We start from the raw sequence: 144179 nt of genomic DNA, 5'->3' as shown, positions 1-144179 counted from the left end.
TCTAAAAGGATTTAGATGGAATAACATCTGTGTTGAGATTATTGTGAATATGTTAAACTGACAGCAAGTCTCTAAGGGGCGCTGCTCATTAAAGTTCTGTGCATAAAATTAAAACCTGAAATATATTTTTCAATCCATTTTGAATCATTTAAGCAATTCTCATGCAAAGAAACTATTGTGCTGCAATAATATATTTGAAGAGTGGATATGAAAGCTATTAAAATGTCTTAGACTCCCTGACTAACACACACACAAAAAAAGGTAACTCTCTCCTGATTTGAAACGTGCACTGTATGAGACACAGAAAACTACTTTGAAATAACATTAAGAGTTTGATTTCAAACCATATAATTCAACAAATTCATAGTTAAATCTTCTCACTTCATCCTTAATTCATGCTCTTATGCCTAAGTACTCTAGCATGTATCAGCAATATTCTTGTAAGTGTTGCCTTTAGGCACAGAGAAAAATAATCCTCACCAAGCACAGGCTGGAAGTTGTCTGCCCATATTCTGTCTTCCTTTAAATCTCAGTGAAAGACATTATGCAGGCTTTTTGCAACATGATCTGGGAACCGTGTTCAGGGATAGGGTTGAAGAGTCAAGGGCCATGCTTTCATGCAAAGGGCCATGTATGCAGAGTCCCCTATGATGTTGGAATAAATAATCTTCTTTGGGGTGCTACACTTCGATATTCTGTCAGCCAGAATATAGATATATGTACTCCTCTAGGGGTAAGAGCCAAAATCTAGTATGCCATTGTGACCTCTGAAGTATCCATGGAAATTGCAAGAGTTATTAACAAATGTCCAAATTCAATTTAAAATTAGTCCAGCTTCAGCAGTATGAAAGCCCGCAAAAGACTGCTGCTGTCAGTGTCATTTTATGGACAGAAAAAGAACAGTCAATCACTGAGAAAGTGAAGACAACATTGTTCAAAGCAATGGAATCATTACAGTCACATTAAGATGGTGACAGCTCCAAATGTTACCATAAACTCTAATGGTTCCAACACCATTGAGACCATTGTTAAAATGGATATTCCATGGTTTAATTAATGTATTCATGACATGACAGGTCTTAGCAGCTTATACTGAAGTGGAGCCACCAGTTTATAACATCAATAGAATTTTGTCTACTTCAAAGAAATCATAGTAATCATAACGAAGTACCGCACCATTTAAGGTACCTAAATTGAAACAGTAATATTAAAACATTAATAAACCAGGCTGAAGTCATGTGTACAGTTTCTTCTCTTAGGCTCCTACACTGTTAGCAACCCAAACTATATCACAGCAACAGGCACAGAATTGCCTAAAAGTAGACACTTAAATGTATATTTAGGCACCTGAATAAGGTGCCTGATTTTCAGAAACACCCACAGCTCCCACAGAGTTCAGTGGGAGCTGGGGATGTTCAACGTGTCCAAAAATCAAGCCGTTTTTTAGGTGGCTACATATACATTGGAGTGCCTAACTTTATAGTTTGAAATGGCAGCCTTCAAAAAATTAAAAATGTCTGACGCCTGGACTGATGATATATAGAGCCAGAGAGAGAGAGAGAACTATTGTACACAAGTCCTACCTCTCTGTATAAAACATACCTCCTATACCGTAACAGAGTTTTAGAATTACTATTGTGTGTTTCAAAAATGTCAGTTAAAGACAAACATATAATTCAAGCTTTTTCTTAGTGACACATGCTTCCTAACTTGAGCAATTCTAGGATGTTGAGATGAAAAATATTCTCATATATTTTCATTATTAGGAATATATATGTGAGTTAGCATAGTAGGTCAGGAAGCACATACAATTTTGTCATGAAAAATGGAGATGGATGAGGAGGACATCTCTAAGCCACCTTTATGCTGCTCCAATCCTGGATCTGCCAAGAGCTGAAATCATCCCCCATGTAATTTATGGTCTAAGAGATCCTCTAAATTACAATAGTTTCACAACTATTCTGCCAGACCAGGATCCATGAGAGCACTGTGAGCTCTAGTCCCATGTTCACCTGCCCTCAACAGACCCACTCCCTACTCCCAACATACCACCTACACTTGTGGGGAGAGTAAAATAGCTACATCATCTTTACAACACCCAAGGCTTCCCCTATATAAGGGGATTCTCAGCTACCCCTTTAAGGCAGTTTTCCAGCTTGCACAGCACAAAACAACTAGAACAGGGGCCAAAAATCTAGCCTATAATTGCCACTTCACTTTTTCCTGAACAATTCAAAGTACTGATGGACTAAGAGCTAGCAAAATATAAAGCCCCTCAACAGTTCCTTTTATAACGACAACATCTTTTCTTTCACATTACTAACCTCTGGGGGGAAAGCCATCCATAGTAACACTCTTGTCTCTACTGGCAAGGATAGCAAGTGTTGTAAAACCTCTTCAGTTGATGATCCGGTATAATACTGGCACTGGGAACCTAACCTAAGCTATAAATAAGAAGCCCAGTCTTGTAACTGAAGCTGAAAACAACAGAATAGATACTTTAGAGTCCAATAAAACGAGAAGTCCTTTATGCCTATTTCTATAGTACTTGAGTGTAAGGTATACTATATAATCATCTATCTCAGTTCACTTGAGTGGAAGTGAAAACACTCATAAATAGTACTTATGGGCTACTTATATAGAGTCCATATAAGATAAACCCTGATCATGGCAATAACTTCAGTGAACAGATTATCTCACAGAAAGCTCCTGTGTATGAGTTCAGATTCTTTTCCCCAATGAGTACTATACAAAGCATCAAATACAATATGTTTGCAACAATTTAGGGATAAACATTATAAATGGATTTCAGATCTTGAAGACAATCAGTCCCAGCTTTTTAGAACTGTGTTCACAAGTACACAAACACTTTTGCACAGTTTTGCGGGGGGGGACATGTATGTAAAGGAGAGGATTTTTTTTAAATGTGGATATTATAAAAGTCCTAAAACCTATAGTCATGTTTTACATCTGCTTTCTCATATCCGAAAACTCTGATTCCATTCAATAATAGTAGCAAGAAAATTGTTTTGCTATAATTTAATATTAATAGTCAAATATAAAATTTAATTCCATATGACAGAAAATTAAAGCAATTCCTTTACTTTAGAATTTAAGTTTGGATTTTGATTGTTTTTATTAACAGATTATTTTTCACCCATACAGTGGTATAGATGACATTAAGAGTGTTCCAGGAGATAAATGTGACTGAGCAGCAGGAGCTAATTAAATAGGACAATGAGTAACCTTTTCTGAGTGTGATTGGAGACTCAACCAATTTAATTGCTGAACTAATTGATAATTAGACACAGTATAGAATCAGACACCTAGGTGCAAGTGAAATATCTGTTGTATTTTAGGTAGTTTAATGATTTTGGAGACCCCAAAGAGCAATTATAACTGCTATTTTGGATGTAGAGAGCTGCTTATTTTTCTGCTAAATAAAAAAAGTTCTTTTGTACATCTAAAATGACTACTGAAAGTGTTTACAGACTGTTGGTATTCAAGGCCATTAGACCTCTTGCCCTAGGAAACAAATAACTTGGCAGTTAAACAGTCAAATATGTTGCTTGTAAACTGGTAAATTTAGTTTTACACCCTCCCTGCATTCATTTTACAGAATGAATAAAAACCTGTTGCATGGCTTGAAAAAGCTACATTAAACTTTAACAATTCATTGCACAAAACTGTTTTCAGACGAAAAGGAGGAAAACTATTTAAGCACATTAGTGAAAAGAGCCAGTTGGCTTTATTTGTTGTTGAAATGTTTTATAAAGCAACTGCAAGAAGAAAAACTGTACTGAAAAATTGATTGAGGGCCAAAAATATTAATATACTGGAACATAGTGAACTTTTTGCAAGCTGTAAATATTTTCTCGGGTTCCCACATATAATCATAAAGTATGTTGAGTCCTTTCTTTCTCAAAGCTTCCAGTAAAAGTTTGCAGTCCATGATAAATAACATCTACAAAAAAACAAAACAAATATAAAAAAATTTTTTGGAAAGTCATTGTGTTTGTCAAAAAGCCTACATATTTCCCATGACAGATACTAGAATTAAGATCCTTTTTATATTTACCAAAACTATCTAGGAATTGAAGGATAGTGAATCAAAAAAATCAGGAAATAACAACTAAGATCCATCATTGCAGATACTGATTGGCTAGCTTTCTGGACCTTGAACATATTAGCAAGTTGATTCCTACCAAGATAATAAACAGTATCCGTGAAAGGTCTTATTACAAATTGAATAAAATTTAAAATATCATTCTTGTAAAATTCTTAACTGCAGTACAAACTTGCATGTTCAGATTTAGACCAAGTCTAGCAGTTAGAATATGGAGAGTATTTTACTATTTGTTTTCTATTAAAAAGAAGCTGATTTAGATTCAATAAAACCTCAAATTTATGGAAGCACCACTATTTGTGACATACGGCTCACTAAAGCCCCAGGTGATATGTTAGCTTTCCATCCAATTAATTCAAATATATTTTATTAGCAAGAAAGACACAATGAAGTTGTAAACAAATTTTAGCACATTCTTAAGATAAAAGATGAAAATATTCTTACAAATATCTCCCTTTCCAACCTTCTAAACCAGTTCGACTCTTCTCTGGAGCAACGATACATGGAAAATGCAATATTAAGAAGAAATTATGAAAAACTGCTACCACAATGAATGTGGCTACTTGGTTATGTCCTTTCTATACAACTTTCCCACAGATATCACCTATTCTAAATATTGGGGAAAATTAGTAATCTCACACATCACTGTGTGGTAACTATTGGCAACTGATAACTTTTTTAAACTGCTGTTTATTTCCTCTCCCTAAGTATAGGTTACATTTATTAATGTTGAATATCAATCCCCATTGTCTACAGACCCAACTGCTCTTTCCAACTCATGTTGTAGTTTGATTACGTCTTCTTTAGTCCCTGTACACTCCCCAAATTTTGGTGTGGTCTGCAAACTTGATTATGGTTGAATATAAAACATTGGGCAAATATAAGAAGCAGCTACCAAGGGTGCAGAAGAGGTGCTCATTTGTTAATCGTTTCATTAGTTTAAAATAACCTCTGGAAAGTTGGCTACAACTAACAGAAAGCAACCTTTCATATAAACTAATGCACTGATGTTGCAAACTGCTCCACATGGGCAGATTTCAGCATCTGTGAGGCAACCACTCCATATAGTTCTACCTTTGCAGACGGAGATGCCACACAAAGTAAAATAAGCAGCTTCAAAGACCAGTTTGAAATCTCCTCCACTAGACAGGATTGCTGGACATGGGCCCAGCAAAACCAGGAACTAAATCCAAGCAGAATCCATTTTTAAAAAAGATATGTTTACATATTATTTGCAACAACCTTATTTCAATAATGACTGTAGAAATTCATTCTCAGATTGTAATTTGCCCATCTACTTTACATACATTTAGTTATTCTTTCTTTTTTATAGTTGCAACCATGTATTTTAATGTACCTGGTTTCTGGACCTATCTCCACCCTATAAAAACATGGTGCTATTTCACAGTCTATTATTTTGTATAACAAATCATGAAAGAAGGGCTGTAGTAAACTTTATGTACATAAAAGAATTTATCTTACTGTGCAACATTTTAAAGGTGAGGTTGTTTTTTTTGTTTGGTTGGGTTTTTTTGCTGCTTCTTCTACAGGAAGCCAGAAAGGTGGTGTTCATAGCTACTTATTTTTTAAAGTTTCTTTTTCTGCATTTTTTAAAAAAAAACTTAGAAGTATCATCACTAAATATGCTCTTCCCTGGTTTTGTTGAAGGACTCATTGGATGACTGGGCAATGGAGACAGAGTTCTTTAGCCTTTATCTCAAGGACCTATGTTACTGGATCCTTAAAAAAAGTGACCTTTTGTCTCAGGTGTTTTCATTAAATAGTTATTAACAAAATAAGTGAAAAACAGAGGTGTAAATTGTCTGAATAAAACCCTTTCCCCCCAGATGATTTGGTTTCACTTCCTTACTACTAACTCTCTAACCATTACAGTTTTCCATGGTGGACTTTCTAATGTAAACAAGGAATGCTGGGAAACCTTCAAAAGCAAAACCAATCCTTACTGGACTTCTTCACACATATTAAAGAAGCAAAAAAGTCTCATTACCCCCCTCACCTTTAAAATTCCTCTTCTGCTATTTTTGCTCTGTCCCTCATTTTTGTCTTTGCCACCCTTCACAAAGACGAGCACATTTTAGGGCTTGGGTGGGTTGAGAAGAAAAACACCATCTGTAAAATAACAAACACTTCAAATTACAAGTCTGTTACTAAGAGTGTTGGGGAGCAGAGGGAGGGAAGAATAACAACAAGAAAAATCATCAGAATAAATAATCAGGCCATTGAACTTGGGAAAACACCCTATCAGATTACACCTTGACAATGTACTGATGCATCAAATTCCATTTGTCAAATGAAAATAATTAGCAAATCTAATAGTTGCATGCAGGACGCCTTGCACAACCAAAGGCTTTCTAAAAACCAACTGTTTATATTGCCATTCAGAAAGCACCACAATTAAGTAGTAATAATCCCGATGTTCCTTAATTGCATTGTTTTGTAGAGCTGTGTCAGAGGTCACCGTGTTTTGGGAAGATGGGTGGCGGTGGTGTACCTGCTAACAGTGAAAAGCTATATATACCACTGGGACAACAGATTGCATTAGCTGGATTGTAAATTCTTTGGCGCAGGGCTCACCTTTTGGTTCTGTGTTTGCACAGCACAATAGGGTCTTTGTCCATGACAGGGGTGCCTAGATCTGACTGCAATATAAATAATAATAAATTAAAAAGCATGCCCATACATTTTTGTTCCCTTTGAAATACAGGAAGGATGGAGATAGAGAGCATAGTCAATATTCTGGGTAAATTAAAAGGGGAAGCTGGCATGTGATAAGAATGATATTGAGGTTTAGGGTGGTATTGTGGGTCTTGAGGGGGTCATGACTAACAGTGATTACTGGTTGGGGTTTCAGGCTTCTTTTGGGAGGGCACTGAGCCCTGTCAGTCATTTGGGGGCATTGAAGGGTGGCAGTTCTCAATGGTTTCTGGAATAGGAAGCCTAAGTTTTAGAGTGGTTTTCTGTGGGGACTACAGGCTTTCTGGCTTTGGGGCTATGAGTTACAGTGATATGTGAGCTTGGGGTGGCTTTTTGTGGGGTTAAAGCTCTCGGCGACTCCCAGGCTGCGACCTGAGGTTTTGGAAATGCTGTTCGCTATCAGCAGCCTCTGGACTTGGAGGGCTGTTGCTCGGTGACTGGGGATGGGAAACCGTGTGTTGAGGAAGGAAGATGATGAGCTGGATTTGGGAGTGATCAGGATGCTGTGGGGGGTCAGGAGAGGTGCTGATGGGCTGGGTTAGGGTTGGGTGCTGCAGGGGGAGGGAAGATGCTGAGATGTATTGGGGATCATGGCTATGGGTTGGGGTCCTGGGGAAAGGGGAGATCCAAGCAGCAGGCTCTCTGGGGGGCTCGTTACAGGGAAGGGCAGCGGTAGCCTAGGAACCGGGTGCCAGGCCTTATTCACTCTTCCCTGGAACCTGAACATGCTCCGTCTCCTAGCAACACCTGGGGTGGCAAAGGGCAGGGCCAGGCTGGCTCAGTCCCAGGCATCAAGCTGTACCAGAGCCGCCGGAGGGCTCAGCCCAGCTGCTGGGGGGCGCTAGTGGGGGCGGGGGAGAGCCATGGCACAGAAAAGCACCAACCCCACCCAGCAATTCAACTTTGTGGCTCAGGATAAGATTTGGTAAGGTCCCCCCACTCCTCTCGCTCTGACTCGCCCCCCCCGAGTCACTACTGAATCTCCTCCCCCCGTCCCTCTCACTCTGGCTCATGGCCCCCCCTCCTTGGGTTGCTACCCAAAAATCCTCCCCTTATTCCCTTGCTCCAACTCCCCTCACCCCAGGTCACCACCCAGATCTCCTCCCCCAACCCCTTGCTTTGACCCCCCCGGGTCTCTACCCCAATCTCCCCCTCCGCTGCGGTCTCCAACCCCCTCTATTCAACTCCAAAACCCCATTCCCTAAACTTCTCCTCCCCCGTGGCCTCTATACCAGCCTCAATTCTAGACACAACCCCCTCCCCCCAGAAGAACCCCACCGCAACGTGCACACACCCTACCACATGGCTCACCCCATCCCACCTGGCTCCTGGCCCCAATCCTGCAGACACCGTTCTGGTACCCACTCCTCCCCTCCTGCCGCCTCAAACCCAATGCACACCTTTCCCCCTCTCATTCCCATTCCTAGAACCTTATCCTAATGACCTTCCCTATCCCAATCCTCATTTCCTCCCATCACTGATTCCACTCACCTCCCCTAGCTCTCTGGTTTCCTGATAAATACTTATTTATCTAAATAGCATTATATATAGCACTGCCCTTGTTAATATTCTCATCCTTCTCTCTCTATTTTCCCTCGTCTCTGAATATATATGACAGCTTTTGCCTGATAAGTGTTATACCGTGTAAAACTCTTGAAAAGCTTTGATGTCTCTGTGAAATTAGATACCTGTTTTAATTTTAAAAAACCCTAGCAAGTACACTCCTGAACAGAAAAGCTAAGCTGATGAGACATGAATGTGAGGTGGGCTACATATGTGTTTCATTCATCAATACACTCAGCACTCCACAGTCATTGGTATGATTCTTGTTACACCCATTTTTCTCATGTATATGTATGTGATGTGGAATTGGGAAAAATAGCAGACAAAGTCCCTTTTCTTAAGGTAAGAAAAAAAATAGATGAATGATCAACAAGAAGTGTAGTAAATGCAATTCTGAGCAGAGTTATACAATAACAAGTTCCTTTATAATTAAGACCTTTTTGTTTCTTCAAGTTGTTTGGTAGTTTTTAAAGGTCCTCAACAATCACTCAGTGAATAGAATAAATCAACACATTTGTAAATTCTCCAATAATTCTTCATCAAAAAGAGTTTTTGCTTAAAGTCTGAGCAATAGTCAGTTATTTTGGTGTGTGTTCATTAAATTAGTTTATCTGTAGTTCACTCTTAACAGGTATATTTGGTTAATCGAGATATACGAAATATGAAATCAGGTCTGTTCTCACTGACAGGTTCATACAGTCATTTTTTCATGGATTACTGGCCACTACTGTAACAAAATCTACCAGTATTATTGAGTCAGGATTCCCAAATGATTATGTTTTTGAGATTTCATCTGAGCATGAATTCTAAACATGAATCTAATTTAGCAGGGAACATATTCAGTTTTACTTTTCCCTAATAAGAAGATCCTTGGCTGAGACTTCTTGAGCCTTAAATTTTTAATACAGACAGTGGTTTAAGTTGGGGAAACACACCTTCATAATTTAAATTTCTCATCATCCTAAATTGTGTTTTGTGGCTTTTGATTTTTTATTTTAATGATAGCTGGGAAAGTCAAACATAATTTCTGTCTGTTTCAGGAAATACCATGTTGAAGCTGAGCTTGAAGCTGCAAAGAAATGGTCTGTCAAATGGGGATTTTTAACAACACCTTTTGAGGAGGTAAAACTAAATTTGTTGTAGCCTGTCTATGAAATTTACTTGAATAGTATACCCAGAATAGCTAGGTACAACTTTCAGTTAAGATGTCCCAGTTTAGAATCACTATTATTGAAAGCCAAGCTGTAACAGGGTGCACACCGTGCCTCTCTGGTTTAGACCTTCTCCCGCTCTTCTCAGAGACTCAGGGACACTTCAGGCTGGTGCAACACCCATGCTCTTTATATGTGATCAAGTCCCCACCACCAGTTCCAAACTATATACAGGCTTTTTACAACAGTTTAGCCTACCACAGACCTGACTAGCAGCAGACTGGGTGCTGGACCTAACTGGGGCTGGAATGGCAGGACCTGATTAAGGCCTATCTAGCAGCACCCTGCCATACAAGCAAAATGTATTTCTTCAAAGAATCTTGGTCTTCTTTTGCAGACAACATGAACAGGGCTGCCCGGGGGGGGGGCAAGTGGGACAGTTTGCCCCAGGCCCTGCAGGGTCCCGCACAAGAATATAGTATTCTGTAGTATTGCAACTTTTTTCTATGGAAGGGGCCCCCAAAATCATTTTGGCCCAGGCCCCCTGAATCCTCTGGGCGGCCCTGAACATGAATGGAACATATGAGTGTAGATAAGCACTGATAACTTGGAACCCTATTTGTAGGAGTACTAACAAATGGGGTTCTTTTAAGGTGATAGTTCCAGTTTCTTTCAGAATAAAATATGACAAGTTGTACTTTGTAAGTTGCACATATTCTAATATTCCTCTTGATGCACGTCACTCTCAGTAGTGCTGACCGGAACTAAATGCACTGACAGGAGAATATTTCCCCTTTGTTTGTCTATGAGATGCTTTCAAAATGGAAGGAGGGCAAGGATTTAGCTAATTTAACTTTCTGTAAGGAATTTTACCATGTGCTAAAATAATCTGTACTGAAATAGGGTTAATGTTGCCACTGAATTTAATTGCAAACCTCCCACTGGTTTAAATGGGAACAGGTTCATGGCCTGTATATTTAAACATTACAGGATGCAGATTAAATTCAGTAAAATGAGTCACTTAATTGACTATCTGATATGATCTTCTCTGTGAGACTAGTTTCTGCATAATATTTCCTGTATTGAATGTCTTGAAAGAATGATTAAGTGCACCTAAAACAAATTGTAACAAATGTGAACACGAACAGCAATAACAGAAAGGAGCTGCAGCATTGCAAGTTTATATATTATGATCCAATGGTTAGAGCATGGATTGAATGGCAGGGCATGTGGATTCTGTTCCCAACTCTGCCACTGATTTGTGTGACTTTGGACAAGATTCTTAATCTCTCTGGGCCAGATTTTCAAAGGTACTTAGACCCTTGGAGATGCAAATAGGTGCCTAATGGGATTTTCAAAAGTGCCTAAGAAGAATAGGTGCCTAAGTCCTATTGTCCATCTACATCTTTAGGTGCCTATGTACCTTTGAATATCTGGCTCTCTGGGCTTCAGTATCCCTTCTTTACAAATGGTAAATTACACTTGTCCACCTTTGTACAGCACTTGGAGATCTACAGATGAAAAGCACGATATAAGCTTTAACCAATATGTTTAATGCCATATACTACTATTCATTGTATATTACAAATGTATTTGGCACTTTTATTATGAATTTTTAGTTTATCACACAAAACAAATTTGCAGGTGTCTTCGATTCAGTGAAGTCAGGGAGAGTTGAGGGTGCTCAGCAAGATTCAGCCTGTCTCAAATTCAGAATTAAAGCCCTTTCTGAAACTGAAAAGTGCATTAGAACAGCTTCCAAAGCTGTATGATAAATAGTCCTGTATTGGGTGCCAAGAACACAGTGCACAGATACCATAGTGATGAGAATGGTATAGATATCAAATATTAAAATGCTATGGCAACACATTTCTTAGCCTGAAGTGTTAATTTTTGATTAATGTTGATATTCTATTTTAGTTGATAAAAGACGAAAGGAAAGAACCCACTAAGCCTAAGATAGAGCTTCCAGAACATTTACAAATCCGACCTATAACACCAGTGGAAAAATATATTAAGGTTAGATAATAGAGTTAAAAATGGCAATATAGGTTAAATCTGTCTTAAGCAGCCACCCAAGTGCTAAAAGTCAGTCTCTTAGTAGAGGTGGGTCTTCCACTAAAGGTCAGACTAAATTGTATTGGAAACCTCAGGGACACTTTAAAGGGTTCGCTTAAGCCAGGAAATTTCTCTTTAGATGTGGTTGTTACTATGGTTTCACTGTACAACAATCAACTACTATAGTAAAGCACCTCCTCTTTAACCTTCTGTATAACATAAGGTTTATATAGTATCAGATCAGTCATCTAATGTGGCAAGGGGGGGGCGGGGAGTAGCATTTATAAGCAGCTCTATGAAATCCCATCTGCCCTCCATCTCTCAATGATTTCAAGATTTATCAGAACCCATTTTTAAGAGCCATTTTTCAACTTCAACATTGTAAAAACGAATCCCTGCTCTGTCTTTCTTTAAATAAATCATTTTTTCTGGATTTTATTTATTTTAAACCCTCTTAGTGGCACAAATTAGATTTTCTTGCTACTCCTACTGGGCTATATTCTAACTGATGATTCAGCAATTTAGTTTTATAGCATGTCATCGATACTCATATTCCTGAATGCTAGTGCGAGTTGTACACACACCTGCTTCTGACAATGGAACCTGGCACATTGTTTAATTCACAATTGTACAGTGTTTGTACTTCAAGAGGATGTCCCCACCCATGCAACCTTCTGCTCAGTAGCCAAAAGAGCAGCACATAGCCACCAAACAAAGCAAAAATAAAAACACATGAGGAGGGAAAGATTAAAAGGCAGAAGAGAACAGAAGAGAAAATGGGCAGAATAAAATTGGTAGCAATGGTGCCAACCTGTTATGTGAGAAGACTCTGACCCATCCTTTTCAAGGGGGCACCAACAGAAGATATTTGGGAGCTGCTAGGTTAATAGAGAGCAGGATTTACAGAGACCCATGGGGCTTCAAAGGGACTACTTGTGTGATAAGGATAGAAAGCCCCATAAGCCCAATTCTACAAAGACATCCACCCCCATGGACCCTTACTTCACCCCACTGAACTGACCAGAGCTGTGCTGCAGTAAAAGATCGCATGGGCAGATTTCTCTAAGTCAGGGCCTTATATCATCATTTCCTTGGGAGAGCGCTCCTGTTTCATATATCTATAAAGAGCTATGAATACCTGTCTCTATCAGTACTACTACAGAATCTGCTGTAACAGTGCAACAGTGGCTGTAACTAAAAGAAGTGAATTCTTCTTCCTCCTTTGGCCTGGTTATTGTAACCTTTTCCTTATAGCAGTAGATCCATTGATCACTGGTGGTCTGCTGGGAGCTGACTTGTGACATGGTGCTGGCTGTTCTTGTTTCCTGCTGCTGGCTCATATTAAAGAAGCCAACAATGCAGTCAGTTTCTTAATATTTCTCTTCCATGTAAGCAACTAAGTAACTGCTAATTGCCAATGAGCAGGATACACAGTCAGAAACAGGAGGTGAGCTTGGGGGTCATGTGATTGCCAATGGGAGGGGAGGTTAGTCCATGAGACAACATTGCTATTAAGATACGTACCATATTATGGAAGAAAGTAACATTAGAGATCCCCCCTCCTGGTGAAAAAAAATTCTTTTTAAAAGGTTTACAAAAGTAATAAGCCACAAAGCTGTTATCAAAATACCTGAAAATTAAAGAAAAAGTTAGTGCAGAATGTTAGAATTGAAAAAGTGCCACCCTTTCTGCTGTTAGAGCTTCACATTCTTAAATAGTGTTGCAAGTCCAAACATTCAAGTCAGAGCCAAGTCAGTCGAAATATTCAAGTCCTTTTAGGGTATGCCTACACAGCAGCTTGGGAAGCTCAGTTAGAGGCACTCTCACAGGCTCTGCTTGAGCTAGTGTGCAAAACACAACTGTGGCCATAGCAGCATGATTGGCGGGTTGGGCGAGCTGTCTGAGTACATACCTAGATCCTGGATGGGGTTATACCCAGGCAGCTAGCCTGTGCTGCCAGCCATGCCGCTGCGACCATATTGCTTCTTTTAGCATGCTAGCTCAAGCAGAGCTAGTGCACACGCAGCTACCTGAGCTGTGAATTGCACTTCTTAGCTGCAGTGAGGACCTACCTTTAATTTGTGGGCACAATTAATTGCACTTGTGCCTGTCTTGTGCATGCAAACTGTGTATTACAAATTCAGCAGTTGGTCACTCGGCTGCAAGATTAGCATGTGCAGCCGATGGTGTGTGCACAGAAACAGAGGCCGGGGCTTCAGATTTGACCTTTGCCGTATGAATTAACCAAGGAGAAAAAGAATTAGTTTGGGATGGATGCTGCAGTTCATCCTTTTACACGAAGATCCATATTAATGTTTTTTAAACTTGTAATTTGAAATGATCACATTTGCTCTCTCTCATGGCAATGCACAGTAATAACATGTCCGTTCCTTGGTGGATTAGACATGTAATCCCCTTGCCTTCTCGTCCCCTTCTCTTTCCTGCAGAATAGAGGTGGAACATAGTTTTCCCCATTATCCTGCTCAGTGGGTGGCGTTTATGGCAATAGAAAAATCATCTCTTCAAAGGAAGTGCTCCACCTAAATATCAAAAACATTTTTCAGTCTTGGCCAAGGAACAAAGCAAAACAACTCTGGCAAAAGAATAAACTGAAACATTGTTCTCTCACTGTGTATTTCTCTACTGAGTAAGTCCCCAGATGTTAAAGTGGTACAACAGAGAGCACTTCTAATGTGCCTTAGTGGGATGATTCAGCCAAAGTAAGCAGCGCAGTCGGTGATCGGAGAATGCTGGCTTTTGTTTTGTTTCCTTCTTACTGATTAACTTGATGCATAACCATCTTTTATGCTAGAAACAGACTTTAAAGGATAAGTAGTTCTTGATGCAAGAGCCAGCTTGGGCAGTAATAGCTTCAGCGTTTGGCCTGAGAACTATTATTTCTTTGCTATGTTACATCCAATTTGGCACCAAAATGTCTGCTTCCCTTGTTTAGAAATGTTACCTACCCAGAGATTATTTTAATATTTGATAGTTGGGAAACAATTAAAGCATTGGCTTAAATTTTGCTTCTAACAGTGAAAACCAAACAAAGGCTCTAGTAATTTATTAAACAAAGGTAATAAGACACTATAATCTAAAATATATTAAACACTTAAGTCTTTCCTGCCAAATTAAGTTAAAGCTATTTTTCATACTCTTCTTTTTGCTTAAATTGACTTTCAATAGTAGAGAAAACTTGAAAAATCAGATGCATGTTGATAAAAATTGAGGATTGGATGACAAATGGAATGCTTTCTTTTTAACTTCTGATTACCTCTTGTTTATTACCTTTGGAACTAACTTATTTTCTTCCATATACATGATTTAGGCATTGCAATAATTTTTAAGCCTGTTGGTCAAAAAAACAACAAACAAACAAAAAAAATTGCTTAACCAGAACCTCTTAATATTTTCCATTGCTATTAATAATATTTCCAACATAGCTTGCTGTAGAATGGGCCCCCAAAGTATTCTAGATGTTTTTTAATGATGACGTCTGTATTATGGGCTCAGTCCGGTAGGGTGCTAGTCAACACTTGGAGGTCCTTAGCTCCATCAACTTCCATTGACTTCAATAGAAGTTGAAGGTTATTCAGTACTATGCAGGATGGCACAGCATATAATTAGAACTATTTTAAAGAGATAATTCATTTAACTTTGAAGTAGTATTAGCATTCATCAATTTTCATTAAAAAAAAAAGCTATTTGAAAAGAAATTGTCCAGTCCATCAACACGAGAATACAAAAGAGCATATTGCATGGAAGAACAATAGAAATGAACAAGAATATACTTAATTCTATTTATTTGCTCTTATTTCAGGTCTACCCATCTCCTCCAATCCCTAAAACAACTCAGGATTTATTGGCTGGAGATCATCGGTGCCAGGACTGGAACTTGAACGTTTATTATCAGATCAGAAGCTGCAAAGGTGCCTTTCACAAGGATCTCAAGTGGCCTGATGAACCCTCTGATTGACATTAATAAATAATGAATAGGCATATTGAGCTATTTTTTCTTAATCTAAGTTTATATTCACTAGAACAAATGTCAGATTTGCATAAATTGATATTAGAGCATAAATGTTTGTGCATAATGTCAGCAATATATTAGGTGAGAGGTCTATGTGAGAAATGTAGCATGTCAGTTGATACTGTTTTATTGAAGTCTACAGTATACATACTATTAGTGCACATTTTGGAACGTTTTTCCATGAAAGCAGCTCTAATTTAAACACCTTATATTCGGCACTAAGTTTTCCTGTAGCAGAATCTTAGGAAGATTATTTAAGTAGCACCCTTCTAGTTGTCCTGCATTACAACTTATCTATGACTGTTCTGGTGAGTCAGATGTGTAACTAAATTACACATAAATTACTAAATACATTGTATATTGCATTGTGTATGCTTTATAGGTAGTTTGTGTAATGAACACATCTGTGTTATTTAGTGGATCCCTGTTGAGCTGCCTGATCAGTATAAATAGTTCACACAGATTCTATTTATCTGCATGTAAGCAGGTTGCTTTCAAAATCAGTTAGTTTAGTATCAGAACCACTTAGATGAATGATCAAAAAGGTTAGTATCAGAACCACTTAGATGAATGATCAAAAAGGTATCCATATGTACACTGGTGATCATTTAACTATATATAACATTACAATGGCTTCTCAAGCATTTCAATTGGAGTACTATAATTATATTAAAATCATTTACATCATCTAGAGCTAGTCAGAGACTCAGAAATAATTGTTGAGAAAACTGACAAAAGCACAAAGTTGGCAAAATATAAGTAATTGTATAGCACTCAAACGCCTCCAAAGCCATCCAGCAATGTACAAAACATGTACATTTACATAAGCAACACAATGCCTCATGTTTCAACCAAAACCAAACAAAAACCCTCACACTAATTTTTCAGAAACATTGTGGATTTGAAAAAAGAAAGAAAAACAAAAAAATCATACAAACCCATTAGCCTTTCCTATAGGTCAGTGAGTAACCCACTGAACAGCCATCAGGTTACAGAACTACACACTCTTTGAAAATGCTTGTTACATGACGTTTAGAGCTTATAGAGTGCACCCCTGTGTCCCACTTATCAAACAGGCACATTAATTTCACAGCTGCATAGCTGAGTGCAATATAACATGCACAGGTTTAAAATTAAAAGCACTTTGCTACTGCACATAAATTAGGCTGAATGCAAACCAGAATGAGGTTTCTCTGCCTCATCTGACACATTTGAGGGTCTGATCCACCTGACATTAAAATCAATGGAAAGATTACTATTCCTGTTGAGTTTACTGGGCATTGGTACTGAGTTCTTTCAGTGGGTCTCAAATAATTATGTGTAAACTGGTCCCTTTCTCATCAGTGTTGAGAAATCACTGGCTTCTGCAGCAGGTACCCGTTTCCTCTTGCTGTTGGTACAAAGGATTTTTTAGTAATCGTGTGGTGTTAGCAAATGTGGGGATCAGGGGGTCAGTCTCACTTGTTTGGGTTTACATTTAGGGACAAATGAGCTGCTGTACTGTTTAAGGTGGAAAACTTAGTCATACCAATCTGACTACTATTGCATGGCTTCTTTATTTCTGAAATCAGTAGCCTGCATGTGAGCCATGCACCAGTGCAAGTCACACTTTACACTGGTGCAGTGTGGATCAACATTATGATTTGCCCTGTGCAACTACAGTGGTTTAGGCTATCCCAGTGAAAACAAGCTGTTACGGGGTTCAGTCCTGTCTTACTGCGTTAAACACTTCAATACATGCCACCTAGCTGAATGTCCATTAAAGGACCATTACAAAATGAGGAATAACTGGGTAGACAATAGTATTGCTCAGAACTGGAAGCCACGAGAGTGGAGTCAGATGCAGGGTGCCAGAGATGATACGCGACCTGTGAGGAAAGTTTAAAAAACTGGACATGTTTAGTCTTGAAAAAACAAAACGGACAGTGGACCTGATAACAGTCTTCAACTATGTTAAGAGCTGCTATAAAGAAGCCGGTGATCAATTGTTCTCCATGTCTATTGAGGGTAGGACATGAAGTAAGGGACTTAATCTGAAGCATGGGAGATTTCGATTAGGAACAACTTTCTAATTGTAAGAATAGTTACGTAATGGAATCGGCTTCCAAAAGAGGTGTGGAATCCCCATCATGGAGGTTTTGAAGAATAGATTGTACAAACAACTTCAGGGATGGTTTAGGTTTACTTGGTCCTGCATTAGTACAGGGGGCTTGACTTTATGACCACTTGAGGTCCCTTCCAGTTCTACATTTTTATGATTATTTTGAATTTACAGCCATTTGCAGGTTGTTTAACTTGTGAAGATATTTGAAATTAAAGGAAGATTTTAAAAATCCCAGAAATTAACACAGGTGACTTCTTCCTACCTCAGAAATCCTCTATTTTTAGTATTGCTATCAAAACTCTAGTGCATCCTGCAGCTGTCAATACCTACTTCTTGAGTCAGCGGCATCCCACTGGCACAAATGGCAGTAGGTCAGCTGTTAGTGAGTTGTTGTTTTTGTTTCTTGCTTCCCAAGAAGTGACTCATCATGATCAACAACCCATCTATTTTTTACTTTAAACATCCCACTCCAAATGCCCACAAAAGAACATTTTTCTCCATATTCTTTACAAATAATGGAGAGGTGACTCACATCCTTTGGAAAGATTACCCAAAGAATGAGATCCCATATCAGAAATCACCCCCAGACAATTTACTTTAGAACCAGAGTAAGGAATAATTTAAAATCAGACTCTGGAAATTATCTGAAGTTTCAAGTTTGCTACAAACAACATAGCATTAAAAGGAAAACACAGTGCTCAGGGAACAGATAGGGCCATACTAGAAGTAAGTGTTTTTGATCAATGTCTTCCTTCCTTCCTTGCCAGAGCTGTGTTTATATTGCTGTCAGGAAGGTGGCCCATTTTGCTTACATTTAAAAAATTTCCATAAATGGTTCTCTCCGACTTGTTTTAAAGGCAAGTGTAGACTGGCACTTTAATTCCAATCTGGTTTCAGATAAATGCTTGTGCTGCAGATGAACCTGTAATTTAATAGCTGAAAAGGCACATAAAATTCAGAGTGCACTATTTTAAATGTCAGCATAGATGGAGCCCAACCAACGGGGAACAACACTGCTGAGATTGTATTTGTATTTCTTAATACTGATTGACTCGAGAAGAACCAGAAATGGCACCGGTGTATCCTGTGGTGGTGGTTTCAGCTCCAGACACCTCCTGGGTTTTTATTTTGCAAAACCAAAACAAGACTGACAACATTTTACAAAACCCCAAAACCCCCAGCTTGCCAATCTGCAACTGTAAATTGCTGGCGTTTATAACTGATACCTGAAAACTAACTCAAGACCAAGAGTCAGTACTTGTGTTCTACTTTGATCGGTTAAGGGGCATTTTGATGGTAACCTAACTGTAAAGGCTACAATTTAGGTCAGGGAGTATTTTTACTAAAAGTCTTGGACTGGTCACTGGCAATAACAAAAAGTTCATGGCCTGTGGCCTGTCCATGACTTATACTATAAATATCCCTGACTAAATCTTGGGGCGGGGGGAGTCACTGCTGGGGCAGAGGGTGCCCCGGGAGGCTGCTACTGGGCAGGTGTCTGGGGGGACCGCTGTTGGGGGGGGAACCAGGGGCTGCTGCTGGGGAGGGGGTTCTGGGGGGCTCCCCGGACCACTGTTGGGGGTCGCCAAGCAGTGGCTGCTCTGGTCACCCCCGGGACCATGCTCAGGCAGTGCCCGGACACAGTCGCACCGGCCCCTGCTCCTGTGCTCCCTGGCTCCAGGGCTGCTCCAGCAGCAGGTGATGCAGCTGGCTGAGGGGCTGCCCAAGCGGCTGGCTGAGGAGCCACTCCAGCAGTGGCTGGCATGACTGTCCCCGAGGCACCTGAGCAGCTGGCCCCCTGAAGGCTAGCTGCTTGCTCAGCCCTGGGGTCAGCCACACTGTCTGCTGCAGAAGTCACGGAGTTCGCAGAAAGTCACAGAATCCACGAATTCCATGACCTCCGTGACAAACACAGAGCCCTACCTAACAGTGATGTTCAAATACTTGTACACAGGATTTGAATTACTTCATCTAATCTGAATTAATCATTACTCGATCCACAAATCAGTGGAGATTTTTTTTTGTTTAATGAAACTTTTGAAAGAATCATTTTGTATTGCTCTGATTGTATCTACTTTCCCAAGATTCCTCTTTTTTCTGTATTAATACATTTCCTTTGTAACTGTACTAGAGAGAACTGTCCAGGCAACTGCTCCAAACCATGAGCCAAATGGACAATGTAGAAGTACTAAACTACCTTGTACTGTTTCAAATTTGACATATAATCTATGAAAATTAACATCTTTTTTGGAGTCCTACAGGGCACATAAATGTCACTGCACACTGTAAAATAGCACACCATTTCAAAGGTCAGTACAATGTTAGTAAACTCAATGTACACATTAGGGGACTATGAAGACAATGAACTCCCTGATTTGTAAACAGTTAAACTCAAAACTGAAGCAAAAGGCAAGACAGTTGTAATTCTGTTTGTACAGCTTTTACATACATAGTTCTGCATGAGTCAAAGCTTGAATGTACACAAAAATCACAGTTTGCTAATTTTTAAGCCCAAAATTGCACCTGAGTATATAAAAATCTGCCATTTTTCAATTAAAGTTTTGTTGAGTAATGTGTTTCTCAAAGCCTTTGACTAACACAAAGAGTTAAATAATCACATTAGCCAGGAATATATATTAGCGATTCCCTAGTTTTCTTACATTTTCACAGACCATTGAAGCCATCCTGTCCTTTAAACATTGTTGTAGACAAGGTTCTTACATGTTAATAGCAATATTCTTAAGCAGGGGAAATAGATGCATTTTTTAAAAAATGCACGTACAAAAGTCTTGTTATGTGTAATCAGCATGAGCTAGAAGTCCAAAGGACTTATGCACCTAAAGTGCCTAAAACCAACATTTAAGTGCCACCGAGATCTTCAAAACCCTTCACTCAGCTGCAACCTGATCCTGGAGGCACCTCCAAAACTTCCATCACTGGGCATGCGCAAAGCCGCCTGAGTTTAAGAACCCCGCCAACCTGCTCAGCACCCTAGCTCACGCCTAAGCTCTGGCAGGATTTTAAAGCAGGCATTTCCCCACCTATCTCAGACAAAAGGACAGCCAGGAATTTTCTGGGAAGGAGCCTTTTCAGTTATGCCCAATACACCAACAGTTTGACCACTCACCTGGAGCGTGGGAGACTCAGGTTTGAATCTCCATTCTGTGTGATTTGGAGCAGAGACCTGGACCTGACTTTCCTACATCCCAGGGAGTGCCCATACAATACTCCTATTACCATTGAATTAACTTGTCCACAAGCAACAGTTACTTTATTTACAGGCCAACTTAATTAGGTCACAAAAACTTCATGCATCTTCCATTCACATTTTGTGCTGTTAAAATATGCATGGAAAACCTAGAATTGACACTTGCTACATATAATTGCACTAATACAAGATGATTTGTATGAGACTTAGTTTTAGGAGATGGTTATTTGTTTTGAAAGCTGCATTCTGCATCAGAGGATAGAGATTTTGATTAGATGAAAGTCAAATGATAATTCTGAATAAGCAAGACTGCTGGAATTCCAGTCAACAGTCAAGTGCTGCTGTACATTTTGAGAGGTGAGAGAACTACACAAGCAGCTGCGGTGTGTGTATGGTTGATGGACTTACTGTGCAAGGAGGACTCTCAATTAAAAAATAACTCTCACTAGTATTGTATAACTGGCATTTCTATTTCTGGAAAACAGCACAAATGTATTATTTATTGTGTGTATTATCATAGCGCCAAGAAGTCCAAGTCATGGATCAGGACCCCATTGTGCTAGGTGCTGTACAAACACAGAACCAAATCACAATCTAAGTATTAGACAAGAGATGGATACAAATAATAGGAAAGTACAAGGAGACAATTGGTCAGCATGATGATTAGGGTCTCAGCAGAGCAGCATCCTAATTGTTGCCAAGTTTTTTGTAAGCATCCAGGCAAAGGAGATGTAGTTACATCGATTTCAATGGCTGAAAGCATACTAACTATTTCAAGAGCCTTGCTGTATTAAATTCAACGATACTGTAAACTGACACTTGTACAATGTGCTGGTGTGCGTTTGTGACCATCGGCAGACAGGATACTGGCCTAGTTGGCCTATTTGTCTGACCCAGGATAGCCGCTCTTTTGTTCTTAGGTACTCGGAAACTGGTTCGTTTCTAGAGGGGCAAACCTGTATCCCTTTAGTCTTCTCTCACTGAGGACTCCACTGTACATGAGAATGATCACCAGTAAACATGGGAAATACTTAAAACAAAACTAGAAAGTCTGCGTAAACAATAAGGAAACTGCAAGGATCCAGTTCTTATAGTATCAAAGTAAAACACTGGACAGGGGCATTATTTTTCAGATGGATTGGAGCTAGATTTACATTACAGCTTCAAGCTGCTCACACAAGACTGAAGTCTTGCTCTTGCACCAGATAGACCAGAATACAAAGTTTAAAGAACGATCTTTCCTATCCACAGCAGTGCAGGATTTATTTCCATAAAGATTTCCAACTGGAAATTTACTGGTATAACCTGAACAGTAGTGCAGGGTATATGTGTATCTCATTGCAGCAAGATTTATAGTGCTACCCCTTTGAAAGCGAGACACTCCTCACACAGAGCACTGGGGTTTGCAGGCTCCTGTGGGAGTGAGGAAATCTGTAGAAAGCAAATCCAAGGTAGTGGTGCCCTCCAGATGCCACTTTAGTCTTGCATCCACTGACCACCAATATGGAAAGAGACATTAAAGCACCAGAGTTCCTAGTTATGCCCCGAAGGGTGATTTAAAGCCCCTAAACATTTCACAGCACCATCCACCTATGCCTGTAGCTTCAGACTGCCTCAGGCTATCTAAGAGTGGAGGAGTCTCGATGTATTTCCAGGCAGTGAGCTCACCAGATCTTCTGAGAAGGATCACATGGGGTCAGACATTATAATTAACCTGCTGCATTTATTGTAATGTCTAATCATTTAAACAAATGCAGCTATATTTACTGTATCATGCAAAGCTCCAGCTAGACATGTGACTCAGCATGTCCTTCTCTGGAACCCCTCACCTTCAGAAGACTGTGAGCAGATAAGCAGAGGTCAGTGCACTATGCCTGAAATACGCTATAAGATTTTCCATGGTTTAGTACTTCCTTTTTTAATTATTATTATTATAATGAAATTGATCTCTCAAATGTAGTTTAACACAACCTGGGGTTATTTATGGCATATGTGAAGAGTTCACTGTATGTTTAGAAAAACAGCCCAATCTTTTGTTTTAAAGATAAGAGCATCTGAAAATAGTGCTGAAAATAGAATGAAAGTGCTTCCTCCTCTGTAACTGTTAATACATAATATAGGCTACTCTTTATGGGAAAGATGTTCCAGGTGCAGCATAGTGCAATATGTTAAATCATCCTTTTTAGAGAGCACCTCTAAGGATAACAAAATGTCATATCATTTAAATTAATTACCCCTGACTTGTACCAATAACAAAGAAAAGGTCAGGCTACAGGCAGAATACTAGAGATAGTCAAAAAAAAAAAAAGATAATTATTGTGACGGGTTAAATCACAGAACCCCCCTTGGGAGCTGCTATCCGATGTGCCAAGACTACCTCTGCTCCTGTTTTCCCTGCCAGCTCAGGATTCGAGCACCCTGTCTTGTTGAGCCAGACACCTCCATCTGCTCCAACAAAGGCCCAGGGTCTGAATTACATACGTTTATGAGCACCCCCACCCCATAAAGCCTTGTAGGGTACACTGTCACAATTATGTTTTGTGGGGGGAAAGTGGGAAAAAAAACCAAACTGAACGATTTTCATTTGGTTCACAAGTTTTCACAAGCATTTCCATTTTTCAACAACAAATTATAACATGAAATATTTCACTTTGAAATTTTTTGCTGTTTTGGCATTTCCCCCACCATTTCAAAAGGAAAAGGTCTGAATGTTTTGTAAGTGTTGTTGAACTTTTTCCTTTTCAAAATGTCAATGACAATGAAAAGTCATTGCCATCAAAATCCCATTATTTTACAGCATTCCTTAGAGAAAAAAATTCAACCAGTTTTCTGGAACACATAGTATAAAATACAGCAGCGGGATACACAGAAAATATAGCAGATTTCCAAAAAAATTCTTCATTTAGGCCCTCTAAACTTTCTAAATAAAGATGGTCTTGAATCAGAGCCCAGCTCCAGCTCCCCCACTCACTCCAAACTTTGGATAATGATCCAAACTTTAGACCTGACCTCTACTCTTTTGTGGGCTGAACCAACCCCTCTGAACTGATTTTACTCACCCTACTGTAATTTCCACACCCTGCCAGGACAAAAACACAGCAAACTTTGAATTCAGTTGAATCTAGTTGCTGATGCAATGCTTTTTATAGTGGACAAAGTAGTGGTGAAGGCAAGAAATGTGTCTCAATGCATTTGTTTCTAATACAACCTGTGAATCTTGGGCGATTGCTTTTTGGAGACTGTTGTAAAATCCTCTTCATTTGTATTGGTAATAAACATGACATGCTGCCCTTGATTTAAAAAAAAAAAAAAAACTTTGAATTCAGGCTGAATCTGAGCTGGTGGCTGAGTCAAGGGTCAAGTATGAACATTTTGCACAGCTCTGCTGGTGGAGTTCAGACAAGCTGTGACAAACTTCACAGCCTTCGTGTATGCATAGCAAAAGTGAGCCCAGCCATCATTTTAGGAGATTTTTGTCTTGCTTCAGAATGGAGAGGAGGAAGGGGGATTACCTCAGAACCTCAGAACGACGGAGTTCAGGAACTGAGCACCAGAGAAGGATATGGTCTTGTGCTTACCCCTGGGAGCCAGGACACCTGACTTTTATTCTCGATGCCACCACTGATACATGACTCGCTTAGTCATGTAGCTGTACAAAAATCTGGGTGAATTTCAGAGGTGATGTGTCAGTCTCATTATGTCAATTTACATTCAATTCTGAATCTGATTCTTTGTCTCACATTTTCCCATGTGCCCAGTATCTACCTGACAGGGGCGTGCCGTGACTCACTAAATCCTGAGACCTTGGGATGTAAGGCATTATGGAACTATGTATAACAGTAAAGCACAATGGTAAAAGGAATGCAAAGAATGGGCCTCACCCTGAAACCCTTGCTCATTTCGATGTCCTCTTCCTTGAGTCTGACTGAGTCAGGACTGTAGGATCAGGTCTTGTTGTCATCAGCATTGGTATATATCTGAACAGGAATCTCATGGAGAAATGTTTGTAAGAGCTCAAGGAGAGACAACCACAACTTTAGTTAAATTACAGTTTAAGGACTAGAAACAGTCCAATTTCCTTGGTACGGTTTCTTTACACAAACCAGTCTTTCTGAATCTGCTTTCCAGAAAGGTCGTTGTCAGAGACAACAGCCTTGCATCACAAGGAACCATGGCGATTTCCCCAATCTCCCCCACCTCATTCCTGGGGGCTCTTGGTTTTTCTGTGCTTTGCCTCCAGGCTGCCGTCTGACATCAAACTAATCTGTCCTACTGAGAGAACCACCCAGCCCCCTGCTACAGCCTGACCTAAACCTGACAATGCTCTCACACTTCTGGCAGGCTGAAAACACCCCCTCCTCCTTCCCTGGTGAAGTGAGAGACGGTTAATGCTTTTTACTCCTCACTGGGGAGAGAAATGAACTCAGCTGTGCCAGTGAATCCTCTTTCCTTGCTGACATGCATCAGACACAACATTCTCATCCTTCCAAGCTGGAGCAAAAAACAAAACAATGAGAGCTGCAAGTTCCTGTCTGGAGAAATTAAACAGCCATTCTCCTCCTCTTGCCAAGGCATGGTTATGTCCTTTGTTACGATGTAAGCCGCAGCCGCTCTCTGTGCTCCCCTCCATGCACTGCTCACAGTTGCCAGCTCAGTTTTATATTTATTTCATAAACAAAAACAAAATATTTAGTCTCTCTTAAAAGAAAAAAAAGACACGTTTTGTAAGTGCTCTGCTCCAAATTGCCTCTGCAGATGTTTTGTGCTGTCAAGAACCATATTCTTAATCGTGTGAATGAGATCTCATAAGCAGATGTCCTGTAACAAGCCATAGATTGAAAACTGGGAATTTTGAATACAGAAAAATAAAATTTCAACTTCTCCTAGGATTAGGGGGAGAATATTTCACAGCATGGGCAAGCTACATAGAACCAAATCTTGGAACATCACAGGAGCCTCTCTGAACCAACTGTAAGCAAATAAGCAAAGGCTGTGTGATTTTACTAGCATAACTTTGTGCCTGTAGTTTCCTTTAAAAAGTGTCTTATGGGCTCTTTCTCCCCTTTGTTAAATGTAGGAGCACTGAGTGGGTAAGAAACCTAACTGGGATTTTCACAAGCAAATGGAGATTGGTGAGTAGCTGTGACCCACAGAACCCCTGGCTTGGATATATGCATAATAATGCACCAAAGGGTGGCATGAGTCTCTGCTGAGAGCAAGTACCCACCACTGGTCATCATGTGCAATGTATGTAGGAATCATATTTAAGGAGTTATGTATCTATACTAAAAATTATGTTCTTAAGATCTTGGAGTTAAGGCAGCTAAAGATGCTTCTGTTCACGCTTCAGTTCTGGTCTGTCCCTCTTTGCATAGGGCTGTTTGCTAACACCCTCCTCTCCCCCTTACCTAGTCGAGATTTTTCTCATATAAAAGGGAGCGGTTTTCTAACACACAGCAACAGATTTGTACCTCAGAAATGTTCCTTTCGGGCAGGAGGTAACAGACACCTATCTTCCTGTCTGATCATCTGTGTATTGTAAGCCCCAAACTACAGACCTAGTTGCATACTGAGCAACAGGCAAAATAAGAGATTGTGAAATCTACAGGATGAACCAGACAGTAGGGTGCAGGGGTTTCTGTTTATGAAAAAACACAGAAAGATTGTTCTGGTATATATTGGAGTGCAAGGAAACACACAGGGTCCTTCACCTAGGAGGCAAGCTGACAGTGTCTATCTCATGAAAGGAGAATCAAAGCCTATCTGGCTGCAAAGTGCTGCAAGATTTTGGGTGAGCAATACAGGCAAGTCTCATCTTACGCAGAGGTTCCATTCTGCAGTTAGCGCATAAAGCGAAAACCGTGTATAGTGAAACACTCATTGAGTTGAATGGCAGGCAGAATCGCCTGCACTACAGATGCAGTTTTTATATTGTTATTTTTCTTTTTTTTCCCGTTTTTGCCAACCATGCAAAGCTGAATTTGTGCATGTTAAATGTGCCTAAGATGTGACATGCCTGTACTCTACCAGACATAAGTGTATCTACTTAATGCAATCTATGTTCTAGAATGTGTATTAAAGTTTTATTTTCTAGGTAACCATTTGTTTTTGTTTGTTGTTATTACTTGAATCTCTCTGTTTTGTTAAATAAACTTTTACTTGATTTCACTATAAATATACCTCAGTGCTGTGTGTTAAGTGGAATGGTGATCTGAGGTAGAACTAGTAATGACTCTCTACAGTGGGATAGTCATTGAGCACTAGAGAAAGAGGGAAAAAAAAGAGAAAATGACTGTGTATTCCCGAGGTTAGGGCATCTACCTGGGAGGTTGGAGACCCTCAGTCCAATCCTCCTGCTCCAGCCACTCTTTTATTATTTATCGAGAGTTCAACAGCAGAACTGAGGGAACCCCGCAACAGAATATCCCAAAGCTTAGTGGGTAGAGCACTCTCCTGAGAGGTGGGAGACCCCTCTTCAAATTCTCTCCATCTGGCAGCGAGGGGGAAATTGAACCTGAGTCTTTCACATCCCAAGGGAGTGCTCTACTGCCTGGCCTAAAAGCACTACACCACCCCCACTTCTGTGTGGCAAGGCCAGCACCTAACTCATTCCCTCAAGAAATGCCTTAGGCACCTAAGTCATCTGACTCCAAGCAGTGGGTCTGCATGTGTGGGCTGCTAGCAAAAGAGGTGCCTCCCTGCAGCCCAGACTTATGTGCCTATCTCAGAGAGAGGGGCAGAGCTTAGCACACCCCTCTCTAGTCAGCATATCTCCGCCTAGCATGCTGGCTTTTGTGGATCACATCTGTAAGCATCAGTTGCTCCCCCTTCATTATATAGGGAGTGTAGGTGCCAAACTCAGCTCTGTAGATCACAGTATTGTTCCTGTGGTTTTCTGGCTGCTTAAAAGTTAGTCTCCATGGTGCTCAGCATGGCAACACCCGAGTCCCTTCATGGACCCCACCCTTATTGCTCACTCAGTCACAATTCCCATACTTCTCTGTCCAAGGAGTCTGCACCTGGGCTTTTAATTTGTCATTTTGTTTATTACACTTTGTTCGGGTATAATCAATGGCTAAATGTGAGTGATCGTGTCTCCCTCTACGGAATGGCCCACATGAAGCTAGGTGACTGCTACTTACAAACAGCTAATGGGTTTCCCTTTTAGCTCCAGTGGCAGCCAGCTCCCAGCATTATCTTCCCACCTCACTGTGACATCAACCACCACAGAAACTTCACCTTTCACAAAAACAATATCTGGCTTCCGCAAATCACCCTTACTATTCCTCAGGTGTGGTTCAATTATACCCTTCCAACCTAATTTGCCAACCTTATCTACTAAAGCTACCCTGTTATGTCTCTTAATCCTCATTTCCTTCGTCTTATAGCATTGGCCACTAATATCTGGTACCGTTTCCTTCACCTTACCACACCATCTACATATTGCATTCGATCCCCCTCTACCTCTTGCCAAAGTCTCTCTTGTCGGATAAACATTGGCCCGTAACTGTAAGGCCGCAACGTGCACTGCTGGTTTAATCTTATCTATCCTTCTAAAAATTGTATTGCTAATCTTGTCATCCTTAAAATACTTGATCCCTATTCCCTGGCATCTCATCCTGGACCATCGCAAAAATTCCTCCTCTCGCCACTTCCTCGGATGAGACGCAATAGCACCAAGTTCTATTATCTTGTCAATCAAGTTCTCACCTGCATATAAAGTGTGTGCTTTTGATACTAAAGGGCATGGGTTCAATCTCCGCTAAGCCAGATGCCCATGGGCACATGGCATAAAACATGTCTACCGACCGATGACAAAGTTAGAAACGGGTTGGACTGTGAACATCCCCAGATCTGTGCTTGCTCAGCTGTGCAGTGTTTGATTCAGCTCCCTGTACAGTTAGGGGCTACTTCTAAGGCACAGCTCTGGATTTGGATTTCTAAAGGAACCCAGAGTTTGCGGGATGCTTAGATCTGGGATTTTGAATTGGGCTCATTTGTATTTATCAGTGGCTCTTATTTTTTTGAAGAGTTGTAGCTTTGAGCAAGATCACATTTATCCAGATGTGCTGAAAATGGATTTGTAGCCATCTCTAAGCCATAATGGCCCTATTAAATTTAGGATGAGATGGAGGAGCAAAGGAGCAGCAGAAGACAAAGGAATAAAAGAAGTAAGGGGAAGCAGGAGAGAAAAAGACGCAGCCCAATATAAGAAGGTGATAAGAGAGCAAGGCAGAAGGAAAGGTTTGAGGGAAAGGCCACCAGGCACCTGTAATAAACAATATGGAGAAAAAAAGGAGCCCTTTCTAATTACAATGAAGCATCATAAAATATTAAGACATTGCAATTGCTCATGTAATGCTGCCATTCCGGGCAAGGTTCACTTCCCTGGTTTATGACAACTCCAAACCCTCGCAATAGAATTACTGCTGTTTAATGTACAATTGGCTGTATAAAATTCCATACATTGTTTTTATTATCCCTGCTAATTCTGCACGCATATACCTGTCATGTATTAGAACACACCATTATGTCCAGAGAACTGTGCACAAGAGAACTTATTTCCAAAACAAACAGCACCAAACATTGTACATCTGCTCAGGAATTCACACACACACACACACAGTCCTGTACCAGTAGTTTCCTGTACATCCAAGAGGTGAATGGCACCTACAAAGTCAGCTCTCAGAAATATCCTATACAGTTTTGATATTGCATGGCCCCCATTACTGTTATATTAGAGAAACCCACTGTCTTCAAAAATCACATTTTACAAGTGAGGAAAGAAAGATTAAGTGATGCACCCAGGATCACACAGGAAATCAGTGGCATAGTAGAGAATTGAACTCAGGTCTACAGAGTCCCAACTTAGTACCTTACCCACTGGGCCAAACTTCCACCACCTAGAAAATATTAGCACAGAATGCAGCCAGACAAAATCCTTCAGCTACAATTCTAAACAAATATTTACTTGCCTTAAAGAACAGAATTCATTTTGTCTGTATTTGTAGTCAGCCTATATCCAGTTACCACGGAGCAGCACAAGAGGGATACATACTGAGTATAGGATATATGCATACAAGTCTCTCCCTCCTTCCCCAAAAAATGAAGGAACTTGACAGGCCACTTTTATTGAAGGCTTTGTTTGTTTATTGTATTGACTGATAATTTATTACGTGCCAAGTATCACTCAACACCTGGATGCATTGGGATAACACCCACGGCCACATAACTGGGCCAAAACACTCGACCACTGAGGAGGCAGCCACGCAGCTAATGGAACAATGGACTGCCATCTCCACTCCAGTCTACAGCCAAACCCTGGCTGGTTAAAACACCAAGGGGAAGGGATGAATCTCATATCAAGCTCCTCAGGTGGATGGCTCATGGAATAAATACTAATAATGTTTTGTATCCAGTGGGTTATCTCCAGCCTTTAGATGCACTGACACAAGCCCCCAATATCTGAATTCAGCTCATTAAATATATGTAGTGCCTGTATGACACCTCATTCTAATTCCACCTTCAGCTGTAATAGGGAAAGGAAGGATGATCTTGAGATGAAGGCAGCAGAGTGGGAATGAAGAGTTTTGGGTTCAGTTCCTAGCCCTGTCACAGACTCCTTTTATCTCAGTTGCCTATCTGTAAAATGGGGAGAATTTGCCTCCGTTCCATCCTTTACCCTCGTCTCTATTTACACTGCAAACTCTTTGAGGCAGCATCTCTTACTGGGTATAAGTACAGCGCCTACCACAATGGGACCCTGACTTCAGTCAGGCTTCTCACCATTACTGTAAAAATAATACGCTAGAATTTATAATACTTATTAAAGACAATATGGTCAATACAACACAGAAGCAACACAATAAATAACTGGAGATTTTGCAGGAAGAATATGCCTATTTCCAGTAAATGTCTGTAGTGGTCTTACCATCATGGAGCTCGCTCTTGTGGCACTGTCATCAATCTCGTGTAATGGCCAGGTCCCTCTGGAGTCCCACCCCTTCCAGGGCATCTGTGACCGTAATGACCTTCATCATTATTAAAACACAGGCAGCAAATCAAAATGTCTTCTTCTTCAGGTGAGAGTCTTACTTCAGTTCCTCTCTCTTCGCCTAGTGACATCAAAACAATAAAACAACTAACCAATTCACTACCTCCCTTGCAGGTCTGAGATTTCTGTCTCTCTCCCAATTTCCCATTGTGCTCAGTCCTGTTATCAGGACGAAGATCCATGGGGACAGTTGCTTCAAGTTCTGCCCCACCCCAGCGACTCACCATAGACACTAATCCTGACTCCTGCAACTTATTTCTCTCTTACTCCCTATGTTCTTCTTCAGCCTCTCCACCAGGGGACAAGTTCCAACCTGATGCTCTCCTGGGCCTTATGCAGTGTCTCCTCAGGCCAAGGTCTCCCCTCACGACTGCTCTGAACTTACGGCAACCAGCCAGCCCCTCCTCTGCTGGGTCTAATACTAAATTGAGCCCGACAGGCCTGATGAGTGCAACAAAGTGGGCTAACTGGGCTCTCAGGTGCCTGTTCACTCTTTATGGGCCTGTAGGGGCTGTATACACCCCACCACGGTATCATATATATATTTGTCAAGATGTGAGCTATTATCTGAGCCTAGAACAGTGAACTCTTGGTATCTTTAGACACATTTCATTTCAACCAATCTGCTTGTCAAAGGCATCCAATACTCTGTGACACTAAATAAGGGGTGTTACATGGTAATGACAAATATTAGATACCAGTCTGCTTGATTAACATAATTTGTTTCTTTGTTTCATATTTTAATTCCTGATGAGTGGTTTTTCATCCACTTTATCTGGGGGGGGGAAGAGGGGAAGCAATGTTTTCTGACATGGAACTCTAATGTGGCCTTTGCAGAGACCTCTCATCTGCAACTTTTCATTCTCACCTCCCTTTCCCTTCAGCACATGAAATTAGCTCCAGCAGCAGCTACTGGCCAAGAGCCTCACACTTTGGATATCTCCTAAGGCTTTGGGGTTTAGCATGAGCAAAAGGTCCTTCCCTATGGCACAAACATTTAAATTTAGCACTAAACTGGGCTGGGGAGGAAAATATGTAAAATGTCAGTTTCTGACAGGCAGAAAATTAGAATTCATTCCCCCTGAGAACTAAATGGACTTTTCTGCTTCCAATCACTAGCTATGACAAGGTTAACATTTCTCAGTTTAATGACTAAGGACATTAAGAGTGCATGTGAATAAGGAATAAAAGTGCTAGAGGGTATTAGCTAACTCTGTGACAACAGCCTGAACTGACAACAGAGAGAAAAAGTCGCCGATTCCAACAAGTAATGACCATTCGACGTGGAGGATCGACAGCGAGCGAAAACACAGAGCAATAGGACGTGGAGACAATTCTTTGTCACCCTCATTATTAGGCACAGGAGTTAGACATACGGGAAAAAGAATGGCTGCTGGGCAGATACGACGCCAGTAGCAGGTGTGGCAGGATAACCCCTCACTTTGAGTGCATTCTGCAAGACAATATGCTCCCAGTTGTCTCGGGAAGTGCCAATGTACCAGACAGCAACTAAGCCCTAAGACACGCATAGAAGCATCTCTAGATGTGTCTCAGACATCTTCTGAGTGTTCCACCACCCCCTCACACTCTAGGCCTCGCTAATCTCATGTCAGCTTGGAGTCAATGGAGTTACTCCACACCTTATGACTGTGTTACTGTTAGCAGAATGTGGCCCACAGTTTTATACAAATGAATTTCACAGTGCTGTGCAATGATCTGAGGTGTGGTTCATCCTCACGCAGATTGCCCTACAGACGGGCATGCAGCCTCCCACCCGCTGGCAGCTAAGGGTGAGAGTTTTAGGTAAAGTGCCAGTCCACAACTTGCCTTAGCTGCCCAGGCAGTGGGTAACAGAGAGCACTTAACATGTCCCTAAGTCCTCTGCTATGCTAGCTTATGAAGTTCTGATGTGGCTTTTTACCCCCGTAGGAACTGGCACACGTGAATGACACACACGGGAACACCAGAGCACTGCTCTTCCATGGATCCTTCATCCAGAATGACGATTGCATTAATGACAGACCTCAGAATGAACTAGAAAGAAGGAATATTTTTCTTACTCTGGTTTCGTTTTTTCCTTTTTCTGAGTGAAGCCTTCCTCCAGTTCCCCAATAACAGAAACACCCCTGCAAACATAACCCATGCAGCCACACTTCTTAGGTCAAATCTGAACCCAGATTACATGGACAATCCCAGACATCAGTCTAATGCTGCACCAAACCACAGGACTGGTAAAGCACTGGCCAAAGAGAAGTCTAAATGTTACTGATATTTCAGGATGGTTCAGAAACTTGAAATAATCAAACATGGGGCTTTTTCTGGATATAAATTAAACTGTGATGGTTACAAATATTTGGTAAGAAAAGCGATTTCTAAATTTCTAAGATGTTAAGCAAAAAATCTAAGTGGAAAACAGATATTCAGAAATATGATTTTAAGGTTGATGGTGTGCCTTTAAATAGGAGTCGTTAATGTGCTATTTAATAAAATGAAGTGATGCTTTAGATGAGTCAATTTATTTTAAATTCAGAAAGAGATACAAATTCTCCTTTTCTGTAATTATCTCTCTCCTTGACTAGGTTTCAAAAGCTTTTGGCTACATTTCAAGTGAGATCAAAAACTTATCGTTTGGGGGGAAATGAAGACTGTTTTAAAAGCTACGATATGTAGAAATAAATTTAAAAGGAAAAATAGAAGAAACCAAATGTTTTAATAACCTTGGTAACCTACCTCCAAATGCTGGAGACACTTCATCCACTATTGTTTGTTTTGCTTCTGACTATCAATAGTACTTTGCATCTGCCCATCAGCAGCACTTTAGACTGCGTTCACATTAACCAGATTGATAGCAGGGAGCCAAGCTGAAAAAAATGTGGCTTTACATTTTTCCGACAAGTGACATGAGGTTCCAGCTTATCAAATCATAAGCAGAGGTGATGGAATGTCAGATAGCTCATTAGATATTTAACGTTTCCTTTGGAGAAGGACAGCAAATTTGACCAATGAGTACGTCAAATTTGGGCGGAATTCTATTAAAATTGGATTGGCAGGAACCACTCAAAGTCCTTGGTGAATCGCAGACACGATCAAATATGTAGAGAGCATAGAAATGAAAGTAAAAGGAGTCCTAGGTGGTTTTATACATATAGATAAGACCTAATTCTGTCCTCCTTATCAATGCTGACTGGGCTTTATTCCACACTCACTTCCTTTGAAATTAATTGGACTGCTCACAGAGTAAGGCACCAGTCTACAAAGAGGAATTAAAACAAGGGGAGGGGGAATATTAAAACAATCTGATCTACAAGCCAGTTCACGAAACAGTCTTACTGAGCAGAAGCCTTTTTGGGAGGAATCAGCAGAATCCCAGCCATGTTGCAGTCACAGTGGTGGAAGTGGTCTCTTGAAGGGAGGAGGCTCCCTGGTGTCTGTGTCATCATAAACAAAACCTACCCCAATACCATGCGTGCCTTTCTGCCATGCTCCAATCTGTATTCTGCATTGTTCTCACTCTCAGGCTGCAGTCTCCGATTAGTTTTGGTCCCCGGCCTCATTACCTCACACTTCTTTATAACGAACTGCATAAGCCACTTATCAGCCCATAATCCCAATATATCCAAATCATTTTGAACGTGTTTGTTCTGTTTCTCTGCCCCCTCCTCTCTCTGCCCCTTTTGTGTGTGTGTGTGTCAGCATATTTAAGTCACTTTTGAAATTACATCCTGCTCAAGATCACGGTGTTGAATTTAAATGTTTTCCATTACATCAATATACCTGCTTTAACTCACATCAGGTTTATTTATCCTGTTTATTATCAGAGACCAATTCAATCAATATAGGCTGGAATTCAAACACACGCATGCACTTGAATTAAGCATACAAATGCTCATCAGGGATCTAAGACAACTTCTGTACTACATATCACCCCTCTAATTTATAGCCCAGCATATAAAGCAAGGAGTTTTTACACTTTGACTTTTACTTGACTTTCATAGTAGTTTGGTTACCTGGAAAACCACAGAAGGTGAAATAGATCACAAATTCCACTGCAGAGGTTTGGCAGTGGAGTGTCTGCCTTTCTTCATCCAGACCGGAGATGGCAGGTTTTAAGATTTACTTTTTGAAAGTTGACAATTTTTCAGCTTCTGCACATGCACGAATCCTTCCAAAATACACAAGGCAATGTCAACCACATTTTGCAACAATTTTCTTATTCCTTGAATTTTTTTCTTTACAACACAGCAAAGCCAACATTTGAGCCTTACATTTCATGTAAAGTAAGGGATACAATGCAGAAAGCAAATAGAATGATATATGGTGAACTGGAGCTCCAAAGCAGTAACCTCAGGTAATCCTCCATTTGAAGTCTAGGGTAGGCATCAACCAACACAAAAGAGATCCTGAAAGCATACTCAAAGGTGTACCTTTTTTAGCTTCCTTCTGAAAACGCCATCCCTTCTAAATGTTAATGGCCAACATGAACCTCATAGCAGAACTCTGATTGCCTTTGAACATAGTACACCAAGGCAAAATAGCAAATTTAGAAACCAAATATATGAAGGCAGGGAAATGTGCCTAAGAGAGCAACCCCAGTGGAGGAGGGAAACTATGCAAACTGAATGATGACTTTTAAAGGACCCAGGACATTAAAACAACTTAACCAGAAGACAGTGGAATATTGTGATGAGACCTAGGAAACCTTGGAAGAAGCCAACACAGTTTGCTCCATACAACTAAACACCCATATCTGGCTGGTTAACATTAGCCTCTCCATCTAGGCACTTATTTGGCCCTCATCACTGTTGCATCCAAACATCTCTCAAACACTGGTGAATTTATCCTGTGAGGGATGGAAATGTTATCGCCATTTTATAGATGGGAAACTGAAGCACAGAGAAATTAAGTAACTTGTCTATGGTCATACAGAACACCTACAGCACAGCCGATGTATTGAACTCAGAGCTCTTGTGTCACAAGTTTTAACCACAAAATCATCCTTCATCACAGTCATTAGCCCACATTTCAGGTGAAACCCTGACCCCACTGAAGTCACTGGGAGTTTTGCCATTGACCTCAATGGGGTCAGAATCTCACCCAAGTTTAAACATTAGTACCATCCATATTAACAAGATGATGACAGCATCTTATTGGTCCAAAGTGGCACTGTGGATACACAATATAAATATGGGCCAAATCCTGCCATTCCTACTCAGGCAAAATTCCTATTGAAATCATTGGAAGCATCATCTGAGGAAGGCTGTGGGAGTTGGTCCTCCAGGTGCACATGCAAACAGAACCATTATTGTTCTTAATTGGTTGCATTACAGTAGTACCCAGAGGCCTGCACGGAGAGAACATGCACACATTTACTCTTGGGAAGATAAGCAAAAGACAAGGAAGCACCACTTGTGATTTCATAATCTAGTTGAGTTCATCCAAGTTATACACTTAAAGCAGGTATTCAACCGTCTGGTTACCTATGAAGGATGCAGCAGCTCCTCCCCAAAATTACAGTGCTTACTCTTTGGGCACAGAATACATTTTTGAGAATTTACAAGTCAGTGACTTAGCTTAAGAGTTAAATTAATTTTAAAATGAGTCCTTTGGGTTCTTTAAGAGATTGAGCACCTGGCAACAAAAATCATCACTAATGTCTGGAGAGATCTTAATAATGGAACAACAGAAAGGCTTCAAACTTCCCATATGGTTAAAGCTCACTGATACCTTATGCACTAGCTGCCTTTAAGACTTTTGTTTTGTTTTAGGATGAGCCCTCATTTTTTGCCATTATTCTTTGTTCTCTTTTAGCACAGGTTAATGACAAATGTTCTACTTCAGAGAATTCACATGGGGGGCACGAGCAGAGACAAATACTTTTAAAGAAGCAAGCAAGGGGCAAAAAATAAAAACAGACCATAAAGCTATGTGGTACCAAGATCCCAGCAGGTGACCAAGACCTCTTCCTCCTTCACATAGAAACACAGATATTTGACAGATACTCATCTATTCCAACAAGCTCTCAAGCTCCACTCATTTCTGGCTTTCACCTTTTCATTTCATTTTTTGATGTGTTTGATCAAAATTAAACCCTAAGCTATTAGTAGCCTGATTGAAGATTTAATGTTCCTCTCTTCTACAACTGGCATGTTTATAAGCAGTTGATTTGCTATCCATGACTCTTCCTGTATTTCCCACCTGATGTGATATTCTTGTAAGCCTTAAGATGTAAGGGAAAAAATTATTACTGCTTTTCAGAATTATATGTATCTCCAGGCATTCTACCTCCAAAACTAAAAATCCTCACCTTGTGTGGAGGGTATAGTTCCACTGACCTCAACTGAGCTGCACCAATTCACACCAGCTGGAGATCTGGCCCAATAATTCCTCCAGGAGCTAAGATATCATGAACGAAGTCATAGCCCCACTGACTTCAGTGGAGCCTAGGTTCACCACATGTCTTCCCAGACTCATAGTTAGATATAGATGCATGGAGTATCTTTGCAATCCTTTTAATAATTCATCCATTTATATACATGGAATATTTGGCTTCTCCATCACTATGTTTATGCTCAGTAGCTCCCAGCTTAAATACTGAGTCTGTTTTGCATAAAATTAACTAAATTGCAGCCGTTCTCTTTCGTTGGTGCATTTTCTTTGCTTCCTCCATGAACAATGTCAGGAAGATTGCAAGCTAACTACAATTCCCTTTCTAAAGTGAGAGGAAAACAACATCTAAGTGCTTTTCTGATATCTACTGGGAGATTTTTCTTTTTAAAACCATAATGTACTCTGGAATTTAAAATGTATTTGTTCATTTGATTTATTTTAAGGAATGAAAGTAATGGAAAAATGTTGCAATGGTTCTGTGCTGCCTACTGTTTAACACAGGCCATTCCACACAGGCCTTACACACAGCCTCTTTGAGACAGGTTCCGCCTGGTAATTGGGGCTTTTGGATTACATTCTCAATGAAGAATCTTCTGACCCATTCTCACTATAATCCAAAACCACTGACCACCATGCAAATACCGGAAGTCACTCCCAACAAGGCTGTGTTGTTGTGAAAAGGAGCTTGCAGAGAGGGGAAGGATGTATTTGGATGATTAGTTAACCGTTAGTTATGATTACTGAGTTCCCACCAAAAAGAGTAGAAAAGCACAGGCAATGGGGAACTGAAGAAAGGCCTTTTTGTATCACAGACTGGCTGGGAGTTTGGAGAATACGACCCATGTATGCAAGTGCTATTAGGAACTAGAGGTTTTGCAAATTAGTGAACAAAGCTTTTCATGGGTAAGTGGAAAAGCCTGAATGTATGACTTAACCTAGAGTGGCTGTAGATGTGGCAGACCATGAAAAAAGTCTTATGGGCCCCTAGTCACACAGATCCTCTGCTTTAATATCACAACTTGATTTTTTTTTAAATCCCCAAATGTTTCTCTTCTTTCTTTTGACTCAAGCTATTGACATATGAATGGAGCAAGTCAGCTGATTTCTACTGTCACCTCCATTTACAGATGCTCACATTTAAATCTGCCCCTGATACCTATCATGATAAGTAGCCTTATGGGAGGCTGTTGGGTTGGCTGAGGCAGGCAGTATTTCTACTGCAGCCAAAGGAAAAGTAGGGGATGTGGTTAGCCTCAATTACCTTTTAATAAAACAATTCTGGAGATCTACCTCCCTCCACTCATGTGTGCCTGGTTTCCACTCTTCTCTGCTTATTATAGTTAAATAGCTCAAGAGATTTTGGTGGAGATATTGGGGTTTTACTGGTACAGTCCTTGCACTGATATCAACCAAGTGTGTCATAGCTTGGTGCCTTTGCTAGCTGGTATCAGTAAAAAAATTAACAGGTGGCTAGACCTGCAACACACAAAGGAACCTTGTCCTACCTTTCCTAATCCCTCTGCTGCTATGCCCTAGGAACCATAGAGTTCACTGCTGATTGGGGGGAATTGTGACCCCAGAAACAAGTCTCCCGTGGAACAGGTCACTGCAGAGAGGTGTGATTGTGATGTCAGAGGTAAGTGGGCAACACTACAGATGGGAGCAGGTGAGACAAACAGAAAGACATGTGACTGTACAGAGAAGAGGTTGTTTTTGATTATATGGAATTACGAGTTATATTGACTTCATTACCTACCTTTATAGATTCACCTGTTTCCTAATGACTTTCTCTGGTCTGTAAAAGCTAGGCAGGAGCAGAGTAGGTGTCAGAGTTCTGGCCATTCCCCCTGACCATGCCTCCTTTGCAAGAGCACATATGTAGAAAATTGATGTAGAGCTGCTATGCCACATTGGAATTCCTCCTATGCTGGGAGTACTTCCCCATGCCCAGATGCACCAGCTGTGCAGCCCCCTTTATGCCACCAGAGAAGTTTAAAGGGGCCACTAGAGAAAGGAGGATTTGGACTCTGTACCTAAACATGTCCTATATTCAAGATGAAAGTGAGTGTGATGGGCTAGACGAGGTTGTGGCCCCTGCCTCACCCCACCCCAGAAAGAGCAGAGGAGAAGTCCTCTGAGCAGCCAATCAGAGGGGCTGCTGGAGTGACCAATCAGGGGACAGAAAGCAGCAGAAGCAGAGCAGTTAGTTGCTGCCTGGAGTTCCAAGAGGAAGGACTGTGTGCCTGGGTGCTCACAAGAGGTGGCTGCTGCCCCATTCCAAACTGAGATTGCAGGCACGTATCAGCCGGGGGGGGGGGGGCATTTGCGAGAAGTGGGTACCGACACTGTTACACTGAGTCAGAGAGAGATCTGCTTTTTTGCAGCCAGGTTACCACATTGCTTCACTCTCCATGGTACCGTGCATAGTACTCCATGAGAGGGTTAACCCATGCAGCTTAGCCAAGTTCCAGTTCCAACAGTGACATTGTGTTCTTCAGCTATGTTTGCTTCCACGTTTCAGTGCATTGTTATTTACTTAAGGCCTAATCCCACTTACTTTACCTTGTCAATGCGGCTGTGACAAAGAACCTCTGAGCAATGCCATTAGCTAAGAGAGTCTTTTGTTGAGGTCAGAGAGTAACTGATTTTAACAACTGTGCCAAAAGACCTTGCTAACTTGCGCCATCCACATAGGAGGAATTCTATCATATGACAAATATAAGCAAGATCAAAATGTAATTCTGGAGCAGATGAGAATGAAGAAGGAACCTCTAAGGCATCCTGTATGGAGGAACTGCCAGAACACGCTGCAAAATTTCACCAACAAATGGCACAGAGGGTGACAATTAGGAGATTTATAGGACACGTACTGCTCAAGGTAACTTTATTCCTAAATAGCAAAGGTCAGATGTTTCAGGATCTCTGAACCTTCGCTTTATCGAGCTTCTTGTGAAAACATTCAACGTGATGGCCCAGGGCAGCACTAGAGATGCCCTTCCCACACAGGAAATGAGTAGAGCTGGTAACACAGAGGAAGTGTGCTGGGTTATTGCTGTGCTTGTCATTACTATTAACTTACACTCTTATTGCCTTTCACATCCAGTGGAAACCAGCGCTTCATATTTCTTAATATCGTGAACAAAAGCGGACATTGCATTTTTCCTAACCCTGTGTTTTAGGGCTTGGGCTTTTTTAGTGCAGCCTCTTGTTAATAATCATCTCACTTACACCTTCTATAACAACATTTCTCCAGGGATCTCAATGCATTTTTCAAACTTCAATGAAGCTTCGCAAGAGCCCTGTGGGTATATCAGCATTACTATTCCCACTTTACAGAAAGGGAAAGAGAGGTTAAGGAATGCATGCAAAAATACAGGTGTATTTGCACACCAAATTTGCACATTGATACCATAGCTACACTAGCAAATCAGGTATTTGCATGTATAAATGGCCAGTTAGAGATCACTTTGCCATTTGCACAGGTAACCAGTTTGTGTACACAGCTGTACCACGCGCACAATGCATCTGTATATTTTTATAAAGAATCACATTGATGTTTGTAAATCAGACCCAAGAACAGATGTTTGATATCATGTCATAAAACAGTGGCAGTACTAAGAACAGCAATCAGGAAACTAGACTCCCAGCCCCTTCACTAGCTGCTAGAACACTCTTTCTAGTGATTTCTATCCCTCGAGATGATATCTATGTATTGATAAGCATCATGGCATGGTTCACCGCCCAATTTTCAAACAGGCAACATGCTCCCTTCATCCACACTGAGCTAGAATTTTTGTTCTTTCGAATAGTTAAAGCAAAAACTGCAAAAGGTGCTGATAATTCTGTGGATTCAGCAGACCCGTTTGTTCTTTCCTGATACCAAAGATGAATGCACCTGCTGTCATTCCTCAGACCATAAACGGTTCAGAAAAAGCTCAAAATCCTCTGCATGTTTCTAGGATCTTGGATGTAGATTAAATGACAGTCCATGCAGATAAAAGAAGGGAAGGATAAAGGACTTCCAGAGACACCAGCTGTATATTCCCCCTTGGAATATGCAACTACTCAGCAAAATGCTGGCAGCAACATCATCTATATCAGCGCCATTGATTGTCACTTATATAACGTAGGGCCTATCATTCCCAGTCAGCTGTCATTTTTAAACCTTAAAGTATTAAGCAACAGAGTGAACAGAGAAAGGTTTCCAGAAAACCATCTCACTTCCTACTAAAATTATTTTTTTTGTTTCCAAGAGCAGAACATCGCTAAACACTTACTTTGGAGCCCTTGGATTGTTGAAATCTATGCTCAGATTGTTAGATTTAGGCTTGGTTGTTGTAAGCAATATGGAATGTTTACCAGAATGAAGGTAGTTACCCCCATGTATAAATTTTGCACCCAATGTTTTAAACATCTGAACCTTCATTTACTGTTTCACGACAGCAACAACACAAGAAGCTATGTGAACTTATCACATAGCATTTTCACAGGCACATATGTCAGTTAGGTCCAGAAAGTCAGTGGGAGCTGGCCACCTTTGAAAGTGTCCCCCAAACTCAGCATATGTTCTGTTTTACAATAGACAGGAACAATAAAAATGTACCTGAATCAGAAATGAAGGAAGGAAAAAAGTGAGTTGTTTTTTCCCCAACATGAATGGCAAACAATATTGCACCAACAGTGTGTCTGCTTCCTTAAACATCAAAGTCTTCTCTGGTATTTCAAATGTAATACTAAGGATGTCTTGGCATTCAAATTACTGGAATAAATTGCCTAGGGAGATTGTGGAATCTCCATCACTGGAGATTTTTAAGAGCAGATTGGACAAACACCTGCCACGAATGGATTAGACATAATATTTAGTCCTGCCATGAGTGCAGGGGACAGGACTAGATGATCTCTCAAGGTCCCTTCCAGACCTATGAGTCTATGAAAACACAGGCTTTACTAATAATCCTGTTTCTAAATAGGAGCGTGACCTATTGTATCATTATGTCTGATCCCAGAGTGCCCTCTGCTGTGAATTTTAAGAATGATCACCTAATTCTGTATCATGCAATTTCTGTTGTACAAATTTTATTAATAGGATTGAAAAAAAAAAACCTGGAGTTTTTCCTTGAAGTTGAAACACATTTTAAATGTGGGAGGAGGGAAAACTGTTTATAAAGTAAAACTGAGCTGACGTAGTTGCATTCAGTTGCGTTGGAAATTGGAAGTACATCTCTCAGCTGTATAACAAGTTCTGTTTCTCCATGCATCTGTCCACCCACAGTGTATTTGTAGTGTGGTCACCCCAGGACGGAATGAGTGTGAAAGAGTGTGAGATCATATCACCATCTTGTGTCTACAGCACAGTAATGCTGCTTTGTTCTCTCACACTGCCTTTTACCCACAGCTTTCTAAAGCACCTTATAAACATGGCTTATTTAAGCCTCACAGAGTCTTGTGAAGTAGGTAAGAATTAGTATCCCTGTTTTACAGATGGGATGAGTATGGTAGAGAAAGGTTAAGGGCCTGATGTTTAGAGGGAATGAGCAGGCACAACAGACTCTGAAGTTGATTAAATGTGCTCGAGCTCAGTGTCTTTGAAATATCAGACTGCAGGGGTAGGAGCCACAGAAGTGCTAAGGCCCCTAACCCCCAGACTTGGGCATCTAAGTCGCAGTTTTGGGTTCCCTGTGAGCCACAAAACTCCCGCCAAACCTTGTAGGCACCTAAAGATGCACGGGGTATGTCACTGCTGCAATAAAAGACCCGGCACAGCCACGGCTGGCCCAGGCCCATAGGGCTTGGGCTGTGGGGCTAGAAAATAGCAGCATAGATGTTCAGGGTTGGGCTGGAGCCCAGGCTCTGAGACCCCACAAGGGGGGAGGGTTTCAGAACCCGGCCTCCAGCCCAAACGTCTACCCAGTTATTTTGTAGCCCCATAGCCTGAGTCAGCTGAGACTTGGTGTCGCAGGTATTTTTTTTTATCACAGTGTGGACAAACCCTCAGTGCCTACGTGTGCAATGTAAAAAGTTACCCAGGCACCTATGTTTCTGCCTCTGAGCATGCAGACTGCTACCTCACTTCATGCATCTGAATGACTAAGCCCCAGAGCGATCCATGAATCGGGGAAAGAGACATTTGGTCACCTAACTTGCGTGCCTTCTGAGCACACCTACCAGATCGAGCCCCATTCAAAATCCAAAGGAGGAGGTGGGGCTAGCACCACCACCTTGAAACTGCTCGACCAGTGGTTAGAGGCCGTGGGAGACCCTGGTTCAACTCCTCCCTCTCTCACCTCCCAGGAGGGTGCTCTAACAGCTGAGCTATGTGATGTTCTGTTGTGGGGCAGGCCAGGGGCTCCCTCCATTGTTCCATTGTGAATAAATAATGAACAAGTGATTGGAGCAGGGAGGCTGAACCCAGGGTAGTTCAGTATTTATCCACAGTGAACAGAAAGAGAATGCCTCTGCCGCCTGCAGTGGAGGGCTCCCTAATCCTGGTACAGGGAGCCAAGGCACCCAACTAGGCTTTGTGGATCATGTGTTGTTTCTGTGATTTACTAAAGGTTAGGGGGTGATGATGCTTAGAGTTGCAATATCCCAGTCCCTTCACGGATCCCACCCTAAATAACTTGGCAAGGACATGCAGTAAAATCCGTGGCAGAGCTAGGTACAAACTCAGGAGTCAACTCAAAGTCCAACACCACAGCCACAATCCCACCCACAGAAGATCTTAGCCCTGCACAAGCATTAGTGTCTTACAGGTGCTCCTGATTCACATGTTGCTCTGAGAGCAATGATCCATAAAAGTCCACCACTGTCCATCACATTTTGGATATGCTCATTTTCATCTCTGCATAAAAACACCTAGATGTGGACTCTGCAATCCACTCATGTGCTATTTAAATTGGAAATTTTTGTGCCTTCCCGTTAGCAAATTAAGAAAATGTTGGTTGGACACAAGGAACTGAGAATGAATCGCTTTGTTCCCATTTATAAAGTGCCCTCGGTATGCATAGAGCTTACCAAGCAAACAGGCAGTGAGCCAGATTTTCAGAAGTGCTCAGCTCTCACTGACAACTGTGGCTGTTGCCTAATCAGAAGCTGCTAGGTCTGGAGCTCTTTGGTGACCCCGAAGGGCAGATTTTCAATGGGAGCTGCTGGGGAATGAGCACTTTTGAAAATCTGCCCCTCATTTAGATGCCTAAATGAGAGCAGAGATCTTGAAAGATCTGGCAATGGGTCCTTGAAAAATGGGACCCCAAAAAATTAAAATGGGATTTTCTTAATGCATCCAAGTTGGGTGCCCAGCACCTCTTGAAAGTCAATGGGAGTTGGATATGTCATTCCCTCAGGTGCTTTTGAAAATCCCCCCTCCTCCAGACCTAATTGTTTAAAAAGCTGAGGACCCAATGGCCTGCCTAATTTCCATGCACAATTAGCCTGATTGCACCTGCCAGTGACCATAATTAGCCACTCGTCTGCACACCTGATTTACATACAGTCATGGGAATAGAAACCCCCCATGTCTGAATAAAGCAAGCCTTAAGTGACCAGCCAGACATTACATAGAAATTCGTCAGGAAAACGGGGTTAATAACCTAGAAGACCTAATTCCTAGCCCTCTGATGTACCCACTAGACAACACTGTCACAACCTAGTGCCAACCATCAGAAAATTACCACAACACAGAGCATTACAAGGTGAGTTCACAGGCAGGTCGGAGCTCTCGCTACTAAGTATATTAATTAAATGGCTGAAATGGTTATGTAACAATTTTCCGGATCCCTATAACCTACAAATTACGAGCGTGTCTGGGAGCTGTGCTGTCAAGCCTTCTGTCATCAAGGCTGCAGCATCACCAACACAAGAGTTCATTTAGTATCTGAACCACACAGATTTCCCCCTCCCCCCAATATTTAACGTGTGGCTTTCTGGGAGAATTATTGACTGTCCTCTGAAACTGGCCAGCACGAAATAAATTAGCCCACGTGTGTTTTAGCACGTGACTGAGTCTTCTGTGTCCTGGAATCCAACTTCTGACTTGGTGAGGGTGATGTGGTACCAGTTGCTCTCTGCTGCCACTGGAAATGGAACAGTCTGCGTTCGCTTTGCTTCTGGCCCCAGAGGCGGGCTAGGCTCACTGCACTTTGTCCCTCATTGTCTGGGTCAGAAGTTTGTGCCCCCCAGCTAAGGAGCAGATCAATGCAGTCACATCGGCCCATGACAGTGGCAGCGTGAAGAGCAGTCCTCCCCAATGGTGTTTTAACATGCAAGTCTGCACCTGTGGAGAAGATAATGCACATTCAGAACCCAATAAGCCAGAAGAGGAGAGTGCACATCCCTTGGCATGTTCAAGGAAGGTGAAAATTAAATCCTCTTTAAGAAAGGAACTTGAATAAATCACCCTTATTTAAATAAACAAATATCTACAGGCCAAATGCTCTCTCTGCCTTGGTTCTGAGTAGCTGTCTGAGAACTGATATACACCCTTTCTGTTCAGGACACCAGAGTCTGCCCATGCCTTATGTACGGCACATGAAGAATTATTACTTAACTAGATTTTTTTCTGGAGCTCCTGATGGCTGATCAAACCGTTACGAGGATGATAATCAGGAAGGGAACAGCCATTTTTGTCAAGGTTGGGTGTGAGAACCTTGGACCAGAAGAGCATCGCTGGATCCTTTTCCTCACCTCTTAGCAACTCCACAGTAAGACATGTCAGTGGTGATAAAGAAATGTCCTTCCATTTAGGGGATTCGGGTGACATGAGTAAACCACTCATGCTTTGTTCTTGTGTTGCATCGGTTCACAGCTTGAATAGATGCACCTGAGGCCATGTTATAAAAACATCAGGGAATGCTCTTCAGTGCCATTTGTTAACACTCTAGATTAAACTGTATTAATGTCTTCTTGTCAAGAACCACATTTCCCCAACTGAATGTATCATTTATAAGATTCATGACAGTAAAATGTGTAAGGCAAATGTTTAGTGGTAGGCACAAATTCCCACACTCTGCTGGACGTGTGCAGAATCGTGCACTTAGGATGGAAGAATCCCATGCACTGCTACAGGCTGGGGACCAACCGGCTAAGCAGCAGTTCTGCAGAAAAGGACCTGGGGATTACAGTGGACGAGAAGCTGGATAAGTCAATGGTGTGCCCTTGTTGCCAAGAAGGCTAACGGCATATTGGGCTGCAGATCGAGGGAAGTGATTATTCCCCTCTATTCGGCACTGGTGAGGCCACATATAGAATACCACATCCAGTTTTGGGCCCCCCACTACAGAAAGGATGTGAACAAATTGGTATGCTATTCGAGGAAGGACTGCTAGGCAGAGATGGCGTTCACCTTTCAAGGAGGGGAAAGACCCTATTTGCACACAGACTGGCTAACCTAGTGAGGAGGGCTTTAAACTAGGTTCGACAGGGACAGGTGAGCAAAGCCCACAGGTAAGTGGGGAACATAAAGACCTGGGAGATGGGTCAGAAACAAGAGGGAGCGTGAGCTATAATGGCAGAGAGAAAGGAGGGTCAGGGCAAAACTGGGAGGCAAGATCAAACCAGTATCTTAGATGCCTATATACAAATGCAAGAAGTATGGATAATAAGCAGGAAGAACTGGAAGTGCTAATAAATAAATACGACTATGACATGGTTGGCATTACTGAAACTTGGTGGGATAATACACATGATTGGAATGTTGGTGTGGATGGGTATAGTTTGCTCAGGAAGGATAGACAGCAGAAAAAGGGAGGAGGTGTTGCCTTACATATTAAAAATGTACACACTTGGACTGAGGTGGAGATAGACATAGGAGACAGAAGTGTTGAGAGTCTCTGGGTTAGGATAAAAGGGGTAAAAAACAAGGGTGATGTTGTGCTAGGAGTCTACTACAGACCACCTAACCAGGTGGAAGAGGAGGATGAGGCTTTTTTTAAACAACTAACAAAATTATCCAAAGCCCAAGATTTGGTGGTGATGGGGGACTTCAACTATCCAGATATATGTTGGGAAAATAACACCGCGGGGCACAGACTATAAATAAAATAAAAACAAATAAAATAAAATAAAAACAACCCAGGAAACTACAGACCAATTAGTTTAACTTCTGTGCCAGGGAAGATAATGGAGCAGGTAATTAAAGAAACCATCTGCAAACACTTGAAAGGTGGTAGGGTGATAGGGAATAGCCAGCATGGATTTGTAAAGAACAAATCGTGTCAAACCAATCTGATAGCTTTCTTTGATAGGATAACAAGTCTTGTGGATAAGGGAGAAGCGGTGGATGTGGTATACCTAGACTTTAGTAAGGCATTTGATACGGTCTTGCACAATATCCTTATCGATAAACTAGGCAAATACAATTTAGATGGGGCTACTATAAGGTGGGTGCATAACTGGCTGGATAACCGTATTCAGAGAGTAGTTATTAATGGCTCCCAATCCTGCTGGAAAGGTATAACAAGTGGGGTTCCGCAGAGGTCTGTTTTGGGACCGGCTCTGTTCAATATCTTCATCAACGACTTAGATGTTGGCATAGAAAGTACGCTTATTAAGTTTGCAGATGATACCAAACTGGGAGGGATTGCAACTGCTTTGGAGGAGAGGGTCAAAATTCAAAATGATCTGGACAAATTGGAGAAATGGTCTGAGGTAAACCGGATGAAGTTCAATAAAGACAAATGCAAAGTGCTCCACTTAGGAAGAAACAATCAGTTTCACACATACAGAATGGGAAGAGACTGTCTAGGAAGGAGTATGGCAGAAAGAGACCTAGGGGTCATAGTGGACCACAAGCTTAATATGAGTCAACAGTGTGATACTGTTGCAAAAAAAAGCAAACGTGATTCTGGGATGCATTAACAGGTGTGTTGTAAACAAGACACGAGAAGTCGTTCTTCCGTTCTACTCTGTGCTGGTTAGGCCTCAACTGGAGTATTGTGTCCAGTTCTGGACACCGCATTTCAAGAAAGATGTGGAGAAATTGGAGAGGGTCCAGAGAAGAGCAACAAGAATGATTAAAGGTCTTGAGAACATGACCTATGAAGGAAGGCTGAAAGAATTGGGTTTATTTAGTTTGGAAAAGAGAAGACTGAGAGGGGACACGATAGCAGTTTTCAGGTATCTAAAAGGGTGTCATCAGGAGGAGGGAGAAAACTTGTTCACCTTAGCCTCTAATGATAGAACAAGCAGCAATGGGCTTAAACTGCAGCAAGGGAGATTTAGGTTGGACATTAAGAAAAATTTCTTAACTGTCAGGGTAGTTAAACACTGGAATAAATTGCCTAGGGAGGTTGTGGAATCTCCATCTCTGGAGATATTTAAGAGTAGGTTAGATAAATGTCTATTAGGGATGATCTAGACAGTATTTGGTCCTGCCATGAGGGCAGAGGACTGGACTCGATGACCTCTCGAGGTCCCTTCCAGTCCTAGAGTCTATGAATCTATGAAAGAGTCCAGTGGAGGGCAATGAAAATGATTAGGGGGCTGAGGCACATGACTTATGAGCAGAGGCTGAAGGAACGGGCTTGTTTAGTCTTCAGAAAAGAAGAGTGAGGGGGGATTTGATAGCAGCCTACAACTACCTGAAGGAGGGTTCCAAAGAGGATGAAGCTAGGTTGTTCTCAGTAGTAGCAGATGACAGAACAAGGAGCAATAGTCTCAAGTTGCAACGGGGGAAGTCTAGGTTGGATATTAGGAAAAACTATTTCACTAGGAGAGTGGTGAAGCACTGGAATGGGTTACCTAGGGAGGTGATGGAATCTCCATCTTTAGAGGTTTTTTAAGGCCTGGCTTGACAAAGCCCTGCCTGGGATGATTTAGTTGGGATTGGTGTTGCTTTGAGCAAGGTGTTGGACTAGATGACCTCCTGAGGTCTATTCCAACCCTAAGCTTCTATGATTCCATGTAGTTCCTAGCCTGACTTCTGTGGTGGGGTCAAGTATTTATTGAGGTTTAAAGCAATAGACTTCAGGATCTGAGCACAGCTGTTAATGCTGGAGATTGCCTCGCCAGAAGCAAAACAGTGATGGCGTAATACTCATGCAGTACAGATAGGCAAGTGTAGGAGTTGGATCACAGTGCACACTGGTAGCTGAAGTAGAAAGGCTCATAGTGCTGGCATCAAGCCTGCAAACCCCAGTGAAGCCAATAGAAAGGATCCCATTTTTTTTCCAATGCACTTTGGATCAGACTCCTAGTGTCATATAAAGATATAATAAAATACAAAAACAGTATTTGACTGGCCCGGCGTTTGATCAGCATGGAAACAACCTGAGACGAAACATCTGGCTTTTCAAAGCACGTGGCAGAGTGTGTGATTTCCTATACATTGACTGCCTGTGGGCAAGACGAGCAAGGCTAGGTTTAGTAAGGGGTGGGGCAGGGAGGAAACAGCTAAATAGTCTTGAGGAGCCAGTCAACAACCTTGGAATCACCAAGGTTCACCTTAAGAGGACTCCAGGGAGCCCATCACAAAAAGAGCACATGTGCAGCATCTTCCACATGCCCTACAGAGGGATGCCCTGGTTGGTCTTATTTTCATTGTCAATTTTCATAGGACCAGCCGGATAGTGAAGTTATATATGGGTTAGATCAGGGATGGGCAAATTTTTTAGCCTGAGGGCCACATCTGAGTATGGAAATTGTATGGCGGACCATGAATTCTCACAAAATTGGGGGGTTGAGATGTGGGAGGGGGTGATGGCTTCAGCTGGGGGTGTGGGCTCTGGTGTGGGACCAGAAATGAAGAGTTCAGGGTGCAGGAGGGGGCTCTGGGCTGGGGCAGGGGGTTGGGGTGCAGGGGGGAGGGCTCTGGTGGGAGTGTGGGATGAGGGGGTTGGGGTGCAGGAAGGTGCTTCGGGCTGGGACCGAGGGGTCAGAGGGCAGGAGGGGGATCAGGGCTGGGGCAGGAGCTTGGGGCGCAGGGCATCAGGGGTGCAGGCTCTGGGTGGTGCTTATCTCATGCAGCTCCCAGAAGCAGTGACATGTCCCCACTCCAGCTCCTATGTGGAGGCATGGCCAGGTGGCTCTCTGAGCGGCCCTGTCTGCAGGTGCCGCCCTGTCGGCAGGCACTGCCCCTGCAGCTCCCATTGGCCACAGTTCCCAGCCAATGGGAGTTGCAGCGGCGCTTGGAGCAAGGGCAGCATGCGGAGCCTCCCAGCTGTCCCTATGCATAGGAGCCAGAGGGGGGACATGTCACTGCTTCTGGGAACTGCATGGAGTGGAGTAATCCCCCTACCCCACTCCCCGGCTGCAGCACCAGAGTGGGGCAAGCCCCAGACCCCGCTTCTTGGCAGGAGCTCGAGGGCCAAATTAAAATGTCTGAAGGGCCGGATGCAGCCCCGGGGCCATAGTTTGCCCACCCCTGGATTAGATGGTAGAAAAACAAATCACTTCTTTAGTCTCTATAGCAGATTCTCCAAAGAAAACTGGGGGGAGAGGGGGGCAGGAGAGAAATACCAGATTTTAAGCAAATAAGAATAACTATGTAAAGGTGCTGCAGATTGCAAACTTAACTGGTCCCTGCTGGTCACATGGCTGCTCCAGGCAAAGTATAAAAGGGAGGGGAAGGTGGGTCTAAAGGGAAGGGCAGGTTTCTCCTCCTGGCTGCCAGCAGAGGAAATCTCCGGGGATTATTGCCTAGTGGTTTTCAGTTGGTTTGCTTTTGTGTGTGACCAAGCAGGCCCCGAGGACAGGCCTTCAATGGATAATTCTGGGCGCTTTTCCCCTCCGCTTCCCTGGCTGGTGAAGCCACCCAAGAGCTGAAAGTGACTACAGGTGCTATGGGAATAAATATGATAAATAACGACAATATTCTGAGGCTGAAGCTGAAGTCAGAAAAATCCAAAATGGAAATGAGATGCCCATTTTTAACCCTGACGGTCATGAACTATAGGAACAGTTTACCAAGGGCTGGGGTGGATTCTTCCTCCCAACTGAATGCCTTTTGAAAAGTTGACTTGCGCTTGAACTAAATTGGGCATTTGGCTTGATTCAGGAATCACTGGGGAAAATTCTACCCCTGCCTTATGCAGGAAATCAGTCTAGATGATCGTAAGGGCCCCTTAAAAATGAATGAATATTACCATTTTCAAGGAGAAATTCTACAGCTGCAGTGTGGCCTCTGTGGCTGGCAATGTACAATGCCACGAATGCTCGGTGTGCGATCCATTCCTTTTTCTCTTCTGGTCTCAGTAACTGTGAATTTGGAGTGCAGCATGTGGATCCCTTTGTAACTCCTAAATTCATAAGCTGGTAAAATAAATGAAAACATCACACAAATGCTGACCAATTCAATCAGTCAATTCCAATATTAAAGGTGCGTAGATACCTACAAAGACTCAAAGTACATGGTCTTACATTCTAAACTTAAACTGACCCTTGGCTAGGCAGCTGCCTGTGCACTGGAACTTGGGGGGAGGGAAGAGGGGAAAGGGGTGTGTGTCTCTAGAAGAGACTTTGGGTCTTCAGGTCGGTGGAATTATAATTACAGCTGATCAGAAAAGATTTCTCCTCCCACACACCTCGATAGAAAGCTTTAGAGTTTTTTGGTGAAAAATCAAAAGCCAAAATATTTCAATTCTGAAATGCTGCCATGGTGCCTCATGGGAGTTGTAGTTTAGGTGCCTCATGCTCCCATTCTCCTCAATAGGATGGATTGCCTGGTCAGATTATATCTCCCATGATGCACCATCGTCATTCCTCTTGGTGAAGGGAGGTAACATATCATGACACTCTAGGTCATTTAGCTGAAAACCCAATTTTTGGTTGAAAAACAGTTTTAAACAGGAATTTTTTTTTTTACCAGCTAAAAGTATAATGCATAAAATAATACACTGCATGTTTCATCTCCGAAGACACCATAGCATTTCTGGCCCACTCCAATGTTGCCTGCCCAGTCAATACAGGATCAGTAGGAATTTTGGGTGCACAAGGAACATAGAATCAGGCCTTCAAACTGACATATACACGATAACCAATTTCAGTTTACCTAACAGTGAAATACAGCCACCTCTGGCTCAAAACATAGCAGTTACTTACCAGTGCATTGCAACATTACACAACACTGCAGGACAGGAAGTGAAGAACACCTCTGTATTCATGTCAAACAGTTGTGGAAATGTAGATGAGCACAATGTAATTAGCCAAGTTGGAATTTAGCCAAGGCAACTGAGTAAAGAGCCCTCCTAACATGCCATGGGATATTTCATGACCACAGCTAGTCAGGACCTTCAATCTACAACACATTACCCTCTAATTCAGACCCTGGTTCAGTACTAATTCCAGAGAGAAGAATGCCGTCTTCTGAATCACTGAAGACCATGTGTTCCACATGATTTTGGAAGCTTCATGAGCTTTGAAGGAGTCCTTAGCCTATGGTCTTTACTCAGGAGTCAGTGGATAAAGGACCATGTGAGATGGGTTATATTCAAAGTTCTGCCATTGACTCACATGACTTTGGGCAACTCACATAGCCTGTGTGCCTCAGTTTCCCTAGCTATAACTGTGATAATAAAGGGTTACTCACCTTTTTAAAGCACTTGGAGATATATGGATGAAAAGTGCTATGTAAATACCAAGTATTATTATTATTGCTACCCACAGAAAAAGCATGGTGATAAAAAGTGTCAGAAGAGAAGAGATATTTAAAATAGTGGCAATTTGGAATAAAGACTCTCCCATGTGGTAGAATATTGATCAAACAGTAGTATGACTGTGGGCAGGAAAAAGAATTGGGAAATACCACTACCAAAAATAAAACCAAATTGTAGTGGCGACAAAAGCAAGTCCACTACAACTAAGGCCATAGTTTAACAAAACAAGCGGGCTGGCTGCTAAAGTGAACCAACTGCATCAAAGATCTTCTCCCCTCCTTCCCAAAGCTGTTCATCCTCTTCAGATTCCTAGTTGTCCATAAACTTCCCTCAGAAATGGACGGACATATTGAAGTCCCGGAGCATTCCTGTGGTCAACCTTTCATTGGGTTTTACCACTAGCAGGTGCTCAAGATCACCCCATCGGTTTTTGATGTAGAACCCCATATACAGCAACCCCACTATTTGCTGCTCTCTGAAGATATTCATCTAGTACATGAATCTTTTAACAATCTCTCTTTTAGAGTGCTTGCACAAAGCAGACCTATCGTTTACAAAAGCAATGGAATCAACCTGGGTAATATTTCCTTCAGCAGCAGCTGCCACGAGAAGTCCCCAGCCATCTTGTCGCCAGATGCGTATAGTAATTGTTCCGCCAGGGACAATATCATTGTACTTAAACGTAGACTCATCTGGCAGATCTACTGGAGGGAATGAAAAACAAGAAGTCAAGATAGCATTTGCAAAGAACTGAGTTATTAAAAGAGAAACGAACATGCATATCAACTGAAGAGATTCCCTCGCTATGAGACCATTTGAAAATCTTTTGGTTTTTCTCTAGTAAACAGAACTTTGATCTGGCTTTGCTGTTGGCTCATTTATTGTTTGAGAAATAAGTCACAAAAGCACCTAGATGCACCATCCAGGATCAAAGCCCTATTGTGCCAGTGCTGTGCAAACACAAACGCAAACACAGGCTGCCTGCCTGGAAAAATTTATAATCTAAAGCCCTGCTTCTGCAAAAAGCTCCACCTGAGTAGACCCATTTCAACACAGAGCTCATTGAAGGATCAGGACCTAAGATGACACGTAACATATGAAAGGTGGAATGGTAAGAGGTAAAGAGGGATACAGTTAAAATATATACAGAGCATGTGTGTGTCACACACAACTGTTTGTTTTTTATTCTAAAAACAAAGGGGTTGGGGAGAGAAGGAGCTGTTTGTTTTGAAATGGGTGTTAAGGTATAAGTGGGTTTTGAGGAGGTTTTTGACAAACATTTATATAAACTCTCCAAAAATATGAAGTTCGGCAGCAAAAGTAACTCTGGACAGTTATCACTCTAAAGAGCAGCAGGGTAACTGACCAGAAATCTTGTTAGTTTCACAGTGCTGCAACTTGGCAAAGCTCTGAGCTGCCTTTCTGCAGACTCAGGAAGAGGGCCTCGCTTCAGTTTGTACTCTGCTCACACTGGAAGTGTTTCACCAAAGCCTTAAGCACTAGGCAATTTTAAAAAATAGTGAAAGGTTAAATTCTGCCAAAATTGAGAGCTCAGCCCTGGCATCCATCGGGGAAAGCTCCCAAGCAGCTATGGGTGAGTGGGGTTCCCAAGCACTGCAGGGCATCCCAGGACTGGAGAAGAGAATGCTAAGGGTTGAAGCAAGAGATGGGTTCCAGAAATGTAGTAGGAAAAAGAAAAGAAGGTCTTGGATCTTCATCCAGGTACTAGTGTCACTGGAATTGACAGGGGTGGCCCCTGACCTTAAAGCAGGTATTGGGGACACCAGATGTGGCAAGGAACCCAGACTGAAGACCCCCAGGATGTTAGAAGTCCCCACCTTCATCCAGGTACTGGAGGCGTTGGAAATGCAGAGGGATACCAGTTAGCAGCTCCAGATGGTGCTTCAGCTTCAACATAGTCAAGTCGCTGTAGCACCCGGCTAATGGGAAAGTCTCACTAGTTTCAGCCAGATGGATTGCGATGCTGAAGAGCCGGTGGGGCAAGCTGCTGCTCGGGACCACTTTGTGGTTCTTTCCCTGCTTGGAGCAGGGGTTGAACCAAAACATAGGACCACCTCAGGGTTGGGGTTGGACCTGGTGGCGGCCCCTCCCTCTTCCTGCCATTAGGCCGTTGCTATTAAACCCCCTCCAGGTGACGTTACCTGGGCAGTATTAGCATATCATAGTACATCTGGGCAGCATGAAGGATGTGGCTTAGATGTACATCATACATGAAACATAATAGCGAGCTAGGCAGCTTAAGTATGATGTCATGTTGCAATCACAGTGGCATGGGTGTGTCATCATTGCTCCTTTGGAACTTATGTACCATCAGGGCACATGCAGTGGGATTAAAGGGTGCTCAGTCTCACCCCCGCAACTTTCACCAGCAGTGACAAGAGCTTTTAGTTGGCTGGAGGGCAGCCAGGGAAGGGGAGGGGGAGCAAGCCTGCTGGGAGCAGTAACTCAGCCAACTCTTTTCCTTCTTTCTGTACTAAGATGCTAGCTGGGGAGCAGGGTGAAGGCTGCATCTATGGGTATGTCTACACTGGCAAGTTTCTGCACCACAAGTCATACCACTTTTATTAAAAAGCTGGAATCAGACACTGTTGCATGTCCACACTGTGCTTGTTGTGATGCTAGAGTGCATCCACATTAGCAGCTCTTACAACGGCAAAGACAGCAGTGTACTGTGGTAGCTATCCGACTGTGCAACTCGCCACAGGGTGCTTTGGGAAGGGTTTGCAATGCCTCATCTGGCAGGCACAGCATCACATGATGAGGGGGGAGGGATAGCTCAGTGGCCTGAGCATTGGCCTGCTAAATCCAAGGTGAGTTCAATCCTTGAGGGGGCCATTTAGGTATCTGGGGCAAAAATTTGTCTGGGGATTGGTCCTGCTTTGAGCAGGGGGTTGGACTAGATGACCTCCTGAGGTCCCTTCCAACCCTGATATTCTATGATTCTATGCAGGTTTCCCAATCTCCTTGGCCCGTGGGCATCCTACAACATTGCCAGCTGCTTTTCAACTGAAGTGGGGTGGAGGGGGAAGTGTGAGACAGGGACCGTGTGCGCGCATATGGAGGGGGGAGAGAGACTGTGTTTTGGGGGACAGAGTGTGTCAGCATGTTCAGACAGCAGCAGGAAGCAACCACTGCTGAGGCAGGGGGAACCCCACTTCCCTCCCTGGGCTCTCTGCACAGCAGCCTCTCTCCCATACACACACACACACACACACACACACTCACTCTGTGTTCAACAGCACAAGCATTCCACATTGATGGTTTGCTTTGTGTCCCGGGGCAGATCATGCTTTGAAAGGGGAGGCATGCATGTCTCCAGGGAAGCCAAGTTCAAAACAATGAGCAGAGTGGTCACTTGAGGCATTATGGGACAGCTCCAGAGGCCAATTACAGCACAGAAAGCAAACAAGTGTCTACACTGGGAATAGACCACTGGAGCCTCTGCAAAAATACCCTTACGACTCTCGTCAAGGTGGTTTTTTTGTGGCTTGGCAGTGAGTGCACCTCTGTAGTTTGAGCGCAAAAAGCTGCTTTACAGCGCGGAAAGTTGCCAGTGTAGACAAGCCCTAAGTCTCTGCTCTGCAGGACTGGGGTCCTTCCCTTCTTCCTGCTCAAAGGGGAACAAAGGCCAGACCCTCAAAGGGCAGCAGTTGAGACAGTTGGGGAGGAGGCACAGTCACCAGCCTGCTCACCAGCAGCAGCTTTGTTTCCTCCTTCCCAGAAGCCAGGTGGAGGCGATAGGAAGAGATTTCTCATTTATGATAATGTGGAGGAGTCTGAGGGAGGAGGGGGAAGAAGAGTTGCTCTTTGGTAAAGGCAGGAGTGGGAAATAGACACAGGGGGACCTTGAGGCTGGGCATAGGAGCACATTAGGAGAGGAACCCAAAAGAGGGAAAAAAGGGAAGAGCTGGGGAAGGAGTGCAGGAGAGCACCTTGAGAAGGGGAGACAGGTACAGAGGAGGTTGGGGCAGAAGAAGTAAGTAACAGCTGGGGAGAAGCATGGGAGTCCTTCACAATTCATTTACGGGAAGGCACAGAGATCTAGGGGAGGTGAAAAAGAAGAAGATGACAGACCTTGAGAGGCAGAGAGCAGCACAGAGATGAGTGAAAATTAATAACCAGCATCCCCCATGTGATGCGGTGTCCACCCGCAAAAGCCCTGGAAGGGTTAAGGTGGCTAGCTGGGCCAGTTAACTCCCCAGGCTGCACCTGGAGGAGGAGCCAGGCAGCAGGATGAGGCTCAGATGGAGTGAAACAAGAAGGGCCTGAATCAAACCCAATCGCTGAGAGCAGCTGGGGAGTTGTGGGGGAACAGTCTGCAGTCACTCACTGGAAGGAGGGAGGTATGTTTGGGACTACAGAGGCAAGTAGCCTACAGTTACTCCCTGGGAGGAGGCCGTTTGGGCAGGCAAACGGGGGTGTGGGGGGAAGACAGGGAAGGGCTCAGGGAAAGGTAGGAAGGTCCAGGAGAGAACAGACCTTGGCTGCTCATTAGAGGGCCCCTGAGCTGGAACCCAGAGTAGAGGGCAGGCCCAGGTTCCCCTGCTAGCCACAGAGGAAGTGGCACCATGGGGAAATGAATGAGAAGACTGCCTGAGACTGGCACTGAGGAAAAACTTTGATACCCCGGAAGAGGGAAACACACAGTGACCTGGCCAGAAGGCCAAAGTCACGAAGAGAAAGCTGCAGTTCCTGGAGCAAGAGGGGCTGCAGGGTGACGTAAGAAGCTGGGTGGACAGACCACCAGAGGAGGGGGCAGCACCTGGAAGGAGCTAAATCCCAGATGGGCCAGGAGGAGGTGCCCCTAGCAGTGAATGGCCCCTGTGACATCCTCTTTCCTCCCCCACTCCCCATGTCTCGTATATGGAAAACTTAGCACTGATGCAACATTAAGAAATCAAGAAAAGTGAGGAAATTCTATTATTAAGGCTCGTACAGCAACATTAACTCTGCCACATTGCACGTATGCACTAGGGTATTTTATATTCGTTTTCCTTGTTAATCTATAGCCATTCGTGGTTTATTTTTAACCACATAATTATCACTTTATAATCCTTAGTACTGAACTTGTATTTTAAGCAGATGAAGAAAACAAGTTGCATATGCTAGTTATAACATGAGTCAATTACCACAAAGCCATTTCATAAAACAGTCATGAGATTTATTGAGATAAATACAACAGAAAGTTACATAGATTCTATATTCTGGCAAATCAGTGGCACTTCCAGAGTGTCTCCACTTATTTGGACTCTAAACAACACTGTTTATAGATGACAGCTGCCACTAGGGCAGAATCCTGTTAGTTGCCAAGTGTGTATCCTATATAGCGGATACAGTGAGTCTGAATTCTAAGCAACATGACTAACATGCTTTGGATTACAAGTGCCTGATAATTTTCTACAGCATCCAACAATATTGCACCACTAATGTTATTTTCATGTCCCTTAGCCAAACGTGTTTTAGAGTGATATTCTTGCTGCTTTTGCAAAAGTGGACTGATTATCTCACTTTGCTCTATTTGGCTTTTAAATACAGTTTTTGCATAATTTAAACAGCCTAGAGAATTGCATGTGAATATACAGCTTTAATCTTCATTGCAACCATTTGTCTAGTGTGAGTGGTAAAGTGCAGTCTCTAGTCATCTGAAGTCATATTTCCAGTATAAAATGAAAACAAAATGCACACCTTGGAAAAAGTGAGTCAGTTTACTAGAACTGCATGTTGTCTGAAGTTAAAGGAAGATCTATCTTGTCCCCTCTAGTGCATGCAACTATAGAGTTTTAACAAATTTTTAAAAGCTCTACTAAAAAACCTCCCAAAATCACATCATTTAAAATGGACGTGAATTTCTGGAGTTAGAAAGGTGCCAAAAAAAGAATTAACACAAATTTTTGTTTTGGATGTTTAGTGACCTTAGCTGGTGGATTACAAGTGATTTTAAGACTACCATCATGAAAAACTATCCCAACTTTCACAAACATACAGAAGTTTGTATTTTCCAGTAAGTTACTGCAGGACAAGGTAACTTTTTAAGACGATTATGGAAGCAGAAAGCTGGGTTGTATTAATGTTCAAAGTAACCACTTGATATACAGTACATTTAAAACATATCTATGTACATTAAAAACGTTATGATCAGTGCTGAGAAATTTAACGACTTGTTAATAGTCAACAAAAATAAAACCTGGTCAGAACACTCTTACAAAATTTGAACTGTTTAAAAAATATTAGTATAATGTTAGCATTAGAAAAAGATATTAAAACTACAAAAAAACTAACTTGCATTTTTTTTTTGCTGAGAAATTGCAGTCATAAAAAATTGGTTTGCATTGAAGAGGCATTTGTTTTAAATTATATTAAAAAATTAAGAGTGGAAGTTGTGGAATTTACAGATTTTAAACTGTTTTCTGAAATAGCAACAATATATTTCTGCCTATAGTTTCTAAAAGCATCTTATGGCCTTGCAAGCAAACAATTTATTACAAATACTATACATTGTAATGCAAAACTAGTTGGGTAAATATTTACACAAAATTAAACACTCAAAAAAAACCTCACACAAATCAGGCTGGGAAAGCTACTTGCTATGAGGCTGACAATCCAGTTTTAAGAAACTAGTATTTTTAACTTCCAGACAATATAAGTAATTAATATAACAACAATGAAACAAAGTGGAAGGAACTATTCTTTCATTGGTCTGTTTACACATTAGGCAAATATGGAACACAATAATTTACTTGCCATTAAATGAGATCCATTTCCCCATAATGCAGTATATATACTGCAAGGCTGTGGTTCTGATTCAAAGCCCATTGTCTTCAATAGGTTTTGGATCAGATCCTATGTTAGTTCAGGTCTTCATACAGAGGGGAAGGCAGACCTGAAATAAGCAGAGCCCAAAAAAGATAATCAGTTCTTTAGCTTAAGTGACTATTCTGCAAAACTGCCAGGTTTAGTAAAGAGGATTTCACCCTATTTTTTTCTACGGAAGTTCCTGTTTAGATATGAGAAGAATCCAATATCCTGTCAAGTTAATGTAATCTTGGTTTTCCCCATTTCTTTTTTTGTTTACATCCAATCCAAAAGAATCATGACAACAGCTACAATACTACAAATTGCAGAGTAAAATAGGTCAACTTTTGTACTCTGGAAATCTGAACTATATGGAAATGTACAGAGACCACAAGATAAGAACCTTTCTCCGTCATTACAATACAGAGAGAGAGATTCCCAGGGATCTGTTTTTTTCAAGTCACAGGTATATGTGTGTATGTGATGCACTCCCATACACATGCATCCCTACTTACACACTTTGCAGAGCATTTATAGAGGTTAACTTCCTATTGCAGAGACTTCATGTAATCTGTGACCTTGCAGTTCCTTGAATGAAATGAACTTTGCTAGGGCAGAATTAGCAATTTCCAGTTGAGGAGTTAACAGTCCATATATATTACACACCTATTAGTACTAGCAGTGACAAAAGGAGACCAAGGATTAATGGCAGGGAGTAAAAATGTTAATAATAATAATAATACAGTTTTAAAAAGACAAAGTAATAAAAACTGCCCCAATATACAGAGAAAGTCAAGCCCTGATTTTAAAAACATCACATGTATGTTAAAAGTAGAAGTAAGCCATGCTTTAGTTCCAACAAGCCACCTGTGTTGTATAACATAAAATGGCTTATATGATTCTCACTGGTGTGGGATTAAAATTCTTTTGCCATGTTTCAGGAGCTATTCACATATATACATTTTTTCAGGTAAATACTAAAATGCAAAACTATAAACAAAAAAATATATATATAAACCACAATAAAATGGGGGAAAGCAACTACACTTAAGCTTACTAACTTCAGCTTAGAGGGCTTTCTAGCAAACAGCTTTATTACTGGATTTTTTTAAAAATACAGTATTTAAAAATATATTACTGTAACGGATGATACTGAAATGCTGTATGTGTGCAACTTCGTAAGAGGGTATTTACAATACTGGACCTTTTGTAGAGATGAGTTACAATCCATGTTTACAAGGAAAAGAACAAAAGTATGAATGTAGTCATCCCATCTGAAGCACAGCTGTAGATATAAAAATAGTCACTGAATGAAGATAATGGCATTTTCAACAAGCCCTTTTCTCTCAGATCAAGGAGGCAATAAATTGCTTGGTTCCATGTTCCTCCAAGAACATGAAGTATGTCATCATTTTGATGTTCGAGGTTTGTAATAGATGAACGGTTTAGTTTTGTTTTTCAAGGGAAGTTGTGTCCATATTGTTCAGTTTTGGTTTTACAGTGGCAAAAAAAGACACATCTTGGTCTCTGTCAGACTGTAAAGCTAGAACAGTCTCTTCCACGGCTTCTAGATGAGGGTTGCCAACACTTATAAAATAAGCTAGAACAAGTAGGGGGAGAAAGGGGTAGGGGGAAAAACAGTTTTATTCAAAACTGTGCTGTACTGTACAGGCATATCACAAAATTATTCTTACCCTTTGCCAGAAGAGAGAGAATGAAGCTTTCCTTTTTTTTTTTTAAAATATTGTTCATTAATTTAAAGTTACAGATCACACAAAAGACATGGTGAGATGAGTGTTAGCATCTTCCTTCATCCAGAGAAGTATGTCTAACTTTGAGGCTAGCTCCCTGAGGAAACTAAAGCAAGCCCACAGAATTTGAGAAAGAAGGCTGTTTTTTTCCTTTCTTAATTTCTTTCACTTAGGGCTTGGCAAAGGGAGAGCTCTGTGCTGAATACTCAATATTTCTATCACTGGTTCTTTGCTTTTGCTGGCCCCCAAGTGGAAATGTACCAGTAAGAAAGGAAAATTGGCAGGTCGCCATGTTCATTTTTTCTTAAAGTACTATCAAAATACTCCCATTGACATAACTGATTCTGGTGAGGAGTGGTGAAGGGAGACTCCCTTTATAAAAAGAGACGTATTGGAGGTGGCCTGGATGTTTTGAGAAACGCTACTACAGAAATATGCCTATGAGTGGAAGAGTGACCATGTTTGCAAACAAGGCTGTTATACTATTCATTCTCTAGAACTGAGAAATAGTTGATGAATATAGCAAACTGAGTTTGTGCAGAACCTTTTAAACATCCAATTATAATTACTTTCATTTATTTTGAACCTCTGAATTTCTCAAAAGCATCTCCTCTTTGGATCTATAATTCACTGATATCTCCTCTTAGCCTTCAGTCAGTGCTTCTCCAAGGTTCACATTTTAATGGTGTCACCAGGGTTGGCTTAGACTTGCAGGGGCTTGGGGCCAAAGCCCAAGCCCCATGGCCGAAGCCCAAGGGATACAGCCCTTGGCAGCAGGGCTCAGGTTATAGGGCCCCTGGCTGGGGCTGAAGCCTTTGGGCTTCGGCTTTAACACCTTTCCCGCCTGGGGTGGTGGGGCTCAGGTTTTGGCTTTGTCCTGCCCCCTGGGCAGTGAGACTCGGGCAGACTCAGGCTTCAGTCCCCCCTCCTACAGTCATATAGTAATTTTTTTGTTGTCAAAAGGGGGTTGCGGTGCAATGAAGTTTGAAAACTCCTACCTTAAATAATGTATATAAAATGCTATGTGACTTTCCCACTATAAACAGGCATTCAACTGCTCTCCACTGAATAGAATATCACATCTGTTGTATTATGTGTGTCAAAATCACAAGAGGGTGACAAACTACAGAGGATATACAGTAGCCTTTTAATGCTAGCAGAAAAAAAACTTTTTGAAAGGAAAAACAAGCCTGTATTCTGATATCAAGCACTGCAAAGATCGAATTTAAATGTAGGATCCCAAAATTACAATGTTCTAGTTTCTGCCTTTTTTATATAGTAAATCTGAACATTCTTTTTATCAGTTGAGCAAGCCAATTTGTGAAAAGCTGCAGTGTTACAGAAATGATGGAATTAATGAGAAATTAGTTCTTACATCAAAGGAATTAGTTCAGCATACCTTTCTCCAACAGCGTTTGCCTTAGAGCCTTGGCTAACAGAACCCTTACGTTTGGCACAGGATCAGAAGAAAGACTTAAAAGACTGGGAAGTAAGTGTTCGACAAAATGGTCAACAGGCATACACTCTTCTTCTACTACAGCCTATGGAGGTAAGAGCAGAACATAAGATAAAGCAAGGTGAATAATCAGTGTATCTTTAACAAAAACAATTCTCTCCCATTCTTTTCCAACTTGCCTCAAGTTTAGCTTGTATTTAAAAAATGTTAGTTGTCTGGCTGAGTATTTCAGATGTATTCCTAACTCTCAAATGTATATTGTTCCACACAAGCAGCCTAAATTTATATTTACAACAAAGGGGAGGTTACTTATATATATTTTTTCTTTTAATGGCCCTTCCTTCCTCTGCAAGTTTCTGGAAGGACACCGCAATCAAAGTATCTGATTGAGCCACTCAAGGATAAGTATCATTTAGTTATTCTACCTTGTCTAGATATGAATTTAGGATGTCCGGATTCATTTGAAGTTGGCCCAATGAAGGCAGTGGACTTACTTTCAATCTTCATTCTGGAAATCATTAACACCTTGACTTTGCCTTTCCTCTTCCCACTGCCTTACAACTAACTACTAATATGAAGCATTTCCCTGGCTAAAGAAATGATGTATGGCCTTTTCAGGGGCTAGTATTGACCACCAAACTGAAGAGTAGGGCAGTCAATGACCACTTCCCTTCCTCTTCCTCCCGGTAGCAAACAAGTTTAGCAACATACCCATTCTCCACCAACTCTGGGCACTCCGCAGCCACCACTAATTCAAAGAGCACATGTGAACTTTATAGTCCCTGTCACAGCAGGATGATATGCTCCTACCAGTACTATAGGTGGATTTCATGAAACACAGCTTGTTTTCAGTCTCATCTATATTTTGCTTTGTTGCCAAGAATGCTGACAAGAGAGGGTGCTACTTCTGAGGTTTGCTTTTGTGATTTGGACATGTCAGTTCACACAAGCCACTGAACCACCCAGAGAAGATAATGACTTTCACTCATTACTGATTTGGAATAGTTCTTAAATACTCTGGAGGTGAATGGCTCTATATTTCTTTACCAATTCTGAAAGCAATTCCTGCCAGCATTATGAATCCTCTCAATTATTTGTTGATACACCCGTACATGTAAAAAGGCAATCTAACCTGACAAATGAAGGCAAAAGCTTGTCTTCCAATCCATTTGGAACAATGACGGAACCTCGCTACAAGCTCATTAATGAAATTTAATCCCAATGCATTTGCATTATTTGCATAGAACTTCTGTAGTATTGCCACAACCTGTGAATAGATCAGAGGGGAGATTTAGACTGTGAATACTAGCATTTAAGTGGCATCACTTTACTTGAAGACTACTACTTAGGAATGCCAAAACCTCTGCAGAACTATTAACATTAAACTATAGTGTTGTTTGTTTTGACAAAAGCTTTACTTAGCACAGCTCTGAAACACAAAGGTTGAGAGAAGAGGCCATTTTAAGCTTCTTTACTGACCCAACTGTCTACTTTGCTATTGTCTCACTAAAACGCTGGTTTTAAAAGAAATGTTACACCACCACTTTGGGATGGTCTCAGTGATATCCTTGCCGCCACTACCGCCACCACCACCACCTTTTTGTGGAGAACCAAAGCAGTGAAGAGCAGATCCTGTGATGTCTGTGGTGCCAGCATATAGACAAGTTCTCTATCTACTAAACACTATTAAACAAAACTATATTACAGCATAAAACCAACTTACAGGAAAGAACAGTGAACAGTAAGATCATTTGTCTACTTTTTCCATTTATCAGATTACTAGCATGTCCTTCTTTACAGAAGGCATATATATTTAACAGGAAAGGTCTGACACAAAATGGGCTCAAAGAAGTCATTAGAAATAAATTCAAGAGAACTGTGCTGCTATCTCCTGAATAGTTATGATTACGTATGAGAATCTTAGTTTTGAGGAAGACGAAAAAAAATAGCTGTTACTCATATGCGGATCATTCATAAAGAAAATTACCATTAACACTATGACACGAGGGAGGGAAATTCAGAGTTCAGCTTTCCCTTCAAAGCAGCCACATCTTCCAAGTGGAGTCTAATACTTTACCACCACACGATGTGCAGCATTGCACACTATCAGGACTACAGCACATTAGATTATAGTAAGTAGTCAGGATTTCATTTTATATTCCCGTCATTCTGTACATATGAGTTAGCCTTATTTAAAAAAAGAACTAGGTTTTCCTTAATCTCTTTTATACATATGTATTCTTATCAGTAAGTTTAAAAAAAATAAGTCCATGAAGACCTGGGTACATACATTAAAACTCTCCCTTTATCTTTAAATATGTCTAAAAAATAGTTCTGTTCGTTAACCATGTAATTAACAGGCTTATAGATTTGTAAAATTAGTATTTAGTCAATATACTCAATGCCCAGTCCATTCTGTAAACTTTTATCAAGCCACAATTTAAAAAACAGAAGTCTAATGTAATAGATTGTGGGTGAGAATTTTTTAAACCATGTTGCTCAGGAACCTCTGATTTTGCCTTTGCAAAAATGCACCTGAAAAAGTCTGCATTAAATCCCAACCTCATTGAAGTCAACTGGAGTTTTGTTACTGACTTCAGGTGGGGCCAGGACTTCACCTTTTATCATAAGAAAGGCTATCCTGGGTCAGACCAAAGGTCCACCTAGCCCAGTATCCTGTCTTCCGACAATGGTTAATGCCAGGTGCCCCAGAGGGAATGAACAGAACAGGTAATCAAGTGATTCTTTCTCTGTCACACATTCCCAGCTTCTGGCAAACGGAGGCTAGAGACACCATCCCTGCCCATCCTGACTAATAGCCATTGATGGACCTATCCTATATGAATTTATCTAGTTCTTTTTTGAACCCTGTTATAGTCAGCCTTCACAACATCCTCTGGCAAACAGTTCCACAAGTTGACTGCATTGTGTGAAGAAATACTTTTCTTTGTTTTAACCCAGCTGCCTATTAATTTCATTTGGTGACTCCTAATTCTTGGGTTATGAGGCGTAAATAACGCTTCCTTATTTACTGTCTCCACACCACTTTTGTCTCTGCAAAAGTGCATGTATAATTGTATTGTGCCCAGAAAAAAATGAGCGTACATGGAAGATGTTGAAACTAAAGCTAGTCCCAATTTTTTTGGTACAAGATATTTTTAAATGAAAAAACTATTTTTTCAAAATTTTAAAATTTGTAAATTTTAAAAAAATGTTTCAATAAAATTTTTCAAAAACTAGATTTTGTTGAAATTTTTCATTTATCATTTTGGTGTTTTTTTTTCCTTCCTTTCCACTTCTTTTTTTCCTCCCTGCAGTCATTTTTTGACAACTGAAATTCAAAAAAACAAAAAAAACATTTGGAGCACAGAAACTACTTCACAATACTTCATGAAAAATTGTCTCTTCATTTTTTGACCAGGTCTAGTTGAAACATTTATGTTCATAGTATCTGTTGTTACTATATAATTTCAATAAGCTTTTCAAGTAACGGTGTTGCTATTAAATACATTTTTCATAAATTTTTTTGGCAAGTAAAATGCTTTACCAGTTTGAAGGAGATCCACCTGACTTCCGATACTTTATCCGAACACAGAGTTAACGCAATGTGCCGTAAGTAGTCATACACATCATTGGGGTTATAGAGTTCTAATATCAGGATCAGCTGTCTGAAATACAAGGGATCATTGAGTCAAAACATTCCTCTCTTTTCTTTAATCGCCTTCCTGCTGAAGATGGGGTGAAATAATTTTGGTTTCACGAACAAAGTTGTTGAAAATCTGGGAGAACAATCATTTTTTATTATGCAAAGCTTTGGGATTTTGTTCTTCTGTTTAGTCTCCCACACAGACTAAAATTTATATAGGAACTACTACATTTCAATAAAATTAAATACAAAAAATGCAGCTTCGGTGACGAGACTTGACATAAATTGCAGGTGTATAAGGAAATTATCGAACTACAAAGTAAGTTACTTAGGGATTCTCAAATTCCTTATCTTACTTTCCCCTCGTTCCTTCTTCACTAATACTTTAAAATAGTTTATTATTAGATAAAAATGTTGAGGAATTTTGACATTTTTATGCTATAATGGAAAATTTCTTCCTAACTACAGAACACAACCACACATACTCTTAGGAAGTTAAGATGAGAAATATTTGAATTACTGCAGTGAATATGTAAATATCTCCTACTTAAGTTGCATCATCTGTGGGAAACTGCATATATTATAGCCATAAGAACAACAAGTAGCTGGTGAAATTCTGCCAATCACAGCAAAAAAAATAATACCGATGTTACAAAGTTCTCCCACTAGATGTCAGGGAACTTAACACAACATTCACTGCAATCTTCCTCACTGGGTTTATAATACAAGGATAACATTACACCAGCAGCATGGTATGGAGGTTAAAACCTCAACAGCTCAAACAAAACATACTGAACTAAGATTACTGTGAAGGAAAGTATTTTAATTGTATGCATTAAAATGCTTTATGGAAAAAGTTTAAGTAGCTAGAAACATCAAGGAATGTGTCTATCTACAGGCTAGCCATTTAGGATCCTAAAATCATACTGAAACAAGCCACCATTACTAGAACCATTACTAGTCCCTATTCCATCCCATTCCGCTCCCACTTAAGCAAAAACACCAAAATGAGTCAACTAATTGTACAAATGGAAAAACCAATGCCATACACATTTTGTTGATTTATATATAAGCGCTAGAACTGAATAGAATCATACGTGTCATTGGCTCTTGCTGCTGACATACAACTAACTGAATGAGCATTAATATAATCTACCAGAGTTTCATAGATTTTAAGACCTGGAAGGGAACCTTTGACAACAGTCTGACTTCCTGTATATAACAGGCCATTGAATTTCACTCAGTTACTTCTGTATCAAACTCAATAACCTGCATTTGACTCTACCTGCTACTCTATTTATACAGGTCTATTGCAAAAGGGATCATTGACTGGCCCTATGATAGTAAACATGATTAATAAATAATATCTTCCAGAAGGGCATCTAGCTTTGACTCAAAGGCATCAAGACAGGGAGAATCCACCACTTGCCTTCGTAGCTTGCTGCAACGGTTAATCACTCTCACTCTTAAAAACGTGGGTCTTATTTCTAATTTGAATTTGTTTAGCTTCAGCATCTACCACCTGTTCTTGCTATGCCTTTCTCCACCAGATTAAACGGTCCTTTATTACCTGCTATTTTCTCTTTGTAAAGATACTTTTATCCTGGGGTGAAACCACTTCTCAATCTTCTTTTTGATCATTTAAACAGATTGAACTCTTAAGTTTCTCACTGTAACGCATTTGCCCTTGAGTCATTTTTATGGCTCTTTTCTGCACCCACTCTAATTTTCAGCATCCTTTTTAAATTGTGGACACTAGACTTTATGCAGTACTCTAAAATGTCTACCAATGCTATATACAAGTGTAAAATTACCTATTCATACTCACTGCTCCCATGTAGTTAGATAACCCTACTATTTGCCAACAATGAGAAATGCTGTCGGAGTATGGTTCAGCGAGATAGAGGCCTATATGAAATAAGTTGATGGTACACTTCCTAATGGATAGAGTCCATATCACAAGTCCATCACTATAATTGGCACCTTTGGCTGGCTGCCTCAGCAGAGGTGAATGATAACGGATATTGATCTATCCTCTCATCTAACAGGTGATCCCTAAAGGTTGAGCTAAGGCTCCTTGGTGGGGCAATATGTTGTAACCTAAATTCTTGCTACTGTACAAGATCTTCTGGTCTTCACGTAGTTCAAAGTTTAACCTAAAAATAATCTCCATGTCCCTTTAAATGGAAAGCTACTGCCTTCTACTCATATTCAGGGTGTGTTACAATTCTGAACATTACCATGAAAGGTAATGGAACCACACATTAACAAGTTTTACTTACTCTGCCAGCTCGTAACGAAACCTCCAATTCCTGCTGTTATCAGTCACAACAAATTCCTGAAGCTGGTAAAGGTACTCGCGCCTTTTGTCTGCATGAAGCAACTACAGGAAACGTCATTCCACAAACAACTGATTAGTAAATACAACTGATTAATCCAGCAGTTCAAAACTTTGTTTGAAGCTTTATAAAATACTTTTCACTTCTTTCAGGGTTATTCCCTATCACTGCTGTTTATTTGTATTTTCCTGCTAGAAAGAACTCTTAAAATCAGATTACAGTTTACAGGGAATCTAATTTTTCTTCAGAAAACTAAAGCCCAGGTTCTGAAAGTTATGCACACCCAATTGGGGTAGCTACATATGCCAAGGGCTACTTAGCCACTTCTGCCTGTGCAGTTACTCAAATAATGCATGAATAAATTAGGCCTGCATAGCATTCACACAAATCCTTAGATGATTTATTTCAGTCACACTTTTTCTACCAGCTAAGGTCAGTAGAGAGCATAAGTTCATGCCTGCCCTCACTTGAGTGCACACTGTATTACTTTTCCAAGGGAAATGGTGGAAGTCCCATCTCCGGAGACATTTTAAACAAGACTGGGCAAAACATTTTTTAAAACACCATCACAGGGGGTCAATCTTGCAATGGACCCTGAAGATGGACTTGATGACCTGATACCTTTTCATTTCTCAATTGATCATAGGCCACTTAGATTGCTTTGAGCACAGTTCCACTACAACAGTTTACAAAAGTAAGCAAACAAAGTCAGATTTTCAGATGGATTTAGTTTGAGTTTTAGAGGGGAAAGTGGAGGATCCTTAATTAAAAAATTAACTTCTCTGCAAAAAATCCAAAACCCAAAAAACAATTAAATTATATATTTGAATCCACAAAAAGCTTCTGTGGCAATTGCTGCATGAAAAATAGAGGTTTAATGTGCCTAAGAAAATGAAAGCAAAAATTTAAACTGCTATATAATCTCCTACTTTAAGGAAGTCATAGAGATGTTTAAGAACTCCAATCCGCACTTCATCCAGATCTTTTAAGAATCCATTGAAGATCGGCACCAGATCAGCTGCTGTTAGTTGATCCCCCAGAATAACAGCCAGCTCGTGTATGGAAAAAGCTAGCGTCCGACGGACCTTCCACTGTCCATAGTTAAGAAAAAGACAATCTAGATTAAACACCACAGAGATTTTTGAGCAACTCTTAAATAGAAGTACACTTATATTTTGAAGGGTATGGGCAGAAAAAGCAGAATTCATTACACGAAAGCCAGGTGCTGAATAGCATGTGTGTCATTTATAGTCTCCTTTCTTAAATAAAAAAAGTGCATCTGGCCCAACATTCCGGATTGATCACAAAATTTTATTCACTGTCAATTTTAGATATTATTTCTTGTAAACTACAGCATAGTTGGCTTATATTTCTAATTTGTATAATTTGCTTAGAATTCTGAATGCTTATTTGAAAATTCAGCTTTACCTGTACGTCTGCTGCCAAGGTCTCATACGTATCTTTCAAACAATGCCAGTTCTGCCGGCCCAGAGTTAAGGCCACCCCCGGGAGACTATATGCACAGTGTTTTGCTATTTCAGTGTCAACAGTCTGGGCTCGAGCTGGGTCAGTCATTGACAAGTACTGGTCTAATAAAGGTTGAGGTATGATATCCTACAGACAAAGATAGTAAATTATTAACATTAATAAATTAAAAAAAGAGGAAGATATCATCAGCATGGAAAGACATCTGCTCTAGAACAGCCTTCTCTCTTGCCTCTAACCAGATGGCAAGTGCACCAGGGGCACATGCCAGGACAGAACAACAAATGACTGAACACTCCACACCCTATGTCAGGCTAGCGCAACAAACTACAGCATGAGTCACTACCTTGGGTGGCTTGTCATCCAGTTTAGACAAAGCAGTAGGCAACAGTCTATGTGTCAGATCAGGAAGATAGCAAAGGTTGATTTTATTACTGAATAAACATCATTTTGGGTGCGGCATCAAGTTATTTTATGCAGCTAGATCTAACAGCTAGATTTTCCAATGCAGTTCTGCTTAAATAAACTTCTCTGGCAATTTAACAACGAAATTGTTGCTTGTAGGCCAATCTGTACACCCGGTGAGAGCAGCATATTAAGCTGCTGCCTGTGATGTGTAGGCAGCAGCTGGGGACACCAGAGAGATTCCTCTGTTTGCAGCAGAAATATGCACTCTGTGGGCTTGCCTGGAAAAGGAAAAGCCTCGATTTCCATTAATTATTTTATCAAAATCAATAGAGTTCTACTCATTAATGCCTAGAATATTTTCTGAAATTATGGAATTGATTGGACAGGTGTTTACAAATTATCACGTTACAGACAAACAAAGAAATGCCAGAGTTGAGGGTAAGGCATCATGAATGAATATTTTAAATCACCTGTAACTTAGATTTATCATCTTCAATGAGTGGATTATTATGTTGTTCTTTCTTTAAAAATTCAATGGTCCCATTGTGTTGTTCCTCTGACTCCTGTAAAAGGATGTAGTATTTATGATGAAAACAGTTAGTTTTACTTTCTTTCATTACAGAACTACTCTTTAGTATATCCCAAAGCATTACACTGAAGAGCAACACAATTCAGGTCTTTGAGGGACAAATCATGCTCACACTACTCAGGTAAGTAGCCAAGTCAAGATGATTACTTATGTGAGTAATGCAAGCAGAATTTGGCCATATAAGAATCACCCACAACAAAACTGATTCTATGCAATGTCTTAATCAAGAAAGGATCAGTTTTAAGCTTCATGAATAGCAGGTCAGATCAAGAACAAATCACTATGATTAACAGATACTGCACATCTAGTTATTGACTCACTATGGCAACAAAATTATTACCTCAAAGGACTTTCTTTAACCAAATTTTATGACTGTTAAAATGTCCATGGGACACTTGCCAGAATATTTTGATTTCAGTGAAAAGGTCAATGTTGAAATAACGCCTCTGCCTTCATGCTCACACTCTGAATTCAGAACCATGTTTAGATTGAGTAACTGATGAATATTTTCAATATAAAAAGGTATAATCAATTATTAACTGTAATTGCAATGAACCCAACATCCTTCAGATACTGGAAGGTAGCTTCTTATTCATTCTCTAAAGGTTCTACTCTCTCTGCCAATTTAGCAGATATTGACAAACCAGCTCAATATATTTCCTTCAGCAAAAATAATACACTGATAAAAGTTTTATTCATTTTGCAGTACACTCTCGAAAACTCTAATTCTCCTGTATTTCCCTCAAGATACTGCTTTTGTTTTCCCACCGATCAGTGAAGAACTGTTCTGGTGAACTCAAATCCAAAGTCAATTTGTGAAGCATGCCTCCTTATGAATTCCTAATAAAATGCTGGTGATTAAAAAAATGTACTTCTGTATTGTGGAGGAATGAAAGGCGAACATCAAGTTGTGGTTAACACACATGCTAGCAATGAATGTGCTATTTTAGGGGACATGCAGGGTTTTAATATCTTCCTATGACTAGCTCCATCATAAAGACAAAATTGCAAGCACTGTGAAAAAGTTTTCCTATTTAGCCTACATGCACATTAAGAGTATTGTAAAATGGCAGTAAGGACGAATGTGTATTGCCGCTGGTTGATTTAGTCCCTTGTCTGGGGACAAATGACTTATATTTGCTTCAGAAACAGGGAAGATTTTGTTAGGTTTGTTTTCCATGAAGCTCCCGTACGGCCACTTAAAGCTTTCTATTTCCTGGCTCACTTGAACCCAAATACAAATAAGCTCCTTGAAAAACTTTAAAATTTTCTTTTATATAATAAGTGGATATAATAAATTATACTACAGTAGCATCTAGGGCCCCCAATCAAGAACAGGGCACTGTTATGCTAATTGCTGGGCAAATGGAGGTAGACATTGTCCGTACCTTAAGAGCTTACTTGTCTATCCAGAGGATGAGTGTATAACTTACTGTGCTTTTCAGTATGCTGGTAGTAGATTGGTTGCTTACATCACCCTGGAATGATGAAGAGGACAAAGTGTTCTTCTCCACAGTGGCATGGCTGGCTTCAAAAGTGGACAATTCATTCTGAAGTTTGCCATTTCTCTCTTCTGTGTGTTTGGTCTCATAATCATCGACGGACTCAAACTGAGCAGCTCTGAGAGCAGCGGACAATACTTGAACCTGGGCTGTATAAAGTAAAGGGATCAGGGACACATTTAGGGCTTGTCTACATAGCTTGGCAAAGTCACCAGATGGATGTGATTTGTAAAGAGCACTAAGAGGCTGCACTCTAACTGCCTTGTGTAGACCCTTATGATGCACTCTGAAAGATAACTAGTTCACATTAACGTAGTCCTGTGTAAAATGGGACAACATCAACGTGAACCAGGTACTTTTTAGAGCACACCATCAGGCTCTACACAGGGCAGCTAGAGCACAACACATTAGCGTGCTCTACAAAACACATCCCTCTAGTACCCTTTGCAGCATAGCGTATACAGGTCTTTAGTTTCCATTCTGTGCTTCATTTTAAAGGAGTATTAATGCTACAATTATTTATACTGAGAGATTTAAAAAAAAACCCACACAAAATGCATAGAAACATGAGAGGAAATATTTACCTCTGCAAAAAAAGGTCAAGAATTAACTTCAGCAAAATCTTTCAGATAAACTGTGAGCATAGATTTAGAGGCAGTATTACCGTTTCCAGCAGAAGCACATAAGTATCTGTTTCCATTCTCTGGACAGACCTCTGATAATCTCTGATGGCAAGGAACCCTGGATCATGTCCTATTTCACTATCCTTGAAACAATTTAACATGGAGGAGAGTGGGGTGTGTTGGGAACACTTTTAGAAAGAAAGCATGAAACTGAGGCCTTCATCCAGAAACTGAAGGCCAGCCTTGAGGTAGGAGGCTGCCTGTGAAACTCTAGATCCCTCCCTGCAGTTAGGGTATATGCTGAGAAACTGTTTAAAGGCAACAGGTAACTTGTAATAGAAAAGGAACTGTACCTAACATACACGTGTAAATCAAGAAGTTGCATTTCGTATTTATTTACTGTGTAACTTGTATGTTTGTTCTCCCTTACTGTTTCATCTTTGAATTTTTTACCCCAAGCAGATCTCTGTTGTGCAAAAAGTGAGTTGATAACTGGGTGGCTGGTTTCATACCTTCAGGAGTGACGAACTAGAGGGAAAAAGTCTGAGACTCTGGTAGTTAAGAAGCTGGGGAGGATAGATTAGGCGAGACTTGGGACTGGAAGGGCTGTTGGCGTCACCCTGTAAGAGTAACTAAGCTGGTGGAAGCCAGGGTGAGACCTTGTGCTTGTGGGCAATCTATTGGTGTCAGGGATCTGAGCCATAGCAGCACAGCATTAAGGCACCCCGAAGTTACAGGGCAGGCAGTGACAGAACCGCTTACCAGTTTGGGTGATCCCCAGAATATCACATACACACAGATGAAGCCAGTTCTAATGAAATATAAGCAAGAGGAAGTATTTAGTGAAGGTCTCTCAAAGTGTCTTTCAGGAATGGATCAAAACAACAAAAATGAGTATGTTTTGCCATGATTCCCAATGTAGTTTTGAACACAGCTCCATTTCTATGTAATGCACCATTCTGTGAAAATAGGAACAAAAAAGGCTCCCCGAACTCAGATTTTCAAATAGCTTTCAAAATATTTACATTGGTCCAACTCCCGGCGACTAGATTTTAAAGGTGAAACACGAGAGCATATACCAGGACCAAAAGCAGCGACCATTTAAGAGCAAATGGGAAGAGATGAAATGATGGTCACAGAAAAGAGATGAGAATCAGATCAGGTAGAGGTATGTAAGAGGGTTTTGGCAGCTTGGCTAGGAAGGAAGAGAAATGAGCATCCACACATCCTTTTATTCTGAAAAGGAGGAAGGTTGCTTGGCGGAGGAATAATGAAAAGCAAGGACATTACAGTAGAGGGTATGATGGAAAAGACACAGATTTACCTGTCTAACTCCTTCACTGTTTCTTAGTAACCTCAAACCCTTTTCTTTATTTTCCATTGTATTTGTGTCAGTCATGCGACTCCTCACTCTGTTGCCAACTCCTATGCTCCAGTTCCACTTCACTTCTTGCTCTTTTCCTAGTCATTAACCTTTCTCCCCTTGAGTTTTCTGTTCTTATATTTCTTATTGTGCCTTCTGTCCCCACCACTCACTTTTTCCTTCCACTTTTTCCAGTGGTTCTCAATCTTTTGGGGCTCAGGATCCATTTGAAAATGTTTATGGCCTACTGTGACTCGGTAAATAGTCTGGGGGGTGGAGGCCCTGGGTGGTATTGGTTGGATCCTGCCCCCCCAGGGTGGTTGGGTCTTGCCCGGCACTTACCCCAGAGTGGTGGCTCCAATGCTGTCGGGCTGGCTGGACTTGGCTCTCCACTGCAAGCATTGCAACCTCCAAGGTTGCAGTGTCACACTGGTTTGCCCCTCCCAGCCTCAGGGGGTTGCAGTACCACTCACTCAAATCTGGCCTACTCGGACGTCTGTCACCATAACATCTGGGCCAAACCTGAGTGGTGCTGGGTCTCCAGAGGTTGCAGTGCCTGGAGCAGGGAGACGAGCCCAGTCAGCCCTCTGGGACAGGAATCACAGGAACTGCCATGCAACTCGAATTTGGGTCCCGACCCACAGGTTAAGATACTTGGCTTTAGGCAAGAAAGGGCTGCTGCTATAAGGAGCTTTGAAGGGTGCAGGGAACCCTCGCGGCATGAGACATCAGAAACTATACCTCCACATATTGCTACTATTGTAGGCTTTTACCTTGAACATCTGGATCACCTATGTGCTCCTGCAAGCTTTCCAGCACTTTTTTTATTTCACTACTGGCAACACAGTTTTTACACATAGCTTTCGACATAGAGCAGCCTTCTTCACGCTTCTCAGTCTTGGACTGAAGCAGCTCCAAATCCTGACTTATATCAGGGAGTGGGGGGCGCCAGTACAGGAAAGTATTAAAGATATCCTCAGCAGACTGGAACCTTGAGTTCACTCCCTGGCAATTGCTTATGTGACAGTCTTTAATGCCTTCTATCACATAAGCGGTGGTATTCTCATTCTGGGACAATCTAGTACGAGCCTCTCCAGGACTACCACAACTGTTTGAACTTCCTTTCAGTAGGTCTGTCCTTGGGCTTTCAACACAGATCAAGGGGTTGGCTTGTGCTGAAGTCCCTTCAGTTGATGATTCCGATTTAATTTCTATTCGTTGTTCTAAACTGAGAACAGAGACATAGCATTAGGAAAACAAAAAGGTATACACCCTAGAACAGCACTTTCCAGTTAAAAAGACACACGCTCCAGATAAGGCAGCAAGAGCAATTATAATAAGTGGAGCTATTCTACTTGAGGACAAATCCTGCTTTAGAACTACTTGTTTCAACTTTAGTTTCAATACATTTTCCCCCTCCTCTCTTCCCTTTCCCCTCCAAGAAATTACTGGTGAAACATTAAAGTAGCTAGATTAAATCATGTGGCAATTCATCTGACCTATGTAGCCCACATTTTAAACCATTATTGAAACTACACCTACATTACAAAAGGTCTTATTTTTAGTCACATATTTAAACACAAGATCATATCAACTAAAACTAAAGGACTGTGGAGGAAAAAATACGTGGTCAGTTTTCCTCTCCCTTTTCACACCTCAATCATAGCTTTACCTGGAGGATACAATGTTCATACTGGGAGATGTGATGTTTGCATTGTTGCCTGGTTGGCAGGAACTGGAAGTCACATCCTGTGCTGATGGTCGGATACTGAGGGTCCCATCCTCCCGAATATAAAGACCAGCACTAGAAGGGTTTGCAAAGGTAGAAATAAACGGGCCTAGAGACTGAAAAGCAGCTTGGCGAACCTGGCACAAAAATAAAGATGTCACATATGTTGTAGCCATGCTGCCTTTTGGTAAATTGTTAATAATGAATATGAAATGTGGCTCAAATTTAGCTCTTACTATATTACAAGGTTATACTTTGCTATTATCTAAGCTTTTCAGAGTATGCTATTAAGTCAGCCCAGGCTTCATTTAATACAATTTTACTACTAGAGTTTATCATGAACAAGCAAGACATCAGAGTAAGGGGATTCAAGAAGCAAAATGCGCGTTAGCAAATATAGTTCATTTCACTTATTTAATTTTTCACTACATGATTCAAGTCAAATCATAATTGTTTCACAGACACGGTCCAAAAGCCCTATGCACCCAGTATCTTGACAATGAAAACACTGTCATAGTGGCGATTACATTAAACACTTTTTCAAAAAAAATTTAAAGCACCATCCCCAAGTTTGATGGGCCAAATTTTAGAAGGCCCAGAATGACACCCACCTTCTAAGCATGACATTTTACATTTCTAAAGTGAACATGGAAACAAAAAAAAAGCAGAAGACCACATACCTAACATACCAGCTTTCAGTCTTTGGTGGGGACTGTATATGGTGCCCATGCAACTGAATTTTAATCTGTCCTCTAATTATATGAGCACTACATTTTACAGGGTGGCATGTCTGCATGAAGAAAGCATATACTTGCTGCATCCATGCTGCCCTCAGTGTCCTCCATTTGAGGGTCCAAGACTGAGAATTACCACGTGTGCCTATACAGCAGACCTATCTTTGCTATTAAGCCACTGGTTTGGCCACTTGAAAGTCCTTGTAATTGAAAAAGGTAGCTTGCATGCATGAATTTCTTTTAGGTCAGAGGTACCTCACCATCTACTTACCCATCTGCAGGGGTCGCTGATGAGACTGATAAAGAGAGGGGACAGCTTGCTTCTGCGAACTTCTGGGGAAGTAGTGTAAGACACAGCCATAAAGCATTCAGCACAAGCTTTTCGCATTCCCCAAACACTATCAGAGCAGAGCTCAAAAAACTTTGGAATCTGTCAAAAATGAATGAAACTATAGCTAATTAAACAGGTATTGAAGCTGCAGTACAAGATACCACTTTCAGTTGGTTTAATTACTTGGAAAAAAGTAGTTGGTAGTTTGTGTGCAATGAGTGAAAAAGGTTGCGAAAGTAGTGACTGAGAAGAAAAATAATTATATTAATTACTGAAGAATTAAAAATTTCCATCCCCCATTCATCTCAGTTGTGTCTTGCTTTCATTTAAATTAAGGGGACGGGCATAGGGGAAATTAGCAATAGGCTTTCTTTTCTGCAAGCATATCTTGGTATAAAGATAATTTATTAAGCATGGGAAACTAATTCTTTCTAGTCTAGGGAGGGTGGCGGGATGGGGACAGAAAAATCAGATCACTTCAAAAATTCTCTTGTGCTTTCAACTGTGCTTAAAAAAAAAAATATGTTGGAGGTGAGGGATAAAACTGTTAACTTGCAAAATACACAATTTTCCTATTCAGTACCAGACCAGCTCCTCATTTGGAAACACTGCCTCAGGAACATTCCACCACCACCTCTTCCTCCCCTTTGGTTTTTTTCCCCCTTTCTCACACAAGTTTCCGAGATTTTATTTAACAAGTCTAGCAAAAGAAAAATAGCCAGAAACTTGCAGAAGAAAGTAATTTGTTTTAATTAGACTTTTGAAAACACATCTGTGTTTCTGTTAAAATGCTATTTTATACATATCTGTACAGCAATCACACTCAAATCAAAACTGATTTTTCATTGCCTTTTGCTAAAAGAAATAGACAGAATATTACTGGCACAAATGTGGTGTTTTACCAGTGTTCTCACTTGCAGTAAGTACAGCTAGTTCCTGTCCTGCACTGACACCGAAAAACTACTCACTATTACCTAAAGAAAAGTGGATATTGTAAGTTAATTCTACTGTTTATGCAAGTCTTTTATACAACATCAGGATGAGAAAGAAAATAAACATTTAAAATATAATAAACTGTAATGTAAAACTACAAAAGTTGCCAGCCACTCATGAATAGGTATAAAACGTGAAATTACTTTAACTCAATTTTTTACGATTGTTGAGATTTCAAGTTGTTTCGCGATAATTTAATAAATTCACTGAAAAGAACCCTCCCTTATTGCATAAATAGTGTCTTAAAAATAAATTGAAATGTCTTTTTTAAAAAACAAACTTTTGTCACCAACGGTGACTAAGCCAGTAAAGCAGGTTTAAATTCAAGAAAGAGTTATCCAGAAGTTTGTTCTTTTGTCTCAAAGAAAACTAAACAGTATTACTGGTAATTTCCTTGTTAAAACTTTTCAGTTGTAAAAGCAGATATGAAAGCTCAAGCAAAAACACAAAATCTTTTTGTGTATCTTTAAATTTTACATACCAAAAATCTCTCTGTGGCCTCTTGTCCAACTGCATTACAAATATCGCCAAAGCTAGCTGCACAAACCTAAAAACAAAACAAACAAAACCAATAAAAGTTATGGGTAAACTCCTGGCCCCACTGAAATAAATCAGAGTTTTGCTACTGACTGGAGTCAAGAATTTTACCCCTTATTGTTCACTCCTAAGCATCAAATTTGGACTCAGTAGTTTGCAAGTCTTTTACAATACAAATCCTACTGACAAATTTAAACCCTGTAAATGCTAAGGCCTCAGTCCTGGACAAGAGATTCATTAGGGCAGTCCCCTGTGGTACATACACAGCGCCGTTGAAATCAATGACACCCCTAGGTTGGACCTTTGCATCAGTGAGGAGTCTCATCAACTTTAATGGACTCTGAATGGAATGCAGGGGTTCACCACCTGAATATTTTAAAGAGGTTGCCAAAAATGGAGCAGAAGAAAAATGTGTGCAGGTCAGTACTTAAGTGTATTGACAAAACTATCTTCACAACGGCCCTGAGTGGCTTAATTTCCAACACACGCTTACAAGTTTTGCTGAATCAAGGCCTATATTTGGCTCAAGCCAATGGCGTAGGTACCTCACTTTCATGAGCGTTATACTTTAAACATAGAACACACAAATCAAACATATAAGGAAATTCCTTTACACTGAAAAAGGAGAAACAAAGGCACTGCTAAAGTCTGAAATCATATTACTATCAATACTATGCTTAAAGATAATTTGATGTAGATGTTAAAAATACTGTAGAACGTACTTCAAGTGTTTCAGTTTTGAAACAAGTCATACCAACCTTACGGACTTGGAAAAGTTTCCCGTCACCACACAGCTCGCAGAAACGGGGAAGTAGCATACGTTCAACAATAGTTTTGCTCAGCATAGAAGCCATTTTACAAATTATCTATAACACAGAAGAGGAAGAAAAACCATTAACGTAATAGTCACCAAGCACTTTTAGTTCCAGTTTTCTTTCTAAAAAGAAGAGGAGTTCTGAAAGCAAAAGGCAAACTACTACTTTAAAATACAACTATTGTATGAGTTAAATTGACATTGTTTTTGCTTGCCAGTAATTATTAAAACTACAAAATCCACTGCCATCATACTATTATGCATGACATTTCTGTATTAGAGGACTGAGATTTTATTTTTTTAAATTGTGTAGGATGAGTTACAGAAAATCAACAATTTATACATGGTTTAATCCAGAATTCTCAAACTATTTCACAGTGTGGATTATACTTAAATATTTGTGACAGCAGTGTTGGAGGACTATACCAGGATTGAGGCCCCGCTGTGGTAGGTGCTGTCCAAAACCACAATCCTGAAAACACTGTAGCACATGCTTAACTTTAAGAATGCAAATAGTCTCCTTGGCTTCAATTAGCCAGCTCAGGTGTTTAAAGTTAAGCATGTGCACAGCTCTTTGCAGAACCAGGGCCTAAACTGAAGACAAAAAACAACAAGTGAATTTGACCAACCACAGGACAGACAAAGGGTAGGAAGGACAATGGAAACAATCATTAATACAACATGGTTATATAGGTTAGTTAGTGCACAACTCAATAAATTCAGATTCAGTTAGTTTATAAATTTCAGCTTAAAAAACCCCTCATTAATTCAAGCTTCTGTGTGAAGTTGTCAATTTCAAAGGTCACCACAAACCATGTTACCTGTAGCATTTAATTACTTTAGCCATATACACACTTTCAGCTGTCTTTTCACTATAGTGCATGAAGAGTCCCAAATCTGTGACTCCAGAGAGAAGAAGGCTTACTGGCTTCCACGTGCCTTTCCATTGATAACGTCAGTGTCCCACAGAGCCAGGAATTGCATACTGACACAAATATGGTTGACTGAATAGAACTCTACATTTTAATATTTCAAAAAATATATAATAATTCCTACCTCCATTGAAACAAGTACTGCTCCCAAGAATATTCCAACTTTGTGACAGAATCCCAAATAAAAACCAAGGAAGAATACCGTACAATCCCACTTTTTAAATGGAACTGTCAGTCCTTCAAAAAGACATCTGCTATTCAGATGTCACCCTGGAAGTCTCCCTGAGCAATAACCAACTTCCAGACAAGGAAGGGGAATCTAGCTGGTAAAGCTATTTTACAGGTCAAGTGTCAGAGGTCCCTGCTGAACCCAAATCTGATTTCTTGTTATTGAACAGAATCTGTTTTTTCATCAAGACACTTGAGACTTAAGACTTTAATCATCATTCATACTCTCTGTAAAGTTAACAAGAACCAGGGTAGAAATCTGAAGACTTCAAAAAGAGATCACTAGGGGAAATTATGACTTTTGCAACTATTTAAAGGATGCTGCCAAGTGTTTTAATTTTATTTGCTATCAGTTTCTAACAATCTTACCACCTTGAAAATATAAACTCTGATTCTGATCTTTTCCCAAATATGGAGAACATTGATTTTTCCCCTATGAAGTTAATTGCACTTGTAATTAACATAGGTTTTGTTGCTTGCTTGTTTGTGCGTCAACACTGTGATGTCAGCACTACTCTGGGATTGTAGATTAACTGATGCTGCAGTCAGAGGAAGGGGCACAAGTTTATAACAGAGTTCTTATTAAAGCGTTATATACCAAGAACTTTATATACAGAAAAATATCTCCTTGTGATGGAATTACTATTAGTTTTCTTAAACAGATAGTTAAGCCAACTACATTATAATTTTAATATAGGTAATTCTGAAACTGTGCTGTTTTACTGTGTCTCTAAGAATATGTCCATAAAGCAATGGGGGGGTGGAGGGGAGGGGGCAACTGCAGCACATATATCCATACTCTAGCCAACTTTAATCTAATTAGCTTGGATACCAACAGCAGTGAAACTACAGCAGCACAGGCTGTACAAGCCCACCTGGGACCCTGGGTACATATTCAGGCAACTAGTGCATGCTGAAGTCTGCACTACTATTGGTACCTGAGCTAGCTAAATTAAAGTTAGCTCGGTTACATCTATATGTGCTGGAAAAACACCTCCAATTGCAGTGTAGACACGACACACCATTAGGCTACATCTATACTACAAGCTAGGATGCAATTCCCCTGCTCACTTACACATACTCACACTAGCTCTCATCAAGCTAATGGGAGTATAAATAGCAGTGTGGCCAAAGTAGCACAAATAGTGGCAGCTGTAGCATGGCTTAGCTATGCTGAGTACATATAACTGGTTTCAGGTGGGTTTGTACTCTGCAGGCTAAGTCGTACCTCCACGGCTGCTATGCATGCTACCGTGACTATACTGCTATGGGCTACTGTGAGCATGTGTACACAAGCCAGACGATAATTCCCCTAGTTTATAGTGTAGGTGCAGCCTCACAGTGCCTTCACTGAAATTGTCTGTCAACACCATAATGATGCCTATTCTTGAAAATTACTTAGGAAAATAAGATTTGGAAAGTCTGACTAACTGTCTAACTGAAAGCTATATAAGGTGGGTGTAACAACATTTACAAGCAGAAAAATAAAAAAGATTTTTCCAAGAAGAGTTATTACAAATAACAGTCTCAAAAGCAGGGGAGTCCAAAGGATTCCTCAAACACTTCACTGATGCAGGGCTCAGAATTTTCCTCTATCTGACCACATGTTCCAGGCCCAGAAAATGTACTAGTTGAAAAGTTATTTGAATTGGTTCACAAAGTGCTTCTATCTTTGGCAGACTGAAAAATCTTACTGTGACATTGTTCTCATTACCATATTGCATTCTTCACCATTTCAACTTTAGCTGGTGATCTCTTATGAACTAGACAAGATTCCTTATAAGAGACTCAAATTAGTGTTTAAGAGCCCAACCTGCTACCATCCAAGTTAATGGCACAACTTGCATTGATGACAATGATGCAAGTTTGGGGCCACAATACAACAAGTTACTAATGACCACATAAATTCAAGCCTCAATGGCTTACCACATTTGAAGCTGGCATTTCAAGCTTAGCAAGAGTTTTAACACTGGTTTCTAACTTCTCAAAATAATGGCCAATACCATCTTGCATCTCTGTTTTAATCATAATTCTAAGTTTTTTTCATTGTATCAGGCTTTAATTCTACTCCAGAAGGTTTACAAAAGAGGACCTTCATCAACTCACATTCCTTGATCTAGAAATGTTTTACCATCACTGGCTGAGGCTTGAAGACAGCAAATTCCAGAACTCAAGTCAATGTAATTTTCATTCACTAGTTTTGTTGTGTTTTTTTTAGGGGGTGTGTGTGTGTGTTTGTTTAAATCTCACATGCATATTGAGACACTGGAAGAGGGCTGGGAAACTGCTCAGTCCTTTACAGAAAGATTACTTGTAACTGGACAACTGAGAAATACAGGTAAAATTAAAACTAATCTTTCAGTTAACTAGTTTACTTAATTAACAAGTTAAAAGTTTGAATACAAAGTCCATCTCTCACATCCTTGCACTGACAAATGTATACACCAATTAAAAAAAAAAAAAAAAAGTGCCCAAATAGGAGATACAATTTTAAAACAAAAAATCTTTTTCACCGCCACTTACATTCACTGCTTCCACTTTGTACTCATCGTCACTGTCTGGAGCAGAGAGGTCCAACAGAATTGGACACACTTTATTTTCAATATCATTTTGAGCAATGAGTTCTTGTTCTAGCAGTATTAGCAGTGCTTCCTGACTTGCTTTTCTAACCTAGTAACATGAAAAAGAAAAGATTAAAAACAAAACAAAACACTGTAAATGCAGTATTTTATGAGAAACATAAAAGTCAAGTCAACATCTGTTCTCATTGAATGGAGTGCAAAAAGTCAAGAAAACAGTGAAAAGCTCATGAATAATAAAACTAAGATATTCCTAGTAACAAACATAAAAACTTGAGGATTTTAAGGGGACTTTTAATCTAACTTTGGGTACTAGCCTACTGGTTGGATCACTGGACTGGGACTCAGGAGACCTGGATTCTATTCCTGACTATCATTGACCTGCTGGGTGACCTTAGGAAAGTCATTTCCAGTCTCTATGTCTCAGTTCTTTCATCTGTAAAATGGGAATGATACAGACATCCTTTGTAAAGTGCTTTTCAGATCTATGTACAAAATGCTATATACAGTCTAAGTATTATTAGTACTAATAGAAATCAATGTTTAACTCCTCCATATTGTGAAAGGTCCATATGCCATACTGAATTAACCATACAGCTTTTACAGTCTGAGATTTCCTACCTGGTTGTTAGGGTCTGTGAGGTATCTCACTACAATGGGCATAAGATAGTCAGAAAATGCCGTTGGGAAGTTTGGTCGACTTTCTTGCAGAAAAACGGCAATGGGCGGTATTTGTTCCATCAGTTCTGTCCGTACAGTAGGCTCTGGCAGCACAGAGAAAGTCAAAACGGCTTCAGTAAATTTAAAGTGAGAATCAGACACATTCAATAAATGGCATTTCCTCTTGTGAAACTACGAAAAGCCAAAAAAAAAAAAAATCCTCTTTTTAGAAAAGTCACCATTTAGAATATCTGTGTTTAAAAGTCAGCTGACAAATCAAACAGTCTCAGATATAACCTCCCATCAGCCCAAGAGACTTACAGCCATATTTTTAAACAAATGGATAGCTATCTTCCTTGATAATATTGCCCTTTTCATGCATTATAAACTAATTTCCTTACAGCTTCTGCGTACTAGTACCTCATTTATCTATGAGCCAATGCATGCGGACAGAGCTAGTGGTCTAAAAGAAAAGGGATGCACACACTATTTTTCACATCGTTTTCCTGTGTTTTGCTAAGGTTCGCTGGATTTTTTTCATCTTTTGAAAAGTAACCTGTACATTCTCAGGTGTAGTTTAATAATAAAAATAATTATCACGTATCACCTGTAAAGTACCATACAAACATTAAAAGTCACAACTGGGACGCAGAATAGAACTTAAAAGTTTTCTGCATTTTAGCACCAGTGTCCCAGAGAGTGCACAGCCCAGAGGTTGGGGACCGGTGCTTTACTTTCTGACTTTAGGCATGCCAAGGGGCAACATTTTTTAGTCTTCTCACAGAGCGATAGAGAAAGTAATCAATCACTAATTAATAGTTAAAAACTTTGCCTTCATATTAATCATATAACTACTGATAAGATAGAGATATGTATTTTTAAAGCTATTTCTCCCTTGAAATGATCTTCATTGCAATTAACATTTTCCAATTGTTTTTAAGACAGACTCATTTAAAAGAAATAAGCGGAAAAAGATCATAGAAACAAAACTTTAAACAGTTAACTAGTTCAGGCGTCAACTCAGTACACTATAACCCAAAGAAAGCAATCACTTACTGAATGATACATAAATAACATGCGACCAAAAAACACTCCCAAAACCATAGGTTAATGCATATGTTAAACCAACCCCCCTGCCCCAAAAATCAGGAAATTCAAATACAAAATTCGTCAATCCATGTTAATTTGCCCACGATAATGTACTCAGTACAAGCAAAGTGTGGGTGCGCTTTTGGGGAGGGAAGGAGTGTGGGTGGGGCTTACATATATTTTCACCCTAACTACTCTTATTAAGTAGAGAAATGTTTTGGGAAATAACAATTTTTCAATTCTGGGTGCCTAAAGTTAAGCACCCAGATCTATTCTTAGGCACCTACATTAAGTGGCCTGGTTTTTAGAGGTCCTGAAAACCAGCTGCTCCTGCTGAGTTCAGTGGAATTTGTAAATATTCATCACTAATTTAAATGAAGGAATATAGTTTGGGAGCAGGATTTTCAAAGGAACCTAAGGGAGTCACGCACCCAACTCCCATAGAATTTTAATGGGACCTGGGTACCTAACTCCCTTAGTATCTTGGCTAAAGTCTGAATCTTGGTTCAAGTCCCTGCTGTGCCCAAGCCTTCCTGTGTGACCTTGGTCAAGTCACTTAGCTTCTCTAGGTCTTAGTTCTCCATGTGCAAGATGGTGATAAACAGCACTTCTTTACCTCTGGGATGTTATGGGATAAATACATTAAAGATTGTGAGATAGTTAAACTCTGCAGTAATGGGTGTCATATAAGATACATGAGGTATATTAAGGAAGTGTGTTTTGCTCCATCTACCCTGTGCTTTCACACATTCACACTCCTTCTTCCTTCTCCTCTGAAGAGACAGATGGATCAAAGATATACTCCAGAATGAGTATGATTTCTAAACTAAGAGAAGATAAGAGTTCATTGTTACACCTGGCTGCTAAGTGTTGCATGTGGAACTGCTGCCAGAAGCCACGTCCTTCAGTCACTAACAGATGTCACACCACTCCAAAAAGAGAGTATATATCACATATAAAAAGGTATAGTGGAGAGCTGAATAAAAAGTAGGTCAGAGGGTGTTCATAGTACATAAACCTGTCCCTCCTGCTCAATGAACCCTTACACAGTATTTGTCAACCCAAACCAAGCAGTAGTAAGTCAGTCAAATACTAAATAAGGAGTTTTAAAAAATTAAGAAATTGAATCTCAAACCTGCATCTTCGGACAGTCTGACCACTATCTCCATTACCGTCAAGAAATCTTCTTCATTATTACTGAAATCTCGAAAGACATCAAGTAGACCTCTGGCAATAATCTGTCTGCAAAGGAACAACATAATATGCACTTTAACATTCTGCTGACAGCTAGGGGGAGGGGGAGAAAAAGGAGGGGAAGGGGCAGAGGGGAATATCATAAAAATACAGGGCTGCAAGGGATCTCAAAAGGTCATCTAGTCCAATCCCCTGCACTGAGGCAGGGCCATTATTTATAGACTATCCCTGACAAGCATTTGTCTAACCTGTTCTTAAAAATCATCAATGATGATGATTGCACAACTCCCCTTGGAAACCTATTTCAGCACTTAACTTTCTTACAGTTAGATCTATTAGGAAAAACTTGCTAACAACCTACACTGGGAGAACAATTGATTACCACTCTCTTTATAATAGCCCTTAACATATTTGAAGACTTATAAGGTCCTCCCTCAGTCTTCTTTTCTCTAAATGTACCCAGTTTACTTTAGCCTTTCCTCATAGGTCAGGTTTTCTAAATCTGTTAGCATTTCTGTTGCTTTCTTCCGGACTCTCCCCAATTTGATCACATCTTTCTTCAAGTGTGGTGCCCAAAATTGGACACAATACCTGAGCTGAGGCTACCAGTGCCAAGTAGAATAGGACAATTACCTCTTGTGGTCATACATATACCCCAGAACGGTAGTAGCTTTTTTGCAAATGCATCATATTGTTGGCTCATATTCACTCTGTGGTCCACCATAACCCCCAGATCCTTTTCAGCAGTGCTTTCTCCTAGCCAGTTATTCCCCATTTTGTATTTGTATACTTGATTTTTCCTTCCTAAGTGCAGCATTTTGCACCTTAAAAAGGATGGCCAATCTTCTTTTTAAACGTTCAGGCATACAGAACAGGTACACAGTACGGCTACATCCCAAACCAAATGTAGAACTGTGGGATATAGATGTCCTGTTACGGTGGCCAAAACTGAAAACTGGGCCCTTGTGCAAATTACTTACAACAATAATCCTGTTTCTACTGCAATAAAACCTATAATAAATATGCATTTAAAAATGCACAAGAGGTACAGTAACAATAATTCATTTAAAATCCATAATAAGATTCAAAATAAAATAAAAAATATTAACATAATGGCTAGAAAACTATGGGGAGTAAAACAACAATGCAGAAATGTCTAGCCTTGTCTTTAGGAATATTAGCTTAATTGTCATGTCCTTACCGATTAAATATATTCTCACTAAAAGCATATTTTTCCAAACGAGCAAGCGGAGTCAAGTTATCCTGTCCCGGGATGTCCAAGAATGCAGTTATCCTCATGCTATCACAATCTGGTCCATAGTCTTCAAACCCAACTTTAAAAACAAACAAACAAACAAACAAACAACATGTCAGTTAGAGAAGAAATCACAGCATGAAATATATCTCTTTGGCAGAATCCCTTTTAGAAACATTCTGCATAACAGAGCCATCTATCAGTACAGTGCTTAGAACTGCTCAGACAGAATCTAACTCTTCACTTAGGCCTGGTCTACACTAGTCTGTTATTTCAGAATTAGCTACGTTAATTCAGAAAAAAAAAAAAAAAAAAATTCTGTCCACATGACCAAACCAGCTTTTTCGATTTAAAGGGCTCTTTAAATCGATTTCTGTACTCCATCTCAAGAAGTGGAGTAGCGCTTAAATTGAGATCGCAATCCCGAGTTAAAGGTATTGTGGATGCAATTCAATGTTATTGGCCTCCGGGAGCTATCCCAGAATGCTCCCTGGTGACCACTCTGGACAACACTCTCAACTCTGATGCACTAGCCACGTGGGTAGGAAAAGCCCCAGGAACTTTTGAATTTCATTTCCTGTTTGGTCACCATCAGCACAGGTGACTGTCAGCACAGTCCATCACCACAAGAGATCACGCAGTCCCGGATTTGCAGACTAGCTCCAGCATGGTCCGAATGGGAGGTACTGGATCTCCTCGCATGTTGGGGAGACGAGTCTGTTATGGCAGAACTACGTTCCAAAAAAAGGAACGCAAATACGTACGCTAAAGTCTCCAGGGCCATGACGGAAAGAAGCTACTCTAGGGACACAGAGCAGTGTCGTACAAAAATCAAGGAGCTCAGGAAAGCATACCAAAAAGCCAGGGAGCCAGATGGGTGCTCTGGATCACAGCCCCATACATTCCGCTTCTACCGTGAGCTCCATGCAATTATGGGGGGTGACGCCACCACTACTCAACCACTGTCCGTGAACACCTGCAAGGAGGGAGTTGCTCCTTACTACTGTCCAGGGTGCATGTGTACGGCTTCTTGAGCCATGGCATTAAGGTGTAGGCTGGGTCCCCGAGGATAACTATAGGTATTTCAACATCCCCAACAGTAATTTTCTGGTCTAGGAAGCAAGTCCTTTCCTGTAGCTGTTCAAACAGACCAGAGTTCCTGGAGATGTGAGCGTCATGCACCTTTCCCGGCCATTCCACATTGATGTCGGTGAAATGTCCCTTGTGATCTACCAGTGCTTGCAGCACCATGGAAAAGTAACCCTTACTGTTTATATACTGGCTGCCCCGGTGTGCCGAGGCAAGACAGGGATATGTGTTCCTTCTATCGCCTCGCCGTAGTTAGGGAACCTCAGCACATTAAAGCCATCCACAATGGTCTGCACATTTCCCAGAGTCACTACCCTTGATAGCAGCTTGCCAATGATTACATTGGCTACCTGCAGCACTGCAGTCCCTACAGTAGATTTGCCCACTTCAGATTGATTCCCGACTGACCAGTAGCTGTCGGGTGTTGCAAGCTTCTACCATGCTATGGCCACTTGCTTCTTAACTGTGAGGGCTGCTCTCATTTTGGGTCTTTGCGCATCAGGGCAAGGGATAGCGCATCAGAAAGTTCCACGAAAGCGGCCCTACGCATACGAAAGTTTCGCAGCCACTGGGAATCATCCCAGATCTGCAACACTATGTGGTCCCAACAGTCTGTGCTTGTTTCCCAGGCCCAGAATCGGCATTCCACGGCACGAACCAGGCCCAATGCCACCATGATCTCCCAATCGCCACATGCCGTGCTTCTAGGAATGTCTGCATCCATGTCCTCATCAGTATAGTAATTGCGTAGTCGTTGCTTCCTCGTCCGGTTTTGCAGTTACTGCACATAGTGCTGGATAATGCACGAGGTATTTACAATGGTCAAAACTGCAGCAGAGATCTGAGCGGGCTCCATGCTTGCCACGCTATGGCGCCGCCATGGGTAATCCTGGAAAAAGGGCACGAAACGAGCTGTTCAGTTCAAGGTGACTGATAAAAGGCGGTAAATGGTTGTCTTCTGCAGCTTTCACGGAGTCGGGAAGCTCGTTAGAGCTGCAAGAGTGGGAGAGCAGAGTCTGCGGCAGAAACATGAGGAGAGTTTGCGGCGGAAGCTGTGCGGCTCTGTTCACAATGGCCAAAAAACAGTGGAGAATTGTTGCCTTCTCTAGCTTCCACAGGAGCCAAGGACAGACAACATGGAAGAAGCGGCAGAAGATGTGAGGCTCTGTTCATGGTAGCCGAAAAAAGGAGGGAAATGGTTAGATGTAAGAGTAGATAGAAAGAAGAGAGGACATGTGTGGTGGATTCATAGTACCAGGAGACAGGCGGTGCACCGTGCTGCACTCTCTGCTGATAGTATGGCGTCTGCTGTAGCTTTCACGAAGGGAGGAGCCAGTGATGGCACACACCCAGAAACACCCGTGAGAATGTTTTTGCCCCATCATACACTGGGGGCTTAACCCACAATTCCAGTGGGCAGCAGAGACCGCGGGAACTGTGGGATAGCTACCACAGTGCACCGCTCTGACATTCGATGCTAGCCTCGGTACTGTGGACACACTCTGCCGAATGCACGCGCTTTAGTGGGGACACACAACACTGAATGTATAGGATCATAGGATCATAGATTATTAGGGTTGGAAGGGACCTCACAAGATATAAAAAAGCTTCCGAAAATTTGAATAAAATAAGTTTGAATTAATTTCGTACTATAGATGTACCCTTAGAGAGGTCAATGGCCACACCCCCACGCACTTCAACAACTAAGCTTTTAAGGATGAATCCAGAAGTGAAGTCAGTCTGATTGAAGTAAATGGGAATTTTAACAATGACTGCAAAAGTCATGATTTCTCCCTTATACATAATATAGGTTGAGATTTCCGAAGCCACCTAGACACATTTCCCACTGCAATTAATGAGAGCGGTGCATCTAACTCCTATTGATGGCTCAGAAAGTCTCAGCCCTACTCGGTTTCTATTTGGAAAATGCAAAACTCCTTCATGTCAGTGACGTTCCTACTTAAGGCTTAGTCTACGCCAGGGTTTCTCAAACAGGGGTCGCCGCTTGTGTAGATCGCGGCTCCCACTGGCCGTGGATTGCTGCTCTGGGCCAATGGACCTGCAGACAGGGAAGGTAAACACACCGGCCCGGCTCGCCAGGGGCTTTTCCTACACAAGCAGCGACCCCTGTTTGAGACACCCTTGTCTACGCTATAAAGTTTTGCTAAAATAGCTATGTCAGCTAGGAGAGGAGGGAGAAATCATACACACCCAACCAACGTAGCTATGTCAGCAAAATCCCAGGTGTATACTCAAAGATGCCAACAGAAGAGTGCTTTTGAACACAGTATCACTCAGGGAGGTGGTGTAACTATACCCACAGAACTGCTTTTGCTGGTAGATGTTGAATATCCACTGGAGTAGCTATGGCCAGCAAAAAGCTCTACAGTGTAGACATACCCAAACTCAACTTACATAATCATCTTTTAGAAATAGCGATTCACCAAAAATGTGATTACATGGACAATTACATCCAGAATCGATGTCTATAAGCTTTTTATGTTTTTTTGGAAATAGTGCTGCCTTAAGGCTCTCAATATTTGTGTGTGTTCCTGAATGCTATTCAGTAAGTACAGTCTGGTTAAAAATCATATCTAAGAAACTTGTCTTTACCTGTTACCAATAATTCCTTAGGATTATTAAAAATGAAAAAATAATCTTACTTTTCACAGTTTTTTCTGTTTGCTTACATTTTGCCACTCAGCTTCAGCAGTGAAGACTATTCAGTTTCACTTTCAGATTCTCATGCTCAGTACTACAGTTTACATCCCAAACCCTGTAAGTGAATGTTTAAATTCAAACAAAAATACTTTTCATTTTTCTTTAAGCCATGAAGATATTTATATTAAAATTAGGTTTTATAATGCTTTTAAAAAACCACACATTTCAGAATAAAAACTTGATTTTGTCTTGGAAAAAAATGAATATTTGTTTAAATTTTGACCAAGTTTTGACATTTTAGGGATACACATATCATAAGAACCTAGCAAACTGTTTTGGTCTTCTGGGAAGAATTTTATTGGGGGTGTATATCCCACCTCTATAAAAATATTGATTAGACACTAGCACTCAAGCCAAAAATCAGTTCGGGGGTGGGAGGAAGGAGTCTCACAAATTTATTGTGAATTGTGTGATGTGTGGTGTAATTCTTGAAGCCAAAGCTCCTGGAATCGTGCAATTAGTTACCTGCGAATCTTATCTTTCATTTTAAAAAAAAAGTTTCTAGTCCCTGTGATTGTGGTGAAAAGCTTGAAAACAAACTGCAAAGGCTCGAACACAGAAGGCAAATAAAAAAACCATAATTCATTTAAAAAAAAAACCCTCATGATTATAAAGTTAATCTTGTCATTTTTGAAGCTTAACACTTTTTGAATGCAAGGGGTTGAAACTCTAATTTGGATAAATTTTAAACAAATCAAATAAGAGTGGCTTGTACAATGACAGAATGGGAAAGTTACCATTTATTTTCATTGTTGTATGCAGAGTTGTGGTCATGACTGTCCCGGGATATTAGAGAGACAAAGTGGGTGAAATAATATCTTTTATTGGATCAACTTCTTGTCTCTCTCACCAACAGAAGTTGGTCCAACAAAAGACATTACCTTATCCACTTCGTTTCTCATTTATTTTCAGACAGGCAATGCAGGGTGGATCAGAATTTCCATAATAAATATTAGTAATTTTCCCTTACTGTGCAGACACATTTGGGAGTTTTCCACTGAAGATACATAAACAACTCCGTGCAAGTGTGATTTTCTTGTGATTTCAGACTCCTAACAGTACCCAAACAGTACTCTGCCAGTATTTGCTCTCCACCCCATCTGTTGTCACTGGGTTCTAGTCCTGTAAACGTTACAGACCATGCATAGATAATAGATATAATAGTTTGATCCATGGGATAAGATATTTCTAACCTCTGTCCCTAAAGACATAAACTTTAACAGCAAATTAAGCTGCATATAGTATATTAAAGATGACCTCCATTCAGCTATACCTTCTATTTTGTCCCTTGAACTTCAATTTCTGCACCTGTTGACATCATTTGGCTAAGAATTATACACAGAGCCCACATATATAGTATAATCTATGTAATTACTGTGATCATAATTACAACATTGGTATTGGTTGTACCAGAATTCCTCATTATACATCTAAGGGAGTCTCTCAAACTAGTGGAAGCTTTCAAAGAGCAAGAAATGCTAAATGATATTGTTGCATATATAAAATTAAGCAGCTCTTAAGACAACACAATAAAACTAACAGGTAATCAGGTATTTACTGAACTTATTGATTAGGTATATTCTGTTATACTTTAATTTTAAATTGATGCATGCATAGGCTAATGGATTATGATCTAGCATCCAGGGCTTTGGAGCAGAGCCCGGAGCTGCAGTGCAGACCAGTAGGTTTTATGCCAGGAGCTGGAGAGAAGCCAGAGCGGAGTACTTCAAAAATGTGATTGCTCCAAATCCCTGCTAGCATCTCCTGGCTCTGACAGACTCCATCAATGGACTTTGGGTGGGAGAGTCACATTGGAAACAGTCCTACTCCAAGTGAAATCAATGGAACTTCTGCAACATTCTTCAGAAAGGATCTTTAATCGCTTCTCAGTTTCCTGCTCTGTAAAATGGGAATAATCATATTTAATCTACCTCACTGGGACATTGTGAAGATTAACTGATTCATACAGAACGCTTTGAAGAAGTAAAGCTTTATGTTAAAGTATTATTGTTTTAATAAGAGTAACATACCTTCACAATAGCTGACATGCAAATAACATCCCATTTGGAGAGATTTTAGTTACAAATTGCACAAAACTTCTTTATATTCATTAAATATTTGTTATATCTGTCTATTCATTTTCAAATTAGAATTTGCCAGTACATTAAAACCATTATATCTACACTGTCATTTACACTCTCCAAGCTATCAGATACAACACTCTTTACAGGGTTCAAATGCTTGCATTTAATAAAGATAAACACTTTCACTTCCATTCTCACCCTTCATTTATTACAGTATTAATTTTAAAAAGATCAACACTTTTCCCCAAAGATCTTCTGAATGCGTGCCTGATAGAACGAACTTTGGCTCTGAACCACATTAAAATGCTCTACTACTAATGAGAGTGTTAGAGTGATACTGCAGTGTATATAAATACTAAACTGATATGGGTATATTATTTGGAGTATCAATCAGCAAATATGAAAACTATGCAGACAGCCATTTTCAGCACAACTCTGCAGGTGTGATGCATATGAAGTCGCTGCAAAATGCCAAACTTGCTTTTTACTCTCCCATCCCAATATGCATCCTAGGGTTTTTTTCCCCAACCTCACAGAGAGGTATCCATCAGTAATATTGGGGAACATTTGCATACTGCAGAAAGGGGCCCATGCCCCTCTAGTATCATAATTATAAATTAGGGCTCATGGAGCATACTGCAGACTTCCTGCCAAGAGATAAAATTAAATTTAGAACAACAATAAAGTTGGTTTCAGACACAGGGTGTCCTATGTATGTATGGTCAAATTCTACCTTTAGACAGGCACACAGCTAATTTCCTTCAAAGGGAATGGTGCGCACACAGCTGATGACAGAATTTGATATCAAAGTCTTTAAAAATAAAATAAAATAAAATAAAATAAAATAAAATAGAAAGCTAGCTGGCCCCCTCTACTGCAATATGAAGTTTCATGGGAAACTATTTGAACAAGAGACTAGAGTAAGAACTGAATCATGCACACAAAGCAAAGCAGAAGAAAACTGGGATTAACGTGAAAGCCCAATTTTTCAATTTTACTTATACATATTCAGCTACCACACATGCACTCACAATGACATAACTAGGCAGGCTAATATTTATTGGATTTTTTTTTTTAGTTTTTTAAATAAGGGTCTGAGTATTTTCTCTCTTGATATTTAAATCATCCAACTACTTCACAACTATCTTTTATAGATATAACAGTTGAAGGGGCAGTATAGCCACACAAAGATATAGTACTGTATACAGGCGACCTATAACCTGGGAACTAAAATTTACTTCCACTTAACTAGCCATTTCTGCTTCTTGCAGATGGCATTACTAATTATTTTAAAAACAATACCAGCCTACAGGTAAGTGTCCACAGGTTTATGACTTGTATCGGCTACACAGCACACCACTTTTGTTACATACTGAATATAAAGAGTTAAGTAATCCTAGTTTTAGCAGTCTCTTAACTCATACAAAATAAACTCTACCATAGCTCTAACCATCTTCACTGACCTTCTCTGGCCCATTTTAATCTCAACTCTCTTTCCAAAAGTGAGGAAATCAAAAGTACACACAATACTCTGGATATATTATAAGCACATGTAAAAGAAAATACAGAAAATCATGAACTGTTATTTCTAATGCACCCAATATGCTTTCACAATTGCTGACACACACAGGGCTCACAGTTCCATTAAACTATCCACTGAGAGGTCTACGATATTTTCCCACTTAGAAGATCAGGTGGACAAGTTCAGAAACCATCAGTGTATAAGAAATTTAACCAGTGTAGTCAATGTGCACTACTGAAGTTGAATTTAATACATCATGTGACTATCCCAAAGGTACTTAAATCTCGTACCCTGCCATAGGTTTTACTACCTCAACAATTTAATGACATCAGCAAATGCCACCATCTCATCGCCCATTTCCCCCACCCAAACACTAATAAACATATTTAATACCAATACCCACCCCTGTGGAACTATTAATCTGCCAAAAAGACCAAAGATCAATCATTCCCTACATTTTTCTCAGTTTTTAAATCCACCATCAAACTTCATTTCTTAACCAAGATTTTCTTTAATCTTACAAAAGGAGTTTTTTAAAAAAAAAACAACCTACAGAATCAGTTTCATTTATTATTTTAATCTTCTTAAATAATTGTATACAGGTCTGAAAGCTTTTACAGTGGGGAATTAAAAAGCATTTTACAAAGTCAGTATTGGTTTGACCCTCAGTTAATATTTATTAAAGTGCAGTATCCCACTATCCACAATTAGTTTCTCCATCAGCTCCCCTGGAATTTAGGGGAAATTTTCCATTCCATAATTCCCAGGAGCTCTTCTGGCTCTTTTTGTTTAATTGTTTTAATAAAATTAGTTGTAGCACATTAAATCTCTTCACCAATATCTCCACTATTTAATACTTTCTTTCCTTCAGACACCATAGATCTAGTTTTAGTGATTCATTGCAATGAGTTGCTTAAAAATGCTCCAAAACTTTTTCCTTAGGGTATGTCCACACTGCAGCTAGGAGCATGCTTCTCAATGCAGGTAGACAGATACGTGCTAGCTCTGTTCGAGCACCTGAGCTATAAATAGCAGCGTGGTCACAGTGGCACAGGCAGCGGCTCAAGCTAGCCAACCAAGTACATAACAAGAAAGTTGGGCAGGTTTGCCCTCAGGTGGCTAGGCTAGCCCAAGCGGTCACCCGTTCCACCATGCCCACATTGCTATTAACTCGAGCAAAAGCTCCATCTACCTGCAGTATGAAGCCAGCTCCCAACTGCAGTGTAGACATGCCCTTTGAGACTAATCACAGCACCTAGCACAATTTACGTAGACTGCGGCTTCTGGGTCCTTTTGTAATAAAAACAAACTATCAAGACAACACACTGAGTTCTCAGATTTTGAATCTTAATTCTAGGTGCTCTTTCACACCAGCTAGGAGCAGTGCACACTGCATTTTTAATTCAAGATCTAGTTCAAAACTAAATAAGTGTCATTAACAATACTTCAAGTTGGACATTTTTCTTGCTCTGTCCATGCCATAGTAGTGATAATCAACATGTTGCATAATATCTATTTCAACCTGAAACTGATAGTGGTACAGACAGACTGATGTAAAATTAAATAGACATATACAAAGCACACTTTTTCCATTATCACCATTCTAGATTCAAAACTGCAAAATAATAAAAAAAATTGCTCAGATGAGGCAAACTTGAGCTTTATCCCCCAAGCCAGAAGGTTGGCTTACAATCATAAAACTATTTTAGTCAAGTTACCAGGACAAATGACACTTCTGCTGATAGTTTTGGCAAAGAAGCCAAGGACTCACTGGCCATGGAGAATGAACTGCTCTTTCACCCCTGGAGATGGTACTCTCCAAGTCAGTCAAGACACATTGTCAAGACTCTGTGGGAAGTTTGGACTGTTGCTTGTACTGTGCTTGCACTGAAAACAGACTAGTTCAGCTGGCAGATAGAGATCTTTCACTGTTTCCAATCAAAGGCAGGGCCACTCAGAGGATTCAGGGGGCCTGGGGTCTTCAGCTGCGGGTCCCGGCGCGGAAGGACCCCCCCGCTGCCAAATTGCCACCGAAGACCTGGAGTGAAAGAAGCTCTGGTGTCCTGGAGTGAGTGAAGGATCCCGCTCCAGAGGCCCTGAAAAACTCTTGTGGGGGCCCCCCAGGGCCCGGGGCAAATTGCCCCACTTGCCCCCTCCCCCCCTGATCAAAGGGGGAAGAATTAGTTGGCAAGACATAAATAGACTGTTTTCTGGTTGGATTATTAGGGGGTTTATTTATTTTAATTGTGGTAGAGAAAAGCAAAACAGAACAGATTTTCAACTCTACTAATGGATTTAAACTGCAGATCCAGCTACTTTGGCTCCCCTTGTTATTAATGGAACTTTAAGGTGGGATGTACTGAGCTTTGAGAAGCTTCTTTCAAATCCAGTGTGGGCACACACAAGTGTATTAGCCAGTCTCCTCCCAATTTAAATCCTCTGCTCAACACAGGTACTTGGTGTTGTTTGAGGTCATGGCACAAACTTAGCAAGCAATAACCCTCTGTCTCTGTTTAAAACCAATATTCCAGAGAGACAAAGGTATGAACTGAAGTGGGAAAAACAAGCAGAACCCTACAAATCCTGACCTGCCAAATTTGCCACTTTAAAGGGTGATTCCATATAATTTTCAATTAGCTTTAAGACAATTTTTATACCTCAGTCTCTGAACTGCCATTTCCCCCCAAAAATCAGGATTGTCTAAGCAATGCAGAACAGGTCCCTCACAAGCAACAACTTTAAAAACGCTCATAATTTTTTTCAAATGATAAACCCAAATTGCAATCCAAAGTGCCAGTTAGTACCACACTGGGGTCCCAAAGCCGGGGCTCCAGCCCAACCCAAATGTCTACACTGCAATTTTATAGCCCTGCAGCTTGAGCCCCCCTAACTCCAAATCAGCTGACACAGCCCCACCACCATGTTTTATTACAATATAAACACACTCTAGGAGTCTGTGGCCCTCAAGCCACTAAATACATATGTACGCAGGACATGTATGAGCTCAACTTTAAGTATGCGAGTTGTCCTACTGACAATGGAGCTTCTGACATGCACATCCCTTTGCAGGATTGGGACCTGAGGCCCCAATCCTTCAACAATGCTTTACATAGACACAAGAATCTGCTGTGCAGAGCTCACTGCATAATCAGAGCCTAAATAAGGGAGGGTACAAACAATTTGGAGGGGGATTTTAAATGTCACATTGAAGCATTCTGTAAAAATCTGCCATTAGTAGAGATGTTTTTAAAAGCAGACTCAAAATTAATCCACGAGTGAAGTTTCCTTCCAAACAAATCATTGGCAGTTCCGGAAAGTAGTACAATCACATTTTTTAAAAAGTCACAGTGAGAGATGCTAAAGGGAGAATGTATGAGACCTGCAACTTCATCGAGACAGACCTCTCAGCAGGAAGTGAAAAGTTTGTAGAAAACTAGATGAAGGGAGCAGTATTACAGTAACAGGTTGAACACTGAACTCCCTAATATCCTTCACTAGCACTTGAGACTGAGTCTAAATCACAGAAAGAGATCATACGTTTTTTCTGTATCACTGCAACTCTCACAATGGCATAAGAAATGCAAAATAAATAACCATCTTGTAAAAAATTGTTGTCCTGTGTGTTTCAGTTAATCATTTAAAAATCTCACTCATTCAAATTATCACAACTAAAAGTCCTTGTCTTGGGCCAACTGCTAGAAATGTCCTTTGCAAGCAACAGAACTTATGTCAACTTTATAAACCTGACATGAAGAAAAGCTCAGTATAAGATTGAAAGCTTGTTACCGGACCAGCTTCTGATGGTGAGAAAGATATTAGCTCACCCACTTAGTCTCTCAACTTTATAAACAACACAGACCTGAACGTAGGCTCCTTCACTGGCAATTAACTGCATTTTAGTTTTTTAAATATTATTTCTGCAACACCCAAATATGTGCTAGGCGTTTTACTAAACACGAAATATCTTATATCTTCTGTGTATGATGAAAGATTGACATTTTGGGGTTACAATTAGACATGCAAAAATTATAAAAACAACTTAGAAACATCTCTCATTCAAAGTATCATAGCTTATGACAGTTCTGAATTAAACTTATCCCTTTTTCCCATTACTCAGGTCTCCATCCCATGAATCCAGATCTGACAAGCCTCCTTCGTTTAGGGTTAATTCTCTCCCTCCTGTACCCACAGCTTTCTGCAGTGTGTTTTAATGAGAAATTTAAAATAAAATAACCTATCATTTTATAAAGCGTTTTAAAGCCCCCAGCCCCTTTCCTTTCTCACGATAAAGAATTTTACAGGGTCAATGAGCATTTTAAAAAATAAATCAAACCACAACAGTTAGGTGGCATAAGGCGCCCTAAAAATGTAGCATAATGCACAGAAATGACTCCATTAGAGACCCCTCTGCCAGCAGCAACATGGAAATTCAAGACTGTCTGTGTGTTAAAACCCAAGCCCTCTCTGCTCTTTCACCTATCAGTCAAATGAGCCTCACAAGTCTCTTTCTTTCACCCTAATCCAGGTGAAAGCGTGGGGAGGGAGATGGGGGGCGGTGCAGAAAGGAGCATGTGGGTGAATGAGTAAAACAAGTAAAAACAGTTACTCACAATCATCTAAGTCATCCTGCAAATCCACAAAATACAAAGGGATCCCTACAAACAAAAACAAAAGAGAGAGACACGGGGGGTTGGTTTCACAAGGCTCTCTGCAGAGACAGGAGACAGAGGAAGAAAGCGGCACGCACGAAGTTACCAGGCGTTGATCACCCAGACACCCCAAGACACACGCACACCCCACCCGGAGCAGGAAGAGGGGAGCGAGAGCTACTTACCAGCCATCTTGGAATGGACATGGGGAAAAGAGACGGCGGGGCGGGTAGAGGGCGGAGCTGCCTGACCCCGGCTGAACCCCCACTCCCCCCCCACTCACTAGATTTAATAAACAAATGCTGCCCGGGAGGCAGGTGGCCCCCAAGCGTCCATCTAGCCCCAGGAGACAGAAAAAATTACAGCCTTTAAAAAAGTGTGGCCCTGAGGGAAGGGGGGGTAGTCAGGTGACTCGTATGGGCTGCCCAAGATGGCGTCTGGTGTGTGGCGCCTGAGAAGAGGGGGTTACCTGTAAACAGTGACGGGAGGGGAGTCCTCTGTCTCCTCGGGAGATCCTGCTGCCTGTGCCCAGGAGGGCTCCTCAGCGGGTGTGCTCAGGTTGGGGGCTATGGTGATGCTGGGCTGCGCCTCTGGTTCTCTTTAAGGCAGCAGCCTCCCTGGCCATGGCTCTGAGGGAGCTGAAAGTTTGCTTGCTGGGGGTAAGTGACCTGCTGGGCGTATCTGGGGTGATAAGGAAAGGGGTGTCTGTTGTATAACCCCCCCCCGGTGGTCTTAGTGAATGGGGGGAGGGGATAGGGGAGTTCCCTCACAGAGGGATTCATTTGAAAGGTGAGGGTGAGGGGGGGGGTTCTGCCATGTGTGATCATGAGAGCCCTTAAAACGGCTTTAAAGCCAAGGTGGTTTGTGACGGTGTTTTTCCTGTGGTGAGAAAATATTTTCGTCTCTTTCCAGTGCTCGTGTTGATTTCGGCAGCATCTGTTTGTGTGCTCCACTGAGACGCTCCACAAGAGCTAGCTAGTAAAGCCTTTCTCTCGAGGAAGAATCTTTGTTGTCTGTGTTTGAGACACAAAATAACACACACTTTTATTTTCAAGGCTCTCCTCTTAAAAAATGGGCCTGTGTTGAAGCTGCTCTGCTCCTTATGCTGTCCAAGGTTTTGATCATTTGAAAAATATTTAGCCTTTGTATTTATGCCACTTAAAGCCATTTTCAGGCTTCAAAAGCCTTCTCCAAACACTACATAATGGGTGAAAGAGACTTCAAAACAAATGTAGGTGAGACTTTAATTTTTGTTTAGAAATATATACACATATATGGCAAAATCTTCGTCTCAAAAGACAGACGTTTTAAAAAATTCTTAGCTCCAAAATTAGTGTTCCCAGTCAAGAGTCCTCCAAACCAAATCCAGCTGAAGTCAATTGAAGCTTTTTCCTGGAGCCACTCTAATGGAGGTTCTGTCTGCTCCTAAACAAATGAAATTTGACAGGTGGGACTATGTATTTCCTGGTTCTAGATAGTCATGTTCCCTTTCCCTGGAAAATTGGTATATATTCTCTAATTTTGCTTGCTATATATTATCCTTTGTTTACATCAAACTCTACCTGTGAAATCTTTATGGAGTGGGAAAAGGGGGAATAAGAGAGCAACAAAGAAAATTTCCCCTTCTAAATGTCTCAGCCAGGAAACTTATTTATTTTCATCTCACTTTCTCTTCTTTGTAACTTTCTGTGACTTGTATTGTTATTTGTTAAACACTAAAATATGTAGATGACAAGTATAGTATATTTTTGAATTCCTCTCCCAAAAAAGAAGCGAGCCCTCAAGAGGATTAGCACAAACTTAAATTGTGTACAAATTAGTGTTGTAGTATATTATATATTGCATAATTAGCATCTTATGACTTTAAAAATAAACTTGGTATTTGTGGATAATCTAGCTCTATACCCAGATGTACAGACACTCTTTTCTTAACCTGTGTATTATATAATTTTTTAACATTAGCTTTAATAATATTTTTAAATTTGGGCTGCAAACACTGCAGGAAGCAAGCTTCAATTAAAGCAAGCTTCTTGTTTTATTCAGACATTTCTTAATATTACGTTTGGTAAACTCTTTTTCAAAGCTTTAAATTTGGGGTATAGATTATCTGATTCTATCATCTAAAGATTGTGAAGTGGTTCAGCTATGTTAACTAAATTGCCATCTGAAACCTGAATAAAGGCATGTGAGCAATCAGATGTCTTAATTTAGATGCAATTTGAAGCATGCCTTTTGTTTCTTTCTTTTATTAAGCCTGAGTTGTCCTAGTTACTATTCAAAACACACAGACAACCTGGTGTTAAATTTCTAAGGTGTGGTTTAGAATGTGGTTTGTCACCTTAGAATTAGATTTCCTCCTCTCTTGTTCCATGCGGCTGTGAGATTAAAGAAAATATTAGTTTCAGGTATGTCTCAGAAGATGTTAAGGACTTTCATTAAATAGGGTGGGACTCAATGACTCAGAGGCTGAAATGTATTTGCAATGCTTGTAACATTGTGACACCCTTGATCTACTTGTATGTATTAATTACCTTATTCAGTTACAGATGTACACTTTAACAGTTGACGTGTAAAGCAGCAGCTCTTTCTTGATCTCCTATATGAATATCCCTAATTCAAACCAAGCACTTACGCAGACTTTTTGGTGGGGGAGGCATGGTGGGAGGGAACATACAGAATAATCTGTTTCAAGAGATGAACATTATAGCTTTTTGTTAAAGTCTTATCCAAAGTTATCAAATGTCTTTTATATCTGTTTTGGGATAATGTATCTTTAACAGTGCTATCTCCTATTTTCAACATAAACGTTATTTTATGGCCCTTCAGTTTTGCTGCACTGAAATATTTTGATTACTAAAACACTGATCCTAAGAGTTGTTCCACTTGGCTAGACCCCCATTGACTTCAGTGATGCTCTCTATAGGAACTAGGGTCAGTCTTACCATGAGGAGCTTATAGCAGGATTGGGGTCTAAATGTTCCCAGCTGTTTATGGTAGTTAAATTCCCACTGGTGTAACTGCTATGTTCTTTTTCAGGACACTGGTGTAGGCAAATCAAGTATTGTGTGGCGATTTGTAGAAGACAGCTTTGACCCTAACATCAATCCAACAATAGGGTAAGACACTAAATAAAATGTATTTGAATTGTAAACAAGATAGAGGAATGTATCATTTAATCCCTAAAAATCCCATATGAAACACATTCTGCATGAAGTAGCAGAAGTTAAATCTATCCAAAGTTCATTTCAATGCAAGAAAAATGCATGCTCTGAATGCGGAAGTGGGAGTCAGGAACTCCTGAATTCAGTCTTTGCACTGACACTGACTTGCTGTGAGACCTTAGGCCAGTCATTTGTGGCTTGACCAGCAAAACTGCATGTAGTAAAAACTGCATGCAAATCACCAGTTACATACATAACCTTCCATTTGTATGCACAGATACATAGTTTTGAATACCCAGTCATAACTAATGCACATGGAAATAAAGGGTGGATTTTTAAAACTGCTTTAACTGCCTTACAGTGTCATTGTAATGACTGAGATTTCTAAATACCCTTAAAGACTAAAATGCTAAGTGCTAAATGCAGTTTCAGTTTTTATGCTGTAGGGCAGGTTTAAAATCTTGTTCTGTTTTTTTATATTAATAATCTTAACTAAAATATCCTGTTAGGATTTCTGGATTATGAACAAACAAGCGTGTTCTACTGCTGATGCAAACATCAATATCTGTTTCTCATTCATCAAGAGAAGAACATAAATCTGTGTCCACTTTATGTTGAGAGACCATTCTTGAACTTCAAAAATAACTGAGTACAGTAACCATAGGCTGCTCAAGTTTTTAAACAGTTATGTTAAAAACAAAGTCACAGATTTTTTTTTTCTAGGGTGGCTCAAATATTTTTGTCAACTGCATCTTTTTCTCCTTCCCAGATGTTTGTTTAATTCGATTAATATAAAATGCATATTCCCTTAACTAACAAAATGGGGTAAATGCAATAACACTTCCTAATAAAGATCAAAAGTGGTTCCTTCATTCCTTTGAAATATCTAGTTTTCCTTTTCTGTGTTTTAATTATGGTACAGAAATTTGGATTAAATATAGTCATGTTGTTTAGAAATCCTGTTCTTTTATTAACAAAAGCTATATCATTTTATGTCATAAAACTTACGGACTACAAGTTTTTATCTGTTAATTAATCTACCGCAGAGGTTCTTCACGTAGGGGTTGTGAGCACTCTGCCCTTTTTATATTACTAAATGGAGTGGGAGCTGGGAAGTCCCAGCTAGATGTGGGGGCAGGAGGGTATGGAAAAGCTGTGTTGGTATGAAAAAAAGTTGAGAATCATTATCTGCAGCTATATTCATTATGGGCGAGCTATTTAAAGGTGTTCAGTCAGAGCACTAAGAGGAGGTGGTGGGGGAAAAGGACACTTAGTTAGATGAGAAACTGGGGCGAGTGGGAAGACTGAGTCTGGCCGGACAAGGAGACTGGGACTAGGAATCCATCATGGGAAGGAAAAGGGGGGCAATAGATCTGACAAGGAGCTATGATGCAGGGGGAGAATTAGGAGTGGGGGTGGATTAGGATGTGTAGCCAGTGGGAGAGAAGGAAAAGACAGATTGAACAAGGAGCCAGAAGAATATAACTTGAACTGCCTGGGCAAGGAGACTTGGGAGAGAGGGAATTAGCGTAAGGGGACAGAACTGGTACTGGCTGTGAGGAGTGGGAGAGATTAGGAGTAGTAGGGGAAACTAAGACTCGGACAGCAGGCTCAAGCAGGAAGAGCCCATGAACAAAGACAGGGCTGAGACAGGTTGGAACATATGGGATGGAAGGGGTCAAGCTTGGGCAAAACAGGCAGAAGTATCTGTACCCAAAACAGCAAAACGAGCAGAAGAGTCTCTGCTTGCTAGACCACACTCTCCTCCAAAGCCTAGAATGGAATCTCAAATTCCTGAGTTTCACCATTCCTCTGCTGTCCGCAAATATTTGTGAAAGCCAGGGTGAAGTGTCTCTCATCCCCCCCTTTATGGTCCACATACAGTCTGACAACCTACTACTGCTTTCAGTTAGTCGTTTAACTCAAGTGGTAGAGGTTTGTCCAGTAGCTCAAACAGTTCCAGTCTGGCCAATGAACCATGCAGGGCCACCCAGAGGGAAGGGCAAGTGGGGCAATTTGCCCCGGGCCCTGCAGGGGCCCCCATGAGAGTTTTTTGGGGGCCCTGGAGCGGAGTCCTTCACTTGCTCCAGGGGCCCCAGAAAACTCTCGTGGGGCACGGGTCCCCGGAGCTTCTTCCGCTCCAGGTCTTCGGTGGCGGGGGGGGTCTTTCCGCCCCAGGGTGGAAGGACCCCCTGCCACTGAATTATCACCAAAGCAGGACCCGCCGCTGAAGTGCTGGGTCTTCGGTGGTAATTTGGTGGCGGGGGGGCCCTGCCACGGGTCTTTGGGGCACTTCGGTGACAGGTCCTGGAGCGGAAGGACCCCCTTCCACCAAATTGCTGCCAAAGCGGGGAGCCCCCTGCCGCCGAAGACCCCAGGCCCTCTGAATCCTCTGGGCAGCCCTGGAACCATGTGGGTGTCAGTAAGATGTCACATGATAGAATTTGTATTTTTCAGTTTGGTTTTTTTGAGTGTAATTTCCTAGATTTAAAAACTTTAAAAGTTAGGAAATAGAAAATTTAAATTAACTGTGCAACCTAAATGTGGCCCCTTTGTGCATTAAACTACAGTGTATAAATGACTGTTTTTCAAATGATGGATTAAAATGTGTATCCACACACTTTAAATACACACTAACAATCATCAGTTAATGGATATCATATTCATGGTCTGCACGCTTTACCTCTTTCTTGTTGTGCAGCAGTGTTATAATGTAAGAAAGTGGCAGTGCTTACAATGCCTACAATAGACACTTTATTTTAACATGCTACTTTCCCTTATCCTTTGCTCAAGTACATGATTAGTTATGTTTAAATCCACTGAAGTTTGGCTCTCTTACCCTTGTGCTTTGGTATTAACTCGTATTAAGGTCATTGTAACCTTTTGTTCAGCTTATTTAAAGGAAACTTAAAATCTTGCAGTCTTTGTGTTAGACTCTAGCTAAATCATCTGAGGTGATGGGAGGTTTTATCTCCAGGGAGAACTTGAGAGCTTTCTGCTTTTCTTTAAAAAACAAATGCATTAAACTTAACTATTCTATGCTCCCTTACTGTTGAACTGTGTTGATATACTCTATAGCTGCCATTAATGTGTAACTGAAATTATGAAGGGCTTATAGTCATAACTTCTATGCAGGGCCGGCCCCGAGCAAAAACATTTTTGGCTGCCCCCTACCCCAGCGCTGGGCTCCTTCCTTCTCCACCCACCTGCACTCCCCTGCTGCCCCAGCCCTGGGCTCTCCCCCCAACCTGCACCCTCCTGCTGTCCCAGCCCTGGGTCACTGGTAACTCGCTCCCAGGGCGGGTCATTCAGCAGAAATTTTGGATGTGCACAGAATACAGACAAGATTGGTTCCCATATGGTTACAGAACTGCAGTAAAGTGGAACAATTTTCAGTTTGTGTGATTGGAGGATATCTGGATGCATATTATAAGACTGTCCTACATAAATGAGGAAAAGTTGAGATGCCTTTTATTCTTTTGTTCCACTCTTTGTTTCTATGGGGAATTTCCCAATGCAATATCACTTTTTTTTTTAAACAAATAAAACTTAAAAAAAAAAAAAAAAGAGCAATAACTGTTGAAAATAGCAATTCCAGTCCTAAAAACCACTGGGAAGCATTTCTTGCTTCTTCATTTCTTCTTCTACTTTTTCTACAGCAAGTTACAGTGGATCAGTATATTTGATTTGGCAGAAATAAAGGAACAGCTGCCAAAATTGAGCTTGAGCACTCTTGAATTTTGCGGGTGTTCAAATCTGTAAGGCAGATGCTAGATTCCCTTTCTGAATATTAGCTAAATCTGGAAAGGAAAAGTCAATTTCTGCTTCCATGGCTCAGAAGTAGAAATCCTCCTACGTGCCTGGTGCTGTATCTAAAGCTGCCGTAGTCCCCTAGCAAAGCTTCCCCTCCCCTCCCTTACTTTTCATTTTAAATTCTAGTGGGATCCACGTACCTCCCTTGCTAGGCTTCAGATACAGAGGTGCACTGTCCATTTAGTCCACTCAGTTCCTTCTTCGTGGGCTGCAAGGTGAGGTCACACCAGTATCCCTAATGCAGTTTGGGGAAGTCTTCTAAAGGGGACATCTGGGGCAAAGCCTTTTACTTCTTGGGCACACTTGTTCTCCATTCACAGTGCCACCCCTTTCGACTCGCAGCATGGGTCAGCTACCTCACTCCCTACCCCTCCCTTTCCTTGTTGATAGCTGCCAAGGGATTGCTGGGAAATTTAGTTCTTTCCCTGCTCCAGAGCTGGCTCTATAGGCAGGGAGCTAGGCAAAGGACTACAGCTCCCAGGGTCCGCTGGGTTCTCAGCTCCCATGCTGGTTCCCCGGCTGCTCCATGGTTCCACTTCTGCAGGGTTGTGAGAGGGAAAGAAGTGAGTTTAAAAAAAAAAATGTCCAAAATGACGCCCCTGGAAATGTGCCGCCCCAGGCACCTGCTTGTTTTGCTGGTTCCTAGAGCTGGTCCTGCTTCTATGACCTGACTATACTTAGAGCCCAGGAGGACTCTAAAGCCTGAGTCACTGAATTTTAGTCTCCAGTACTGCATCCTGTGCTAAAGACATTCACCCTTTGGCTTCATTTCTGTAATAGGCTTTGAGTTAGTGGACTCCTAATTTTGGTGGGGCTCTGTGCAGGTCCTGAATCCTGTGTAGAGTTCATTGCAGGATCAGGGCCTTAGTTTTCATCTCAAACTTGAAAAATTCACACCCTATCTGGCACTTTTTTTTTTTTTAATTTTTTTTTCTTAAGCTAGTGTCTGATAAGTTCACACAGGCCTTCATGCCATAGCATAGTTCAGCAGGCAACTTCAGTTGCTGTGTGACCTATTGAAGTCCACAAGACATTTTATGAGGCCCTAGCTCCTATGTTAAGTACCTGGTAAATATGCAGTATTTTGAAAGACAGAAACTAATGTAAAGAAACTGTTTGAGCTCTCAAGGCATTAACAAAATACACATGCCACCAAAAAATAAAAAGTTTGGGCACCTTGTACACTTATTCTGCAGACCCAAATTCAGTGTAACGTTTCTTTTCCAAGAGTGGATGATATAAGTAACACTTAAAGCAGAGCTGGGAACTGTTTCCCTTATGAAGTAACCATGGTAGGTGTTGGAGTTGTCATCCAACTCTTGCAGGACACCTGTAGAGTCCTGGCATTGGGTCATGGCAGATTTTTTTTTTTTTTTTTTTTTTTTTTAAAAAGGTAATCTCTTTTACTTATCTTGAAGCCCCGTCATTACCATCCTCCTGCACAGAAAAATTATATATATTTAGGGAGCTGGGGGAGGAGGAAATTTTATGGCCCTTCTTTTGAAAGTGGAGGGGATCTGCAGGTTTCAGGGTACACTCGGGGAGAGGGCTTGGGGGCAGCATGTGCCACTGCCTTATTCACCTCCCAAAAACCCATTAAATTTTGGTGGGAAGTCAGCATTAACTTACCTGCTCTCAGTCTCTGCTCTGTGGGACTCCCCAGAATGGGGATGGCAGCCAAATTTCCTGTCAACATAAGTCCAGCAAGGGCTAGTGCAGAGGTTCCATGTGGTATCCTTTCAGTAGCTCCTCTAATATTCATGTGTATTTTCATGAATTTGTTGTGGTGGTCTTTTTTGGGAGGGAGAAGGGGGTGAAGAATGCCCCCACTCACTCTCCAGCTGCCTCTGTGGCAGTACAAAACTTACATCCCCTCACCTTCAACTGAAAAGTTAAGAGAAAGGAGAGTACAAATTTACAAGGCTTCTTATCCCCTCTCTGATCCTTTTTACTGTATTCTGTTAGGATGGAGTTCACCACTGTTTAAGTGGTGTACGTTTGACCTAATTGGTGCATGGATCCTTGTCTGGATCCTTTGCACAGTAATTAATTTCAAAAATTATGTATGATGATCTTAATCAGTTTTATATATAGTAAAAAGCACTTCACTTTTTTTAAAAAAGACCTAAATTATGAAAAATTTATGATATTAAAGTTAATTGAAGATATTGACCTTTTATATATAAAAATTTGGAGATATGAACTAGTTATGCTAGAAATAGATTTTTCTTTGTATTTGCATTTTGGTAATGTTACACTAAATCTTTCAGAGCATCTTTTATGACAAAGACTGTGCAGTATCAAAATGAGTTGCATAAATTCCTAATCTGGGATACAGCTGGACAGGAACGAGTAAGTAGAGCTGTTGTTTTCCTCCTTAGTTCGTAAAGATTTTTGTGTGGTCTAATTCTGTAAATTATGCATGTTAATGTATGTTTTCACGCATGATTCTTTCAAAGTACACTGGAGACAAGCCCATGATAACTTATTTCATCTTTCACCTTGGTTATTTGGCTCCCCTAGGGAAATAAATTATTAGAAAACGTGAAGATACCCTATTTATGTAACATCTTTATAGTAATGGAAAGGTCTACTGAGACTTCATTTGGAATAGTAAGCACAAGTTCGGACACTGTTATGAGAAAGATATTGACAAATTAGAAAAGGTACAACTGAGGAGAATATAGATAAGAGGAGAGCTATAACTATCAAGAGGATTCGAAAAAAACAGGTTATATTCATCAAATGGACAGTGTCTGTCACAAAAACAGACTTGCAAGGTGGTGTGTTTTGGCAATAGTTTTACTTCACAGAAGCATTTCTATTTGGCTTTGAACATTTCTCTGCAACACCAATCATCCCAGTTCAATTGCACAAGCTAAGGCCCTGATTCTGCAAATGTATGCACTTGTGTAGCTTTACTGATATGAGCAGTCCCATTGCCTTCAATGTTGTAACTAATTATGGGAGTAAAATTATGCAGACATTTACATGTCTGCAGGATTGGGGCCTAGGTGTTTATGCACTGCATTTGAAACAATAATATTGGTGGAATAATATGGGATAAGCGGAAAGGGTGTCTCAAGGATTGGTAACTGGTTAAAAGATAGGAAACAGAGGGTAGGAATAAATTCAGTTTTCAGAGAGAGGTAAATAGTGGTGTCCCCCAAGAGTCTGTCCTATTTAACATATTCATAAATGATCTGGAGAAAAGGGTAAACAGTGAGGTAGCAAAATTTGCAGATGATACAAAACTACTCAAGATAGTTAAGTCCCAGGCAGACTACGAAGAGCCACGAAAGGATCTCTCAAAACTGGGTGATTGGGCAACAAAATAGCAGATGAAATTCAGTGTTGATAAATGCAAAGTAATACACATTGAAAAATACAATCCCAATTATACATATAAAATGATGGGGTTTAAATTAGCTGTTACCACTCAAGAAAGAGGGCTTGGAGTCATTGTGGATAGTTCTCTGAAAACATCCACTCAATGTGCAGCGGCAGTCAAAAAAGCAAATTTAATGTTGGGAATCATTAAGAAAGGGATAGATTGCCTCTCTCTAAATCCATGGTATGCCCACATCTTGAGTACTGCCTGCAGATGTGGTCACCTCATCTCAAGAAAGATATATTGGAAAAGGTTCAGAAAAGGGCAACAAAAATGTTTAGGGGTGTGGAATGGCTGCCGTATGAGGAGAGATTAATAAGACTGAGACTTTTCAGCTTAGAGAAGAGACGACTAAGGAGGGTTATGATAGAGGTCTATAAAATCATGGATAGAGTAAGTAAGGAAGTGTTCTTTGCTTCTTCTCATGACACAAGAACTAGGGGCCACCAAATGAAATTAATAGGCAGCAGGTTTAAAACCAACCTTCGGAAGTATTTCTTCACACAACAAACAGTCAATCTGTGGAACTCCTTGGCAGAGGATGTTGTGAAGGCCAAGACTATACTAGGGTTCAAAAAAGAACTAGATACATTCATGGTGGATAGGTCATAAATGACTATTAGTCAGGATGGGTAGAGATGGTGTCCCTATTCTCTGTTTGCCAGAAGCAAGGAACAGGCGACGGAATGGATCACTTGTTGATTACCTGTTCTGTTCATTCCATCTGGGGCACCTGGCATTGTCCACTGTCGGAAGACAGAACACTGGGCTAGATGGGCTTTTGGTCTGACCCCATATGGCCATTCTTATGAACTTTGATTTTTTTTTTTAAATTTTAATTTCTAATCTGATTGTTAGAAGCTCATGTCAGAAAGCTTTTTTTTTTCATTTGAAATACAAATTTTAACCTGGCAGTCTTTCCAGAAGAAGAACTTGATGGCTGCTTCTGCAACATACACACCTTTGAGGAGATGCAACATATTTATTCAAGACTTACAAGCACACAAACTAAAATTAAAAAGGGAGTTGGAGGAAATGTCTTTGTGCTGCATACTAATTACCTTGCTCATGAACTACAGGCCGCAACAACAAAAGTTGCAATTATGTATAAAGTTTTATAAACATGCCTGAAGCTGTTTGGCAAAGGATTTCTATTATGCATTAGAGTTTCATTCTGTTAATTTGAATCATGTTTGAAAGCAATGGGAGACTGCCCTACTTTGGATTCAGCATACTACATTCTATGAGGAATTATATCTGTAAATGGCTGACAATTGGTGCTGTTGACTTGTATGAAGTGAATGTTTCCTCTCTTCTGTTCTTATCCCTGGAGTGATGCCCTTTTCTTTTTTCCATGCAAGTAGTTACACTTTGTCTAAGTGGAAGAGATGAAGATGTCCTCCTCTGCTGCCCCACCTCTGACTCAGAGCTGCCGATTCTGTAGACTTGTCCCTCCACACCTTGAGGGTGAGGGGTTATTTGGGGGGAGAACATACATCTTGAGACTACAGTGATGTAGGAACAAGATTCTGACACTTGATAAGAGCATGGCAATGTCACCTTAGTTCCTTCACCAGACCTCCACTATAGAGTGCTGCTGACAGCTATTGCGGAATCTACAAGCTCACCTGCATCCATGCATCCTCATTCTCCCTTCCCCCACCTCCCGCCCCACGCAGACAGTATGTTTAGAGATAGGCAGAGTTCCTTCACAAACAATACTTCCACCCTTCCAAATGATCAGTCAGGGCAATGTGTCTCTCTCTCCTTTTAAACTGAAAGTTTTGTTTTAAATGTGGAAGCATTGATGCTTCATAGCAATTCAGTCAAATACAAACTCCCATGTCATAGCACAAGTTACTTACTAATAACCCAATTTATCAGTAGCGGCTTCTGGTGTAAGAGCAAAACTGTCTTGTGCATTAGGGAACATATGTGATGCCCCCACATTCTGTTGGCCCAAGAAAGAAAAACTGACCAAGCTCAGGGCTCTTTGTTTTTTCCACTTGCCCATCAATCAAATTGGGTAGCCACTAGAAACCATGGTAAACTCCCTTATCATAACTTCATGTGACTTGTAGGGATCTTTAATCCAACACTTGACTTTATATCAAGTACTGAATGTGGTATTGGATTTTATATCAAGTTTTCAGTGATTGTAATACCACTCTGATGATGATAAACTACACTGTTAATCACTTGTGCATCTTCTCCTTACATTTACATACTACCTATACTTAATCTGGACAATGCTTACAGGCTCAAAAGACTTAGTCTTGTAAGGATTAAAGAGATAGTGATAATGTAATGCTTCACAGAACCAGGACTTATTCATACACAAGAATAGTAGCGACATTTTTTTTTTCTGTTTTCCAATACTGGTACTGTTTGTTTTATTTTTGTTTTGTTCTTTTCTTTACAAAAACGTTTGTACGGCTGCCAGATTAGATCTAATTTGTATTTTACTTTAACACAGCTGCCTATGAACTTTCAAGAACTTAGTGTGGAGAAAATCTTACTGCAGAATCTTTGTACAGCCAAGGAACTTGATGTGCCTTAAAATGAAAGGTTAAGAACATTGGCTTGGGATGGACCAACTACAGAAAGGACTGATCAAAGCTGCTAGTCAGTTCTATCAGTGAATCTCCTGCCCTGAAACTTCCATGACAGTTTTCTGTTCCTGGGCCGCCTTCAGCAGAAATTGCAAAGTGTGTAGTGACTGTTGAAGTTTGGTAAATTATTGGCTTTCTCAGGTTTACTGAGAACTGCCATCAAACCACATATGACCTCAGCCATCAGGATTTGAACACAGTGTTAAAACATAGATGCAGTGGTCCATATGAACCATTGAGTTCGTGTGAACCAATATCATCTGTTGCTCCACATATTTCAGCTTTACCATTTGCTGTATTTTAACAATGCACTTCCAAGGCTTATCAGTGAGCAGTTCTTTTTCAGCAGGTTGCACAACTCCTTGTCATTATAAACACCTTGATTAACAATAGCTTAATTTTTAAGCTAGAACACAATATTTCACCTGATGTACATTTATTTCCCACCGATCTCCCTCTCCTTTGTCCCTGAATTGTTGTATTTGACAAGAAGGGATAAAAATCAAGGACTTTAGAAATGCAGATTGTCTGCAACTGACATATCTGTTGTAAAGCAGTTTCATTCAGGTTGGGTGTATTTCCACTCACCGCCAGTTCAAACTTTTTAATCAGATTTAAACAGTAAGTTAGAAGATCACTGATTACTTGTAAAGTATGCCTTAATTGGCATTGTAAGGCACTAAAATATCTCAAGTGTCTGCTTCCATTGTTACAAATAATGGCCTAGTATTTAAAAATGAAAATACACCAGTTGCTGTCAAGATATTTTTCCCTCTTCTTTCTTTCTTTCAGCCTACTCTCTACTTCAATTATTCATTCTAGAACCGTATTTCCAATAAGTTCTGATGTCTTGGAACCCAAATGCAGAAAGCATTAATTTAGTGTGGTGTTGACTAGCCAGCATCTCCTCTCCCCCGGTCCATATTTATTTACTCCATTTCTCTTGGTGACATAGTCTCCATTCCTGTATTCCTGCTGATGGAAGCTGTGATTTTGGATTACATCTCACTTAAATTTAACACTTCATTTGGGGCACTTCTGCTCAAGTTCCAGAAGTAATTATTTCTCTTTCATTGACTAAAGTTAGTATGAAGTTGCCTTCAACCACTGTCTGAGTTTTGGCTATTGTCCATGCTGCCAAATTCTTGTGTTATACTGACTCTCACTGGTAATTCTGTGTCTAAGCTCAAATCAGAGTTGGGCTGCAGTGCGAGAAAGCTGAACTCTTTGAACAGACAACTGAAAGAAACTGTAGTTTCTGGAAACATCTGTTTTGTTAAAGGGAAACTGTTTTGTTTTTTTTAGCTGCTGACTATTCCTAGGTGAGAAAAGAAATCAAAATGTTAGCAGGCAGGAAATGAGTAATACGAGATCAGCAAGTGAAAGCTGGATTTTTCCCAACATAAATAGACATAAAAAAGCCAGGTAGTCAAATAGTCTGAGTAGTGGTTTATCAAATATGTTTCCCTTTACATTCTAAGTACTTATGGGGGAGGGGGGTGTTATTACACCCTTCTTGGATGAGTCGTGTGTTTCCTCTTTCCCACCTCTCAAACATTTATTTTCATTCTGCTGACTTTGTGTAAAGATTTATTCTCAAAAGAGGAAATTTGGGAGCCAAATCTAAATGGGTTGGAATTTTGTTTTATAACACAGGAGATTTTTAGGATGTATAGAACTGCTCTCAGCTAAACTATATTAACCAAAAGAAAACTAGTATTTTATTATAATCAAATAAGTCTTTGTGAAAAGCTACGTTGTCTTCATGATTTTTATATCTATAGATTTCTTATTGAGTAGTAAATAGTGTATATAAAGCCATACATCAAAACACTGCATCTGTCAGTTAATTATTCTGTTCTTCCACTGACACTTCAGTGTGCTAAATGAGTTGTTTTTTCTTGCCTTAGCAGAATTTCTGAACACTGCATCTAAAACAGTAATTATTTCATAGTGCCAAGCATGTGTTAAACCTTTGCAGTTTCTTATGAATCAAAAAGCAAGTAGCATTGATGCAAGGATAATGGCCCGATCTGTGTACTGCAGGCTCATCCAGATTTGTAGCAATTGTCAGTGTTGCGAAGTCCTTAGATTTCTTGTAAGTCTTATGATATTTGGTGTATATCCTAAATCCTTTGCTTCAGGGGTCAGGTGATTGTGAGACTTTCTCAGCTTTTATTCTTTCTTAACTCCCTCTTCCCTCTCACCCCCCCACTCTCTTGGTTGAAGGGGAAAAGCTGGAAAACATTAATCCTAAATACCAGACGGTAAATAAAAAGAACACAACAGTGTGTGTGTGTGTGTGTGTGTTTTTGGAGGGAGGGGGGTTAATCTCACTTCTAAGCCATTCTCCGGATGTTTTGGGTTGGTAGTAACGTACACTGGTTATTTTTATTTTTCCTTCTGTGGACATGAGTATCTCGAAAAGGAAGAAATGTATTCAATTCACCCCACCCTTCCTCTCCCTCAGTGTTCAAAATTAGGCATATATCCTTTGTGTATTGTCTATATCTGTATAGCTACAGATCTTTTTTTAATGGGGGTAGCCCATCCCATACCTCACATAACTACTATCAGGCTTCTTTCTGTAATTTGGCCTTTACAACCTGGCTCTTCTGAGGACTATGAACTAGAGACTGAGGCCTTGGCTACACTGGCGCTTTACAGCGCTGCAACTTTCTCGCTCAGGGGTGTGAAAAAAACACCCCCCTGAGTGCTGCAAGATACAGCGCTGTAAAGCGTCAGTGTAAAGGTTAGTCATTGCTATAAAATTCAGCAGTATACTGTGCCTTCAATAGAAGCTGCCCTCTTCTTACTTGTACTAGATTCCTGCTATCCCTAAAGCGGAGGGTTGGAACAGATACTTTTCCCCTTGGAGCATTGTTCCACACCTAAAGGAGCTTGAATAGTAACAAGAAAACTGAATTCTTTAACACTGAGTGGTCTTGGAGAAACAGAGTGGTTTACAAGTTTAAATTATAGTTCTTCTTCTCTGCCTTCTTTTGGGAGTTAAACCACTTCTTTACTAGCTTTAATCTGGATAAACTCAAGTTTTGTTTGTCATCATATGGCTTTATTATAGTCCATTGTATTACAGCAATCTTGCACTACTAGCACCCAAAAATGTTCACTGGCTAGCCTTCAGCTAAGATTGCTTCATGTGAAGCTTTTATATCCTACTGACAGTCTCTTTGTAAATTTAAGGATACATTTTCCACTAACCTAAACTCATTTCCTATACTAGAGCAGTGAAAATTGGATTAACTGGTCAGTGAGCCACATGATCTTTGGCACAGCATTAAATCCATTCTATATGATGTTTCTCCCTACAGTTCCGTGCTTTAGCACCAATGTACTACCGAGGCTCAGCAGCAGCTATTATAGTTTATGACATCACAAAAGAGGTAAGAGGAGATGGTTTGCAATATAGTTCTATGTATGTTTTATTTGGCCAGTTCTGAACCTTAATTCTGTCTCCCTTCTCCATACCAGGAAACCTTCTCAACATTAAAGAACTGGGTGAAAGAACTTCGACAACATGGGCCTCCAAACATTGTTGTAGCTATTGCGGGAAATAAGTGTGACCTTAATGATGTAAGGTAAATTGATGTCAGTCCAGTGCTGGTGTAAGTTCAGATACAAGGTGATGGTACTAAATATGTGTTAGGAAGATTAAGGGATTTACTAAGCCATGAAAGATTAGAGAGAGAGAGAGAGAGAGAGAGAGAGAGTAATTAAAACATGCAAGTCTTTTTAAAAACTAGTACAAGGTGTCTAGCCCATTTTAGAAAGGCTTGCGATGTCTGCAACACTTCATCTTATTAGCAAATGTTGATCCTTCTGGGAAAGTTTAAGTGGGTTTTTGCTGACTTGCTGATTCAGGTACCTTGTGATCCCCACCAATATAAAAGAGGGTGGGAGCTGCTCTGGGGAAAGTGGATCTAAAACATGGGATGAAGTCCTGAGGAAGGAATTCTAGAGGCGGCCAAGTCTTGGAAAAGGTTTGAACTCAACTTCTTTATTACTGAAGTCCAGTTAATGAAGCCAAGCCCCAAAAAGGGAATCGGTTTGGATTCTACGTAGCATGTGGACTCTTTTCAGAGCAGGTTGGGAAAGGGACCTACCTACACGCCTCTCCTTTATTTATATTTTACTACAACAGTTGAGGTCTCAGCTAAAACAGGCAGATACGTTTTTAAAGAGCCATTGCAAAGTTGGTTGACATTGATCCCAAGGGAGATAAGACTGCAAAATTCAGTCACTGGTATTTTAAAAAATACTAAAATTTCAGTTATCTAACGAACACCAATATAAATCTTTAAGAAACATGTTTATATTCTCCAAGGATGAATTGATATGAAGTAAATGACTAAAAGCTAAATATTTGTAAGACAAATACTGTGTTCTTGATAGTGGTCCTTGGTGTTGGTGAAGCCAAACCTAGTTCTGTCCCTCCTGATGGTTTGGGGCCTGATAACACCATAAGTTGTGCACACGCTACTCCCTCTTGAAACTGATGAGTGACAGGGCTCCTTAACTTTAATCAGTGTAATACTTAAAATGCTGATGGTTTTGTATGACTTTTGGCAGGCTGGCTTAGGACTCTGCTGCCATATGCAGTGTACATGCTACTCTAGAAACTTCAATTTTATTAACTAGAATTATAATTTTAAGATAGAAACTATTTAAATCTACATGTGATACTCCTGGGGGAATTCTGCGCCAATAAATTAAAAATACTGCACACAATATTTTAAAATTCTGCATATTTTATTTGTCAAAATAACACAATATAATCACACCAGTTTCAATTATTTTTGGTCATTTATTTCAAAATACCTGTCAGCAAGTATGTCTGTAACAATACAGCCAACAAAAAAGATTCAAGAAATGTTTTTGAGATATAGATTCCTTAGTAGGCATCTTAATACAGAGCTCTGAGTAATAATTCATTTTAAACTACAATACAGAACCATATTTCCTGCACCCCACTGAAGCAGTGCAAAGGCTTGGGAGAATCAGGGGTAATGGAAGAGCTGAGGGAGAGGGAAGTAAACTGCTGGGAAGGAGCCTGGGTGTGAACTTGGAAGATTGTTGGTTATGGGTGAGAAAAGTATGGAACAGGTATTTGGGGGGGGGGGCGGGGAGGGATTGTTATGGAGCTTCCCCCATGCAGACATTGGCTGACCCTTAGCCTCTCCCATTCAGTCAGGCACATCTGTCCCTGTCCCCATGTGGCCCTGCACCCCCTCCTCCTGTCTCCATGTGGCTCTGCCCCCCCCCATCCAGCCACTCTCCTGTCCCTATGTAGCTCCCCTCCCCTCCCCAATTACGATGTGGCCCTGCACCTCTCTCCCCCTGTGGCCCTGTGCTTCCACTCCCATTCAGCGCCTGCCCCAGTCTGTCCTCCTCCACTAATCGTTATGAGCCCCTGTCTAATTCTCCCCCTTTCCCCCAGCAGCCCATGCTGTCAATGTCCCCACAGTTCCTGAGCTGGCCTGACAGATGCTAGAAGAAAGCAGATTGTTTTTCTTTCCTAGCTGGCTGGGAACTGTTGCTGTTCTTGCACCATAGCGGCCTCTGGTGGGCAAAAGGTGGAACTGCAGCAATAGTTCAGCAGAACCTTTTTCTGCACAAAAAATTAAAAATATGCACAGCTCATTAATTATGCACGCATGCAATAGCACAGAATTCCCCCAGGAGTAATGTGAAAATAGCATTGTGACTTAAGGAATTTTAGCACTTACTGCCAGTCACACTGTAATTAAAGCTGCAGAACAGTTTCCATTGTATTTGCACTTGTTTTAATTCCGTTTTTGGCTGAAATTCTGCCCTAAAGGGAAGTATTCTCTTAAAGCCTCAGGCACTGTTGTTTTTTTCTTGTTTAGGTGGGTGGATGTGTTTTGCTGGGGCAGGAGCGTGACTGTTGTGCACTGTATTTTATAAAACACAGACAACTTGGAAACAGTTGAATATGAAATTTGGAACATAGAGTCCTTTGTGAGAAGTACGTCCATGACCAGTGTTAGAGAAAAAAATTGTTAGAACTCAATAAGGTGTTTTGATGTGTTTTGAAAATTGTATTGGATATTGACAATGGACAATTTCACTGAGTCTGAGAGTTTGCATTGCTTTCAGGAGGTTGAGAGCATGCATGTTTCCCTGAAGTGTGCACTTCTCAGTGCATATTAATAACTGCTGACTAGGCAAGACAGCGTGCACACTGACAATAAAGACAACTGAATGCAAAAATAATACAGTAATAATTCTTAGAGTGCTTGCTCATGTCAATTCCATTCTAGGTGTGCTTGTGCCTATGTGTGCAGCCATCAGAGACTTTTGACTTAGCAGTATCCATAGGGTCAGCAGTGGTGCCCCCTTGAGTGCCGCACTCATGCGTCGGTATATCAGTCAATGCTGGCCCTACACCCTCTCGGTTCCTTACCGCCCATGGTGGTTAGTCGCAGCGCCTTTCTTGCATAGCAAGGGCTAGCGGTTTCATCTCTACTGACTAAGCCTTAGGACCTTGTAAATAGTTTGTTTATAGTAGTTAAGTGTAGTTAGTAATTAAAGTTATAGTCCCAGCTGGGACTTTGCCCCAGGCGACCATGCCCTGGTCTTCCGGGTTTAAGCCCTGCATGGACTGTAACAGGCCTGTGCCTGTAAGTGACCCCCATAGCACCTGCCTCAAGTGCTTGGTGGAATCACACGTGCCATATTTGTAAAAAACTTTCAGCCCAGGACTCGGAGCAGGATATTTATTTGTGAGCTCTCATCATGGAATCTGCCTTTCATCTGGCTTCCGAGCCATCCCGCCAAGACTCACCGAGTACCTTGGCCTCAGTGCACCCCCAGCACCCAGCTCTGCCCAGCACCGCTCCCTGTTGTTGGTGCCCAGAAAGAAAGCAAGGAAGTACGGCTCCCTGGCACCGGGCAAGAGACCCAATTTGGGCCACCTGGCCACTCCAGAGCCACGTCTCCCCGGCTGGGGCTCTTAGCCCATTAAAAGGTCCACCACCAACTCCTGGGAGCAGTATGGGACCCAAACCCCTGACTGCACCGATGCCTTCCCAGGCTCCCTCGGCGCCGAGAGAGCAGAAACCTCTGCCCATGCCACCAACACAGCATGTGCCACAGGAAATGGCAAAGGCTCCCCACAAGGGCAAGCCAGCCACTAAGAACCCTCAGGGGGAAGTAGAGTGATGCTGATCCCCCAAGATAAGATAGCGTCTCCACCTCTGCACTGAAGATTGGTGGAGTGACATCCCAGATCCTTTGGGGCTTGCCCTCGGTCACCAGCACCGCGATCGCGGTCCCTGCCGTCTCACCAGAGATTGCCTAAAGGGAGGCCCCGGTCTCCATCCTACCAGCACTGTTGGCCCTCCCGTCAGTCGTCCTCTTGGCATAGATTTTGCTCGCCTGCCCCATGGGAGCACTCCCTGTCGCATCTCCAGTCCCACCAGTACTGGTCCACTCGACACTGGCATTGATCCTCTTATTCTGGGCACCAGTTGGTGATAGTCAGCAGGCAGACTCAGACGGCGATGGGCCCACCGTGGTCACCAGAAGGAATTCCTCCAGCATGAAAGGGCAGTTCAGCCCCTCACCCAGACTCCACCTGCGCAATAGGGCACCTGGGGCCACATCGACATCAACGGCACTGCCTTGGCAGCACGGGCAGTGGCCTTATTGGAGCACATGGGGAGTGCTGATCATGCCGATGCCCCTTTGCACCGCTCATCTGCCACAACCTCAGAGCATCAGTTAGCGGCGCCAATGGCACTGGGCTGGTTGCATGAGGCATGCTAAGAGGTCGAGGCAGAGGAGACTGTACCCACCCCTAAACCACCTTCCCCCACAGGAGACGATGCCCTTGGGCCTCCCCTGGTGGTACAGTCGTTTTCGTTCCCAGATGAGGCAGTTGCGGAACTCTCAAGAACCAGTCTGCCAGACGATTTTAAAGAGCACTAGGCCCTGCTTCGACGGGTGGCCAAGAGCTTGGGCCTAGAGATGGAAGAGATGGCTGAGCATGCAGATACCTTGTTCAATGTCCTCTCAGCCTCTACCTCTGCCTGTGTCGCACTAGCAGCCCTCAAAATTGCCAGGGCCCTCTGGCAAACCCCGTCATCTATCCCTCCCACCTGCAAAAGGGCCAAAAAGAAGTACTTTGTCCCAGCCAAAGGATTTAAATATCTTTATACCCATGCTCCCCCAAGCTCACTAGTTGTCTCTGTGGCCAATGAAAAAGACAAGCAGGGGCACACCAGCTCAACTCTCAAAAACAAAGAGGACAAAAGACTGGACTTATTTGGGAGGAAAACTTATTCAACTGCCAACCTGCAATTCCAGGTGGCAAAACATCAGGCCCTCCTAGGCAGATACAATTTTAACTTATGGGACTCCCTCCATAAGTTCAAGGAGTACCTCCCGCAGGGTTTAGCTCAAGAATTTGGTACTCGGGTGGAGGAGGGTGCCACGGCGGCTAAGTGCTCCCTCCAAATGATGTAGGACGTGGCTGACTTGGCAGTTAGGTGGCTGCTTCGGCAGTAGTTATGGGGCGCAGCTCGTGACTTCAGACCACTGGCCTCTCCCAAGAGATGCAGACCTTGATCCAGGACCTCCCATTCAATGGGAACGGACTTTTTGTTTCAGAGCAGATGGATGCGAGGCTGCGTGGATTAAAAGACATTCGGGCCACCCTTCGCTTGCTGGGAATGCATGAGCCCGAGTCTGCCCAGGAGCAGTTCTGGCTGCCCTTGCCACCAAGGCCTTAGCAGCCTCGTTCAGGATCTGCAAGGGGAAGGGATAGGGACATAAGTTACAACCGCCACCACCCTTCCTCCTTTTGCTCACCTGAGGAGCCCGGCCTGGCAAAGCATTCCGGGGGCCAGAAGTGCTTATTTTGAGGGTGCACTCGAATGACACCCCCCCACCCCCGCCAGTCAACTGTCAGGATCCACCTTGTTCTTTCCTCGACTGTCTTTGTTCCTTGCCCTGCCTGGGTGTGGGTCATCTCAGACTGCTGGTTACTGGACAGAGTGTCACAAGGCTACACCCTGCCGTTTTCAGCCACCCCTCCCTCCTGTTCACCCACCCTTTTTCCTCTTCACAGACCCTTCTCATGAGCAACTCCTCATTCAAGAGGTCGGGAGCCTCTTGCGCCTAGGGACAGTGCAGGAGGTCCCTTGGGACATGACAGGAAAGGAGTTCTACTCCCACTATTTCCTAATCCCGAAAGCAAAAGGGGGCCTCAGACAATTCTGGACCTGCGATGCCTCAACGAGTCTCTCAAGAAGTTGAAGTTTCGCATGGTCTCCTTGGCCTCCATCATCCCCTCCCTGGATCTAGGAGATGGGTACGCCGCCCTCGACTTGGAAATAAGCGAAGATAAGACTTTTCCTCCATCTCATTGTGGGCAGATGCCATTTCCAATTCACAGCGCTCCCCTTTGGCCTCTCATAGGCCCCAAGGATCTTCACAAAATGTATGGCACCAGTGGCCGTTTACCTGAGACATCGAGGGGTCCAGATCTTCCAGTATCTCGATGATTGGTTCATCAAGGGCAGGTCTCGGGAACAAGTGCAGAGAAGCCTCGATCTGGTGCCTTCCACCTGCTGCAACCTGGGCCTATTGGTAAACAAGAAAAAATCCACCTTAAGGCCAGTCCAATGAATAGAGTTAATTGGGGTGGTTCTCGACTCCATGCGAGCCAGAGCCTTCCTTCCGGAGGCGTGTTTTCAGGCCATGCCGGACCTGATCTCCCATGTGAAGAACAGCCCGCTCACCATGGCTCACACCTGCCTGTGATTGTTGAGCCACATGGCTCCCTGTACATATGTGGTCAGTCATGCCCAGCTCCATCTCCGGTCTCTGCAAGAATGGCTGGCATTAGTTTACGTTCCCAACAGGCACAACCTAGACCGAATAGTCAGGGTGCCGGATCACATCCTATCATCTCTGGATTGGTGAATGAACCCTGGCTCAGTGTTGCCAGGAGTTCCCATCGCAGCCCTAGCCCTGTTGCTGATCCTGATATCCGATGCTTCGGACCTGGACTGGAGAGCCCTCCTGGGCGAGCTCAGCATGCAAGGCTGCCGGCTGCGAGACGATCTGGCCCTCCATATCAATGTCAGGGAGCTCAAAGTGGCTTGCCTGGCCTGCCAGGCTTTCTTACCCCATCTGAGGGGCAAGGTGGTGCAGGTTCTCACTGACAATACTGCCGCGATGTATTACATCAACAGGCAAGGCAAATCCAGGTCGTCAATCCTTTGCCAAGAAGCTATCCACCTTTGGGACTTTTATGTGCGGAATGCCATTCATCTGGTAGCCACACATCTGCCCGGGACTAGGAACATGTTTGCAGATCGTCTCAGCAGGACCTTCTTGTCTCACCACTAGTGGTTGCTCCATCCGAAGGAACCGAGAGGATGTGGGACCAGCGGCACCTGATATACTGACACATGAGCATGGCACTTAAGGGGGCACCACTGCCGACCTGATGGATACCGCTAAGGCAAAAATCTCTGACGACCACACACATGGGCACGGCACACTTAGAATGGAATGGACATGAGCATCTCGAAGAAGAACAGTTACGAAAAGGTAGGTACCATTCTTTCCTAGTTAACTTTAGTTTCCTGACCTCTCAAAGCAAAATTTATTTGTATGTATTTTCTACTCACGTTTACAGTAAATGTGAAACTTGACATTAGTGTTAAATATCTACCATAAAATATATAGGGTGTGCCATGTAGTATGGCTCAGATGCCTGTGGGAACCTTTTTGATGCCTGTGGGAACCTTTTCATTTCCTGTATCTTTTTTGTCTGTACAATCTGAACGTTTTAAACATTGCTGTGATGCAGGATGCTAGGGTTTGTAAGCAAAGTCTGGATTCCTACTGAATGAGATGGATATTAGAAGTAACATTTTTTTTTCCGGTAATTTTGAGCTGTTTTTCTGAGAATAAAGCTGTCCCTCCCTCCTTGGCTGACTTCAGAGCTGCATTCTGGCACTCTTAAGAAAACACATCCGTATTTTCCAGAGAGGAAAATGGTGGTGGCTGTTGAATTTATATGATGGTGCTGTCCAAATACTGTTGTTCAGGCCACGCTATTGTCCAGTCCTTGGGGTTACGTAAAAGAAGAGCTGAGGATAGAAATTGACCTCTCCATGAGGAATGGGATGCCAAAGAGTTGACACTAAATCGCTTTTTGAAATTACTGTTAAGCAGCCAGCCAATTTTCTAAAATTGGGATAATTAATGTTTCTGTTTTGTTCACAATGTTTTCTTTTTTCTTTTTAGAGAAGTCCTGGAAAAAGATGCTAAAGACTATGCAGATTCCATCCATGCCATATTTGTAGAGACCAGTGCTAAAAATGCAATTAACATAAATGAACTCTTTATAGAAATTAGTAAGTGCTACTTTAGTTAACACTTTTTTTTTTCTCTGAAGAAAGCCTAAGCAGAAACTTGACTACTGCATTAGTTTGTAGTTCTAGTTTGCTGAGAGTACATTGAGTTCATATTTGTCACCACTGGTAGGAATACAAAACTGCAAGATGATCTGCTGGTTTCTGGTCCTCTTATGACCTCTAAAAGCTTCTGCCTAGAGATTCTAAACCTGTTATGACGATCCACATCCTGGATAAATAGCAAGCAGGTCACTGTCATAAGTCAGTGTCATCTTACCCTATCTGTTGGTGAATGTTTCAATTAGTAGTTGAAGGTCATTGAAGGGTGATGCATGAGGGTTACCAAAACTTTCATAAATACAGAAGGGGAAATAGTATTTCCAATCAGAGTACCGTGTTTAGATTTGATATGGGGAATGTATTATCCAAAGCATAATTGGCTAATGGGGAGCAGTAATTCTGTAATTATCACACAACAATTACTAAATGTGATTTAAAACAAAGCATTTTTGTGTGGGTTCCCTTTAGGAAATTTTTGATAACCCTGTCCCTCAAATAGACCACAAATAATTTGTTTTTCCACATTATTAAATTGACTTTTACATGGAAGAAATGCAAACAGTATCCACAGGGAAATACAGCACAGTACTACACTCTTATAGTGAGGATTTAAGTTGTAATTCAGATGGCTATAATAAACACTGAACACTTATGTGCAAATATCTCTTAGCTTTGTCTTTTGAGTCAAGTAAACAGTATAAAATTAGAGGCAATCCTTGCATAGACACATCAAGAGTTGTCAAATGATTGTGAAGCTATTTAATGTTTTTCTTTAAACTAAAAAAAAAATTACTCTATGGAAGTAATTAAATATTTGTTTACTACTGACTTTAACTACAACTTTGATTCTTTTATAACTATTTAAGGAAATCAGGAAGCTATTTTTCTTATGCATTTAGTTGATTTTGAATAAATGTTGATGCTTGAAAAATGCCAAACCAGATCATGTTGTTTAAGCATTAAGCTTAGGGATATAGGGTGAGATCTGATACACTACTCTGGCACTTTTACACAGAGAAAAGGGGCCAGAACAGGGATGAGGAGTCCTAAAAGCCTAATATCTATTCAGGAAAGAAGGGAACCTGCCCTTACGAGGGGCTCCCTCCAAAGTCCGACCCATTGGATTAAATGCTTTTGCAGATATCAGATTGTCAAAGTTCCTTCCCCACTCTGAACTTTAGGGTACAGATGTGGGGACCTGCATGAACACTAGCTTAGATCTGGTACCACGCTACCATCCAGAATTTCAGTGTCTGGATCACTCCCTGTCCCCACAAAACCTTTCCCTCCCTGGGAGAGGAGAGACTCCTTCACCAATTCCCTGGTGAGTCCAGATCCGATCCCTTGGATCTTAAAACAAGGAGAAATTAACCATCCCCCCCTCCTTTCTCTCACCAATCCCTGGTGAGTCCAGATTCAATCCCTTGGATCTAAAACAAGGAAAAATCAATCAGGTATTAAGAAAAGGCTTTTAATTAAAGAAAAGAAAAGTAAAAGAAAAACCCTCTGGGAGAGATTAGCATACCAGCTACTCTCACAGACAACAGATTCAAAACACAGAGGATGTTCCCCTGGGCACAAATTTAGTTACACAAAAAAATACCCAATTTGATTCTATCTCTATTTGCATAAGACAGGTTACAAGGAAATAAACATAAACCTATTTATTCCTTTCTAAAACTTACTACTCTGATAAGAGACTGGTTCCTTGATCTTTTCCACTCAGGCTGAAACTGAAACTCTAAACAAAGGAAAAACTTCCCCCCTCCCTTTTGAAACATCTTGTTCCCCCATTGGTTCCTCTGGTCAGGTGTTAGCTAGGCTAGGTGAACTTTTTAACCCATTACAGGTAAAAGAGGCATTAACCCTTAACCATCTGTTTATGACACAGATGCTCTGTAAAAGTGGTTTCAATAATTAATGTAACTCTTGCTAAAAAAATTTTTTTCTTCTTTATAGGTCGTAGAATTCCATCAACTGACACCAACCCCCCATCTAGCAGTAAGGGCTTCAAACTTAGAAGACAGCCTTCAGTGACAAAACGCAGCTGTTGTTGACTGATACTTTAGAAAATCAGACTTGTTTTGAAAGTAGGTGGTCTTGGAAGCTAATAGTTTATGTTGGGTATATATTATTGGTCTTAGAACTTATCTGCCTGATGTTCATACTTCAAGGTCCCATAAAAATGGACCAACTCATCTGACATCTGTATGCTCACAGAAGAGACTGCAGTCATGATAATGTCAGCCTGTTTGTTTACAACATGTATAGTGTCTCTTGTATTCAAAGGGAATCCATCATCAGTTCTTTGGCCTTGCGTGAAAGGAATGTTGACATGTGGCTGGTAGGACTGAAATGTTTAATAGTTTTGTAATCAACATGATATGTAATGTTTTTTGTAAAAGGGAAATGAGCACTTTCGTGGTCCAGAGGGATGAGGAAGGGGGAAGAAACACACTGTTGAAATAGTGACTTTACTTTAAGGCTATTCTGCTACCCTTTCAATTGTTATAATGAGCATTATTTTAAATATAATTGTAGCTAATCCAAAGTACAGTGAGGCAGTTGGTTGTAGATGGCTTCAAAGTAAGTTACTGATAAAAGTGAGCAAATCAGCCCTCCAGTCCCCAGATCCACTTGCACTTTTTATTTAAAAGTATTATGAACAAACAAGCAATGAATTGTAAATCATAGACAATCTTACCTTTTCATGCTGGCTTAATCATTTAAAGGCAAACGGATACATTTATAAGCACCTATTTGTTTTTAGTAAGCATTTTTACTGTTAAAAATGGTGGTCGAAGAGAACATAGCTAAAACTCTTTCTAAATTTAAACTGAGCATGACACAGACAACAGATGCCGTCAATAGTTCTGTAAGACTTTAATATTTTTTGGGGGAAACTCTTTATTGCTTCGCATGTGTAAAGTGTTTGTACTATATTATGAAACCAATGCCTAAGTATTATAAATTATGTAAAGCAGTTGAGAAATCAGCTTTCTTCAGTCTTTCTATTCCTCACCCATTGATAGTGTCTCTGGGATCTCCAACAATTCTGTCCCTGCTTGTGAGGTCTTACATTGCAATCAGTGACCTCTTCCAGAAGAAGGTTGGGTGATGCTCCCCTCCTATCACATCTGCATTTCTGCTTGAAATGACTGGTAGATGTCACTGTTGGTGTGAAGCATGTGGCTTGTCCATTGAGCAGATCACCTCTGCAGTGCACCCAATCCTTGCTGGCTGAGGCACAAAACACAACAGGCAAAACCAAATCCAAGTCACATATGGTACGTAGATCGTTACCTCTTGGTTCCTGGGTCTAGCCCAAATAACTTTTTTAATTACTTGGTATTTTTTTCAGCAAATCAGCTTTTAGCTTATGTTGTACTGTTTTTCTACATTTCTATATCAACTATAAATGGACCGTATCCTATTATGCTATTTTCATTATTTATTTTTAGTTTCCTCCAGAGCTAGTAGAGGACTTCTAATTTTTTAAAGAAAGCACCTAATAAAGTATTTTCAATATTTGAGTTTGTTTTGATATGAAGTTAAGCCATGTCTGTAATATTTGCTCCTGATTGTAATTGGCAGTCTACCAATCTTATTTTAGCTGAAGGAAAATTCAAAGAATAAGGAGGAAATGAAACAGTTTATATTTCAGATTAAATCCTATTCAGAATCCTTGTTTCAAAGCTATCCTCAAGCAAACTATTTCACTATTATAGTAACTTGATGTGATAGAAAGCGTATTCTGAATGGGGTTAATAGGCTTTAATGAAACGTTGGGATTAAAACTTCTTAAAGACCAAGATTTCAAAACGTGGCCTCCGATCTGTGGGTATGCAGTCCTTCGAGTGTGCACTTCTGTTTGCTGCAATAGCATACACATGCTCAAACTTCCTGCATATGCAGATGGGTTACGAGCATATAAAGTCTATTGCGTGTGCCCAAAAATGGAGGCTGGTTTGAAGTCCCTGTGAAAAAAATTGCCCTAATAAAGAATCTTACAATAAAGACAGAATAATTATGTATTGGTGTGCAGCATGGTTTAACCTAAAATATATAATATGATTGAAATCTTTGTGTGGAATTTGAAGCAATAGATTATAATCATAAAGTTTTAAGTTTTGTAAAAGCTCTGATAGTGTTATATCAAAGCAGGCTAGCAACTGAGGACTTAATTATATATTGCTACTCAAAGCCCTTGCACAATGGCAATTATTGAATGCCGAACTTGTTTGAAAGTCTTGCTGTGTCTTCAGTTAACCAGCTGGCAGGGTTCTAATAAATAACAGACTGGGATGTGGTTATCCCCTTAATGAAGAGAGATTAAATTTTTTTGATTTAAAAACTAGTCCAAAAAAGATGTCAAGCAGTATACTCATCTGGCACTTCAGTATGCTTTTGTAGCAGAGTGCCCTTTCAGGATAACACAAAATATATTCCTCTTTTAGGGTTGGGTGGTGTTCACTTGGAAGCATCAGCAGCTCACCATTTTGTAATGCTGGTTTTGTAATCTTGTGTTATCACTGTAACCTCACACTGAAAATATTTTGTACCCTTCAATTACAAGTGATAACTTTTTGTTCCAGCTTCTTATCTAAAAATAAGATTCAGTATATACTTACAGTAGGCTCTGTCAAGCTGCTACTACACACCATATTTTGTTGTCACATGGTTGCATGGTGTCACAGTTCTACTTGCAAACTGTTGATGTTGGCAGTACTTCAGATGTCTCCTTCCCTATTCCACCCCAAGGCATTAGGTGCCTTCGCTATCTTTAATATGTTCCCCTGCCTTGGATTTCTTCAGGCTTGTTAATAGTGTTTGAGCATAAGAATTTTATTGTAAATCTGACAAGTTTTCAGACATTGACCAGCATATTAAAAAAAAAAAAATCTGTGAAAGATCAATAACATCTAATGCAGAAGATCCATTCAGGTAGCTGCAAACAGATTCATACCCTCTATATTATCACTTCAGTGTCCTTGCACATAAAAGTATAGGTTTAAACTCCATTGTCTCCTCTCTGAGAATAAGTAACTGGCTTAACTACACCTATAAAATATGCATTACTTGAAAAGAAGATATTTGACTCTAGAATGGTAGTAATAGTCTTACAATAGAGTCCCCAATCAGGATCCAATGAAACCATATAGCCGTATCTCTTCTTAGCAAATCTTTGATAACTTGAGAGATGACCAAGGAAAAGACTCTTTTTGGCCAGCATTTCTTTTTCCAAATACAGTTTGGCTTTTGGTAAATTTGGTCACTGGCAAGATAGACTAAGATTAATACATCATCTTCTCTAACAAGCCAATCCTATATCTTTCCTCCTCTGACTAAATCTTGATGCCTCATAACTCTTCTTCCTTTTACTTTTTTAAATCTACACATGTGAAATTTCTCTGTAGCTCTGCCCACTTGAATGAGGTATCAGTATAGGTTTTTTTCCCCTTTATGCAATTGTCTTCTGATTCTGCATCACCCACTGTTAGACTTAATGAAGGCATGGAAATGGTCAAGTTATCAGTTTACCTAAAAATAGTTTCGTGAACATTAGCTGCGACAAAGTGTCTTGTTAGTATCATGCCTGTTTAAAATATGTCAGAAGGCTGAGAGCTAAATTCTTTTGATCCCAGCTCCCAACTTGATTGTTCACTGAAATTATCTGGAAGCTGAAACCACAATAACATGAGTAAACATCTCCCTGGATCAGAGACATCCATGTAGTTGAGTGTTTTGGCTTGGTGCAGTTTCATCTCTGTCAGAGCTTCTGTCATTAGCTTTCCTGCAAATTCTAGTGTATCAGTGCATCTCATCAAGCCATCAGCCTTCAGGCTTGTCTACAGTTAAATGTATAGACCTCTAAATCACCCCCCTGAGCGCAGCAAGTTTGAGCACCTTAAAGTGCGAGTGTGGACAGGCTCCAGGCCCTGGGAGAGCTTTCTGCCAGCACTCGCACGTGACCACATTCACACTTCAAAGTGCTGCCGCGGGAGCACTATGTCTAGTGTAGACATAGCCTTCATATGTGCTGCACAGTGTTCAGCTGAAGTGACTTACATTTTTTTGTCCCTAAATAATTTTTGACTCTCTTCTTTTGGAGGTACTGAGCATCACTGGTTCTAGCTGACTTTCTGAAAACACTCTCTTCTCTGAAGTAGATCAGAGGCTCAGCACTTCTAAGGTCTCAACTTTTTAAATGACTGAAATGCACTCTTGAAAATTTAGCCTCTGATATTCTCAAAGGGAATGGACTTTTCTGAGGTAATGGCTGAAAATAGCATTATCCTCTCTGTAGCACAATGCATGTCTTTCAGTAATGATCCTCTGCATCTTTTTGAACTAACAAAGTGGAAACATTCAGCTCTTTCTTCAGAGTTGTTTTTCGAATGAAGTACAAAGTGTAGCAACTGTTGGCTGACATGTCTAAGATCAAGCTGGGAGCTGGATAAGCATGCTCCTAAATTTTTTCTAGGGGGGCAAAACCCACACAAACTACCATGAATTGAACTCTTTAGTCCCAAATATATGCTTAGAAACTGCTTCTCTGATGTATGTGGCTTTACAGTATCATGGTTTTGTGTACCTGCTGAGATCCTCCTCCCAAGCCTCTAAATGGACATGCTCTGCTGGTTTACTTACTTTAACAAAAGGCAGAAACGTTCCTGGTTTTTTTTTTCTAGAGGCAAGATTATTGAAAATCCTCTGGAAGCTAGGAATTGGAGTTGTCTTGGCAGTTAACACAGTTTTTGCTGCCAAGAAGTGAAAATTCTTGAGTTATTTGTTGAAGCTTATTAGAGAAACCACATCTTGTATTTACTAGCTTATTTATTTGTCTTGCCTATCTTTAAACTTTAAATTGATGCAGCGCTTAACTTCCAGTTAAATCAGTAGTATTTTTTGCTTGAAGTGCTACAGGGTCTGGTCCTTAATGTTTTTGATGGGGGCATTCTGCAAAACAGACCCTTTATGTGACTATATGTAATATGAATATAGCATTACTACAAGCACATGTGATGGGGGTGTTTCTCCTCCTTTAAGATAGTGTAGTTGGAAGATATGATAGTCACTATAGTGTTCTGGAAACATCATTCTTTAAATTGGTCAGGAGACTAGGAATTCGTTGTTCACTGGCCAGCTCTCATCAGGGAGCCATCTACTTCGTAGATGGTAAAGGCTTCAATTTAGTTGCTGAAAATACAGTCATTCAGGGTGACTATTTTGCATGATTTAAAAGCTATCCTCGACAGGCTCTTCATAAAGATGTTAAATCTAAACTATTCTGTATTTAATATTACTGGAGACAAACATGATATGGAACACTTCAGATTATGATTGGGGGAAAAGAAGCTTTATCAGTGATGTTTGGATGACTTCTCTCCTTGTAGAAGTGTCTCTAGTATTTGTTGAGAATGAGGTTTTATATTTGTGGTGTGTTGACTACTTTTGGGAATTGCAGATTTACAGGAGATGCTGTCTGAACTCCATGGCCTGTCACTCCTATAGTGAGCTTTGCTCATAAATAGCAATAACTAAATAAAAGTATTTTTTTTTTAAAAAGGGCAAGAATTTGGATTAGTCACAGACCTACTGTTACCAGCACCATCCCAGATCACATCTTATTTGTTGAAATAATTTCAGTTTAAACAATGAGGGGTCCTTGTGGCACCTTAGAGACTAACACATTTATTTGGGCATAAGCTTTTGTGGGCTAAAACCCACTTCATCAGATGCATGAAGTGAAAAATACAGTAAGCAGTATTATATATGAAAAGATGGGAGTTGCCTTACCAAGGGGGGGGGGGTCAGTGCTAACAAGGCCAATGCAATCAAGGTGGACGTGGTCCACCTCCAACAGTTGACAAGAAGGTAAAAGTATCAGCAGACGGAAAATTACTTTTTGTAGTGACCCATCCACTACCAGTTACTCACTTGAGGATCTTGGAAACTTCCAAAAATTGATCAAGTGTATTAGTCATCCCTAAACCACAGAGATAAGAACTAAATTAATGTCTAGGTTGATTTTTGCACTCTTCTAGCAGTCTGAGTTCACAAATAATATTCATGCATTTTTATGGAGCTACAGTCAGTCACTTAATATAAGAACCATGTGTCCAGAACCAAACTACATAAAAGATCATTATAAAATTCTACAAAGAAAACTGACAACATTTAATATTCATTTTACATTCCCAGCTGTACGTTTTATTAGACAACAACAAACCTGTTGCGTGTAGAATGAGCTGTTGCATGTGGATGTTTGAGGCAAAAAATATGTCTTCTAGGATAAAAGATCTGTCAGCTGTTCTTTCTGGCGAAAGAATGTGACAGCAGATGCCTTGTCAAGTGGCTCCAACTTGTGGAAGGAAGCAAGCTTGAAACAGCGTATTTCGGTTTCTTGTATAAGAATCCATGTGCCAAATCGTACTTGCCTATAATTTCAGAAAAATGCCTTCTAATTCTCTGGAGTGTTGAGAAATAAATGCAGATCTTCTTCCTGGTAATACAGCTGGAACCAAAGATGCCCAACTTAGTTATACATTTTTTACCTTTCTGAAGTTTATCCAGGCAGTGTCATAGAAAGGAAATCCTGTAGAGGGTGTTTGGATGGATAGATAGATTTGAAGCCAGAGTCTGTCTTAACCTGAAATCCTTTCTGGCAGCAGAACTTTTTCTGAGACCCTAACAGATAGTCCCCACACTGTAATGTACATTGTAGGGCTCCTGGGTTTGACTGTTGTTTAGGGCCAGATTTTCAAGAGATCAGTGTCGGTGCCTAAATGAAGTGGGCAGATTTTTAAAAAATTCTCCATCCGACAACAATAACAGTTGCTAAATGCTGAAGGCTTCTGGAAATATGCTCCGAACCTTGACAACCTGTAGTGTGAGCATAATTATTTAAAATTGGATCAATTTTTAAGACTGGTTGGCTTTTTCTTTTCACTCTCCACTGGTAGAGTGATCAGTGGAAGCAGGGGAGGGGCTGCCATGTGCCCCTCTTCCTCACCTGTGGGTTTCTCTACGAGGCATATGATCTAACCTCTAAAGATTACAACAGATTTTGTTGAAACTATTCTAATTCCAGGACACTTACAAGATTTGACATTCTTCCAAAAGGAACAATTGTTGATTTCCCCTTATGTTATCTAAGAACTTGGGGTTGGCCATATTCTAATCCCCAAAATTCTTCACTTTTGTGGTAAAGAAACCCATTGCCTCTGAATCTATTCAAAGGTATTTTTATTTTGTCTTTAGATGTGATTTAATTTTTCTTTGCTTCATTCCTGTTACCCTTCTTTGCATAGGTACTGTAATTTTTCAGATGTTGGAAGATAAGCCCCTCTTCTCTCTAGCCTGACCTTTCCTTTCTAGTAATTCCATCCAGTTATTGCTCTTAAACATATTTTAACCCTTTTCTTGAGTAGTCAGTGAAGATGGGTTCACCTCTACTTTCGTGTCTTGTTTTGTTACTCATGGTATGATTTGTATTTTCCATGAAGCTATACTGTACCTTAAAACTATTATGTTTTCTTGACATCTTGCACAATGCTGCAAGGGATTCAGGTTGTAAGGGGTGACAGATCTTTTTTTTCTTCTTCTTGAAGCATCTGCCATAGTAGCAATATTTGTAAACAAATGGTAATTCATTAGTACTGCCTTGCAAAACTGTTGTGAAAACATAGCAGCCAAGACGCATACATCTACATCCTCCTGGGATGATGTAGGAAGTGTTACTCCTTTGCCAAAAACATTACTCACCTAGGATGGTAAAGTTTTGCAAGACTTTCTTAATAAGACTTACAAATGATTAACTTTTTTGTATTCTTGAATATGGGGTGATGTGGCTGACAAATACTGTGTGTGTGGTACACCAGGTGCTCATGGAGCACAGTGATGGAAACGGTACAAAGACCTATGTTGAATGTGTATAATACATTGGCAAATGGTTTTTTATTCTTCTTCAGGATGAAGAAATAATTCCACATGTCTTAGAGGTTTTTTAAATAGAAAAGGAAAGCATTTAAATTCTTACGTTTAGGGCACAAAAGTAAAAATCTTGATTAAGCATATAAGTCTTGCAGTATAAAAAGTTTGTCTATAAATATTAATTTTTCCCATTTATCTTTGTACCAGCAATTCCGGTCCTTCTTAAGAATGTTCTGCCTTTAAAGACTATGTTGGGGGTTAACCTGGTGTAAGGGTTAAAAGGTCTGTGCCTTCTTATTTAACATCCATTATTAAAACACAATATAAGCTCACAGTTATAAAAGCATTTGTAGTACTGTAAAGTGCACAAACTTACAACCGTTGCTTCACTGCATGAAATATAGTCTGATTACTAGTGATGAAATATTGTAAGAATGAATTGCCAAGCTTATGAATGTTTTGAGACTTGATTTTTTTTTTTTTTTTTTTTTTTTTTACGATCTTCTCTTGGGCTGGTCCTGAGAGCGTACACAGTAAGTCTGTATCGTTGGTTTGTAGATGCTAATGAAGAAAGCTAGACTTTTGATCTCTTTTTCGTTTGTATGGTTATAGTACATACTCTGCAAACGAGTTGGCATATTGTAAACTGCTTTGTTTCAGCTTAATCATTCATAATAAACTTTTATAATGTAACAGCATACAAAATCACTACCATTGTGATGTATTGTGCAAAAAAGGTGTAAACATTTTATTAATAAAATGTTTTTATAAATGTGCTGGCTTGGTTTCAACAATTTCCATAACTAAGTCCTCAAAAATATTGTTACATCTCAGTATGTACCGCATAGTGTGTAGGAAGAAGGTTGTAGGAAATATCCCAAGGAAAATGTGAGTACAAGTAATACTTCAAACATATAATTTTTAAAAACAATGCTACTACATCTACCATCATCCATCTAAAAGTTGAATCTTTGTTGCAGGTGCACACACCAGCAACACAAAACAAACTTGCATAAAAAGAGAATGAGTAATAACAAAGACAGGAAATGCAGCATCTGTCTTTAATGCTTCCTTTCACTTGCAGCCTAGCCTCTGAGAAAATATAGACCATCAGAGTTTCATCAGCCACTCCAAGACCTGGCAAACATTTACTAGTCTCAGGCTATTTAATGTATTGCTTTTAGCTTGCTTTTCTAGTTGCAGGCTCACAGAAGTGTTAAACAGCTTGTATTATTTTGATTGGGTAAACCAGAACTTTTGTTAAACTGCAGTTTTTAAAAAAAACTATGGTTTTGTATCATGTCTTTAAAAAAAAAGGGGGAGGGGAGGGGCATTTATTAGTCAAATGTTACCTAATGAAACTGTGTATTTATGCCCAGGTTTTCAGTGTATGTACAAGAACATAGATTAAACCTGTCAATTCAACATAACACGCAGTAGGCTCTAACCAGATCAAACTTGTCTTTGCCCTGGGCAGACACCCATGTCTCATTCCCTCCTGACTGGGAGTTTTAAGGCTGCACAGTTCCTTGTCTTTGCTGTTATATCCCCAGCAAGCTGGTCTGCTTAAAAGGCCAGTGCCTGTGTTTTGCTCACTCCAAGGACTAGAACCAGTGTATTGCCAGCTGTTACAAGTTACTAGACAAGCTCTAAGCAAGCACATGTTTTCTTTAGGTTAAAAGTATAGCTTTTTAAAAATGTTTTCTGTGTTGTTACTATATGCATGCTAAAAGCTCAGCAGAGGTTGCTCATCAGTCTTATGGGGCCCTAGTAAGCTAAAGTCTTTCCTTCTGCAAGGTTTGGGAGTCCCTCCCTTGGGCAGAAAGTCCTATCTGCTAGATTAGGATGAAGATCCCTGAGTCAGTTTAAATTCAGGCTATTTATCCAAAAGTCCTTTTTTCGGCCGGGGGGTCTCTTGGTTTCTGGAGCATTCAGTTTGAACTAAAGTATGTGAATCTTTCTGGGAGGTGATACCTCTCTGGCAGTATTACAATCTGTGTGACCTGCCTTAATCACTACCCATTGTGTTTGGTTCCTGGCGGAGGTGTGGCAGCCCTCCCCCAAATGGTAGGACACAAAAATACATAAACTGTTCATTTATTACAATGGAACCCAAAATACTTAAAATTAATTCAGTAATGTCTTCTAAGGATATGGCAGGAAGTTGCCATGTCTGTCATAATGACAAAGCCATGTGCTGCTGCAGTTGTGAGGTCATGCCAGCATCATCATGCAGCTTCTGCAAATTGTGTATGTAGTGAGTGTACTTCATCTTGATGTTTTGAGCAAGGATCACTCCTGTCCCCACCTGCTGATATAGAGGGGGAAAATGGGCTGCAGGTGTTTGCCCAAGCCTCCATCTGTCTAAGCCAGAAAGAGAAGAGGCAGCCAAGCTGACTGAAGACTGTTCCTCTTGCTCACTCCACACAGCTGTTACCATTGAGAAGCAGAAAGGAGGCGGTTCCTCCACATTGATAAAGGGTGGTGCAACATCCTCATTAGCCCAGAAGTCACATGCTGGAAAAGGCCAACCTAATTAACAGGCTCCTTCTTTTTCCTACAAAGGGAACTGCTGTAGGCCATGACTTGAGCAACTTCCGCATCCTGTATAGTCCTAGCAATGGAAGAAGAAAGGAAGTGAGAATAGGGAGGCCCACTATATTTACTCATGTCCCCTTCCTGTCTGAGCATGTCAGATGCCTGCTTGCAGCTGACACCTTTTCCCTTTGCTTGTTGGGAATCTCATCCCACTGACTTGGTTGGCCTGATGCTGTTAGTCAGTTACTGATCCTGCTGCCGCTTATGTGCACCACTAGGTCAAAGAGTAGTTGATTAAAGCTGAACTTAGGGAAGATGGAGGTGATGCTGGTAAGAAAAAGGAAACCTTAAAGAACTGCCTCCATTAACAATAGCATCTGCCCTCCGCTTTCCCCTCTTAGTGTATCAAGCCAAGCTCTCAAAATATCTTCTGCCCTACACCTACCTAGGAATTTACTTTTAGCCAAACTTGGTTAGTGTGGGATGCTCGAATTTTAATTAAAAGGTCTGTTGCAATGTACTTCCAGTTTGAGGATTATGGTCAGTGTAACATTATACAAAACTGTCAGTAAGGTCTGCATAGGATCATTTATAAATTTATATAGAAGATGGAAATGAAACCCTCTCCTTAGTTACTACCTGGTACTAATGCTATAAGCATGCAGTATTCCCCTTCTAGCTTTTGATACTACACTTTAGGATGTTTATCCAACAGCAGACTTCACAAAGGCAAGACATTTTGGAGAAAAAATAGTCTATTAATGATAATGCTATTTCACTTTGTTTCAAGATCTTTATTTTGTCAAAATATACACTTCAGCATCTTTCTATCAAGGAGCGGGGTTGCAGTTGACTTGGGAAATGGATACTGGTATGTCTTACCACAGGAGCAATAGAAAAACTTGTTTAATGCATAATGCTCTGCTACTCTCCTACTGCCATCATTTAAGGTATTTCTTTGGCCATGTGTATTGTTTTCAAAGATGTCATGCAAAAATGTATGGCTAGAGCCAAATGTTCAGTATTCAATATGAAGATACTGGCAAGAAAAATAGTATGTCCCCAAAACCACATCTTTGCGCCTGGAAGTTCGATAACTACATGCAAACAGCCTGATTTGTGCACACAACTTGTGAAGACGCAGCTTCCCCAACACAGATCAAGTCTAACTCACCGTTTAAGGTACACAGTTTTATTAGTTTGAAGCTTCTACAGAAATAATTCCAGCACACAGCTCCAGAAGTTTATAGTCAGTCATAGAAGGGTATTCCTCCATACTGCCACACCTCTACCTTAACAATTTGCGACAATCTGCCCGGCAACAAGTTACCATATAGTCCCACCATTACTGGATTGTTAAAAAATTCAGAGTTGAGCCTGTAGATGGTTCTGGTGTATGCCCAACTCCATAAATTTGATCCGTACAGTGCTAAACATACATTAATCACTTGTAACAAAAGTCTGACAAACTATGTTCACACTAGGTTCCTAATTTTCACTTTCATGACTAGAATTTTTACATGCTTAAACATTTCATCCTGGAGGCGAATATAGATGAGTCCTCCACAACCAAGCATATGAGTCAGGTTGGAAGATGCCATTCACACTGCACTCAGTAGAATAATGCAACTCTACAAATCTTTTGGATCTCTAAATGTGTTTACACATCCTTGGCTTCTCAGGCACAAGATCTTTGAAAAGGTATAAGCAGCATATTGAATGCTTGCTTATTTATTTACTTTGGGTAAACATATTTTTTTCTATACAGACAATTTTTAGGACACTTGGAAGTCTAAGACTGTCCTCTGACCTGCTCTGAATCCTGATACTATTTGATTAAAACCAAGCTCTGTACCTGTCTGCAAGCTTTCTGCTGACTGCTCTTTATGGTTATGGATTGACCCTATTAAGCTGGATGTCAATCTGTTCATGAAAATAAACAAAACAACATGAGGTTATCAGAACTGAAGGCAAACTTCAGAGCATCATAAAATTATAATATGGAGAATGAGTGGCCTAAGAAGTTATGTACTTTCTGGAGCAATGAACATATGAAATGTCCCCTTGTTTCAAATCTGAATGAATGTTGCTTGATTAATTTTGTTTTATAGTGGTTCAGTAAATTAAACCTGACAAAGGGCCGTAACGGTTGGCCAGAGTGTCTCTGATTCCTGGCCAGTTGAATGGAAGCAAGGGACAGCCCAGGCACAAAAGAAGAAAAAATAAAAAGAACCCATGCAATTCAGCTTGTGGTATTATTTGACCATTTTCCTCCCAATATAGAAAAGAATTTGGGCACAATACTACTTCCCATTAAAGTCAATGGTAAAACTCCCTCACATCATGGTGCAGGTCAGTTTTGCCCATAATCAGTTGTCACTTACGCTATATAATATGTAAAATTAAATGCCATAATATTAAAAAAACCAACCAAGATGAAAGATGCCTCATAGCAAACAAGAACAGGTCTGAGTATCCAAAGAAAGACCAGGTCAGAGCAGCTGAAATGCAGCAACAACTATGGACAAGAGCAACTGAAATGTTGATATGTGGTAAAAATACTGCAGACATGTACTTGTACAGATTTCTTCAGGGTGCAGGTCATAATATAACCATTCCACTTAGAGATGCCAATTTTTTTTACAGAACAAGAAACAATGGTCTCAAGTTGAAGTTGGGGAGGTCTAGGTTGGATAGTAGGGAAATGCTATTTCACTAGGAGGGTAGTGAAGCACTGGAATGGGTCACCTAGGGAGGTGGTGGAATCTCCATCCTTCAAGGTTTTGAAGGCCCAGCTTGACAGAAGCCCTGGCTGGGATGATTTAGTTGGTGTTGGTCCTGCTTTGAGCAGGGGATTGGACTAGATGACCTCCTGAGGTCTCTTTCAACCCTAGTATTCTACGATTCTATGTTGCCAAAGACTAGAGCCTTGTCAATGCAAACTTCAGGTCCTCTTAGCTCTGTATACATTATTCGCAAGCGTCTGGATGAAAATATTCATATTATATATAGTTATAAAATCTGTGTGTAATATACATTTCTCTTTTACATATTAAACAGATGGTGTTTGTATCAATGTGATAATTGCAGAGCATTGTGAAAAGATGAATTTAATCACCTTTTTCTGCCTATTAATCTAGTTAATTGGGACTTTAACACACCAACAGCCACCCCTTTTAGAAGTCAAGCTGCCTCAAGATTTTCTCATTCTTGCAAATGGGAATCCCCCCACCTCCAAATTACACCTCTCCAAGGCCTAGGATAGGCAAAATTCAGCTCTGAATGAATGACAGGTTTTCTGTACAGTAGGTAAAATGTCAGAGTATTATAGACTATAATCTTTGCTGCTATTCCAAACTCCAACTTGATTAAACTGTTATACTATACCATCCTATATTCTGTATATGCCACATCTGTTACCAAAAAACTATTTTAGCCATGTTTTAAAGTTTTTAGAAATTGTATTAGAATTTTAATTACCTGATGCATAAAGCCAGGTGCTTTAGTTACTATGGGTCAAATTAGTATAAGGCTCAGAAAGCCTTAAAACACTAAAAATTATATAAAACTGCTTTTCCTATACATAAAAATCTCAGTATATTTTAGTCCATTCCAGGGGTAGATGTGAGTACAGGGCTCCATTGGAAAATCAGAATTTCTACTTTGCTGTGGTCTAAAAATCCAGTCTCCAGATTTATAGAGTCATGAGCTATAAGACTTTAAACTCATGTTATGTATAGAAAAGTTATTAACATATCTTTAATGCCTTGGACTGCGGTAATTTTGCAGACTCAAAATTCCACATTTAGAGTCAGGAGAAGGAATCATTTCTTTATCCCTTTGATGATTTTTTTTAATTATTATTTAAAGCTGTTCAAGAAAATGGAATGTTTGACTAAATCCTGGGAAACAGATTAGGCAAAATACAGGTGAGGTGGTCAAAGGTGCACAATTCATTTATCATTGTGGCTCTGCAATTTATCATATAGATACCATATCCACCTGTAAACAAGAACCTTTCATTGCTCCTCATAATTACCTACCATACTCAGCGAACTCATTGCATAAATAAGAGTGTTTCTACAGCCCAGGTCTACAGAATCAGGTTCTAAACAAACAGGATAAAATAAAGCTACCATGAGATGATGAAGGTAAATACTTTTTCTCATCTCAGTACTACAGGAAAGAACGGAGAGTCTATTATAAATTGCATTTTTTACCCTTTTCCATATGTCATTTAAGTATTGCTTGTTGTTGGCTGGGCCTTTTCCTTTTTAAGACTAAATTTTTTTGAGCTATTTCTAGAGGCAAGTGAACACCTTACAATTCAGAATAAATACTCTTGGCCATGTGGAAGACTAATTCTTGTATCTAACCAGAATTCCCTGCTTCAGGCTACACCCAAGTTCTGCACGTGCTATTCAAAGACTGTGCACTTAGCCTGCTGCATGCTTTACCTAGGCTCTGCACCCAACCTGCTATGTGATTTACTCAAGCATTTCACATTATCCTGGGCCAGGTTCGAGCTCTGTGAAGTTCCCACAAGGTATATGTCAAGTCCAGCACCTGTTTCACCCAGGCTGAACCCTTCATGGTCTGTGATATTCCCAGGATGCATGTCTAGATGTCATGGAGTCCCCAGGCGATGCTTAGGAACTGCTCCCCACAAAACCAGTCAGGACTTTGGGAAGCCTCCTCTCCCTTGGAGCAGACTGTCTTCAGGGCAAGAAGCTCACACAACTTCACCTTCCTGGGTCTGACCTTGGATCATTCAGTATCTTTTGCCCCTCCATGCGCTTCCCACAGCGAGTCTGCACAGGAGGGCTCCTGGGGAAGCCATGGGGTCCTGCACCCCCACTTCACAGTCAGATGTGACTGTTAGCCAGCCAGTAAAATAGAGGTTTATTAGATGACAGGAACACGGTCTAAAACAGAGCTTGTAGGTACAGAGAACAGGACTCCTCAGCTGGGTCTAGTCTGGGGCCCAGCGAGCCAGACAACCCCATCTGCACTCACTTCCCATCCTCAGCCAGCACCAAAGGGAAACCCCCTCCAGCCCCTCCTTCTCTGCGGAGCTCCTTTCCCAGGCCAGGAGGTCACCTGACCTTTGTTCCCCCACACCTTTAGCATCCCCTTGCAGGGGGGAAGGACCCGGGCTGTTCGTTGCCAGGAGACAGAGTGTTGGCCAGAAACTGAGGCACATTATTCAGAGGAAATGTTAAAAACAGTTCCACTTCGTCACAGTAGCCTATTCCGTACTGCTCCCAGACTGTTATATTATGCACCTACCTAAATACCACTTTAAACTATGCATCTCTACTACTGCATCATATTCATATTCCCAGGCTCTGTTACCATCTGGCACATGCTGTGCCCTGGCTTAGCACTCAGCCCAGCATTCACTAGTCCTGTGGTCTGCATCATCCTAACCCCACAACCAGACAAGACCAGCCACAGGCCAGTGCTCTCAGGACCAGAATTTGGCATCCTTACTGCTACTAAGTAGCACTTTCCAAGTAGTTCAATTCAAATACATGGGGCTGCTTGCAGAGAGAGCTACAGGAGTAAGGGTGGCAGAATCTAGCCCTGGGCCCACCAGAATTACCTGTTGCCTTCACAATATGCTCCTCCCAAGCAGTGTACTCAGTCTGGTGCATGCTCTGCTCTGGCCCTGCCCTCCCCATTCCCCCCTGCTCAGTGTGGAGCTGACGTGGCCCTGTCTTGCGCACTCCCCTTCTCCAGAGCCAGATTAACACAGGGGCTTTAAGGGCTGCAGCCTCAGGCTAAGGGAGCCCTCTGCAAAAATAAATCCATAATATACTGGAGCACCCACAGGGAAAAATTAGCAGGTGCGCCACACCCACCTTGCCACCTCTTCCCATGTCCCTGCTCCTCCCTCTCAGTGCTTCCCCACCACCAAACAGCTGTTTGGCAGCACTTAGGACTTTCCTGGAGGGAGGGGGAGGAGTGGAGATGCAGCACGCTCAGGGGAGGAGGCAGAGAAGAGGCAGAGCAGGGGCAGAGACTTGGAGGAAGGGGGTGGAATGGAGGTGGGGCAAGGGCAGGGCCAGGGAATGAGCACCTATGGCTTTCACATCTCTGCAGCCCCGGGTGGGGAAGGAGGCTCCACATGCCCCCGTTCCCAGCACCATCCCTGCAGTTCCCATTGGCCAGGAACCAGGCAATGGGAGCTGTGGGGGCAGTGCTTGCAGGCACTGACAGTGCGTGGAGACATGCTGTCCCCGCTGTCCCCACTCCCCCCAGGGACACACAAACTTGCCAGCAGCTGTCAGCTTCCAGGAGTAGTTTAGGTTTATAGAAGGCAGGGAACCTGCCTGAGTCCTGCTGTACCATTGGAGCCTGCACGTCACACTCCCTCCTGCACCCCAACCCCCTGGGCCAGATCAGAATCCCCTTTTGGATAGCTCAGTGATTAGAGCACTGGCCTGCTAAACCCCGAGTTGTGAGTTCAATCCTTGAAGGGGCCATTTAGGGAACAAGGGTAAAAAAAATAAAATAAAAAAACTATCTGGGGATTTGTCCTGCTTTGAGCAGGGGGTTGCACTAGATGACCTCCTGAGGTCCCTTCTAACCCTGAGATTCTATGATTCTACACCCCTCTCACAGCCCACACCCATCACCCTCTCCAGCACCAAAACTCCCTCCCAGAAAGAAATTAATATAACAGCTGTTCTAAGGTAAGAAGTAGGCTATTTTGAATTAATTTAATTCTATATGTTTTAAGACTGAAATATAACCACAGACCAGCTTTATATTAATTAAAAGGCAAGGTTAGTATAACGTTAATAGCCCCAATGCCATAATTGTGATAATTTTGTCTTAAATTAAGAAAAAAAAACTTCTATACGGGGGTCCTGCAAAATCTAATAGCCCTGGGCCCACAGGAGAGTTAATCCTGCTCTGGGTTCTTGCTCCACGTAGCACCCTGGCCCTGCCTTGCGCGCTGCCCTCCCCCACACTGAGCGCTGCGCCTGTGCCCTGGCTGGCCTTGCCTTGCGCGCTCCCTTTCCCTGCCCCGCGAGCACTGAGCCCTAGCGCTGCTCTGCGCGCTCCTCTCGCCGCTCTGCGCCCTTGCACTTCCTTGCGCGCCTTCTCCCTGCCCCGCGAGCACTGCGCTCTAGCCCCACTCCCCGGC

General features: G+C 41.0%; 4 protein-coding genes across 5 annotated transcripts; 2 read left to right on the top strand and 2 right to left on the bottom strand.

The window, feature by feature from the left end:
- The first annotated feature begins 7704 nt into the window (after window positions 1-7704).
- C14H20orf85 (chromosome 14 C20orf85 homolog) lies at window positions 7705-15589 on the top strand. The gene is given in 6 exon segments (XM_030532866.1): window positions 7705-7766; window positions 9445-9526; window positions 11476-11574; window positions 15434-15464; window positions 15467-15516; window positions 15518-15589. Coding segments are annotated over 6 exon segments (396 nt in total).
- A 29611-nt stretch (window positions 15590-45200) lies between these two features.
- On the bottom strand, window positions 45201-55050 carry ANKRD60 (ankyrin repeat domain 60). The gene is made up of 4 exons (XM_030533558.1): window positions 54822-55050; window positions 53557-53687; window positions 51475-51640; window positions 45201-45668 (listed from the first exon to the last, which is right to left on the bottom strand). Exons 1-4 carry the CDS (start codon window positions 55048-55050, stop codon window positions 45367-45369), a joined length of 828 nt encoding a protein of 275 aa, XP_030389418.1. The 3' UTR covers window positions 45201-45366.
- Window positions 55051-58143: 3093 nt separating this feature from the next.
- Window positions 58144-100368, bottom strand: LOC115635306 (serine/threonine-protein phosphatase 4 regulatory subunit 1-like). 2 transcript variants are annotated; one of them, XM_030533785.1, is made up of 20 exons: window positions 100284-100368; window positions 100060-100104; window positions 87980-88112; window positions 86720-86826; window positions 84457-84599; window positions 83780-83926; window positions 80041-80148; window positions 79227-79292; window positions 77693-77851; window positions 76631-76824; window positions 75732-76186; window positions 72904-73121; window positions 71352-71444; window positions 70417-70602; window positions 69918-70079; window positions 68932-69032; window positions 66551-66671; window positions 64136-64270; window positions 62947-63088; window positions 58144-61396 (listed from the first exon to the last, which is right to left on the bottom strand). In XM_030533785.1, the coding sequence occupies exons 1-20, from the start codon at window positions 100288-100290 to the stop codon at window positions 61242-61244; spliced, it is 2877 nt and encodes a 958-aa protein (XP_030389645.1). In that variant the 5' UTR covers window positions 100291-100368; the 3' UTR covers window positions 58144-61241. The 2 variants fall into 2 exon arrangements, with proteins under 2 accessions (XP_030389645.1, XP_030389646.1); XM_030533786.1 differs by lacking the exon at window positions 100060-100104 and having other exon boundaries at window positions 100284-100351.
- A 145-nt stretch (window positions 100369-100513) lies between these two features.
- On the top strand, window positions 100514-129433 carry RAB22A (RAB22A, member RAS oncogene family). Its single transcript, XM_030533787.1, has 7 exons — window positions 100514-100757; window positions 103135-103214; window positions 109343-109424; window positions 116408-116479; window positions 116568-116674; window positions 124380-124489; window positions 126509-129433. The coding sequence occupies exons 1-7, from the start codon at window positions 100722-100724 to the stop codon at window positions 126604-126606; spliced, it is 585 nt and encodes a 194-aa protein (XP_030389647.1). The 5' UTR covers window positions 100514-100721; the 3' UTR covers window positions 126607-129433.
- The last annotated feature ends 14746 nt before the right edge of the window (window positions 129434-144179 follow it).

Source organism: Gopherus evgoodei, chromosome 14 (assembly GCF_007399415.2).
Source record: "Gopherus evgoodei ecotype Sinaloan lineage chromosome 14, rGopEvg1_v1.p, whole genome shotgun sequence".
Classification (NCBI taxonomy): domain Eukaryota; kingdom Metazoa; phylum Chordata; order Testudines; family Testudinidae; genus Gopherus; species Gopherus evgoodei.
This window is presented reverse-complemented; position numbering and strand designations above follow the sequence as displayed.

Bases quoted from the DNA above. Each gene is read 5' to 3' on its own strand.
- ANKRD60 (XM_030533558.1), bottom strand. From the start codon at position 55,050: ATGTTTTGGTTCAACCCCTGCTCCAAGCAGGGAAAGAACCACAAAGTG. The intron at 53,688-54,821 runs GTGGGGACTTCT...CATTCCCTCCAG, and splicing joins CCTCCAGTACCTGGATGAAG to TAGATCTGCCAGATGAGTCT. The intron at 51,641-53,556 runs GTTGATTCCATT...TTATTTTACCAG, and splicing joins CTGAAGGAAATATTACCCAG to CTTATGAATTTAGGAGTTAC.
- LOC115635306 (XM_030533785.1), bottom strand. The intron at 77,852-79,226 runs GTATGTAAAATT...CATTTTTGACAG, and splicing joins AGGCCACAGAGAGATTTTTG to ATTCCAAAGTTTTTTGAGCT. The intron at 66,672-68,931 runs GTAAGTAAAACT...CTTGTATTTCAG, and splicing joins TTTCGTTACGAGCTGGCAGA to ACAGCTGATCCTGATATTAG.
- RAB22A (XM_030533787.1), top strand. From the start codon at position 100,722: ATGGCTCTGAGGGAGCTGAAAGTTTGCTTGCTGGGG. The intron at 116,675-124,379 runs GTAAATTGATGT...TTTTCTTTTTAG, and splicing joins TGTGACCTTAATGATGTAAG to AGAAGTCCTGGAAAAAGATG. The intron at 124,490-126,508 runs GTAAGTGCTACT...TCTTCTTTATAG, and splicing joins TGAACTCTTTATAGAAATTA to GTCGTAGAATTCCATCAACT.